General features: G+C 42.8%; 1 protein-coding gene across 5 annotated transcripts; it reads left to right on the top strand.

The window, feature by feature from the left end:
* The first annotated feature begins 27520 nt into the window (after positions 1–27520).
* Positions 27521–141095, top strand: HPCAL1 (hippocalcin like 1). Of its 5 annotated transcripts, XM_030555436.1 has the most exons (6): positions 27521–27808; positions 47458–47503; positions 73410–73519; positions 133162–133564; positions 134967–135072; positions 139948–141095. In XM_030555436.1, exons 4-6 carry the CDS (start codon positions 133187–133189, stop codon positions 140043–140045), a joined length of 582 nt encoding a protein of 193 aa, XP_030411296.1. In that variant the 5' UTR covers positions 27521–27808; positions 47458–47503; positions 73410–73519; positions 133162–133186; the 3' UTR covers positions 140046–141095. The 5 variants fall into 5 exon arrangements, with proteins under 5 accessions (XP_030411296.1, XP_030411298.1, XP_030411295.1 ...); XM_030555435.1 differs by lacking the exon at positions 73410–73519 and having other exon boundaries at positions 27522–27808; XM_030555438.1 differs by lacking the exons at positions 47458–47503; positions 73410–73519.
* The last annotated feature ends 3084 nt before the right edge of the window (positions 141096–144179 follow it).

The following is a 144179-nucleotide window of genomic DNA, read 5'->3' as shown; positions in this document are numbered from 1 at the left end:
AATAGATCTGTCTTGGGTCCAAGTATTCTCTCAACTTGTTCTATAATTATCCTAAAATTGGATTTTTCTGAGTTTCATCATTTTACAGTTTTTTATAGTGCTGGCAATTAATTATTCAGAGCCATGAATGCTCTCGGCAGCTTTTCCCACTGGTTTTTATGGACACTAATGTATATAAGTAATGTAATGTGGAATGTCTGCACACGCCAATATTTCAGAGTGAAAAGGAAGTGATTTTTTTCTTTAATATTACACACGTCGTGCCCAGCATTTTCTGCTCTGATGTTCTTTCAAAATCCTTTGTGAGCCATTTGAAATTTCAGTACCTAAAGGTATGTCCACACTACGAAATTAGGTTGATTTTATAGAAGTCGATTTTTAGAAATCGATTTTATACAGTCAATTGCGTATATCCACACTAAGCACATTAAGTCAGCAGAGTGCATCCTCACTACCATGGCTAGCATTAACTTAGGGAGCGGTGCGCTGTGGGTAGCTATCCCACAGTTCCTGCAGTCTCCGCCACCCATTGGAATTCTGGGTTAAGCTCCCAATGCTTTATTGGGCAAAAACATTGTCGCGGGTGGTTTTAGGTACATATTGTCAGTCACCCCTCCCTCCGTGAAAGCAATGGCAGACAATTGTTTTGCACCTTTTTTCCTGGGTTACCCATGCAGACGCCATACCACGGCAAGCATGGAGCCCGCTTAGCTCACCATCACCGCTGCTGTTGTGGGCAAGTCTACTGTGATCCAAGTAGCCAATGCAATCATTGATTTTCTGTTATCAACGGTAGTGACTCTGGGAAACGTGCGGGCCTTTTTAGATTTTAGGTGCATCATATTCCTGTCCTTTGTCGCTGATGAAGAAGTCTTGCAGCTGTATATTCCAGTCTGGTCAGTGCTGTAACACCCCATAGCACTTCTGCGGTTGACGCATGTAACAGCTCCACGGCCCTTGCTCTTTTGCCTTGGCTGAGGTACCTTGCCCTACCCGGACCTCCAAGCACCTGCAGCAGCTGGCATTGCTACACAGCAGCAGCTCCTTGCCTTTGCAGCAGATGGTGCGGTAGGACTGCTAATCATCATCGTCGGACATGTAGCTTGGCTGGGGGTTCTGGGAACAATTTCCCTGCCTGGCTCCTAGCTACTTCCAGGGCATGGTGTGCAGTTCCACTGCTTCTGCTGCAACTCTCCTCTTCTGCTCCCCAGTGACAAGCTTGGGAGATCTGCTGATCCTCCTGGGTGCTGCTGGCAGCAGATGGTGCAGTAGGACTGGTAACCGTCCTCATCCACTGCTTCCGCTGCAACTCTGCTCTCCTGCTTGAGGGATCCATTCATGAAGCATGGACAGTAGTAAGGAGCAGTTCAACTATTGGCTGAGCAAGTGCAAAATGGTGGTAGAATGTACCTTTGGATGTTTAAAAGCTCGCTGGCGCTGTTGGTCAGACCTCAGCGCAACCAACATTCCCATTGTTATTGCTGCTTGCTGTGTGCTCCATAATATCTGTAAGAGTTAGGGGGAGACATTTATGGTGGGGCGGGGGTTGAGGCAAATTGCCTGGCGTACGATTCTGAGCAGACAGACACCAGGGTGATTAGAAGAGCACAGCAAGGCACACTGCGCATCAGAGATGCTTTGAAAACTAGTTTCATGACTGGCCAGGCTTTGGTGTGACAGTTGTGTGTGTTTCTCCTTGATGCAAACCCGCTCCATTTGTTGATTTTAATTTCCTGTAAGCCAACCACCCTTCCCCCCTTTGAAATGAAGTAACTATTGCTTTGAAACCATCCATTCTTTCTTTATTAATTTAAAAAAAAATCAGAACGGACAAGGTAACCCGGGTAGGGTGGGGGAGGAAGGAAAGACAAGGCCACATTGCTTATTGTAGCCACACTAAAAATCAAATTGTTTGAATGACAGCCTTCTGTTGCTTGGGCCATCCTCTGAAGTGGAGTGGCTGGGTGCCTGGAGCCTCCCCCTGCCCTGTGTTCTTGGGTGTCTGGGTGAGGAGGCTCTGGAACATGGGGAGGAGAGTAGGTGGTTATACAGTGGATGCAGCAGGGGTCTGTGCTCTTGTTGGCTTTCCAGCAGCTCCAACCGAAGCTTCATCATGTCCGTTTGCTCCCCCATTAGCCTCAGCATCGTGTCCTGCCTCTGCTCTTCATGGTCACTTAATTCTTTTTCCTGGCCTCTGCCACTGAATGCCTCCATGCATTACGCTGTGCCCTATCAGTGCGGGAGGACTGCATGAGCTCAGAAAACAGGTCATCACAAGTGCGAGTTTTTTCGCCTTCTGATCTGTGATAACCTTGGGACAGAGATGATGGGGGAGCATAGAAACATTCTACGCGCTACGATTCTGGGGGGACTGCATGATCACCTGTGCTGCCGAGTTCGCCATGCTGACCAAACAGGAAATTAAATTCAAAAGTTCCCGGGGCTTTTCCTGTGTACCTGACTAGTGCATCAGAATTCAAAGTGCTGTCCAGAGTGGTCACAATGGAGCACTGTGGGATAGTTCCCAGAGGTTAATACCGTTGATTTGCATCTCCACTACCCCAAATTCGACTCGGAAAAGTCGATTTTAGCACTACTTTCCTCATCGGGGAGTAGTACAGAAGTTGATTTTAAGAGCCCTTTATGTCGATGAATGGGGTTGGTTGTGAGGATGCCGTCATTTTTAAATCGACCTAATGCGGCTAAATTCGACCTAACCCCATAGTGTAGACCAAGTAAATATTCCTCTTTATCCTTTACTGGATACAGTTACCACTGATGTAAGCAGACTGACCAGACCATTACATATTTCTACGGCAGCCTTAGGCTTGTGCAATTGATGAAACTAGATATCACAGGCCTAAGGAGAAGACTCTCTTCCAGGACTCCCACAACCCATTAGCCTGATCCTTCAGGGCCCATCTGACCTTAGCACCCCGGCCGTCACAGAAGTAGAGTTCTCTAACTGCTCTTTCTGGCTCAGAAACTTTATCTTTGACTTCATCTCTTCACTTCTCCCATTGCCTTGCTGGTAATAGGGAGTCACTCATAGATCTGACTGGAGGATGCCAATTCTGTTCTGCAGCAACTTGTGAGATTTTGAAAGTTAGTTTCATTTTACATTGTGACAAAACCAGAACCTTTCAAATGGTTCCACAAAAATGGAATTGTTGGGAAGGGGGTGTCTATCTATCCCACTGGCTAGTGCACTAGCCTGAGATGTGGGAAACCCAGGTTTTCGGCCCTAGTCTGTCTGATTTAGCACAGACCTTTTCACTGCAGATCACTCTCGAGCAGGGATGCAAACCTGGGTTTTCTACACCCCAGGCTACTGGCCTAACTCCAAAGACTATAGAGCACCAGGCATTTACAAAACCTTCCAGGTGAAAAAGTTGTCTAAACCAACATGCTTTGTGGCATGTTCAGACCAGCTCTAGTCACTAGAAGCTGCCAAACCTCTCCAAGAAGTGGTGGTGATGGTAACAGGCAGGCCAGAGGAGGCCTGTCGGATTGTTGTAGGTATTGAGCAACAGAGAGACTTAACCATGAGAAAGTCAGAACTGGATCTCACCTGTCACTTTGCCCTCACGAAATGTAGTGCTGGTACTGCAGGTTTCTTTGACTAAAGTCTCTGTTAGTTTTCCTGAAGCACATATTATTTTTGTACTGTGCCACAGCCTGTTGTGGTAGAGTTTGTTTCCCCTCTTGCCCAACATATGTAATGTCCCTTTTGATAAGAAGCGATATGTGACTATGCCCATCACCAAAATGAACGAAAGGATGCTGTTTAAAACAGAACATGTGGCTCTCCACATAATTACACTCCCAGCCCCCTTGGTGGCAGTTACTAAAAGAAAAGAGCTGGAGGTATTATTTCAAGACACTAGATGGTGAAGACTGGATGAAGGTCCCAGGATGAAGTAATTCCCAGCCTGTCCTCACGAAGTCCTGCACCTCTCACCTGCTGCCAGTTCCTGACTCCTCAAGACTCTAACTAGTAACAGTTTCTCACACAGCGGTAATTCAGATCAAGGGTGAGACAGTGGGAGGGGGGAATTGGAGAAGGACCATGGCTGTGACATGGCTTGAGCACACCTGCTTCCAGCAAGTGACAGAAAAGCTAGGGAGAGGCTAGAGATCTCATTTTGATGGTGGAGGGAGAGAAGTGGAACAGGAGTGAAGAGGCAGTTGCAGGGCTCTTGCTGGGAAAGGAATCAGAGGGATATACATCTTTATTACCTCACTGCAGACGGTGCAAAGTCAGTGTATCTGTCATCTTTGTCCTAAGGTTTTATGTGGAATTTTGAAGGCTGCTGGCACCAAAGACATAGAACGAGGCTGAAATTGGTCCATCAGTGAGCAGGGCACAGTTTTGCTTGTTCAGTAAGGAATGTATTTCTTTTTAAGTGCAGTTGTAGTCAGAAAAGCATGTGTGTAAAACTGTCACTCTCTCACACAATATATTTGTTCCCTCTGATGTGCACATGAGTCAGAGCTGCTTATTTTACTGACAAAGGCTCAGGTCCTGAAAGTTATCGCACCTGGGTAGACCTTCTGCCCACATGATGCCACTAAAGTGAATGGGGCTCTATCAAAGCTCAAGGGTCCAATCACATGGAGGAACAAATCTTTTACTTTGGTTATTCTTGCAGAGTCAATACCGTAAAGGAAAGTGAGCTAGATTCTATTCTGCCACATATGTCAAAGGAGTTAGTGGGTAAGTGCAGATTGCCAAACTTTTAATAGCAGTGAGGCTGTATGAGGCAGAGAGAACGTGTGACATTCAAATCCCAAGTGAAGTATGAAGGGCTGGCAGTTAAAACAAAAATCATGTCTTGATACATAAATTGAGCAACTTTGATTATGATGTAATTATAAGAGTAAATATGGAATCCCAGTGTCATTTTAGTCACTATTCTGACCACAGCAACACTTAAAATATTTTATTTTAAATATACAGTGAACTGATATTAAAAGCAAGCTTGTTTTCACAAATGCTGCGAAGTTCCATCTTGTAACAATGTGCCACACAATAATGTAACTATATTCTATATAAATATTGAAATCGTATATAGTACTGAGCATCATATATAATATATATAAAATATAGTACTGTGTTCTGTGTACTTCACTTTTAAATGTAGATGCCTGTCTGTTAAGCATACCTTTCAACTGCCAAGGCACAAATGTGGGATGCAGTAATGTGTGCAAAGACTCAAAATGTAGAATGCAAAATAATTAGTCATAGATTAATGGATTATAAAACCAGGAGGGACTACTATGGAAATCTAGTCTGACCTCCTGCATAAAACAGGCCATAGGCCTTCCCTGAACTAATTCCTGTTTGAACTAGAGCATATCTTTTAGAAAAACATCCAATCTTGATTTTAAAAATGTACACTGACAGAGAATCCCGCACAACCTTGGTAAATTGTTTATATATATCCCCATAATACATTATATATCAAATCATCAAGAACCCTGATTTGGCAAAGCACTTAACTTTAAGTTTGCGAGTACGCCAGTGGAAGTCAGTAGGACTATCTGTCAGTTTTAGATTTCAAACTGCTCATCACTATAGTTCCAGACAGAGCACCTTTTGCTTAAAGTTAAACATGTGATTCAGTGCTGTGTGGGACTGGGGGCTCTAGACTGAAGGTGCAGGATCTGTACAGAATACATAACACCAGATAGTTTAGCACTATCCATTCTATGTGCTGAATGAAGCAAGGGTCCTGGGGCAAAATAATACGTGATCATGTAACTAAAGACTGCATCATAACACATATGCATAAGGGGGCTGAATTAAGGTTGTACAGGCAACCTTGATTCTGGTATTTCTGACTGAGTGCTTGACTTTCCAATCTTAACTTTCTATAATGTAGGTTTTATATATATAATATAATTTAATATCTAAATTTGTACATGGAATTAGAGAAACACTGTACACAATCTAGTCTAATTTATTTGGGTGGCTATCAAGTGTACAGGTGCCAGATATAATTGCCTCTCTACCTTTCCACTCTAAGAATGATTCCAGGGGCTGAGTTGTTAGTCCAAGTTGGCTTAGTCCTGCTAAGGGACGCACTAAGGCCCTGATAGAGATCTGCCATATACAGTTATGAATCAGGAGTCACCCAGTGGAGTTACACCAGTATAAAAGTGCTATGAGATCAGAATCCAGCCTCAATGCAGTCTTTGTGATTTACTAAAACAAATGGCATGTCCTGAGTGATTTACTTTTTGGAATATTAATGATCTGTCCTTTTGATTTTTGATTTAATGGTAATACAGAGAAATCGTTCATATTATTGGGAAGGCCTCTTCAGCCACTGTGCAGTTCTACTGCAGGGAGACTATCATAACATTTCTTCCCAGATCTGGACCTTAGAGTCCAAAATATGGGTGTTAGCATGAAAACCTCCAAGCTTAGTTACCAGCTTGGACCTGGTATCGCTGCCACCAGCCAGGAATTATACAGTGCCTAGCTCACTGTGGTCTCCCCAAAACCTTCCCTGGGGGACCCCAAGACTCATAAGCCCTGAGTCTCACTACAAAGGGAAATAACCCACTTCCCTTCCCCCTTACCTCCTCCCAAATTCTCCTGCCCTGGGCACTCTAGGGTATTCCCTGCTTCAAGTCCTTGAAACACCAGTACCGAGAGATCTTATCTCTCTCCCCCCTCACCCAGAGGGTATGCAAAGTCAGGCTTAGTAAATCTAACACACAGAGATTTTTCCCCCTGACTTCTTCCTCCCACCAATCCCCTGGTGAGCTGCAGACTCAACTCCCTGGAGTCCCCACTAAAGAAAAACTCCAACAGGTCTTAAAAAGAAAGCTTTATATAAAAAAGAAAGAAAAAGACATTAAAAACAGTCTCCGTATTAAGGTGACAATATACAGGGTCAATTGCTTAAAAGAAAAAATGAATAAACAGCCTTATCCAAAAAGAATTCAATTTAACACATTCCAGCAACTACACACATGTAAATACAAAAAAAACAATATAAACCTATTGTCTTACTATCCTTGTACTTACAACTTGGAAACAGAAGATTAGAAAGCCTGGAGATAGAAAAATCACTCTCAGAGCCGAGAGGGCACAGACCCCAAGACAAAGAACAAAGAACTCACACTCAAAACTTCCCTCCACCCAGATTTGAAAAAGTCTTGTTTCCTGATTGGTTCTCTGGTCAGGTGTTTGGTTCCCTGTGTTAACCCTTTACAGGTAAAAGAACATTAACCCTTAGCTATCTGTTTATGACAGAGACGCAGCTCGGAGTGGAGATACCGTGCGATTACTGTCCGAACAAAGTGCTGTCTTGCTGTGACAAAGGCATTGGGCTAGGTGTTGGAAAGGGGGGTGGGGGGAAGCTAGCACCCCAATTATAGGAGGAAATGACAAAGTAGACAGGGGTGGAATAAAACCCCAAAGACATCAGACAAAATGTGGAACCCCTGTTTTGTACCTAGGGTTTGAGTACCTGGTATGGCAGCTCATTTGCCTAGGGCTCCTCTTTCATTTTCAAATAAATCTTATCTTCCATAGCAATGTGCTGCTGATGCCCCAAATCAATCCAAACCAAAACTGCATTCAGTGATAGTGTTCTTGTTACCCCTGCATAGTAGAGTTCACAAGAAGTTCTCCTTTGTATTTGAAACTTGTAGCTGATATTAAAACCTAAACTTAATTAAGAAGATACAAAAAGGTTGATGTCCAACAGTTTATATAATAAAGGTAACAAAGGTGGGGTAAGTGACTGTCTGCAGTGTGTGTGTTTGTGTTTGGGGGTTACTTGCTGTGTGCTGAGCTTGTGTTTGTCAGTCTGTTTGGTTGTTGTGGTGGTTTGTTTGTTTGAAGGACCGTGTGCTGTAGCTGGCAGTTGGAGGCTGAGCTACCAAGGAAAGTTTGAAAGCTAGAAGCCTCTGGTAATTGGCTAAGCCTTAACCAGTGGGTGGGGCATTCACTCAGGCCACGGCTTTATAAAGCTGCGCACAAGCAACCAGGGAGCTTAGCGAACAGGAGCTGCTAACAGGGAGTTTTGCAAGGGAGTTTGGAAGGGGAGTAGGAAGGGAGTGGGGGTGCCTTGTCGGTCTCATCTGTGACCCATTGGTCCCCTGAACCTATAAACCAAGCCACATCCAAAACCTTTCTGTTTAAAGTAGAGCGGAGCGGACAGGGAGCTGCAGACGGGAATTTGAGAGAGTTTGACAGAGGGAGGCTTACGATGGTTAGGAGGACCCACAACACCTGTGGCAGCACTGCTTCTGTCTCTTCCACCTGCGCCTGTAGCCAGACAGAGAATCAAAGCATGGATGCTTTTACCCAGATTCTGGTGTGGGTTTGCAAAGACTGTAACTTGCAATTTCCACTTACTGATATCCAGGCTGGGGGTGGCATCCAATGTGAAAGATGCCTACTGGTGGAATCTCTCAGGCAGCAGGTGGGAGAGCTACAGGAGTAGGTGGCTAGACTGAGGAACATCCGTATCCATGAGCAATTCCTGGACAGTATCCATGTGGAGACAGCTGACGTAGCTGTTCCAGTTCACAGGACTACTGACACACCAGTGGAGGAGGAGATGGCTCAGGGTGGACACTGGCAGCTGGTTACTTCTGGCAGCAGGCAGTGCTCCACCCCTGCTGCGAACCCTCCTGCTGTGGTAATAGATAACCGTTATGCTCTTCTTGATACAGGAGAGAAGGAATCACCCACAACAGTTAAGGAGGGGAAGCCTCGTACCCCTAAGGCTGGGAGATCTACTGCCACCACTGATAATAAGAAACGTAGGGTAGTGGTGGTTGGAGACTCTCTGCTGAGGGGGACGGAGACACCCATCTGTCGCCCTGACCGTTCATCCCGGGAAGTATGCTGCCTGCCAGGGGCCCGTATCCGAGATGTTACAGAGGCATTATCGAGGATTATCTGGCCTTCTGACTACTACCCCATGCTACTCATCCATGTGGGCACAAATGATACTGTGAGGTGTGACACTGAGCAGATCAAGAGTGACTACAGGGCTCTGGGAGTACGGGTTAAGGAGTTTGGAGTGCAGGTGGTATTCTCTTCGATTCTTCCTGTTGAAGGTAGGGGCCCTGGGCAGAGACAGATGCATCGTGGAGGTGAATGCCTGGCTGCGAAGATGGTGTCGCCAGGAGGGCTTTGGCTTCCTCGACCATGGGATGCTACTTGAGGAAGGACTGCTAGGCAGAGATGGTGTTCACCTTTCGAGGAGGGGAAAGGCCTTATTTGTGCACAGACTGGCTAACCTAGTAAGGAGGGCTTTAAACTAGGTTCAACGGGGACAGGTGAGCAAACTCCACAGGTAAGTGGGGAACAAGACCTGGGAGATGGGTCGGAAACAGGAGGCAGCATGGGCTATAATGGCAGAGAGAAAGGAGGGTCAGGGCAAAGCTGGGAGGCAAGATCAAATCAGTATCTTAGATGCCTATATACAAATGCAAGAAGTATGGGTAATAAGCAGGAAGAACTGGAAGTGCTAATAAATAAATACAACTATGACATTGTTGGCATTACTGAAACTTGGTGGGATAATACACATGACTGGAATGTTGGTGTGGATGGGTATAGTTTGCTCAGGAAGGATAGACAGGGGAAAAAGGGAGGAGGTGTTGCCTTATATATTAAAAATGTACACACTTGGACTGAGGTGGAGATGGACATAGGAGATGGAAGTGTTGAGAGACTCTGGGTTAGGCTAAAAGGGGTAAAAAACATGGGTGATGTCGTGCTGGGAGTCTACTACAGGCCACCTAATCAGGTGGAAGAGGTGGATGAGGCTTTTTTCAAACAACTAACAAAATCATCCAAAGCCCAAGATTTGGTGGTGATGGGGGACTTCAACTATCCAGATATATGTTGGGAAAATAACACCGCGGGGCACAGACTATCCAATAAGTTCCTGGACTGCATTGCAGACAACTTTTTATTTCAGAAAGTTGAAAAAGCTACTGGGGGGAAGCTGTTCTAGACTTTATTTTAACAAATAGGGAGGAACTCGTTGAGAATTTGAAAGTAGAAGGAAGCTTGGGTGAAAGTGATCATGAAATCATAGAGTTTGCAATTCTAAGGAAGGGTAGAAGGGAGTACAGCAGAATAGAGACAATGGATTTCAGGAAGGCAGATTTTGGTAAGCTCAGAGAGCTGATAGGTAAGGTCCCATGGGAATCAAGACTGAGGGGAAAAACAACTGAGGAGAGTTGGCAGTTTTTCAAAGGGACACTATTAAGGGCCCAAAAGCAAGCTATTCCGATGGTTAGGACAGATAGAAAATGTGGCGAAAGACCACCTTGGCTTAACCACGAGATCTTGTGTGACCTACAAAATAAAAAGGCGTCATATAAAAAATGGAAACTAGGTCAGATTACAAAGGACGAATATAGGCAAATAACACAGGAATGCAGAGGCAAGATTAGAAAGGCAAAGGCACAAAATGAGCTCAAACTAGCTATGGGAATAAAGGGAAACAAGAAGACTTTTTATCAATACATTAGAAGCAAGAGGAAGACCAAGGACAGGGTAGGCCCACTGCTCAGTGAGGAGGGGGAAACAGTAACGGGAGACTTGGAAATGGCAGAGATGCTTAATGACTTCTTTGTTTCGGCCTTCACTGAGAAGTCTGAAGGAATGTCTAATATAATGAATGCTTACGGGAAGAGGATCCTGTGGCACCTTATAGACTAACAGACGTTTTGGAGCATGAGCTTTCGTGGGTGAATACCCACTTCCTCAGATGCATGTAATGGAAATATCCAGGGGCAGGTATATATATGTGTGCTAGCAAGCAAGCTAGAGATAACGAGGTCAATTCAATCAGGGAGGATGAGGCCCTGTTCTAGCAGTTGAGGTGTGAAAACCAAGAGAGGAGAAACTGGTTCTGTAATTGGCAAGCCATTCACAGTCTTTGTTCAATCCTGAGCTGATGGTGTCAAATTTGCAGATGAACTGAAGCTCAGCAGTTTCTCTTTGAAGTCTGGTCCTGAAGTTTTTTTGCTGCAGGATGGCCACCTTAAGGTCTGCTATAGTGTGGCCAGGAAGGTTGAAGTGCTCTCCTACAGGTTTTTGTATATTGCCATTCCTAATGTCTGATTTGTGTCCATTTATCCTTTTCCGTAGAGACTGTCCAGTTTGGCCGATGTACATAGCAGAGGGGCATTGCTGGCATATGATGGCGTATATTACATTGGTGGATGTGCAGGTGAATGAACCAGTGATGGTGTGGCTGATCTGGTTAGGTCCTGTGATGGTGTCGCTGGTGTAGATATGTGGGCAGAGTTGGCATCGAGGCTTGTTGCATGGATTGGTTCCTGAGTTAGAGTTATTATGGTGTGGTGTGTAGTTACTGGTGAGAATATGTTTCAGGTTGGCAGGTTGTCTGTGGGCAAGGATTGGCCTGCCACCCAAGGCCTGTGAAAGTGTGGGATCATTGTCCAGGATGGGTTGTAGATCCTTGATGATGCGTTGGAGGGGGTTTAGCTGGGGGCTGTATGTGATGGCCAGTGGAGTCCTGTTGGTTTCTCTCTTGGGTTTGTCTTGCAGTAGGAGGCTTCTGGGTACACGTCTGGCTCTGTTGATCTGTTTCCTTATTTCCTCATGCGGGTATTGTAGTTTTGAGAATGCTTGGTGGAGATTTTGTAGGTGTTGGTCTCTGTCTGAGGGGTTAGAGCAGATGCGGTTGTACCTCAGTGCTTGGCTGTAGACAATGGATCGTGTGATGTGCCCGGGATGGAAGCTGGAGGCATGAAGGTAGGCATAGCGGTCGGTGGGTTTTCGATATAGGGTGGTGTTAATGTGACCATCACTTATTTGCACCGTGGTGTCAAGAAAGTGGACCTCCCGTGTAGATTGGTCCAGGCTGAGGTTGATGGTGGGGTGGAAGCTGTTGAAATCATGGTGGAATTTTTCCAGAGTCTCCTTCCCATGGGTCCAGATGATGAAGATGTCATCAATGTAGCGTAGATAGAGAAGGGGTGTGAGTGGACGAGAGCTGAGGAAGCGTTGTTCCAGGTCGGCCATGAAGATATTGGCATATTGTGGGGCCATGCGGGTGCCCATAGCAGTGCCACTGATCTGGAGATATATATTGTCATCAAATTTGAAATAGTTGTGTGTAAGTATAAAGGCACAGAGCTCAGCAGCCAGTTGTGCTGTGGCATCATCAGGGATAGTGTTCCTGACAGCTTGTATTCCATCTGTGTGTGGGATGTTTGTGTAGAGAGCCTCTACATCCATGGTGGCTAGGATGGTGTTTTCTGGGAGGTCACCAATGCATTGTAGTTTCCTCAGGAAATCAGTGGTGTCGCGGAGATAGCTGGGAGTGCTGGTGGCATAGGGTCTGAGTAGAGAGTCCATATATCCAGACAGTCCTTCAGTGAGAGTGCCAATGCCCGAGATGATGGGGCGTCCAGGATTTCCGGGTTTGTGGATCTTGGGTAGTAGATAGAATAACCCTGGTCGGGGCTCTAGGGGTATGTTGATTTCTTCTGGTGTTAGTGTAGGGAGTGTCCTGAGTAGATGCTGTAGTTTCTTAGTGTATTCCTCAGTGGGATCTGAGGGAAGTGGCCTGTAGAATTTGGTATTGGAGAGTTGTCTGGCTGCCTCCTTTTGATAGTCAGACCTGTTCATGATGACAACGGCACCTCCTTTATCAGCCTCTTTGATGATAATGTCAGGGTGGTTTCTGAGGCTGTGGATGGCATTGCGTTCTGCACGACTTAGGTTGTGAGGCAAGCGATGTTGTTGTTCCACGATTTCTGCCTGTGCACGCCGGCGGAAGCATTCAATGTATAGGTCCAGGCTGTCATTTCGACCCTCAGGAGGAGTCCATGTGGAGTTCTTTTTCTTGTGCTCTTGGTGGGAGGGCACCCGTGTATCAGTGCACTGTTCAGTGTTGTCCTGGAAGTATTCTTTGAGTCGGAGACGGCGAAAGTAGGCTTCCAGATCGCCACAGAACTGTATCATGTTGGTGGGGGTGGCAGGGCAGAAAGAGAGTCCCCGAGATAGGACAGACTTTTCTTCTGGGCTGAGTGTGTAGTTGGATAGATTGACGATATTGCTGGGTGGGTTAGGGGTACCACTGTTGTGGCCCCATGTGGCAGGTAGAAGTTTAGACAGCTTACAGTCCTTTTTCCTTTGAAGAGAGGTGAAGTGAGTAATGTAGATCTCCTGTCTTATTCTAGTGAAGTCCGTTTGTATAGAAGTTTGGTTATTAATGAGAGTCTCCAGGTTGGAGAGCTCTTTTTTGATGTTTTCCTGTTTGCTGTATAGGATGCTGATCAGGTGGTTCCTCAGCTTTTTTGATAGAGTATGACATAATCTCTCACTGTGGTCTGTGTAGTATGTAGATAGCAGTGGATTTTTTACCTTTAGTCCATTTGGTATGATGTCCATCCGTTTGCATTTGGAAAGGAAGATGATATCTGTCTGTATTTGTGCAAGTTTCTTCATGAGGTTGATGGATTTCCATTCCATACGGCTAAATGCAGTGCCTTGCATGGTGTCAAGTATCAGAGGGTAGCCGTGTTAGTCTGGATCTGTAAAAGCAGCAAAGAATCCTGTGGCACCTTATAGACTAACAGACGTTTTGGAGCATGAGCTTTCGTGGGTGAATACCCACTTCCTCAGATGCATGTAATGGAAATATCCAGGGGCAGGTATATATATGTGTGCTATATATATCACCCTATATCGAAAACCCACCGACCGCTATGCCTACCTTCATGCCTCCAGCTTCCATCCCGGGCACATCACACGATCCATTGTCTACAGCCAAGCACTGAGGTACAACCGCATCTGCTCTAACCCCTCAGACAGAGACCAACACCTACAAAATCTCCACCAAGCATTCTCAAAACTACAATACCCGCATGAGGAAATAAGGAAACAGATCAACAGAGCCAGACGTGTACCCAGAAGCCTCCTACTGCAAGACAAACCCAAGAGAGAAACCAACAGGACTCCACTGGCCATCACATACAGCCCCCAGCTAAACCCCCTCCAACGCATCATCAAGGATCTACAACCCATCCTGGACAATGATCCCACACTTTCACAGGCCTTGGGTGGCAGGCCAATCCTTGCCCACAGACAACCTGCCAACCTGAAACATATTCTCACCAGTAACTACACACCACACCATAATAACTCTAACTCAGGAACCAATCCATGCAACAAGCCTCGATGCCAACTCTGCCCACATATCTACACCAGCGACACCATCACAGGACCTAACCAGATCAGCCACACCATCACTGGTTCATTCACCTGCACATCCACCAATGTAATATACGCCATCATATGCCAGCAATGCCCCTCTGCTATGTACATCGGCCAAACTGGACAGTCTCTACGGAAAAGGATAAATGGACACAAATCAGACATTAGGAATGGCAATATACAAAAACCTGTAGGAGAGCACTTCAACCTTCCTGGCCACACTATAGCAGACCTTAAGGTGGCCATCCTGCAGCAAAAAAACTTCAGGACCAGACTTCAAAGAGAAACTGCTGAGCTTCAGTTCATCTGCAAATTTGACACCATCAGCTCAGGATTGAACAAAGACTGTGAATGGCTTGCCAATTACAGAACCAGTTTCTCCTCTCTTGGTTTTCACACCTCAACTGCTAGAACAGGGCCTCATCCTCCCTGATTGAATTGACCTCGTTATCTCTAGCTTGCTTGCTAGCACACATATATATACCTGCCCCTGGATATTTCCATTACATGCATCTGAGGAAGTGGGTATTCACCCACGAAAGCTCATGCTCCAAAACGTCTGTTAGTCTATAAGGTGCCACAGGATTCTTTGCTGCTTTTACAGATCCAGACTAACACGGCTACCCTCTGATACGGGAAGAGGGTAGGTTTAGAAGATAGAATAAAAAAAGAGCAAGTAAAAAATCACTTAGAAAAGTTAGATGCCTGCAAGTCACCAGGGCCTGATGAAATGCATCCTAGAATACTCAAGGAGTTAATAGAGGAGGTATCTGAGCCTCTAGCTATTATCTTTGGGAAATCATGGGAGACGGGGGAGATTCCAGAAGACTGGAAAAGGGCAAATATAGTGCCTATCTATAAAAAGGGAAATAAAAACAACCCAGGAAACTACAGACCAGTTAGTTTAACTTCTGTGCCAGGGAAGATAATGGAATAAGTAATTAAAGAAATCATCTGCAAACACTTGGAAGGTGGTAAGGTGATAGGGAATAGCCAGCATGGATTTGTAAAGAGCAAATCGTGTCAAACTAATCTGACAGCATTCTTTGATAGGATAATGAGCCTTGTGGATAAGGGAGAAGTGGTGGATGTGATATACCTAGACTTTAGTAAGGCATTTGATACGGTCTCGCATGATATTCTTATAGATAAACTAGGAAAGTACAATTTAGATGGGGCTACTATAAGGTGGGTGCATAACTGGCTGGATAACTGTACTCTGAGAGTAGTTATTAATGGCTCCCAATCCTGCTGGAAAGGTATAACAAGTGGGGTTCCACAGGGGTCTGTTTTGGGACCGGCTCTGTTCAATATCTTCATCAACGATTTAGATGTTGGCATAGAAAGTACGCTTATTAAGTCTGCAGACGATACCAAGCTGGGAGGGATTGCAACTGCTTTGGAGGACAGGGTCAAAATTCAAAATGATCTGGACAAATTGGAAAAATGGTCTGAGGTAAACAGGATGAAGTTCAATAAAGATAAATGCAAAGTGCTCCACTTAGGAAGGAACAATCAGTTTCACACACACAGAATGGGAAGAGACTGTCTAGGAAGGAGTATGGCAGAAAGAGATCTAGGGGTCATAGTGGTCCACAAGCTTAATATGAGTCAACAGTGTGATACTGTTGCAAAAAAAGCAAACGTGATTCTGGGATGCATTAACGTGTGTTGTAAACAAGACACGAGAAGTCATTCTTCTGCTTTACTCTGCGCTGGTTAGGCCTCAACTGTAGTATTGTGTCCAGTTCTGGGCACTGCATTTCAAGAAAGATGTGGAGAAATTGGAGAGGGTCCAGAGAAGAGCAACAAGAATGATTAAAGGTCTTGAGAACATGACCTATGAAGGAAGGCTGAAAGAATTGGGTTTGTTTAGTTTGGAAAAGAGAAGACTGAGAGGGGACATGATAGCAGTTTTCAGGTATCTAAAAGGGTGTCGTCAGGAGGAGGGAGAAAACTTGTTCACCTTAGCCTCTAATGATAGAACAAGAAGCAATGGGCTTAAACTGCAGCAAGGGAGATTTAGGTTGGACATTAGGAAAAAGTTCCTAACTGTCAGGGTAGTTAAACACTGGAATAGATTGCCTAGGGAAGTTGTGGAATCTCCATCTCTGGAGATATTTAAGATAAGGTTAGATAAATGTCTATTAGGGATGGTCTAGACAGTATTTGGTCCTGCCATGAGTGCAGAGGACTGGACTCGATGACCTCTCGAGGTCCCTTCCAGTCCTAGAGTCTATGAGTCTATGAGTAATGGAGACAAGCACTTTTAAATATCCAGAAACTCATCTGGTGACCTTTATTATTATTTATTACTCTGTGCCAGCATGCACGAACAGAAGGGAAACCATAGACAGTGCCCAAAGGAGCTTACAGTCTAAATCAGACAGAGATAACAAAATACAGACACACAAAGCACTGGACAAGGGACTTCTCTAACATGTTTGGATGTTATTTGATATAAAATAGGACTCTTGGTATCACTGATAATGTTAGGAATCTAGCAGGATTTGCATTTAAGACTGTGGGCATTTGAAATGCTGTTGGGACAAAAATAAATATGTGGTTGGTAATGTTTGCCTCAAACATTGTGGGGCATATCAGTGGAAACTACATCCACTGTCTGGTGCCTGCTTGATCTAGGTGTCTTGCCAGAACACTGGTGGGATGCTAATGGGAATGCAGGCAGTGCCATATTTTGCCTGAGATTGTGGTATGATCACTCTTTCTCATGTTGTGGCTTTTTTTTGTTGTTGGTTGGTTGGTTTTAAATCCTATTCTCTCTGCCTGAATTGAACTACATCTGATAAGAAAGAGGGTGACATTGCACCCCTGAATACTAGGAATGATCCTGTTTGCAAGGCTTTGCCTCTGTCTCTGTCAGTTAATGTTTATACTGCTTTCATAAACATAAGAACTGGCCTGAGAAATCAGCCTCCAGTGCCCTTTAGTCCAGTATCCTGTCTGGTAACCATGGCCAGGACCATATGCTTGAGAAAGGTCCAAGAAATCCTGCAATAGTTAGTTATTGGATAACCTGAGCCAGGCAAAGTTCCTTCTTAACCCTCAAGAGTAAGAAATTGGTTTCTTGGTATCCTGACCTGGCCTGATTCTGGTTCCTGACTCATAGTTTTGATCACCAGTTTGTCTCCTGCTGCTGAACTCCTCCAGCTATCCTGTTCCAGCTGACTATTGACTCCTGTCTTGTGACTGTGGCTCTGACTACTAGATGTGGCTGCCTACAACCTTGCCTTGACACTACATCAGTGTGAAGGATCCACCAAGCCCCCTGTCCTGCTTGGAAAGGAACTGTGCCGCGGATGGTGCGAGGTCACCATTTACCTCTTCTGGCTGCAGCGGGCACCACTCTTCACTCTGGAGTGTTGTGAGGCAAAGCCCAGAATGTGCTGCTCCTCATGGGTGAGTGCATCCCCCCCCCCAGCATTCAAGGATGACAGAGTACTGAGACCAGGCACCCTTATGGCTCATTTTACATTGCTGTTGCTTAATAGTCCCAGAATGGCATTCTGGCTCCACTGCATCACTAACCTTCCTGCCCAACCACAAAGGCCAGTGTGGTGAACAGAAGCTGCAGCTGGCCTGCTGAATCAGTGAAGCTGATCAGCCTGGCTAAGCACATGTGCCCTGCCTGTGAAGCTTGCCACTTGTTGCTATCACTGTCTTCCCCATTCCCCACAAGGCCAGCCATTGAGGTGTTTCTCATCTTCCCAGGTGCCAAATGCCTCTGGTGCATGCACCTCCCCAGGCTCCCCAACATGGTCAGTAGAGCAAGTCAGAAATTCTTCATCAAAATGATTCTGAGATGGAAAATCAGTTCAGAAAGTGTCACGTTTTGATTAAATTTCATTTAGAAAACAACTGAAACAAAGTATTTTGATAACGTCAGAGCATCTTGTTTCAAGATTTTCAGAACATTTTAATAGCTTTGTTTCAAAACAACTTTTTGAAACTAAATTTTTGGATTTTTATATAGGTTTTTTATTTATATTTTAAAAATCATTAAGTTTGAAATTGGAACAAACTGTTTGCTTTTTACTGAAACGTAATATTTTGATTAACCTGGATCAAGATTTCGGTTTGTTTGTTCATTTGTTTTCAGACTTCCAATTCGTGGGAACTGTCGAAATGTTTTGGTTTTGTCCTGTTTTGAAATGCTGGAATTTCTCACACATCAGAAAATCTGGTCCCTGCCTTGCTCTGACAAACAGTCTCTGTACTGCCTTCCTCTCCTGCTACTATTAGGCCCAGTTTTTCTCTCTGAAAATCTGGTCACGTTAGGAAAACTGGCAAGCTACACAGACAGCCTGGGCAGCACCAGGTGGCCTTAAAGTAGCTTCTGTGCCTGATTTAGGGCTTGGTCCTACAAACTGGCCCAAATCAGCAAAGCACTTAAGTATTAGCTTAATTTTAAACATACCACTAATCTCATTGGGCTAGAGGAAAAAGGCATGTTTTTTGCCTTGTGCTAGTTTATATGTAGTACAATCCCAGTAAAGACAAAGTTTTCACACATGCAAGTGGATTAAAATAAAGACTATGGGGGAGCCTAGCGTTTACACTAACCTGCGAACTCAAGTTAAAACTACAACTGCCTTGTCTTCACTGGGATTGTCCCTCATGTTAGGTATCTTGTGTTAGGTAACACCAGGTGATAATGCACCTTTCTTCCTAGTAAAGACTTAGATGCACATTCTTTGTTTCTCTGCTGGAATGGAGCCAGAGAGCTTGGCAGTTGCAGGACTGAGGCCTTGCTGCTGTGACACGGGGACTGCTCCCAACCCTTTGTTCCCACTGCAATGAAGTCAGATGATATTTAAACATTTTAATCATAATCCTAATTTAATGATTAGCTTGTAGTATTTGTTAAATGCCAACAATGTGCTGAGTTATTTTTAACATCTTACTTAAATACTCTTTTCTGCAATAAACCTCTTTTTAAAAATTACTACCTTTTTTGTCTTTAAAAATACTAATTAAAAATATTTTAAATTTCCTCCCCTGTGATTTTCATTTCCTTAATTACCAACAGGAGCAAGACAAGGGCTCTTAATAGCTGCCATGTTTGGGCAAAATTTAATCTGACTTCTTAAAAATATTATATGTTGATTTAGGTATAATAAAGCAGCCCATACTTTAGGCTCAAGTCCCACAATCCATTATAATAAATAACTGGCCCCATGCAGAGCCCAGTTGTAGTCAATAATGATTCAGATGAGTATCCAGTTGCAGAATTGAGCTGTAGACCTGACTCTCAAAGAATCTCCATATGAACAGACCCCTTCACCTATGCAGAGCTCCAGTGGGGCTTCATACAGGCACAGGAGCCCACCTGCAAAGGCAGCTTCCAGATCCTCAAGTGGAAAGTGTTCCAAATTCCCTGTCACTATTCTTGTAAAATTCACTGACCTTTAAAAAAACAAAACAAAAACCCTGCAAGATTTCACAAGAGCAGCAAATCCTCTTTTTTTGGGTGTAGGCAGTCTTTCCTGAGCAGAAACCTGATATACAGGTTGAGTGTAATGTTGTTTTTTGTTTTTTTTTAAAGTAAACCCACAATAGGAGTCAAGTTTGCATCTTTTGCCATTACTGTTTTGGAAGTACTTTGGCCTGTTTGGAAATCTTGCATTGCTCGAAACGGTTTTTAAAAAATCAGAAAGTTTGAAAAGTCTAAGTGGGGATGTATCATATTGATTTAGTAGCACTTACAGTCAAAATAGACGAGGAGAAAAAGGTGGGAGCAGAAAGAGGTGCAGAGAGAGCAACTGAATTACTTCCCCAAGGTTGCTCACCAGATCAGTGACTGAGCTGGGAATAAAACCCAGGTCTGATAGATTCCAAGCCCAGAAGGAACCATGGCGATCATCTAGTCTGACCGCCTGCATAACACAGGCCATTGAACTTCCCCAACGTAATTCCTAGACACTATCTTTTAGAAAAACAGCCAATCTTGATTTAATAGTTATTGATGGAGGAGCCATGATGACCCTTGGTAAATTGTTCCAATGGGTGATTACTCTCATAATTACAAATATACGTCTTATGTTCAATCTCAACTGGGAGTCTGCTGCCTCCTAGTTCAGCACCCTATGCACTAGATCACACTACCTCCCTGATCTAGTCTGTTTCCCTAGCTCCCTGGGCTAGCTGCATCTTGGGGAGCCTTGCAGAGGCTCATTCCATGGGAAGAGGGTGTATTTTTGAATTATTCCTGTGGATAACACTCAAAATTGTACCTCTGTTAGGTAAAGAGAGAATCTGTGACATATGGCCTTTGGCAAGGAGAAGTGATTCCTGGAGGACATCTCTTCTCTCCAAAAAGTGAACTTTTGCCCAGTGACTCTGCATGAGATCATTGCATGGACCATATATCACAAGTAGAGCTGGCTGAAATATTTTGCATTACAATTTTTTCTATGTGCAAATATGGCTTTTGTCAAAATTCTGCAGGAGAAATTTTCAATTTTTGGATTGAAAGAATCAGAATGAAAAGTTTAGTTTCCTAATGTCAAGTTGAAACCGTGTTGGTCATTTAGAAACTTTTTGGAACTTTTCATCCCATAAAATATTTCAATTTTCTGTTGTGATTTGAAATGGAAAGAAATGTCAAAATGTCGGTTTCCCGCTGGATGAAAATTCTGTTTCCTGATCAGTGGTCATCAAGAGATTTTTCAACCCTTCTCTACAAAATCTGTCTTGGTATGTTGAACATACATTGAAATTGTCAAGTCATCTGTATTTAAGAAGGAATCATGGCACAAATGAAAAGCAATTATTGCATGTTGATATTTAGCTTTCTCCCCATTCCATCCTGCAGGCCCAAGAGTTATTCTTAGGTATGAACGGATATACACTGTGTGTGTTTTGAAAAATCTGCTACGTGATCTGGAAACAGTAAGGCAGAATTTCCAAGATGGTACATACTAGGGCCTGCACACTGCAATTAGATCCATGTGGGCAGACTCTTCATGTCAATCTGCACAGCGGTAAGGGTCCACCTGTACTGATCCAACTGCAAGAGGAGTGTGATATTCAGGGGAATCTTGTGAATTTGGGAAGATAGTATGAAGTTGTTCTTATGAAAAATTGCTGTTCTACAAAATGCTTCTGTCTATCCATCGTAACTGTCAAGACTTTAAGCACATCCCTCCCAGACTAGATACAATGGACTGTAGTTAACCTTTACTGTACTCAGACTAGTCAAGAGGTATGCTAAAGAGGTTGTATGCTTTTGAGGGGGGCTGGTTTAGCCGCAGGACTAACAAAGGTCAGAAAAAGGAAACGGGGCTCCAGGATTGAAGAGACAAGACAAGTGCTGTTGCAAAAAGACCATGAATGGCCTGGAGGACTTTCAGCACAGCCCAAAGAATGCTTTGGAGTGGTGAGGAAACTGACGTAGGGAAATGCATGCAGGGTTTATTATTTTTGTATATATTGGTGTATTTCTTGTAATATTAAAGAGCACTGGTGGCTTAGAATCCTGTGCAGTTTGTCACATCTGTCATGCTCTTGAAGAGTTAATGTCAGGAGTAAGGTCTGCAGCTGCCTCTGTTCAGTACTCCTCACACCCTAATGAACCAGCTGGGCTGCTTGACAGACCACACTCCCAGATTGGCTAAGGAAGCAAGCAGGCTGGTTCTTAAGCTCAGCAGCAGCTGCAGCTTGCTGGCTGCTCAATACATATGCCCCAGGACTCTCTGCCTCCCTGTGCTTGTCTCTCACCAAGCCCTACTCTGCTCCTCCACAGCTCCAACCCAGCTCCTGTTTGTTCCCAGCCTTGCTCCTGCCTCAGAACCAGCTCTGCTCCTGCCTTCCCTGGCTCCTGGTCATCTGGTTCTGACCCTTTGCTCTGATTCCTGACTCTAACTCTGTCTTGATCCTTGGCTCTGCCACTCAGACTTCGTCTCTGATTCTGACCTTCGGCCCTACTTCCTGGTTCTGGTCCTGTCTCGACCTTTGGTATTTGGACTCTCAGCACTAGGCCTGACTCCCATTCTGACCACTAGGTCTGATTGCCTGTGACCCGATCTACTGACAGCTAACTTCTAGCCCCAGAACACCCAGGTGGCTGGAGTTCTTGGAGAGAGTGTGTTTAAGTGGGGAGTTGAAGGGGTCAATACTAGCCCAGGGACTGGGGAGTTGGTCTGTGAGGTTTCAGCTCTCAGGATGGGGTGCTCCCCTAGCGTATGCCTAGGGATCCCCAGTGAGGAGCAATGGATGAACTCTGTTTAGATGCCAGAGGCTAAAAGCAGATCCAGTGGTTAGATCCTCTCACATCAGACTGGTGAGTGGACTGGAGTTGCGACAATGAGATGTATGTAACTAAGGGCAGTGTATGCAGACTTTGGATAGCATGACAAATCCAGGTAATTTTAGTAGGACTTTTTATGGGCATAGCTAAAATGCTATCTAGTGTTTGCCAGAATTTGTCATTTAAAAAAAAAAAAGGTGACGTAAGTGGGTTGTAAAACTAATAAACCTAATCCCAGGCACAACAACATTCCAGAGGGAAATAGGGTGTAATCTGTTTTTACAGGATTTTCCTATATTCAAACCCAAAAAGCTTCATATCAAATCTTATCTGAAAACATTAACTAACATTTGGGCCTACTGTATTTATTGAAGCACATGTGCTCTATAAAATCAGTTTGGAGATCCATGCAATAAGCATGCAGAGGAATTAGAAGTGGAAAAAGTGCATTTTTAATCTAGAATTTCCTTGCCTTTGTCAGCTTTATTCAGACCTAGTTTTTTGTATTTATGCACTTGATCATTCTGTTCTCTAAGAAAAATCATTTTGTGCAGCCAAGTTTTCTTTATGCTGCTTTAGTCCTTTCTTTCTTTGATTTAAAAAAGGATACCAAATACATGTTTCTATATGTAAATACGCATTATGGCTTTCGCTGTTCATATGCTTAGTCACACATAGATACTGTGGTATCCCTGGGGCAACCTTAATAACATAGAAACTGAAGTGCACGTTTTTTTCTCTGTCCAGCTGTGCAGATTCACATCTGGCATTTTCAGGCTTGTTTCCAATAACCACAATACTGTGACGGCTCTTAGAATTCACTCTTCCTTGCCGTGGGAGAGAGGCACCACCCAGACAGTCTTCTGCTAACAGAAAAAAGAGCAATCATGCAGTGACAGGGTATTGCCACTGTTTGTTATAGTTCTGTAATAAACATCAATCTTGTGTTATCGGTACAGTCACAAGCATAGCAAGTAATGGGGGTGGCAGGAAAAAAAAAGCACACTAAACAGCATTTTAAAAAAATGCGCAGTTCATTTTATCTGTCACATGCACATTTTGCTTGATCTCTATGTATTCAAAACTAGAGAGAGAGAGACTCTGAAGGGAATTAGCAGAAGCCCCTTTCTGCTAGGTCATTTAAAGCTGGACTGGATAGCACACTAGAAAATACTGCAGGGAGCAGTATTGCTTGGGCAGGAGGACTAAGATGACTTTGCAGACCTGTAATGCAGACAATTGGAAAAAAGGAATATGCATTTGTTTCAATGGTAAACAAGATATTAGTTCTTTCTGTTGAAGTGACATGAATTGTCCGTACTGTAGCTCACAGCAACTTGCGCAGCTGGCGTTTCTCAGGTGTGTTTGCTTTCTGCGCCCCGGCTGGCATTGCAGATCATGAGACCACCGAGGTGCTGAAGTGCCACAAGCAAAGATTCAATCATCAGTATCTGATAGCAACAAATATCTGTCCTTTTGGTAACGTACAGACATGCAGCCAGCTTTTGGAAGAAAACAGTCCTGTGTAGACGAACTGGCCTTAGATTTCCCAAAACATTGCCATCAAAGACAAATACTTCTGACTTTATTACTGTAATTCATTTGAAATTCTCTCAAGTGACCTTTGGCAAGAGATTTGCAAAAGCAAGATTAAAGCAGGATGAAAAAAAAAATTACAAGGTTTCTTCAATTGCCACGTTGTTCATTTTAATATGATGATACATTGATTTATGTAGGTGTCACTTTCTCCAACTGCCCTACACGCCTCACATGAAATAACTTAGGCTCTGATCCTATAAGCTATTCCATGCAGGTGGCTCCCTCCACATAATTTTTGGGATTCAACCTAGACCAGTGATGGGTTATCTGGGTGCCTTAATTGCTACGCCGCTGTGGCTCACAGCCTGGACACAGCAGACATGGATGCAGGTCACCTACTGGCTTCCACTGCCCAGTTTCTGTTTGCCCCAACATCCCCCAGCCTCAAATTTCCACAAAACTGTCTCCCTGAAGTGTCCACCTTTCTCCTAATTAAATGTGCTGCTCCTTTAAAGAGACAGAGTTAGCAGCTTGTTATCTTGACTGGAATGAACAATCACTTCAGTTCAGTCACAGTATGGCTTGGTTTAGATAAAAAGTAAAACAAATTTATATGGTCAAAAAGATAGGACTGAAATGGTTACACACAAAGGTAAAATTATACTTCTAAAACTAACATGTAATTCCAGCAAGTTACATTCTTTGTTCAAGGTAGTTTTCTCACCAATCTTCATTTTCCAACTGTGGCTGATCACTTCTTAGTTAGGATTCCCATAGAGGTCAAGGCACTGGTTTTTCTTGTCTCCTTAGATGAAAGATCACTTAGGGGTTCTCTGCCCCTCTCTTTGGAGTCCAGTAAATCTTTGAAAATCTCTCTCTCAAAGTTCATTGATCCTGCTTCAAGAGTCAGGAAGACTTCCTAGGGTGCAGTCTCCATCTCCCGTTGAGATTAAGTGATCTCTTCCCCCCCCCACTTGCTCTCCTGATGGCTTTTTTAGCCGGGCATGCAAATGTGGTTTTCGCTGCCTTTGGTCAATGGAACCACAGTCCCTTGTCTGGAAAAAAAACTAGTTATCAGCTCTCCCTGACATGTCTGGTTTAAACATACTAGTCATAATTCCAGTATATCCATATAAACCTTTGTGGATTGACCATACATACATCCCGCAAGAATATTAATGATCACTGAGTTATTAGTCTTCCAATGACATATTACATGACACCTTTTAGAGACGGATATAACAACTGGGAGTTGGGGTACAAAGAGCTGGTTAGGCCAACAGAAACTCTGCTAGATACCAGGGAGCCCCTGGCCTTCTGGCAGGGGGATGTTCTCAGGTTTGCAGACTCCCTGCCACTAGCCATCTCCCTATGCAGAATAATTTGCAGGATTGGTGCCATAGTGCTCAATTGTGCTGTTTGACTAAGGACTACAAGATCAGACCTTAGATTAGTCTTCTTTCTAAAGTTCAAAGGGTTGCTTCCATTCTCATTGACTACAGCAGGCGCAGGATCAGACTTACAGGGCTTTTTTCTAATGTACCAACTAAGGGCCAAATCCTGTTTTCCTGGCTCTCAGAAGTACCTCCACTGACATCATTGGGATTGAAAACTCCAAGGCAATGAGCCATCTGCAAAGAGGCCCTTGCTGACTGACCCCTTGGTCAGTACATGAATAACCAACTCTATTAGTTGCAGGAGCTGTGATGGGGCTTATTAAACAAACAGGAAATGGTCTAAGCACTCTAATCCTCGCCATCAGTTTCTTCCTTTCTTTTCTGGTATTGTTAAAAGCAATTGTTTAAGCATAATGCGTAAAACCATTAATCAAAACCAGAGTTTGCATGAACACACACTGCTAAATTACAGCCAAGCCTGGTGCTACTAAAAGCTCACCAGTGGCAGGCAAATGGCTCTAATGTGAAGTGAGTCATTTAAAAAGTACACATCCCTTTAGTATCCTGAGTTAGTCATTCCTAAAGATAGGAGAGCAGGTACTGCTATCACATTCATTAACAGGAGTCTTAATACTGTTACTGAAGTACAGGTAATTATAGTAGATGTTTCTGGATTAGAAATAAGGGTGCATTCCCTCTCTCTCTCTCTCTCTCTCACACACATATACAAATATTTTAATTTGCATGAATAATTTGGTTTAAACACTGTATGAAGCTGCTTCGGTTGTCTGATGCTTAATCAAATTCAATATATAGTTTGAAGGAGACAGATGAGTTTAATTTAGTCTCGACTTTTCTCTTTCTTCCCACTAGAGAAATAAAATGAAGAAGCAGAAGCGAAAATTCAAAATAAAGGTGAGATACAAAAGCAGTTAAAGCACTGTGGTTCGTGTATTTCACTGCACCATTATATGAGAGTATTAAGGATGCAGTTAATGCAGGTATGTCATTTAAAAAATGTTCAAGTAGGCGAAATACACCCAATGGATCCAATTGTCCAAATGCAGATACTTTAATAGGACAATAAGATCTTGTAATAGGATGCTCAAACTGGCACTTAAGTGCATACAATGGGAATGCCTTTGCTTACCTATTGATCTTAGCATTCAGATGCAGGATTCAAGTGTCCAAGTAACATATGCACAGTGAAAACAAAGCTCCCATTCTCGTATGTCACAGAGAAGGCAGAGGATAGAGCTGAGGAAATAACTCATAACCAAGGATTTATTCCAAAAACGTAGCGCCTTTTTCTGTTGCAAATTGTCTGGGAGCAGTTAACAACTTTCTCCAGTTTGCCTTTTATTCAAACGTGGTCCCCGCCGACCGGGGGTGGAGTGGGAGGGGGGAAGCCGGTACAAATGACCGGGGCCTGGCGGTCCGGAAGCGGGCCCAGGGCCGGCTTCCCCGGCCCTGTTTGACCAGTCCGCCCTTGCTGGGGGGGGGGCTCGAATTTTTTTTTTCCACCGGAGCCTGAACCCACTCTTGGCGGCCCTGGACGTGGTCACGGTGACAAAATGTTCTGCGAAGGATTCCTGCTCAGGGGCAGGTTGTGACTGCTCCGAATGATCTGAAACGCAAGACTTGTGGTTCTCTTTGATTGCCTGCATGGGTCCCATAGCACTTTCGGTTCCCCAGCTGGCAGGCCAGAGCTCTGGGAAGGGGTTGGGGTGCACGTACTTGGGCTGAGGACTCAGCGCTGCTCGGGCCAGGAACGTGGCGCCTGGGGGCAGCTACTTCCCAGGACTTCTCGGTACTTCCTGCCCTGCCGGGCACAGCGTGGTGGGGCGGGAGAGACCAACGGGTTCCTACTGCAGGAGGCGCCGCCAGCGCCCCTCGCGGCTCCCCTGCAACGAGGGGCGGGTGCGCGGGGCGGGCCCGACGGCGCCTCCCCCCCTGCCCGCCGTTGGTCCGCTCCCGGAGCCAATAGGGCGTCGCGCCCAGTGCGGGTTCGGGGGCAGAGCCCAGTGCGGAGTTTGCGCCGCGGCAGCGCGGGGCGCAGTATGGGGCAGTGTCAGTGACCGCGCGGAGAGCGCTGCTGCGGCCAACCCGCCTCCGCCAGGCCAGCGTCCCTCCTCCCGCGGCTGCAAAGTTCACTCTCCCCGCGGGTCCCAGGGCGACTGCCGCTCCCTCCCCCCGCCAGGAGCCGGCGGCTCGTTTCCTCTTTCGCTCCTCGCCCGCCTCTCTCTGATCGCAGTCGCCGAGCAGCAGCAGCCCCAGAAGCGAGCGCTTCGCTTCGCGCGGTCCGGCGAGGGAGCTTCCCACCCCGGCAGCCGGAGCGCGGCGAGACCAGCCCAGCCTCAGGACCTGGTAAGGGCGGTGAGCGGTGGCTGTGCCCCCTTGGCGGGCTGCTGGGGGGACCCGGCTTCGGCTTGATGCTTCTTTTCTCTTCTCCCACTGTGAGCCCGGCCCCCCCCCCCCCCGTTACCCTTTTGGGGGTGGGGGAGTTAATCGGCTCATCTCCTGGGCTTGGGAATAGGGGAAATGTAACCAGACTGCGGGCAGGGTTTTGCAACAGTTGAGCTCCCCTTTCATACGGCCGGCGATTTTCCACCAAGTCTGGGTTTTAAACCTCCAGCTCGATGCAGACAGCCAGCTGTCAGTGGGGTGCGTGCATCTTTTGGCCGTGTTCTCCCACCGCTACGAGGTGGGGTGGGTGGGGTCTTTCCTCGTTTCCTCCAGGGATCCAGCAAGCAGAGTTACTCTCCTCCTTTGGTCTGTGACTTTAGCAGTTCTGGGGACCCGTCTTTCCAGTAGCTTCCTAACAATTTTGTGGTGTGTTGTTAAGCCTGGTAGATCATGATACGTTTTGTTGAACTCACCGTGAATCATTCTTTCTCGCCAAAACCCTTCCTTATTAACTACGAAAGTCGTCTTCTCTTCAGCGTGTTTGTACGGTGCAGATTTACTATTTTAATTCCTCCCCCAGCCCTTTTGGATGTCAGAGTTAAACCACTACTCTGACTGTAGGTGTGTGAAATGAGAAGTGCTGCTTTTTTCTCTGCCTCGCTGCAGGTAGAATCCTGTGGCACCTTATAGAATACAGACGTTTTGGAGCATGAGCTTTCATGGGTGAATACCCAGACATGCATCTGACGAAGTGAGTATTCACCCACAAAAGCTCATGCTCCAAAACGTCTGTTAATCTATAAGGTGCCACAGGATTCTTTGCTGCTTTTACAGATCCAGACTAACCCGGCTACCCCTCTGATACTTGACTACAGGTAGGCACCTAGGTGTGTGTGTATATATTTGGGTATGTGGGCGTGCATGTGAATTGTCTAATTTAGCAGAAAAATATGATTATTAAAGTTATGCAGAGACCCCAGGGCTCACATTAATGGTGGTTAATCTTTTACCAGTCAGGCTTACAAATGCATAAACACTACACTGTTTAAACAAAGTATTTAAAAACGGAACTTCCTATTTGCCATACTCTTCTAGAGAATGTCCTTCCAGAAAGTCTGTATGGTCGTTTACTGGTCTCTTCAAGAGAGGCTCAGCAAAACAAAAGCCAGGCTGGCCGGTGAGAGAGACCGTAAATCTGAAGAGCGTTACCTTTTTACACGTTAGTGGATTCTTTGCTGAAAAGGGTTTTGTTGGTTTACATTTGCATTAGAGTTGTCATTTGCTTAGTGATCTATAGAAAGAGAGTGTGAGTATTTGAGGTTATTATGAAATGTTGAGATTTACAAGAAATTGTATGTAAAATGGCACACTTATGTTTTTACCAATTAATTTCCATACAAATAACTCTTTCCTGAGTGAAAGTAAAGCAGTGTCTGAAATGGAACCTTTTTGTCTTCAAATACTGTATGTGCTCACTGTGGTGTTTAGTCACCACTAGCGTGTTTTTTTTTTTAATTGAGTCTTTTTGTTGCATCCAGGAATGTTTACAGATAAACTTTTTCATGAGATCATAGTATAATGTATCTAGTTGCAAACAAAAACCTCTAACTATAATTCTTGTAATAGGAAGAAAGGGGGATGGAGACTGAGAATGCACTCTCTCCTCTTCCTCCTCTCAATATTTTGGGTATTTTCCAGTGGCTCTGAGCTATTCCTTGTAATTCTGCCTCAAAACCTCCTATCGCCTAAAATGCAGCTCTAGCAAGACCATGGAGAGTTTCAGTAAACCGTTATCATGATAATGCTGTCTTGCATACTCATGCCAATACTGCTTCAGTGCTTCCTGCTGTCATTGGCAAGTAAAGCTATGGGAACAATTAATCTGCTATGACTTTGACGTGCCCTGCCCACTCTTCTTTGGGAACAGCTTTGACCATCTGAAGCTGAACAGAACCACAAGCATATTGCTGTGACTTCTGAGGCCTTGGCTACACTGGTGCTTTACAGCGCTGCAACTTTCTCCGCTCAGGGGTGTGAAAAAACACACCCCTGAGTGGAGCAAGTTACAGCACTGCAAAGCGCCAGTGTAAACAGTGCCCCAGCGCTGGGAGCTAATCCCCACCGGGAGGTGGAGTACGTGCAGCGCTGGGAGAGCTCTCTCCCAGCGCTGGCGCCGCGACCACACTCGCACTTCAAAGTGCTGCTGCGGGAACGCTCCCACGGCTTTGGAGTTTAGAGTGTAGCCAATGTTCTCTTTCTTACAGTAGGGTCCTTGGAGCATGCAAACAAGTGAATGTTAGAGATTTTCTAATTCAGGGGTTCTCAAACTTTGGGTCGAGATCCCAAAATGGGTTGCAAGGCCTTTTTAATGGGGTTGCCAAGCTTGTGTTAGACTTGCTGTGGCCCAGGGCTGAGGGCAAAGCCCAAACCGCACCACCTGGGGCCAAGCCTGAGCCCCACCCCTGAGGCCAAAGTCAAAGCCAGAGGGCTTCAGCCCTGGGTGTCAGGGCTCAGGTTATAGACCCTCTCCACCTGAGTCTGAAGCCCTTGAACTTTGGCTTTGACTCCCACAGCCTGGGGCTTGGGTCCCCGCCCCCCTCACCTCCCCACCCTGAGCTCGTGGGGTTTGGGTGGACTCAAACTTTGGTCCCCCCCCCCCCCATTGGGTCATATAGTAACTTTTTTTTTTTTTTTGTTCAGAAAGGGGTCATTGTGCAATGAAGTTTGAGAACCCCTGCTCTAATCTAGTGAGACATGAAGAAACCTCTGATCATCCTAACAGCTCTTTTCTTGTGGTAGACTGCAGGGTACTGTTGTTCTGAGTTAATAATACAGATTACTTTGTGGTCCAAATGATATTAAAGTTGGGTATGACTGTTTTTTTTTTTTCCTCCGGGGGCTACATGAGCCATTGGTTAGAAGTGGTAACATTTTAAAAAAAAAAAAAAAAAAAAAAAAAGATAATGCATCTGTTGTTTGGACTTGAGTTGGGCAGAAATGCTAGTATTCAAGCTTAACTTTCTGGGCTGTAGATTTTTCCTAATGTTATGGTGATGAGTGATGCATTGGATATACAGCCTATGTATGTGTGCGCGCAAGTGCAGAATGTGCTGATGTTGGTTGGAGATGTTGCTTTTCTGAGTATCTGTTGATCATTTCTTAAAACCTGACTTTAGGTCAGATTCAACAACTAAAAGTCTGTCTTCCCTTGACTGCAAGAGAAACCAGTTTTTAAAACTGTATTCAGCCCTCAGTTTCTAGTATTAAAATGTTTTGATCTAGGATCAGTTCCTCTTGGCCATAGTCTACATCAGAAAATGTATACTGAAGTTGGGCTGCACTGAGAAGAACTGGAACTTAACTCATGTTAAGTAAACTATCTCTTGCCAATAGAAATTAATCTCCAGATCATGTTGACTGTATTAATGAAGTAACAAGCTGCCTCAGATGTCTGTGCAACAGGTTGTCTGTGCAATAGGTTGACTGTAGGATTTCAGTTTGCAGAGCTGTTAATTTTAACCGTAATGAATGCAAAATGTTTTAAATGTCTGAAATTCCAAATGCTACAATAACATGCTGCCATTCTGAAGTTGAACAAATGTACACGCTTATTTTATCTTCACTTTGGCAGTCTATTGCTGCACAAAAGCTCTCACAAGCTTGTGGTGGTGTGATAACCCTCTAAACCAACACATTGAGTCTCCCAGCCAATATATCTTCTGCCTGTTGTCATGTTCTGCTTCACAGTATAATAGCAAAGTATCTGTGTACTCTTAAACAGAATATTGAAGTCAAATATCTACCTGCCTCCCGAATTTACAGCTGAAAGAATACATGCTGAAATGATTCTTCTGGAAATCTTGTGTGTCTCTGGAAGTTCAGTATTTTATTATTTTGTAACCAGGAGATTTGTTGGTTCAGATATACAATAAAAAGTGCATTCCTTTGTGCTTGAGTACTTCAGTGGTACTATAAGGTACAAATCTGAGGCTGAATCGATTTAACAATCTGAGATGTTCTGTAATTCCCCTGGAGTGCAGTGGCTGAGATATGTAATTGCTATTAAAAAATAATTATATATAACTCATAAGGTGACTAGTAAGACCTATGTGTGTGGGTTTTTTTTCTTGTTTTTTTTTGTTTTTAGGCATCTGAATTACCAACGTGAAAGAAACCACAAATGCTACTCTGTGACTCCATCTCTTCCTCATATTTGCAGCTCTTCCTTGTCCTTTTTGTGTCTGATCCTTTCATGATTAAGCAGGAACCAAGAAGTTCAGTGAATTCTTACTAGTTCACATTAGCCAAAGTGTGCTTTGCTCTGAATCAGAGATACTTCCTGCAGGAAGCATTCCAGTTGAAAACTGATACTCTCCCCCTATGCGCCCCCCCCTCTGTATTTTTGGATGATCGAATTACCTGAGAGCTAGTCTGCGTAAAAACTAGTCAACTCAAAAACATGAAGCAAATGTAGCCTCTGCTACACTTGCCTTTGAGGCCCTCTCCAGGTTTTACCATAGTGTTTTTAAAAAGAGGATTTTCTTGCCCCTGTTGCAGCATACTTGTACAGACAGCTGAGCAGATTGACTGCCCTGGTGTAGTCACGCAACTGAATGGGCATGCAGTAAGCAAACCAAGAAAAATAATGTTCTCTATTATTTCAGTGATAGTAATATGGACGTCTTCAGAAAGAAGACTTTAAAATTGATGGCATCCCTTTTAAGTATCCAGTAATGTTGTTAGAAAACCATTTAGATGGTGCAGCATAGACATATGGAGACTATGAGGGAGGTTGAATATTAAAAGCATGAAGTGAGCTTGACAGTGTGAGATGACCTGACAAGTTTGCCATCTTTAAGGGCTAAAGGTCATGCAGTTGGTTGAGAAGTCAGATTGTGATTTTTGTTGTTTTGGACACTGTTTCTGGTGTAACAAATTAACTAGTATACTGATCATCTTGTAAAGGTGTTTTTGTTTTTTTTTCCTTTCCCAGACAGAGCATGTGGGTGTATGCAATCTACTACCCTAGAAGAAGCCAGGAACACTTCCTTGTGAAATGTCCTGGTGTGTATTTAGTTCTAGTGATTAAATTGTAGGCTGTTGTAATTTATTGAAAACACAAACATTACTCTTGACAGAGATTGATGGTGTAGGTCAGGCTTCAGTTAAGGAAATGTATCATATTGTTGGCTGAAAGTTGGCAAGTGTCTTGTGCTAAGTCATTATAGAACTGGCTGTGGCGTGGGTGGCGGGGAGGGAAAAAATGCCTTCTGGGGGCCCAAAGCCAAGTCTGTGTGGATGTATTGTGAGCCTTTCTTTCCATGTTTTTAATTCTCCTAAACACTGAGCAGACGAGCACATCGGTACAGAATGGATGCCTTTATTGCTCTGTAGTTTCAAGATTTTTTTTCAGTTCTGTAAAGTGTATTGTGAATGGAATTCCTCTATTCTTGGTTCTGCACCCATTGTGTAGGGGGAGGAAAGCTTGTAGTTGTACTGCCAATAGTCTGATCCTAGTTTGGAGGGCGTCGCTTGCTTTCTCTTATTTTGATTGGGTGTTCAGCAGTAAATAATCTTTCCCAAAACTTACTGCATTGCATTTCTTAGAACAAAGGTCGTTTGGTGGTGGCAAAATGATCTGTTTTTAAAAAAGTAGAGCATGAGTTATGAAACTTGAGTGTTTGGCAGGTTTTTGTGTGGGTTTATAACCACTAGCACTTGATTTTTCACACACTTAATTATTATTGCTATTTTCCTTAATTAAATAGTTTATCTGTGAAGCATATCAGATTATATTGCAAACCCTTGTTGTTGTCTTTTCACTGAAAGAGAGCGGATTCCTTAGCAGCAGTGAACTTTGGTGTGAATTCTAGAAGGTGGAGAGGAAAGAGGAGGCGAAGCGAGATAAGCATGGAATTAGGTTTAATAGATAGTAGAAAGCAAGTAGTGATTAGACACCACTTGTTTTTTTTCCTTTTGGGTCGGGATTTATTACATTCAGAGTTTATGTATGTCCCTTTTCTGCAGGAGGATTCTAAGGGCTTTCTTAGAAACTAATGATCTCGGGCAATAGGTGGCACAGAAAGTACTCAGATTGAACTTTTGTCTTCCCTTCGTCCCCACCCCCCAGTATACCATAACATAAAATGAGTGTTTCAATGCAGATATTTTCTAAATTGCTGCCTTGTGATTAATCTCTGTAATACAGTCAGAACCTTTTAAGTGAACATTTTAACATGTGCCAGTACTAAGAATGCTGATGTTTCCTTCCCATCCTTGTAGGATGTTGTTTTTACTGGTGCCACTGACCAGTCAAGCAAAGTAAGTATGAGTTAATGGTTCAGCTTTTCACTGACGGGACCTTAAAATCTCTCTGCAGACACCAGGAGGCCTTGATCCATACTGCAGGGATTACAGTGGCAGAGCTATTTTTTGATTGACCTGTTTGTGTCTAGCCCAAGGATTAGGTTGGCATAGCTTTGGCACTTACATCCCTGGGCAGTGTAACTATGTTGACCTATCATTTAAGTGTAGACCAGGCCTAATTCTCCTTTGACTTACATATGTGTAAATTTCAAGTAACTCCACTGAAGTCAATTAAGGGCTTGTCTACACTACAGCCGGGATTGATGGGATTGACTCTGCAGCGATTGATCCACAGGAGGTCAATTTAGTGGGTCTCGTGAAGACCCGCTAAATCAACCACTGCCCACTCAAACTTCAACTCTGGTACTCCACCAGATCGAGAAGAGGAAGGGGAGTCGATGGGAGAGCATCTCCCGTTGACACAGCGTAATGTAGACCCTGCGGTAAGTAGGTCTAAGCTACATCGATTTGAGTTATGCTATTCACGTAACTCAAATTGTGTAGCTTAAATTGACTTTCCTCTTTAGTGTAGACAAAGCCTAAGATACACTTGTGCAGTTGAGAGGAGTATTGTGTGTAAGGCTTTTTTTTGTTTTTGTTTTGTTTTTAATTTAAAACATCTGGATTGCCTTTAGGAAATTGACTTCCAGTGAAATGTATGTATGTGATTAGGGCGGGGTTCGCTCCCCTCCCCCCCCCCAGGATGCTGAAAAACTAAATAGACTGCAAGAGTTTCACCTCTCTTTCCCTCTTCTCTCTCCCTCCCCTCCCCCCCACAAACACACAAGCATGAAGAATCCTATTAACCACAATGTCAAATACTTTTTAGAAGCAAGAGCTTAGATAAAGCAAGTCCCAGGCTGGTTGGTGTTTTTCAGATATGTATAAAATATTGTTTTAGAGTCTAATCCTGTTTCATTCGGAGTTGATGGGCCCAAAAGAGAATAGGAAAAAGTCTTTAGAGCTACATGTTGATGTTACTATGATGCAGGAAGATTTCTAATTCACATCACTTTGTTTTCTGCACTCAGACCTGATCTCTGAAACATGCATTGTGAGTGAGAGAAAATAGTGCTCATTCTGGAGAATGTTGGTTTATGTTACAGTATTGTAAATTTCAGCCTTTCATAGAGATCAATCATAATTTCTAAGGGACATTTTTCCTCTGACAATATACAGAATGAGAGCAGACTGTTCTTACCATATTAAAGAAAAGTACGTAATTTAGACTCCTTTCCATTAGGATATAACCTACACTTTACTTTCCCAATGCTGCAAATTCTTAGATAAGGCCCTGATTCTGCAGTCTAATCTGTACAGGCAGATCCCCTGTGCTTCTGCGGAGCCCGGTTGACTTCAGTGGGCCTGTTCATAGGAGTAAGGGTCTGTCTTCATAGATCAGATTGCACAATCCCCTCATTGCTATTCACAGAGTGAACTTCATTGCAGAGCTCTGCCTCTGTCACTGAAAACAGATTCCCGACTTTCTCTTTCTCACTGAGCAGCCGTGAGAGGGGGTCTGCATGGAAGCAGATTGGCTGGGACTGAGGCCTGGCAAGGTAGAAGTGATGCTTGTTGGTCAAGGGAATGCTCGAAAAGAATAGGCTGAAGGATTGCCTGCACCAGTCACTGAGGGTATAAATCCACCTTTTTGTCAATGTGGTTTTGTCTCCTGGGAGTTTTATGCTCTTCCTGCCCTCCAGCAGCAGTGGCTGCAACTGTTCCTCATTGGTTGACTTTCATCTGTGCCTTTGTTCCCTCCAGGTGGGGCCAGTATGGCATGTTGCTTCGGTTTTATCCTTTTAACATCCGGTTCAGTCCTGTGGTGGTCTGAAGGCACCTTTCCACTTTGAGTGAGACTGGCTGCTGTGAGCTCATCACACGAGTGCTCACTACTCAGACCTTTGCACTAATGCACAGCTGGGGACACTTCATGGTGCTAGTGGTTATCTTTAGAAGTCTGCATGGTCTGGGTGCTGATCCTTGGAGAGCCTATCTCTCATCCTGATTGGTTATAGATCACTTTCATTCATAGGACTGACCATTCTCGCTAGCAGCAGGACACCTTCATTTGAGGATTTCCTAGCATGGGAATTTGCTCACCCATAGTAGCATGCCAGAGCCTGAGTCTAGGGAGTTTCAAAGCTTGTTATGGGGTCCATTAATTTTGTTCTGTCTTTGGGTGATTTGGCTGAAATTTACCTGCCATATAAGGGCTATAAAAATGAATGGCATTCCCTGAGCAAACTTATAATTCTTCTTCCACCCTAGATATTACTGTGCATGTATGAAAGCCCCAGATTATTTAATATCAATATTGCGGTAGTTACTCGGAGCCAACCAGGTGAGTGCCCCAAAAATATGAGCCAGTGATGTTTTTAAATGGCATATAGCTGTGCATTTCACTCATGGGTTTCTCTATTCAGTTTGTTCACTTAAACCCTGATCTTGCAAAGACTTAGTAATCCAGTTGAAATAGTGAGAATACTTCTGTGCTTAAAATTAAGCATGTGCTTAAGTGTTCGCAAGATAGGGCATCATAGATTATAAACTCCATGTTTTCCTATGTGCTTGTACTATACCCTGCAAAATGCCCCCAACCCCATGTTGATTGGGGCCTCTTGGTGTTATATATATTAAACAATAAATATTTGACAGCAAGCATCGATGCTTCCAGTTTAAAGGCAATAAGAGGCTGCATTGACTATGGTAGAAGAAAAACCGTGCTTCCAGCAGCATTTAGGATGTCATGATACAGAATCTCTAGGATTAAGGCAGCCTCCTCTTATCACCTTCCACTCTTTGCCCCTATGGCTGCTCTCTCTAAGAGTAAGCCTACACCAAGCAGCCGATGTAAATTCCAGCTCTGTGCTTGCTCTGATCGAGCTAGCATGCTAAAAATAGAAGCATAGCTGTGACAGCATGGTGGGCTAGCTGCTCAGGTCACTGAGACCTGGGGTCTCAGATGGGATCTAACTCAAGACAACTAGCCCCGTTGACTGCTGGTGCTGCCATGGCTGTGCTTCTGTTTTTAGCTCACATTGAACTAGTATAGATGTGTCTCCTCGAGCTGGAATTTACACCTGGTTCTAGTGTAGGTGTACCCTTAAGGTTCAGGACAGCAGGCTCAGTATTTGAGCTTCAGAGGAGGTGATGTTGCAATATGAGAGTAGGGTTGCCACCTTTCTAATCGCTGATTCCCCCAAGGCTCTACCCCTGTCACTTGCTTGATCATCTCAAGGAACCTGCTTTCAGGTAGGAGGCATTCCCTGCTGAGTAGGGACTAGTGTGGGTTCATACCACAGGGCTGGGGCAGGCACTGGGTCAACTGGACTTTTGGGTTTGGTGTCATTTAGTGTTGCCAGGCCCCTTTTTGACTGGACTTTCTGGTTGAAAACTGCGCATCTGGCAACCCTAAATGGCTCCTGGACACACAAGCCAAAAACCGGACCCTCCGAGTAAAGCCTGGATGGGTGGTAACCCTATTTGAGAGGCAGCAGGCTAAGGGGCCTAAATAGGATGGTGGGAATTTTGTAGAGGGATCAGATGAGTCTGTTGCACACACCTTGACCCTCTATTAGATAAGAGTGGTGAAGGCATCCTTGCTCCTTCCTCAGCTGGTCCAGTGGCTGTTTCCTTTCCCTTAATTCCTTGCCTTGCCCACAGACCATAAGTCAGAGAAGGAAGCTTGCGCAGGGAGGATTAGGGTAATGGGGAGACAGCTGTTACAACTTCCAGGAGAGGAGCAAGTACAGCCATTGCCACTTCTGCTCATCAGAGGGCTGGTGGCCGAGCAGCAGCCTAATCCCGACATCCTCTTTCTTCCCTCAGACTCATATTCTTTCCTCATCCCGGCCTGTTGGTCCCTCTTGCCCCCAACAGCTGTTCAGACTGTCTTTACGCCCCAAATCAGTCACTGATGCCCTCTATCAACCTCTGAGACAGAGATTGAGAGGGAAGTCGCTTTTAATCTTAAATGTGCTTCTAAACAGGACCCTGTGTGCTCTGCAGCATGATGGAACAACATTCTGTGGCACGAGCTCCTAAATTCCACAACGTACATTTGTTCTTCACAAAATATCCCACATTCCCATCCCTCCCAAGTTCCCTCACAGACAAAGGAATGGCTTCTCGCCAAAATTGCTCAATGATATAAAATTCATATGTCTTTATTTTTAACAATTTTATTTTTACGATGCATGCAAAATATATAAACAATTTGGTTGCTTTTCCCTAGGCTGCCTGGCTTGGTAGGCCTTAGCTCAGGGGTAGGCACACTTTTTGGCCTGAGGGCCACATCGGGGTTGCAAAACTGTATGGCGAGTCGGGTAGGGAAGGCTGTGCCTCCCCAAACAGCCTGGCCCCCGTCCCCTGACTGCCCCCTCACAACCGCCAACCCATCCAACTGCCCTGTTCCTTGTCCCCTGACCTCCTCCTTCTGGGTCCCCACCCCCTATCCAACCCGCTCCCTGTCCCCTGACTGCTCCGACCCCTATCCACACCCCCATCCCCTGACACCCCTGGAATCCCACACCTATCCAACTGCACCTGCTCCTCGTCCCCTGACTGGTCCCCCCCCCCCCAATCCAACTGCTCCCTGTCTCCTGACTGCCCCCCCCCCGGAACCCGTTGTCCCTTATCCAACTCCTGCCCACTTAACATGCTGCTCAGAGTGGCAGGAACTTGCAGCTCCCAGCCGGAGCCAGTGACGCCGCCCAGAACGCTGGCATTGCGTCACGCTGAGGCCGCCAGGGAAAGGGGACAGTAGGGGAGGGACCAGGGACTAGCCTCCCCGGCCGGGAGCTCAGAAGCCAGGCAGAACGGTCCTGCAGGCCATAGTTTGCCCACCTCTGCCTTAGCTCATGTGATGTTATCTAGTCACCCAAGTCAAACCTCTTTCCTCCACTTCTCCCCCATGTATGCTGAGGAAGGTGGAGCTTGTAGATAGCTTCAGTGTCTCATCTCTCTGGCTCCCCAGGCCGGCCAGTAGTGCTGTTCTCCAGGAAGCTCAGCTTGTGGCTCGTCCCTGCTCCCAGGCTGAAAACTGGACTCCAGCTGTAGTTCCCCAAATCCCTGCTGCCTGATTCCATGGAACAATGCAAAGCGTGTATATGGTACTCAAATGAATTGCTTCTTGTAGGGTGAGCAGAAAGCAAGAGGCAGCTGCAGGTGGGTCCCAAGAGGGGAGTGCTGCAGTGAATTAGCAAAATTCCACAGTTAAGAAGCTGAGATTCATGGCATCTTGGTGGGGGGGGGGGGACTTCATTTTCCATGGTTATGAAATTGCAGAGTCAGAGTCGTGATAGAGCTGAATGGGGCAGTATCTGCCTCTTGGAGCTATTGTTTCAGGCTCTCTGCAGACTTTTCTTTAAAGTTCTAGTTTAAGAGCAGGCAGACACCAGTACATCAAGTACTCATTGCCCATTTTCAAGGTCTTCTCTGCGACCATAAAGATTAGAAACATATTTCTTCTTCTTCTTATTATTATGTTAACTTTTATATTATTATAATATTTTAAGATGAAATTCTGTTGCCACAAATTATTTTGCAAATTCCATAGCTGGGAAATCCACTGGCCCCCTTTATGGCCCCTCCATATATAGGGCAGCATGGGCATGAGGGCAAAGTTTAGGTTTTTCGAGGTACTTTAACTCTGCAATCTCATATTTTACACTTTTTTGGTAATATTTAGGTCCTTTCTTTCAAAATTTCAAGCTCTTCAAACTATTGTATGTTCTATTACGTTTTTCCCCAGTATGTTTATTGATGCGTATTTACAATCTTAACTCTAGTCTAACAAAGGGCTTGTTTTTTCCTGTGGATATACTTGATGAATTGTACTGTAGTTAATGCTACTTCTTGCGCCCTCCCACCCCCGCCTCCTCAAAAAGAGCCTTTATAGTGCAGCCAAATACACAGTGTATAGCTTTAATAGCTAGCATCCTGTGCAGCAGGGAAGTGCAACAGAAAGAGGATAAGAGGAAGGGAAGGATAAACTTCCTGAACAATGAATGTATAATGACATAATTGTGTTAATCTTATTGGAAAGAGTTTAGCATTAAAAGAGGAAATGGGGTAAATATAACTGGCACTGTTCCATCCCATGCTGCCTTTATCTCTTTTTACTCGAACACAATAGTTTAGTTTGTGCCCAGTCAGGCCAAACAGTATGTGGCATTTGTCAATCGCCTCTTCAGTTCAGGAAGGAAAAAAATAGTTATGTGAAATAAATTAATTTCATGATGACACTTGAAGGCCTGCAAAATTAGATTTTAATATGCTTAGTCATAGTGGAGAATTAGACTTTCCATGCTTCTTTCTTTCTCTTGTAAACCGGGTCTGTGTGGGTCTAGTACAGCATGTGATCTTACTGCTTAAATGTTGGGCTCAATCACATGATAACCTGAAATTAACTTTCTTTTTGGAGTAGATAAGTAAAGTAAGCTCAGCAGATTTTTAAGAGTAAGGGTAATTTCAAAATCAGAACAGCTTACTGAGGGGTTGTGTTGTTTCTCCATCACTGGCAATTATCTTAAAATCACAATTCCAAGTTTATCTAAAAGAGGTGCTCTAGTTCAATCAGGAATGAATTAAGGGAAGTCCTGTGGCCTGTGTTATACGGGAGGTCAGATTCACTAGATGATCAGTTGTCCCTCCTGGTGTTATCTATGAATATTGGCTTAGCACTTCTTTGCTGATGTAGTACTGAGGAAGTCGTCTTACCCATAGTTTGTTTAAACTTACTCCTGCTTCACATGATCTATTATTGTTTTCTATAGAACCCAAGATCATGCTGGATGTTTACAAGGTCCCTGCTTGTGTAAAATGGGCTGGAAGTTTCAAATATACATTAGGAACTAAATTGATCACTGAAGATGCCTAGACAGCAAGCTTCTGCAAAAGGGGACATTGTAGTGTGTTTGTCCTCAGTGGGAAATTATTGACCAATTTATAAAAAGCATCCATTAGTAAGAAGTACTCAAGTCAAGTACCTAATGTATGTAACATAAAAGTGCAATTTCAGCCTTGCTGTAGGAGGGCAAAACTCCATTAAAGTCAATAGAATTGCATCTGCATGCACTAAAATGAATCTGGCCCAACTTAAGCTCTTCTGTAGTAGTCTTGAATATTTTATTCTTTGTACCAACTTTGTTCTCCAACTCTTTTCTTGTGAAGTTGGCAAGGATAATTGATCTTTGGTTTTGTTTGTATTGCGGCAGTGCATTAAGGTAGTGTCAGTCAAGGCTCCATTGCACCAGGCAGACTTCTGCCAGCTTTTATAGTGTGTCTGTTAAGCCCTTGAGGAAAAAATGTCCAACAAATAAACAAACTTTTGGTGATGCTGTGAATCTGGCTGTTTGAAGATGAACAGTAACTATTCATTTTGAGTGTTTCATCCATCATTTAGAGTCAAGCTTGTCAGGTGTACATAAGTTGTAAAAATAAATAAATATAATTTCTGTATCCTAAGCAAAACCAACACAAAACACCCCCGGGTACAATGTACTATGTCAATGTATCTTTAAAATTCCAGTTTAAGAGCAGGGGATATACTAGATGATCTAATAGGTATTGTCTGACTAGTACGATCCTGTATCTGTCTATGAAATGAAGGATGAAGGAAGAGGCTTCTGCCTATGCAGTAATATATAAGTGCAACTGCACATTAGATCATTAGGCATTGTCAATTTAAAAAAAAAATCAGAGGAGTAGGATTCCAACTTTATGTAGAGAAGGCTCTAAAAGGGGAAACTATGTTTTGAGAGCTTGTGTAAGCACCCGGTGAATAACATATAGTAGCATATTTTCAGGATCTGCTAATTTGTAGTTTGCTGCCTCTGGCTTGTTTCACTTTTTGCTTAGTGGAGTGAGACCTTACAGTGCCAAAATCTTTTTTTCTTTTTTTAACTTGCTTTTGCTACTGATTTAGCATCACACTTTCTTTCTCTGGCTTTCCACTTGCAGGGAGATGAACCTGCCTGCGTTCAGCCTCACCGCTGCAGATTAAACATCTCAAACACTGTCAGTTTTGCTTAGTAAGCAGGTGGCGATTGCCTGTAATGCTGAGGCACACTTCATGTTGCAAAGGTTAATGGTGGAATGCTTCATATGCAGATGACAGAAGGAGAAAAACTGAAGATGAGTTGTTGTCCGTTGATAGATACATCTGTGTTCTAACTGAAAACACAGACTATTCTAAAGCATGAGAAAACAAAGTAGCCTGGGAATCTGTCCTTTTATTCAGTGGATGTAAATGTTTTTTCCAAATTAACCAACAAAATCTATAGGGAATGTCTTGGATCCATCTCCATAGCTAGTGCCTAATATTATTGGTGTTTGTTTTCCCTCATGCTTTGTCTATCTCCTGGATAGAGCTTTCATGGCCCAGTGGTTAGGCCATTAGCCTGGGACTCAAGAGATCAGGATTCAGTTGCTTGCTTCACCGCAGACTTCCTGTGAACTTGGGCAAGTCGCTTGGTGTCTCTATGCCTCAGTTCCGCGTCTGTAAAATGGGATAATAGTATCTCACAGGGGAGCTGAGCAGATAAATACACTAGGAAGACTCAGATGTTCCAATAGTATGGTAATCAGTGCCTCAGTAGATAGAATATGTGGCATGTTACTGTCCAAAGCAGAGGAAGGAAGGATTAACAGCTCCAGCTGCTCAGCCCCTCCATGTATACTGGCTTTGCTGCTGTGGCGGGGGGAGGGGCTGGAGAAGAGCTGTGGAGTATTAACTGCTTTTTATAATATCATCATTAGGTTTGGGCACAGTTCTGAATGGAAATGGACTTAGGGTGAAAGCTCCTGAGCAGGGTGGGGCAAACTGGCCACATCTTCTTCTCATTTCTCCCTCTTCTCTCCCCCCCCCCCCCCCAAAAAAAAATTGGTAGAACTTGGTGGGGAGCACCTTGAGTGAGACTTTGGCTTCTCAGCTCCTCTGAGGTTTTCCATGTAGGGTTAGCATGTCACCATTTATTGCAGGGAGCATGAATCTCTTTCCTGACAGTTTGATGCTGACCTTGTGAATTACACCCACATACTCTGTGGCCATATTGCCCAATAGGCCCATGATAGATTGTGAATGTAGCAATTTTAAGGACACTTTTAAAGAGGAGAGTTGGGCTAGCAGAGGGATCCAAAAGAGTAAGTGGGTGGCCAGCATGTATTGGGCAGATGCAGTGTGTCATCTGGCCTAAGGGAGGAGCGTGACTGTAGTGTAAATGCTTGGATAGCAGTGTGCACAAGAGTGGAGTACTGGGGAGAGAGAGGGAGAGGCTAGAGGAGCTATAGAACTGGCCAAGCAAAGCGCCCTGTTTAAAAAAGAAAAGGTTGTCGCATGGTGGGAGAGTTGCAGCCCTTTGATATCTGGGGTGTTCCTGACATGACCACAGAAATAGAGAAGGGAGTGCATAGTTCTCAAGGCTTAGAGTACTCGTTTGCATTCAGAAAGCAATGTGTGGGATGCCAGCAGGATCCCAATCAAAATAAGAATTGTAAGTGAGCAAGCTTTGCTAGATGAGAACATAGACACAGTCTCTGCTCTATAATGTCTGCTGGCATGCACAGCACTTTTGAAAGAAGATGAGTTAGTGAGGAGCTTGACCGCAAAGGTAGCATTAATAACAATACTGATTTGCCCTAATGCTGTTTGACTGTTAAAGCTGAACTTTCAAGACGTGAGTAGATGTCTTCTTAATGCCTACTACTGCTATTGATTTGAGAATATTATCAGCAAAGGGGAAATGAATGGACATTGGAGCAGTGCGGGGTGAAGCAGTAGCTGTTAATGAGGAAAAAAGAGCTGAGTTCATTTCAAGCTCCTTCATCATTTTGAGAGGAATGTTCTATAAGAATAATGGCCACGTGGCTGGAACAGCTTCAGAGTACACAATCAAATGCTGCAGGTAACAGGAGTGAGTGAGCACAATCTCTCGCAAATCCTAGTACCTTACAAAGGGATACTTAACCTCCTATATAGACACAACAGGATTAAAGTACAAATATACATTGTGCTTAACCCTGGCTGTGCTGAAAACCCCACATGGCTGTTATGGGGTGTTCAGGGTTATGGATAGTACATATGGAAACTAAGTTCAGATCAGGTCCATATTCAGGACACAGCTCTCCCAAGGTCAGGGCTGTCTGTATAACTTACAAGCAGCAGGCTTGTGGCTCGTGTTCTGGTTTCCTTCTGATAGTTGGCTCTCACTGAGGATAAGAGTCTGCTATTTCTTTATAATTAAAGGAGTTACTCTTTCAGCTCAAGTGGTAGGGACTTGGACTTCTAATGCTGAAGACCTTGGATTCTTTCTGTGTGTGTGTGTGTGTGTGTGTGTGAGAGAGAGAGAGGATTACTAGTTAGTAAGTATTTTAGAATTTAAAGGGATCATTTGGATATGTTCAGGTTGAGTAATGTGTGTGACTTGGGATGCATTGGTTGCATTCCACCAGCTCTATATAGCAAAGTGTGGTAGGAGCTACATAAAAGGGTCATTCATCATGTTACTTTCTTCTTTCCTTCAGTCTGTCTGTATAACCTTTTATTAGGGATAACCCTAAAAATGATCTTGTAGAACCACCAACCTGGTGGCTTGACACTAGTATCGAGGCAAATGGCAGATTACTAGTGCAACAACCCTTTCTTGTCCAGCCTCCAAAAATTGATTGATCTTCCTTTAATTCTGCCTAGTAATTAAATTTCTGCCATAAGCTGCTTCTGCTAATTCAGTTATACCTCCCTTTTCACTGACAATATATTTAATGGTTCATGCTAAATATACAGTTTAACTTCTGCAGCCCAGCTAAACTAGGCTCTTTAGGATTGGAGCCAGGACTTATGATTTTAGGAAACAATGTGCAGTACTTCTCCTGAGGACCCTTTAAAATGAGGGGAAAAAATACACACACACACACACCATATACACCACTACCTTGATATAACACTACCCGATACAACACTAATTTGGATATAACGTGGTAAAGCAGTGCTCCAGGGGGGCAGGGCTGCGCACTCCAGTGGATCAAAGCAAGTTCAGTATAACACGGTTTCATCTATAACGCGGTAAGATGTTTTTGGCTTCCAAGGACAGCGTTCTATCAAGGTAGAGGTGTATAAAAATGATTGTGTGTATTCTAATCCAGAAGGAGGAAATAGCTTTTAATTCAAAGTTACTAATTAAGTGATCAAATACAGTGTTCTGTAACTTACACTATTACAGTAAGTGTGGGAGGAAGGATAGTTCTATGGCTAAGAGTCAGATGGGCTGTTTTGGTTTCCTCATCTGCCACTGACTTTGTCTCTTTGGAAAAGTAATTTAAGGCCTGATTTAACTCCCACTTGAAGTCGTTCTAGTGAGTTTAGTGGAGGCTGGATTTGGTTTATAAACTCACCTGACCCTCAAATTTCCTCATCTGAAAAATGGAAATAATACTTGCTCCCAGAGGGATGTTGAGGCTAAATTAATTATCTAAGGGTTTTATTCCTCCACCCCTCGTAGTATCTGAGCACTTTCCATGTAAAATCAATAGTAATAGCAAAGTTCCTAGTGGACTTCCTGGAGTCTTTTGACACTTCTTTTTCTGGGTAAAAACTCTATTTTAATGTTTGTAAAGAGCTTTAGGATCCTTAACTGGCAGGCCATGCAGAGATCCAAAGTGCTGTTAGTCTCTGTTCTGTTGAAGTAAGATAACGGACTGTGTAAGAAGCCATTTCTAACCTTTTTATAACATTATTAATGGCTCCAGAAAACTAAACTGGTGTCCATGTAATTCAGTTGCCTTTCTCCTACTCCTAGATCTGAACAAATTATATTTGGAGGTTCAAGACCAATTCTTGCATGTTGGGATTTTTCTTTGAGCTAAAATTGACTTGTCTTTTCTGAAGAACATATTACAGAATCAAGCGGGGAGGATGGTGTAAGTGGACTTTGAAGGCCAGTAGAATTGATTTTTATTTTTTTTATGGACAATAAGAGAAATCTACATACTGATCAATTCCCTAGCAGTCTTCTGTATTTCAGGACAAATAGAATGTACATTTAGGCTGTAAAGTCTCATAACTGTATGCCAGAGGTGGGGTACCTTTTTTCTATCAGGGGTCACTAACCCACAGAAAACATCAGTTGCGGGCCACACAGCTCTGTGTGTGTGTGTGTGGGGGGGGGACATAACGGCTCGGGGCTTCCCCTAGGCTACAGGGTAGGACCAGAAATGAGGGGTTGAGCATGTGAGAGGGGACTCCAGGCTAGGGCCAAGGGGTTTGGAGTCAGGGAGCAGGCTCAGGGCTAGGGCAGGGGGTTGTGGTGCAGGAGGAGGTGCAGGGGGTGGGCTCTGGGAGGGGGTTCAGGGCTGGCGTAGCAGGTGGGGGTGCGGGCTCTGGGAGAGTGTTTTGAGTGCAGGAGGGAGTTCTGATCTGGGGCAGGGGGTTGGGGTGCAGGTGGGGTTGTGGGATCTGGGAGGGAGTTAGGATGTGGGAGGGGTTCGGACCTAGGTAAGAGAGTTTGGGGTGCAGGCTCTGGCCAGGTGACACTTACCTCAGGTAGCTCCCAGTCGGCAGCACAGCAGGGCTAAGGCAGGCTACCTGCCTGCCAGGGTTCCACACTGCTCCCAGTAGTGGCCACCATGTCCCGCCCCTAGGCAGAGGATCCAGGGGGCTCTGCTTGGCGCGCGCAGATACCGCCCCCACTGCTCCCATTGGCTGCTCTTCCTGGCAGATTGGAGCTGCAGAGCCAGCACTGGCAGTGGGGGCACTGTGCAAAACTTCCCCGATGGCCCCTCTGCCTAGGGTCCACAGGGACATGCCGGCCCCTTCTGGGAGCTGCGCTGAGCCGACCAAACTCTTAACAGTCTGGCAACCCCAGCTATCCCCCTGCAGCGGGGTAAGCTGGCACTGGTGGCTCCAGTCCCAATAGGAGAGGTGTAGGGGTGCCGAGGCTCAGGGTTTCTGTCCCGTGATGCCGAGACTTGTTGCAGGCTGGCTGAAATGAAGCAGCGGGCCAGATCCAGTCCATGAGCTGTAAGTTCCCCACCCCAGCTCTATGCATTTGGGGTGACTACTGAATAATACTCACAGAATTTTTACCCTAAGGGCTAGATTTTGATCTCTATTACATTTGTGCAGCCCTTTTGACGCAAGAGATGTGCATGGGGGGGGGGGGGTCCACAAACAAGATTTGTCCCAAGACTGTGACTTAGGGGAAAACTCTAAGTAAATTATGTATGTCTTATGCTTTTTCTTTCAGGCAAGTGAATGCCTCTGAATTGCTCTGAGGAGATTCAAGATAAGAGGTAAGGGTGGTTGGTTGTTCCTCCCCTCCTCCCCCAGCTTCTGCCCCATTCAAGGCACCCAATGATATGAAAGAACAGAAAATGTAAGCCTCAAAACTTGGCTTGCAGCAAGTACTAATTCTCTACATTGAGCCAAATTTGGGGTCACACTTATGGTCAGGATGCTTTTAATTGTTGAACTGAAGGACAAGTCTGGTCTTTTTACATCAATGTTATAAACTTTTATCTTCACACCAGAATGAATTTCCTGAGAATTCAGTAATTAAGTTTTATCTTTTTAAGCTAATTTATCTCCAGTGGGGGAAATTTGTACAAATTAGATTTTATTCGGAGCTAATAGTCTATGCTGCCCCATGAGGGCCAAGTCCTCCTTTCCATTTCAAAGGACAACTTCCTTGAGAACACAACTAACTTATTTAAATTGAATGGAATTTTAAAGTTTGGAATAACACACTTTTGACTCTGATTAATGTGACTTTTTTCTTCATGGCATATTCATGTATGTCATACGTCTCTATGTAACTAAAATTAGGTAAACCAAACATTAAAATAGTCAGCAAATGGGAAAAGGTAAGTAAGATTCCTACAGAAATATTAATGTGACCACATTATGCACATGCAAGAGCCAGCCCTTAAACTGGTATGAATCAAAGTGTAGCTACCAGTTGTGGATCTGGTCAGTAGTGTTTTCTCTTACTGTTCCTGGATAAATGTGTAGTTATTGCTACTGCATTTCCCCTTTCAATGCTAAATTTTTCCCAATAAGATTACCACAATTATATCATTACACATTAATTGCTCAGGAAGTTTATCCTTTGGTTTCATTTCCCCAGTGCACAGGATACAAGCTATTAAAGTGATCGTGTTCAGATAGATTAAAAGGTCTGAGGCATTCAACCTCAGTTAATTTTCTGGACCACCTCCCCTTCTATAAAATAAATATATTTTTAATTACAGAAGATCCCAGTGTATTTCACGACTGTCCACACGCAGCACAAGTGAAATGCAGTCACCTCTTTAGCACAGCATGCTGCACAATATTTTGTGTGCCCATGTTGGAGGGGGTGAATTTCTGCCAAGAACCTCTACTCTTCTAAAGAGCCATTAAATTTGTCCATGCAGAACAGACAGGATATCAATTAAATCCTTTCACGAAGACACCCCCTCACATAGTGCATGACACCCTAATTTCCTACATAGGACAAAGGATTGAGTCAAACCTGCTCGGATTTGAATTTGTGGTTTAAGTCTAAGTAGACATCTCTTACGGCTAACACCATAACCTTTCTGGATATGTGTGTAGTTGAAGCAGCAAACCCCTCTTCTCCCAACTCCCCTGTGCGGGCACAGTTATATCAGTATAGAAGTGCTTATACCAATATAGCTTATTCTTGTTTGGGAACTGTAGTACCAGCATAAAGCACTTTTTATACTGGTATTTCTGTGTCCATGCTAGGGCTTTTACTGGACTAACTATATCAGCAAAAAGTCACACCCCTCACTGACATAGTTACACTGGTACAGCTTTCAGTGTAGACCAGCCCTTGGGCTCCTAAGTTTCTGAGGTGCCTTTGAAAATGTTAATTTTTCCTGTTCTTTATATAGGATTTTCACAAGCTACAGGATATAGGAAAAACGTGGCAGGTGAAATATATTGTAAGCCCCTGAAAGTTTGTGGGGGCCTCAGAGACCTAAGTAGTACCTGAAATTTCTTTATTCAATTTGGAAAAAAGTTCAAATTTTGAGTTGGTGGTATTCTAGAGCAATAGTAACTCACCACACTGCAGTGTGCAACGGGTATGTTGTATAGCCTATACAGTAATATATTAAGATGAATGTTTGAATAGATAAAACATTATGGTCCCAATTCAGGGAAGTGCTTAATCATGTGCTTATGTGCTTTCCAGATTGTTCAATCAGGGCCTATGCCATAGCACTCAATCTATTTAACTATATGCCTGTCTTTAAGCAAATGAGTAGTCCCACGGGGACTCTTTATGCGCTTAAAGTTAGTCGTGTGGTTAAAATGTGTGTTGAATTGAGGCCAATGTGAGCGGAACAGCTCAATTAACATTGGTATAGGAACCTTCCTTCTGTATTTCTTGACTTTAAAGGCTTCTGTTGTGCGGTGTTAATAGTCGTGCATTTGTGCAGCTTTGTACTAGAATTTTACTGATGCACTCTCTGTGCAAAGTTTGACTAACAAAGCTTTACCTTTGTGTACTTTTTTCAGAATAAAATAAAATACATCTGCATAGTGCTATCTGTAACATTACAATTTGGTTTGACTTATCAGTAAATATCCAGTTAATAAGTATTGAGTTAATAAAATATATTCCAAATGATGCATATGTGATCTTTGAGCTAGAAGTTTTTCAATCCCTACTTTTAAACTCTTTTCAATTTCAATTTTTGTGTTGGCGAATAGCTTTCTGAATAAAATTGATAGTTTTAGAACTGTAATTTAATTGGCATTTATGAGGTGAACAATCTATCATTACTTGATGCTGCAGGTGTTCTTGCAGAGTTTTCACAAGATTTAATTGTGTTGTGCAAGATGCTTAATGATTACATGATACACCTCCAGAAAAGGATTTGTGATGCTTGAAACATGTCACACTTAATGTTTTAAAATTGGACCCTTCTGGTTTAATTTATTATTTGTTTTTAGAATCTGTTTTTCCATGTGACTCGAGGTTTCACAGAGGCACGATATCAGGTATAAACAGGAATGTAATGAGACTCTGATGTTCCCTGCCTATATTTACAACATGTTTTATGTAAGGTGTGATGGCTTATTTTGGTGTAATGATGTTTGCATGTCATCATGCAAATATCTCTCAATGCACAGACATTGCAATGGTCGCTAGATATGATGGAGATGGAGGACGGGGCGTTAATAGACTAGGAGATGCATAGGGAACTGGTAACCACCAGTGTGGGGAACCAACAGCTGCGGTTGATAGTGTTGATAAGGTGAGTATCAAGCTGGGTTTTTTTTGGGGGGGTGGGGAGAGGAGTGTTAAGGATTGGTGAGCTGCATAGCTGGTGCAGAAGCAGCAGCAGAGGATCAACCTCGAACAGAGTAGATTGGGTTGGGGTCTGAAAGGAGGCAGATCAGTGGCAGCAAGTGAAGGTATTGGGAGAATGAGATCAGATATATAGTACAGATCACTGGGTCTCAGACTTTTGTACTGGCAACCCCTTTCACACAGCAAGACTCTGAGTGCACCCCCCCCCAATAAATTAAATACACTTTTAAATATATTTAACACCATTATAATTGCGGGAGGCAAGCGGGGTTTGGGGTGGAGGTTGACAGCTTGCGACCCCCCCATGTAATAACCTTGCAACCCCCTGAGGGGTCCTGACCCCCAGTTTGAGAACTCCTGGTATAGATTGAGGGGCATAGCCACGAAGGGTTTTGAAATCCAGGAGACAGAATTTGGGAGATTTCTATGGATGAAGTGTAGGGAAAGCGGTCAGGTGTATTCTTGTTGGTGAGCATGTTTGCAGTGTTGTTATGAATAGACTGGAGACTTGGTGAGAGTGATTCTTAGAGGTGGTAGAGGAAGGAATTGCTATAATCTGGATAAATGAGAGGGAATAGGGGCGTGAGGCAGTGATGTACGTACACTGTTGTGGAGATGGTAATGGGCAGATCCAGTACTGTAAGATCTGAAGGACAAAACACTGCAAACGTCACAGAAAGCAATTTTTTTCTGGCAGGTAAATGGGCTGCTTGGCTTAACCAGTCTTTTTGAGTTCCACAGTGTATGGAGAGAGATCTCTGGTTCTGCACTGAAACTTACAGCCAGAACTAGCAAGTTCCTGAATTCAGAATGGTAGAACTAGAAGTCTAAAAGCTGTTGCAGAACCCAGAGCAAGAGAAATTTATCCTGGCAATAAACCAACTTTCCTAAACACTGTTTTTAATCAAAAACTGAGCTGTCCTTATCTTAAAGGGATGGTAAAGATGACACTATATCTTGAAAACTCTACCAAATAGAAGGGTGTATGAGGTATTGGGTTGACTTCTTACCTATGAAATATCACAGGACTGACAGTGATAGTAATGGAAATAAAACTCTTTATTTGTAGCACAGGAAATGGTAGAGTAGAGTGACCAGTTACCCTGATTGTACTGGAATTATCTCGAATTGCAGTCAGTGTTCCTGAGTCTGGCTTTTTTGGGAAGTTGTGTGGAATTTTTTTGCACCCCATCACCCAGTTCCATTAAAAACTGGCCATTGCCCATCCAGCTATTCCTGCTGGATAGCTCCTCCTATATTAAATCTTTTTACCCATCTCCTCCTGGCCTGCAGTACAACTTGTTCCCCCTCTCCGCACAGCCCCTATTCTTTCTCTGCCTGTGCTCACTCTCCTCCTTCGCATCTATCTTTGTACCCCACTTTTCTGGTACACTGTAGCTATATATTCCCCTAGTGTGATGGAATCAGAAAAGAGGAGGCAACAGAAAAGCAAATAATTTGGACTGTGCTAAAGCATAAAGTGGGGGAAAAGGTGGGGGGGTGGGAGTGCCATTTAACTTTCTCAGTAGTTGCATGGCCCTGAGTGTACCCTGAACCCTAATATGCCTGTTTAGCAGCCCAACCCCCCCCCCCGAGTGTCTCTGAACTTCCATTCCCTACAAACATCGCTCCCTGGTGCGAGGATTAAATCCTGGTCACCCTATGCAGTGCAACCTCTGATTCTTCCTAATTTTCTTCCTCCTTGATTTGGGATTGTGGGGAACTTCTGAGATGAGAAGGTAGTATAGTTCCTTGCCCATTCAGTCCATGACCTCTGAGTCTGCAGTAGTTAACATGGTCCCTTGTTCACTGACAGCTAGATCAATTTGTGCCACTTTCTCCTAAAGCCCTAAAAGATGTTGGACCCAGAGCACCTCTTTTAATGCTACCCAGTCATTCCCTGTTATGAGCAGTTTATTTCACCTTTACTTTACTCTGTGCTAATGCTAGAACAAAGATAATTATCTCTTCTTCTTGCCAGATTCCCCCCTATTTTTGGGGTTCCCATTGTGAACCTCAGTTGGCAAACTCCATTCTTCAGTAGTTGCACTTTGTGTTGTCTCTCTTTCCCTTTGATTTCTCTTAGCTCAGACCCCAGCTCAAGTCAGCCAGACAACTGGCTTAGGTGTATAAGGCTATGTCTGCACTACAGCTTATGTCTGCAGAATTTGTCGCTTGGGGGGAGAATAAACCACCCCCCGAGTGACATACATTACACCGACATAAGCACCATGTGGACAGTGCTGTCGGTGGGAGAGCTTCTCCCGCTGACATCGCTTCTGCCACTCAAAAGATGGTTTTATTATGCCTTTGGGAGAGCTGTCTCCCTTCAGCATAGAGCGTCTTCAGATACGCTGCAGTGTCGCAGGTGCAGCGGTGCAACTGCGTCGCTGCAGTGCTGTACATGTAGACATGCCCTAAGGCACCACCTCCTCCTCCATGTGGCAGTGCAGCTTGTGCTACATTTTGCCTTTCAGCTGATTAAAAAGGTACCCCACACTTTTTTTAAAAGAAAATTCCATTGACTTCAAATTTTGGTATTTATCTCTCGCCGCCTTTCGGTAGGAACTGCAAGAGCTGGATGTCCAACTTGGATAAATTAAGTACTGAAAGGCTAGCATAAACAAGTGGATCACACTACCATTGAAGTAAAGAATATTATGTGAAAGAGTAATGTGTATAGATAGACCTTAACTATAACTGACCTGGCCATCTGCTACATTACAAAGTAATTAGGCCAATTTAATCTTATATTGGGATCATTCCTGTCTTACATTACTAAATGAAGAATGTATTTTTACTCATATTTCTGCTCTTCTTCCTGTACCTAGATTCTTTCCTTTCCTTTCATTCTTCTTGCTTTTTTCCTTTCCCATTTCTTCATGTTCATTGTATAATTCAGTTTTGCTAATATTTTCACTATTGAAGTTATTCTGTATTGTACTTAATATTTATCACATTTTTGCATGTTTCCTTGAATAATTCAAGAATCTAATATTTTTTAATTAGGATGGATGTGCAGCACCCCAGGCATGCTTCATATTTTTCACTTTAATGAAGGGACTTGCAGTATCAACTCCTGGAAACTTCTTGATCTTTCCAATGCTGAAAAAGCTCTGAAACACTCCCTGAATAAACTGTAAATTTTTAAAGATAAATGCACTAACTCAGAGACAACATGCTTGAAAATGTAAATATATCAATAATATTGCTGGAAAATTAATTATGGACTAATATTTCAGAACTGAAAGGAGATACTGAGCTTGACAGTCTCTAACAGCAGTGCTTTTCTTCTCCACATACTGAACCTACTACACACACCTTCGTCCTTCCAAATTTTGCATGAATGTTGGAATAGTATAAGAAACAGAGAATTGTACCCTACTGCAAGTATCTCATGTTGATTCACGGCTAAACAAATGTTCATCCTTTTAATAGTATGGGATTACAAAGCATTATCATCCTCAGATTGACTCAGGTAGTGCTATTTTTATTTAATCTGTATTAAGGTATCATTGTACATCTTTGGTCTTGCAGCACAGAGGTAATACGATTTACTATTTTTATAAAAATCAGTGTGGCTGTATAAATCCAGTCAGTACCAAGAACTGCAAAGATTAGTCATGAGCTCACTCTTTTTCCGTCAGTAGTGAGTAGCTAAACTTTTTTGTTTTCCATAACGACCTAAACCACATTGGCCAGTTTTGGAACAAAATAGTCACGCTTGGTTTATGGTACAGCATTTTCTCATCACTATGTGTGATGGTGCATGGAAACACAGGACGCAATCTTGCAACACTTAAATGCTCACAGATAGCCTCATTGATTTTAATGGGGCTACTTGTGTGAGTAAAGATTGCTCACATGAGGTAAGGGGGGGTAGCATCAGGTCTCATACTCAGAATCGTATTACCCTTGCAGAGATGATCAGCTAAAACCTCTGGCTGCAACGGTTTCTGTTTGCTTGTTTGGTTTTTTTTCCTTTTAAAAACGTGGATATGTAGAGAAGGAAGGACTGTAATGGAATGAGACGCATTCAGACTATATTAATACATGGCCGTATTATCCAGTTATCTGGGCAACCACACCCACGAAAGCTTATGCCCAAATAAATCTGTTATTACTTAAGCTGGCACTGGACTCCTTATTGTTGTTTGTGGATACAGACTAACACAACTACCCCTGATATTTGACTCCTAGAACTGTATCTAAATACAGGTTTTATGCATCTGTAGGTTTATGGAGTTGCCTGACTAATTCAGACAAACGAGTCTTGACTCTGATTAGTCAAAATATAAAATGAAATGCATGTTTAAGGAGCAGATCAAATCACAGTGAAGTCCTTCGAGTCTTTCCTTTGACTACAGTGGGTTTGGATCAGGTTCTAAATTTCTTGATAACCTCCATCATGTTCGTCACTCTTATCACCATATAATAGCTTGTATCCTGAGAAAAAGAAATGCATGCCAGTGCCTGGTAGCTGAGGTCAGTCCTGCTTGGGGAAGTACAGTAAGAGCTGTCTACAAATAGTATGTCAAATTGACTTTGGTGGCCTGACAGTATTCCTATGGGCAGAACTGACTGCTGATTTCCATAATTTCTTGATGTGGCTGAACTGTCCCATGAAACAATATAGAACTTTCAGATTTCAAAAGAAAACAATTGTTGTCATTAATGCAAAGGAAAGAAGCTAAAGAAACCTGGACTGAGGTTATATATGAACTGTGGCTGAGTTTTCTTTAGATTTAGGCAATTTAAAGCTAGTTACCAAAAATAAATAAATAAATCCCCCTCCCCCTTTTATTTGTGTTTTTAAAAAAAAAGTTGCTTATTTTGAAAATGGGCTCAGTAAAGTCAACAGGAGCTGCTGGAATATTACCTTAACGTAAGAATAGCTGTACTGGGTCAGTGGTCCGTCTGGTCCAATATCCCATCTTCTGAGATTAACCTATGCCAGATGCTTCAGAGGGAGCATGCTTTGGAAAATCAGGCCACATCTATTTGAAAGATTTAACTGAACAATTTCCTTGAAAGCCATTAGTACTAGAGCTGGTGGAAAATTTTCCATCCGTGAACGCAGATTCATCTAAATTGAAATGCTCTGCAGTTTCCTGCCAGCTTGTCATTTGGTGTCATGCTGGGGAGCCAAGATTCTGGAAGCCCAGGCTCCCAGTTTCCTCTAAAGCTCGCTTGAGGGGGTGCTGTAGAGCAGAGCTTTCAAGCTCTTGTGGCTCTTCAGCAGCCTGGTTTCCTAAGGCTTCCAGGGTCTGCAGCTCTGGGTGCAGTCTGCCATGCTGGCAGCCCTTGAATTGAGGACCCCAGGGCTTTCAGGGTTTGTGGCTTCAGGGCAGCCTGCCAGGTGGCCTGCCCTGGAGTCATGGACCCTCAGGGCTTTTCCTTTTTGGAGAATTCCAAAATTTGAAGTGGGGGTGTTTGAAATAGGAATGAAACCAAATTTTGAAATATTAAAATCCTCCATGAAATAGAATTCCCTTTCTCCGCTCAACTCTCATCAGAATTGCTGGCCAACATTTCTAACCTTGGGAGTCTGAATGTAGGCACCTAAAATGTATATTTAGGCACCTAACTTTCAATATACAAGTTGGAAAATTTTGTTAACTAGGTTTGATGTCTTTAAGCAAACATGGTTGGATCAAATTTGGCCCACAATTTGTTGTTTGTTTGTAAATGCAAAAATTTACAAAGCCTCATGCCATTCAAAATGTTTACCTCTTATTACTACTTTTTGTCTTCTGTTCTTAATAATCTAAAGTGGGAGTAGAAACATCAGAATGGAATCTTTTTCACTCTCTCTCTTTAATAACCTGGAACTCTAAATGACAGTATCCATCTGGTAAGTTTTACATTTAGTTTGATTTCATAGCACAAATTCCACTTTAGGCAGTATAAATTATTATAGTCATAGGGGTTGAAGCACTCCAGAGCTAGAGGTCAGTCTGTGAAATAGAATGGTTCCATTATACAGCGTTTCTTGATGATAAAATCGATAGATTATGAAGATACAGTAATGTTACTTTCCATAGTAGTGTTGCAAACGGCTTCCTTTATAAAGCCCTATTTTAATCTCACTCCCTAATAACCACAAGTTGTTGAGCTAGATGCAGGAATCACTGGAAGAAATCTATGGCTTTTGTTATGCTGGAGGTCAAATTAGAAGATCATAAATTGCCCCTTTTGCTTTTAAAATCTATGAATAACTGAGACTTGGAAAGCTTGTTGGATCTGAAAGTTGCCAGACTTGGACTGAAGGCAAAAGGAAATATATCTGCAAGGTTTGAAGAAAAATCATCAGTGTTTTTGAAGTACAGATTGAAAAATATAATTACCCCAATCTGAAACTTGGACCCTTATCTAATAATTCTGTGTCACCCTATAGAAAAGTAAGTCTTGTTTCTACACCTTTCATACATAGAACCTCATTGTTACTGATATCAGAGTTACGAACTGACAGATCAATCACAACCTCATTTGGAACTAGAAGTATGCAATCAGGCAGCAGCAGAGACCACCCCTTACCCACCCCCTAACCCCCACAAAAAAGCCAGTACAGTACTGTGGTAAACATAAACTACTAAAAAAAATTAAGGGAATGTTAAAAAAAAAAAAAATGACAAGGTAAGGAAACTGTTTCTGTGCTTTTAAAAAAAATAGAGAGCAGCATTTTTTTCTGCATAGTAAAGTTTCAAAGCTGTATTAAGTCAATGTTCAGTTATAAACTTTTGAAAGAACAACCATAACATTTCGTTCAGAGTTACAAACAGCCTCCATTCCCAAGGTTTTACTGTACTTTCTATAATGTTTAATTGCCTTAAAAACTCATGCACTGGATTGTATTTGAAGAAAATAGAGGCTTAATTACAAAGTTAACCATTTTTGTTGATGAGTTGTAGGTTTTTCCAGCATCCTGTTGAAGAACTGGACTCCAGTTGCTTCATCACTTCGACTCTAGCCATTGGCTTGCATTTTCTGTACTACCCTTTCCCTCCCCTGAAAACTAAGATTCTTTACATTCATAGCTGTGTCCAGAGGTCTGCTCTCTTTTAACAAGAGGCTCATGTGAGCTCTTGAAGACTCGCTTCAGCTAGTCCGTGGTCATTCAAGTTTGCTGTGCTTTGACAAAACACCCATTTCTTTACACTGGATAAGAAATTGTGCAGTTTATGTTCCAATGAAAAACTTAGTCCTTTCTAGTCCTTTCCTTTCTTGCTCATAATTACTTGAGTTTTGTAAATGATGTGATAGGTAAATATGTTCTTGTCACTTAACAGCTTAAGGCCTGGTCTGTATTTGAAAGTTGTACCACCAGAACTATTGGGGCTATGGGTATGATTGATAGAACTATTTCAATAAAATAATCAATCTGTACAAGCCCTAGTGTTGTTTAGTTATACTGGTATAAAGGTGCTTTACACCAGTACAGTTATTTCCCTTTCTGTAAAGGAATAGCTATACTGGTATAAGTACCTTTATACCTGTATAACTGCACGCTGCGGCAGAGTTGTAGTGTTTCAGCTATACCAGTATAATTAAAGTTCAGGGGTGAAAGTAACTTAATGATTTACTAGTGCACAGGGTGGCCAGGGTCCTGGGCAAGGGGGGGGGCGGCTCTGGGCCTCCAGAAGGGGCGTGGCCTTGGACAGAAGGGGCGGGATTGGGGACAGACTCCCCCAGCCAGCCCTTCAGCGCTGCCTGGCTTGCGCCACCCGGGGTTCCAGCGGCGATTTAAAGGGCCTGGGGCTCTGGCCGCTGGCACGATAGTGGCAGCAGTGACCGGGAGCCCCGGATGCTTTAAATCACTGCCGGAGCACCAGGGTAGCAGCGGCCAGGAGCTCCAGGACTATGGCAGCGATTTAAAGGGTCAGGGGCTCCAGCTGCTGCCGGGAGCCCCAGGCTCTTTTACGTTGCCGGGCCCTGTGGGCAGCTGCTCCTTTTGCCCCCTGCATCAACGACCCTGCTGGTATGGTCAGCTGTATACTGGCTCTTACCGGAACTCCGGACTGGACCGTCTTACTTTCACCTCTGTTAAAGTGGTGCAACTTTCTAGTATAAATAAGGCCTTAATTGGTTCTTGAAAATTATTTTGTTTTGTGGAATATTTAAAACTAGTCTGCCCCCTCCTACTTATGGGCCACCTTACAAAGGAAAAACAAAATCCTCTAATTGTGGATATCCCAGTCCCCTTTCTTATGCCTTGCATTATATAGGATGAAATAGTCGCTCTGGAGAGTTAAGAACAGCGCTATTCCTTATTCATCCTGGCTAATAGCCATTAATGGACTTAACCTCCATGAATTTATCTAGTTCTCTTTTAAACCCTGTTATAGTCTTAGCCTTCACAACCTCCTCAACAAGGAGTTTCACAGGTTGACTTCCTTTTATTTGTTTTAAACCTGCTGCCCATTAATTTAATTTGGTGACTCCTAGTTCTTATATTATGGGAACAAGTAATTAAATTTTCCTTATTTGCTTTCTCCACACTACTCATGATTTTGTATACCTCTATCATATCCCCCTTTAGACTCCTCTTTTCCAAGCTGAAACGTCCTAGCCTTTTTAATCTCTCCTGATATGGGACCCATTCCAAACCCCTAATCATTTTAGTTGCCCTTCTCTGAACCTTTTCTAACATCAGTATATCTTTTTTGAGATGAGACCACATCTGTAGCCAGTATTCAAGATGTGGGTGTTTCATGGATTTATATAAGGGCAAGAGGGCTAGAATAAGGACCCTATGCAGAGTTCCCACTTTGTTGCAACAAGACACAACACTTGTCCCCGTCATGATTAAAACGTGAACTGTAGTGTACATGTTCCCAGCCCCTGTTAAAGGCCTGGCTTAATATGGACAGGCTCTTGAATGAGCAGGTGCAGTACAGGGATTATGCTGCATGCTTTGCATATGCGGAAGATAGGTGCAATAATTTAATATCTGAATAAAACCTAAGATTTATCCTAAAGACGAGCTGAAATCTGAGAGACGTGGGTTAATGACGAAAATGCTAGCAGGCCCTTGAGTATAACGATGTTGCTGGAGGCTTCCATAAAATCAGGCTTAGTGATGACAGTTATGATACATGGTATTGGGAGAATGAGAAACTGCAGTCATTAAACAGAAATGAGCCTTTAAACTAATGGCAACTATCTAAACTGTTTTGCAATAAAATAATTTCCATAGGCTATTATTTTTCAAATTATACAGGGACCTCTTAGCTTTTTACAAAATGGAAAATACTCTGATTCTGTTGCAGTGCTTTTTACATTCCTTCTAAAGGTCAAACTACCGATCTCTATATAGCTTTTAAGACAGTGTTTTTAGTGAGACAGGAGTGAACAGCAACGTTTCTAAATTAGTTCACTGATCATAATCCCACTTTCTTGAAATGATACCAATACCAAATATTCATGCCTGTACTGAAGTGGATTTCTAACCTGGAACATAATAGCTTCTTTTCTTCTTCCATCCCTACTACCCAATATATTAATAGCATGCGTCAGTGCAGTGGGCTAAGGGTTTTCTACTACTCTGCCCCATAGAAGATGATCCTGAAGTTTGTCAAAAACTGCTTCATGTCTTTCCCCTTGAATGTCATAATTTCACTTCCATCCTGCAGCCTGGGAACACAGAGTCCACAATGCAACATCTAACCTGCCTCTTATCCCACCTGGAGCCATCCTCCCAGACCTCCTGGGAGGTCAGATGTGTATTTCTCTTCCTCTCTAGTGCCAAAGACCTTTCCCAGGGGCACAGCCAGTCCTTGGGAAATGCCTCAGCCAATTAATTAAAAGGGCATTTCAAGACAGTCAGCCAAATAGGTAATCCTTTCAGGCAATCCAGGGGATTTCTTAGTATCAAGCTGTGGGGGGCCTATTCTATTTACATATTCCCACCAAGTAGTGGCATCAACTGTGCTGAGTGGTGCTCTTTGAAAAGATTTGTAACATGTCCCATCAGAATTGACAATGCACTGAGAGTTGCCTTGTGTCAGGTATTCTAGTGGGAATAGCAGTGACCTTTGCATTTAAGGTTGCAGAAATCTTTTCATTCTAACAACCCTTTTGTCAGCCGGTCACAGCTTTCACCTCTTTTGCTGACTTTTTCAGGCTCTTGCTGAAAGGGGTGTTTTGGGAGTGTGCTTACTTGTTATAGTATTTGTTTGCTTTAGGCATTTTTGATTGAGGAGAATGGGGGAAGGGACAAAATACTCTTATTTGGGGAGGGTAGGAAATTGTATTAGAGCTCTACAGTTTGAAATACTTCGCATGTAAAGTGCTGAAATTCATCATGGAAGTAGTCACGTCTATCTTGGGTTTTTATGTATATATCACTAGAGTATCTGAGTGCCTCACAATTGTTAATGCAGTTATCACAACACTCCTATGAGACAGGGAGTGCAGTTATCCCCATTTTACAGATGGGGAACTGAGACACTGAAAAGCTAAAGGTACATCCCTGCTGCAGTTGGGAGATGTAACTCCCAGCTTTGGCAGATGTTCACACACTAGTTCCACTTGAGCTAGTGCTCTAAAAATAGCAGTGTGGCATTGGCAGCTCAGGTGAGATCCCTGTATATATTTGTAGGATCTTGGATGAGGTTATACTAGGGCAGCTAGCCTAAGCCGCTGCCCAGGCCCCTGCAGCCATACTGCTATTGTTAGCACACTAACGCAAACACAGCTAGTGCATGGACATCTGCCTAAGCTGAGAATTGTGCCTCCCAGCTTCTGTAGACATATCCTAGGTGATTTACAAGAGGTCACATAGGAAGTGTGTGACAGACTAGGGAATTGAATCTGAGTGTCCCATGTCCTGAATTAGCACTCTAACCATTGGACTATCTTTCTTCAAGGAGAAGGGCATGTGAGTGCTCTAGGAAAATCTGCCTTTGGCTTGACCTAGTTGTGAGCCTTACAAAAATAGACTTTGCACATATGCAGGGAAGTTGCTATAATTATTGGCAACATTCCAAAGGCAGGCTGTACTATGTGTACCTACCTAATCTTAACTGGTTATCGAAAACTTCCACGATGGTTCAAAGCATTGCCTCATTTGTTATTCCACTTCTAAGCTTCCTTGGAGAAGTTGCTCTCATATGGACTTCCTGAGGTGGGATGTGGCATTCTGGTGTCTTAATACATTATTGTTGTAGCATGAGATGGGGTAGGGGAAGCCTGTTGTGTTAGGCACTGACCGTACACATAGTGAGAGCTTACCATCTAAATAGACAAGTCAGACAATGGGTAGGAGAAGGAGAGTATTTTTAGCCTGATTTAACTGATGAGGAATAGGGGAGAGAGAGTGTGTGGCTAGCCAAAGATTGCACAGCAAGTCTAACAGAGATGGAAATTAAATCCATATCTCCTATATCCCGGTACGATGCCTTAATCACAGACCATCATTTCTGTAGCCAGATAGCTCCAGATTTATTTATTTTTTTAAAATCCCTAGGAAATTTATGTAATAACCACTGAAAGCATGTGAAGGTTGTACCATGAAGCCCTCATGCAAATGTCAAAGCCTGATCATTAGTGCCCTATATTAATCTGAAGCCCTGGTTACCTGAAGGCTTTAGTTGTTCCCTGAGATCTTTGGATTATGAGGGTAGTCATGTATTACACTGACCACTCTCTGGAGGCTTTTTTCAATAGAGGAGTATCTGTGAGAGGCTTGTTCTTGGTAGAAACAGGATAAGGAAGTGAATGGTGAGCCAAAAGTATCTGAGAGAACTGTAGTGTAACAATGATGTGGCTTAAGTAATATTTTTCACATTATTGTGGAGTGTATTTGGGCCTGGAGATGAGACTAGGAAGAAGGCTCAAGTTAAATATAATCTGAATGTTTGAACAGATGGCAGGGCCGCCCAGAGGATTCAGGGGTCTGGTGCAAAATGGGGGAGCTGCGGCACTTGTACTTACCTGGCAGCGGTCCGGGTCTTTGGGGGCAGCAGGGGGCCCTTCACTTGCTCTGCATCTTCGGCAGCACTGAAGGGTCCTCCACTGCCGAAATGCTGCCAAAGACCTGGACCGCCACCAGGCAGGGCTTGCGGGACCCCTGTGTGGCCCGGGGCCTGAGACAAATTGCCCCACTTGCCCCCCCGTCCCCCAGGGCGGTCCTGACAGATGGTTAACTTTTGTTACACTGAGAATAGTTTAATTTTAGAATTTTGCAGGAGGTTTTAAACTTTTGGTTTCTTGTACTTAGCAATCTGACTGTAAATATGCTGTAGAATTTACTATTTTACCACAGCACTTCATGGAATCATCAGTTTGCTTCATTGGTGCTTTGCACTTTCTGTCTAAAATGCAGTATTTCACAGAGCATGTCTTTTGAGATCTTGAAGGAGCACCTTTTAGTTTCCAGGGGGTCTGTTTTTCTAGGTACTGAAAGCTAAGTAAAGAGGAGGCAATGAGGGATTTTTTTTTTTGGTCACATATGGAACAGAGAATTTGTTTCAAACTCACTGCTAGAAGTAGAGCATCTCTGCTGTTTAATTGAGCCTTGATCCTTCATTTTCTTGTATGTGTCCAGCCTGCTGCACACTGAAGTCCTTGGGGCTCCAGGCAGACACAACAGTCTGTCCAGGTGCAAGGAGTCACAGGATGGGTCTTAATTTATTCATTGTTGTTGACTGCTAAAGTGTTTGTAATATTGGATAGAGAGAATAGAGATGTGGTCTTTGCCCCAAAAAGCTTGCCTTCTGAGGGTCGAATAGGCCTATTGAAGTTGATTACCTTGTAAGTAAGGGTTGCAGGATCAGACCCCAGGTTACATATTACATGACACAGAAAGATGACATAATAAGATGTACATTTTTAACAGTGAGGGGAGTTAACCATTGAAACAACTTACATAAGGCTCACGTGGAGTCTTTGTCACTTGGAATCTTTAAATCAAGGTTGGATACCTTTCTCAAAGATGTCCAGTAGCTCAAACAAAAGTTACGGGCTTGATGCAGAAAGTTTTGGGTGAAGTTCTTTGGCCTGTATTATACAGAAGGTCAGACTAGGATCATCATAATGATCAACCAAAAATTAGAATAAAGAAAAAGATACACGCAGCCTTTATTGATTCCTTCAAGTGGCTAGGCTTAATCCTAAAACCAGTTTTTGTTAATTATTTGTAATGCTCTTTTGGTCCATGGAGCTGCTGAAATGAAATATAACTGGCCCAGAGTCAAAATGAAGAGGCTTTTCTCAAAGCCACACCAAAACAGGCCATCTGCAGGACTTAAATTTTTTTTCTGTCTATCTTCTGTAAATAAAAACTTGGTGCTTTTGAGAATATCTGTCTCCATTCTCAATGCTAGTGATTTGTTTTAACTGTTCGTATCACTTCACTCAAACAGCATTGCCCTTCTCAAACAAATATGTTTGATAATTTATTCAGTTAAGATCCTCCCTCAACATTGTTGCTCACTGTGCTACACTAATTTGTTTACACAGCAGTAACAGTGCAAGATCCATTTGGAGAACCATTCAGAATACTGCACCTTTCTGCCTTGTCCCAATTGTCACTCCTCCCTCTCCACTCAGTTTCTCCAACACCACTGTTCCACCTGCCAAGTCTTCTGGTAGGTCCACAGGATCTATTGTTGCGATGCCAGGTAGAAGATTTAGATTACCTAGTGTAAAAATCTGGAGGTAAGAAAATGCATGGGATCCTGATAGAAGGTGAAGATTCTCACTCACATGTTCTAGGGCAGTGGTTCTGAATCCCAGGGGCTGCTTGCAGCCCATTCGCACAGTTCTGGCCCATGTGACATCGTAGCGTATATATTGTGTGGAGGCCGCCCACGTAACACATTGAGAGCTACATATGCGGCCCACAGTGGTAAATAGGTTGAGAACCACTGCTCTAAGGAGACCAGACAGCCCCTTGAGATACTATTTTAAAAGCCTTTTGTTCCTACACCTGCCTACTTAGTGGATAGTTGTCAATATTAGAGCTAACGCTATCAATATTTTCTCTGAAGAAGGCAATCCAGTACCTAGAACTGGAGGTGCTTGAAACTTGAAACGCATGTTCAAGTTTGCCTGTTTATCCAAAGAGTTCATGTTTTCTACATTCTTGGCATATTGGAAGCAGATTGAAGAGGGTGAAATGAAGATTATCTTTGCAGGGCTTCTTGTATCTGAAGCAAACTGTTAGCTTCCCCTGAGGGAAAAGTGACCCAAGTCCTTCAGCTACAGGAAGGAGTGAGAACAGAAGAATAAGGACCATGGATTTTAAAAAAGCAGATTTTAACAGACTTTGAGAAATGGTAGGTAAGGTTTCTGAGAAGAGAATCTTGGGAGGAAAAAAGAATTCAGCAGAGCTGGCACTTTCTCAAGGAGATAGTGTTAAAAAGCACAATTGCAGACTACCCTGATGTGAAGGAAGAATAGTAGAGCCATATTGGCCTCTTATCAGGTGCTCTTTAATGACCTAAAAATCAAAAGAATCCTGCAGAAACTGGCAAATGGACCAAATGCTAACAAGGAATACAAAAGCACAAGCCTGTAGGGATAAAATAAGACTGGCTAAGACGCATAATGAGTTATACCTAGCAAGGGACATAAAAGGGAATAAGAAGAGGTTCTATAAATACATTAGGAGCAAAACAAAGACAAAGGAAAGCATAGGTCCTCTACTTGGCAGGGAAAGAGCTAATAACTGATGACTCAAGAAGGCTGGGGTATTTAATGCCTATTTTTCTTCAATCTTCACTTGAAAAAAGGGTTAACGGTGACCAGATACTCAACACAATTAACATTAACAACAAGGGGAAAGGAACACAAGCCAAAATAGGGCAAGACAGGGTTAAAGAAAATTTATAAAAGTTAGATGTATTCCAGTTAGTAGGACCTGTTGAAATTTAATCCCAGGGTATTTAAGGAATTAGCTGAAGGAATCTCAAAACCTTTAGCAATTATCTCTGAGAACTCACGGAGAATGAGTGAGGTCCCAGAGTAATGGAGAAGGAAGAACATAGTACCCATCTTTACACAGGGGAACAGAGAGGACCTGGAGAATTATAGACCAGTCAGACTAATCTCGATACCTGGAAGTAGACTAGAATCAATTATTAAGCAATCAATTTGTAAGCACCTAGAGCATAATAGGGTCATAAGGAATAGCCAGGATGGATTTGTCAAGAACAAATCATATCGCAGCAACCTAATCTCCTTTTTTGATGGGGTTACTAGCCTAGTGGAGGAAAACACTAGAAATGATGCATCTTTATTTTAGTAAGGCTTTTGACACAATCCCACATGACATTCTCATTAGTAAACGTGGGAAATGCAGTCTAGATGAATTTATAAAATAGAGGCACACCTGGTTGAAAGACCATACTCAGAGTATTTATCAAGGTTTGCTTTCAAATTGGAAGGGCATATCTAGTATGATTTTCAGGGGTCAGTCTTCAATCTGGTACAAGTAAATATTTTAATTAATGATTTGGATTATGGCGTATAGAGTGCGCTTATAAAATTTGCAGATGACAGCAAGCTGGTAGGGTTGCAAGCACTTTGGAAGCATGATTAGAACTCAAAATGGAGAATTGATCTTAATTCAACAAGATGAAATTCAATAAAGACAAGTACAAAGTACTTCGCTTATGAAGGAAAAATCAAATGCACAGCTACACGGTAGGGAAATTAGCAAGGTGTTAGTACTACTGAAAAGTATCTGGAGCGTATAGTGGATTGCAAATGGAATGAGTCAACAGTGTGATGTGGTTGCAAAAATGGTTAGTATTCTGGGGTGTATTAAAAGGAATGTCATAAGTACAAGAGATAATTTTCCCATTCTACTCAGCATTGGTGAGGCCTCAGCTGGAGTACTGTGTTCAGTTCTGTGCCACACTTTAGGAAAGATGTGAACAACTTGGAGAGAGTCCGGAGAACAACAAAAATTATAAAAGAAAATTTAGAAAACCTGATCAATGAGGAAAAGTTTAAAAACTGGGCATGATAAGTCTTGAAAAAAGAAGACTGAGTGGAATCTGGTAAGTCTTTTAAACATGTTAAGTGCTCTTACAAAGCAGATGGGATTTGTTCTCCATGTCCACTTATGGTAGGACAAGAAGTAATGGGCTCAATCTGCCACAAGTGAGGTAGAGATTAGGAAAACATTCTAACTAAAAGGGTAGTTAAGATCTGGAATAGGGCTCCACAGAAGGTTGTGGAATCCCCCTTGCTTGGCGTTTTTAAGAACAGGTTGGACAAACACCTGTCAGGGTTGATGTAGGTTTATTTGGTTCTGCCTCAGGGAAGGGGGCCGATGACTACTTGAGTTCCCTTCCAGCCCAACATTTGTATGATTCTATAAATTTGTTCTGTAAATTGTCTGAGCTGCTGAGCTAACAGTGGAAATTTCTCAGTAAACTACTTCTAGCAAGATTGGTCCCTCAGGAAGGCTGTGGGGACTTACGCTTTTTTCTGTAAAAATGGTTTCTGTTAGGCTTAAGGTTTGACCTGAAGTGAACCTGGCTTTTGTGTTTACCCTTTATTGGGACTTTTCTTTCCTGTGATCAGTGAATCACTCATTCATTTTGAACCTTTCTGGGAAACTGTTCACTCACTTCTAATGTCCCAGTAGAGGGGAAAAAAGTGCCTCAGCGACATCTGTGGTGTTGCATTTTATTTGTAAAAATACACACGCTACCAGGAGAAGTGGTTGAAGGCAAAGCTAAGATGGTTTTACATATCATTACGATATGAAATAGCACCAGTGATCTTAACAGTAGTAATTGATTTTTAGAGTGTATTAGTGTTTCCTGATTCATCCAAATGAGAGAGAGAGGGGGAACACTAAGAGAGTTGTATAAGCAAATGCTACAACAAAAAGGATGAACAGTTATGTATAATCTGTATAATTCCCTATATTGTCATGCTTTCCTTTTTTGCACTGAAGCTTTCTCATTAGAGGATGAGGTTGCTTCTGTAAATACTGTCTCTTCCTTTTCGCTTGGAGAGAGATCTCTGATTTACAGTCTCAGAATTGTTGCCTTGGTGATCAATAAACCTTAATCCATGTGAGATTTTTCCCATTGAAGTTCTTTCTATAGTGGAGATATGATGGAGTAGACTAAATGTAACTGGATAAGGAAGAGTTAAGTTTGGTTTGACTGATTTTTGTCAATGCTCTTTACAGAATTTTGCAATAATGACTCATCCCAAAATAATTATTTCTGTCAGTAGGTGGGCATTTGTGTTTTGATTAACCTTCTGAAAAAGCTAGTAAAAATATAGCCGCACGAACAATGCCAATGTTATTGTTCTTTGAGCCCACTACCCGTTATAATACTGCTTACATCATCTGCTCAAAGATGAGACATTTGACAAAAAAAAGATACTTGGAATTGTAGTTGTCTCTTCTTCTGCCAACCTAATTCAATTCTTCACTGGTATGATTTTGTGTAGCACAGCAAAGTATTGACCTATAATGAAAGTAGAGGTGCCTGGTTACCTACCTACATTTACATTCCCTTAAGTTACCAGCTTATATTTTTTTAACTCTGCTTTAGAATTAGTCTTAGGCTTCTGTTCTACAGTCTGCCATGATTCAGAAAAGCATTCAAGTTTGTTTAGTTTTAGCCGCATGTTTAAGTCCTGTTGACTTTGCCTATGCTCTGATGAATAGGGATGCTTAAGTGCTTTTGTTGAGTTGGAGCCATCGAGCTCTCATTGCTAAGTGATGGTAGGATGGAAGAAGAGACCATACATAACCTGGGGAATTATTGATCAATGATCCTTCTGCTCTTTGGAATAACATATAAAAAGAATCTACCTATGTTGACCCTGATTTTTCAGAAATAGCTTCCAGTTTTGCCTTCGTGCTCTTGAAGGAGAATTTTCCAGACTTCATCAACCGGCTATCTGATTTTCAGACATAACTAGGTAGATAACTAAACTATAAAATGCAACTACTTGTTTTGGCAAAATTTGAGGCAGAATTGGAGGTCCTAATTTTTTAGAAGGCCCTGAACTTAATTTTTATTTTTTGTAAACTTTGTATATTCAGCATTTTGAGAAATGGGTGCAATATCATGTACAAAATAACATTATGCGGTTGACTCAGAAAAACACTCTTGTCTGTGTTGATGGAATGGAAACTTTTATAGGCTGATGCATCATAGTTCCTAGTAGTTGTCTAGATGTCTTCAAAACCTTCCTTTGCAAGTTAGAGGTTAAGCCTATGCTGTTCACCGCTTTGAGTAGCAATGCTACATCAGACTATGGTCCTGAACCTGTAAATGCTTAGCACAGGGGTAGCCAACCTGCAGTTCTGGAGCCACATTCGGCTCTTCAGAAGTTCATATGCGGCTCCTTGTATAGGCACTGACTCCGGGGCTCGAGCTACTGGCGACAACTTTCCAATGTGTCGGGGGGTGCTCACTGCTCTGCCACAGGCCCTGCCCCCACTTCACCCCTTCCCACCCCCTCCCCTGAGCCTGCCATGCCCTCGCTCCTCCCATGCCCCCCTAGCGCCTCCTGCCTGCCACAAAACAGCTGATCAGAAGGTGTGGGGAGGGAGGGGGAGGCACTGATTGGCAGAGCTGCCGGTGAGTGGAAGGCACTGGGAGGGAGGGGTGGGGAGCTGATGTGGGGGCTGCTGATGTATTACTGTGGCTTTTTGACAATGTATGTTGGTAAATTTATGGCTCTTCTCAGGGTCAGGTTGGTCACCCCTGGCTTAGCACATGAGTAGGACCATTCACATCAATGGGACTGACTACTCACATGTATAAGGTTATTCACATCTGCAGGACTGGGGCTTAATAGGTTTTTTTAAAAATCAGTTTACTTTTGGTTACAGTTATTCCAGCAATATCTCACTTTTTGTTGTTTTGTTTTTCTCGTAAGTCGCACAGTGATCATTTTATTTTGCTGCCTTGTGTGTTGGGAATTCTTCTGTGATGCAGACACTAACTTCAGCTAACAATAAACTGCAGACATGGAGCCAATTACTACATACATAGCTGAAGAGAAGCTTGACATATCCACAAATCCGATCATGCCCATGCTATCCCAACTGGTAGAGCTCATTAAAAAGAAATTGGTATAAGTCTAACTCAAACCTTGCCTATGATATTTTGTTTCCCCCCCCAAGGCAACATCATGCTCTTAGTAACTTGTGGAAGAAGAGAAGGCTTAAAGGTCAGACTTTTCCTATCATATATTTATTTATATTTCAAGTCCAAAGAAAAAACCTTAAACCCAGCTGCTAAATTGGCTAAAAAGATTTATTTTAAATTGCATTGGGTTGGTTGAATAAATATGGCAAGCTGCTGTCATGCAGGAGGCCTCGGTTCAGAGGTAAACTCCAGCACTGTGTTTGTGCTACACAGGGGGTCATTACAGTAAAACTTTCTCCTGGTCCAAATACATTTTCAGTCAAAAAGTTGTTGTCATGCAGACAAGGCAGTAGTGGCTAGCCACATTTTTACAACCGCTGTAGTTGCACCTTCTGAAATGGCAAAGAGGAGTTCAGGCTACAAGAGCCTCGTCTGCACTGCAGCTTCCACCTACACCTCTACCCCAATATAACGCGACCTGATATAACATGAACTTGGATATAACATCGGAAAGCAGCGCTCCAGGAGGGGCGGGGCTGTGCACTCCAGTGGATCAAAGCAAGTTTGATATAACACAGTAAGATTTTTTGGCTCCGGAGGACAGTGTTATATTGGGGTAGACATGTACTTAACATTTAGCTGAACCACTGGCAGTTTTTATGTCACGGGTTTAAGTGTTGAGGATCATGTATTAAAGGAGGAATGAGACCAGTGCAGTCCTGCTTGGAATTACAGCTAGTCCCAGTTTCTTACTGAAGGTTGAAAAATAAAACTCTCTTGAAATATTACAGATGGCAGTTTTCTTTGGGGCTCTCTGAAACTCCTCCATTATCTTGTTGTTGTTTGTTTTTCTTTCTGAAGACATGATGGTTGTCAGTCATCACTGTTCCTCTGATATCAAAGCTGATGACTTTTTATAGGAATCAGCATAAGTGATAAACTAAATGCCATCCTGCAATTTTGTCTGTGTCCAGAACACCTGGATTGCAAATATAAAATGCTACCACGTGTAAAGTGCTATATAAAATGATAGATAACTGTAAAATAACAGATGTGGCATTTACTTTCTTGTAATGTAATATGTAAGTTTACTATATTTGACTAGGTTTGCATCCTTACCAGTTAACTGAAGCTTCACAAAGCTGAATGTAAGCATACAGTCTTATTTACTTTGCTTTGTTTACTGGTCACATACAGCTAACTGTGCTGTGAAATTTTGCTGTGGATGTTGCTGGAATATTTTTTTGCAACTGCAATTAAGATTTGAATCTTAAATCTGCCCTGGATTCATGCTCTGGCCCAGATTGGTGAGGCGAGGGTTAGCTTATTTTATTTGTTAAGGCTAAAACTGAACAGACCACCAGCAGCATAGTGTACATTACTTTCCCCTTTATTGAAGTTGTTGGCACACTGAGAGTGCTATCCATGCTGCCCTATCATCTCTGGATCAGATGGGAGCACTGTGCTATTCTCATCTTTAAGATGTTTATTATAGATATCTAACAACATATAAAATTTAAGGAAAACAGGGCAAGGATGGCCTTATGGTTAAGGCACTGGACTGTGAATTGGGAGATCTTGGTTCAGTTTCTATCTCTGCAAGACACTTGCCATGTCACTTGGGGCAAATCACTTCATGTATTGGTGCGTCTGGTTTTTTCTGTCTGTAAGATGATGGTGATAATTCTTCCCTACCTTCCAAGGAGAAGAAGGGCAAGTGTTGAGGACACATCCATGAATGTAGTTGTCATAAACAGATAGTTAAGGGTTAATGTCTCTTTTACCTGTAAATAGTTACAAGCAGTGAACCTGGACCACCTGACCAGAGGACCAATCAGAAGACAAGATACTTTCAAATCTCAGTGGAGGGAAGTCTTTGTGTTGTGTTGTTCTCTCTGGGTTCTGAGAGTAACCAGACGTACCTACAGGCTCTCTAAGGTTCTGTTCAAATAGTAAGTACCAGTAAAAAGGCGGTTTAGTCTTGTTGTTTTTCTTTATTTGCAAATGTGTGTTTTGCTGGAAGGAGTTTAATTAGTATTTGTGCTGGGGGGAAGGCTTCTCTCTAGTGTCTATAAGCTGAAAGACCCTGTAACCTTTTACCATCTTAATTACAGAGACAACTTTTACTTTTTTCTTTCTTTTATTGGAAACTTTTCTTTTTTAAGACCTGATTGATTTTCCCCCCCTTGTTGAGGCTCAAGGGAATTGAGTCTGTACTCACCAGGGAATTGGTGAGAGACAGGGAGAGAGAAGGGAGGGGGAAAGGTGGAATTCCTCTGTTTTAGATTCACGGAGCTTGAATCTGTATTACCTCTTGGGGAGCGGAAAAGAGAAGGGGGGAAGGTGCATTTCCCTTTGTTTTAAGATTCAAGGAGTTTGAATCACAGTGATCTTCCAGGGTAACCCAGGGAGGGAGAGCCGGGAGAGGCAACGGTAGGGGAAAGGGTTTACTTTCCTTGTGTAAGATCCAGGGGGTCTGGGTCTTGGGGTCCTCTGAGAAGGTTTTGGGGTGACCAGAGCGTACTAGGCACTGCAAGTCCTGGTTGGTGGCAGTACTACAAGATCTAAGCTGGTAATTAAGCTTAGGGGGATTCATGCTGGTACCCCATCTTTAGGACGCTAAGGTTCAGATTGGGGGTTATACTATGACAGTAGTATATGAGGTGCTCCGATGCAATGGTGAGGAACATAACAGAAAATCCTATACAAAGAAGCTTCATTCAGTTGGAGCAAAACAACAATGGGTGGAAAACTTTAGAAGAAAGACACTTAAGGTTTCAATTTGGCTTGAAGCATTTCCTATTAAGAGACGAATAAAATGTTTTTAAAAAAGTCACAGTACCACTCTATTGGCGGTGGTATTCCTTTCTGTAATAAACCATACTAAGTGTTTTCCAAATAGAAAAGGAGGCATAGTCCCTGCCACAAGGAGCTCATGGTCTAAAACAGGCAGGAAACATGGAAGAGGTGCAGCCTACATATAAAGTGGTTAAGATGGTCATTGGCTACACTTTGGTAATATGTTGACACAATGGGTTTTGGAGTCATCCTCTCCCCCGAACATGCCAGTTACTCTGGACACTTTCCTCTCTACATCAGCTAGTTTTGATGCAAGCATTGTGGCACAGATGGGTCTTTGGAAGGAATTCTAACAAGAGTATTGGCCTTGTGGATTAGTTGACAGAGGCATGGCAGACAGTATTCAAGGTCTGAGAAGCTGATTCATGTAAAGATTAATCAATATTCTTGTACCCCCTGTATGAAGGGGGAGAAGGCTCTGAAAAATGACCCAGTGGCTAGTGCATTAGCCTGAGACTCAAGACCCAGATTAAATACCTTGTCCTGCCATAGGCTTCCTGTGTGATTGTAAGTAAGTCACTTAGGAGCCTAAATACCTTTCAGGTTCTGGGTCTAACTTCCACTGAAGTCTTGAGGATCTGGGTCTTAGTGTCTGTCTCTGCTTGTGTTTCCCATCTGTAAAATGGGAATAAGTACCTAAGTTAAATAGATAAGTTGGAAGTAATACAGAGGAGACAGACTCACAGAAAGGAAGGGAAGTGTAGTGCAGAAGGAGTGTGAGGTGGGGAAAGGCTACCAAGTGAGCACCCACTGGAGTGTAAGCTGTGAACTTGCAACAAAATGTGCCCATAAAGGGGCTTTCATGGCATGAAAACATCTTACAGCATCTCCTAGGGCTGGGAGATGAAGTTGGGTTTGCTGCTTCTACAGGAGGGTATTTTATTTTCTATTAAGAGGGTAGGTGATAAATCAGATTTCCAATGACTTTTTTTACAGTTTTAGCCTGTGACTGGATTGTAAATGTATGCTGGATATTTACATTTCTGAAAGAAGACCAGCGCTGTTTTGCCAGCCCTCATCAGAGTTAATTTGCAGGCCTCCAAGATGTAAGTCATTCTCTTTCCTATTATAAATTCATTGAAATGCTTAATTTTTCCTCTAGACTCTTTCTGGCTGGTGGCTGCTCACTCTAACACCCAAGCATTCACTTTACCTTTTCTCCTGCAGTTAATCTTTTCTGACCTATATTATCCTCTTGTGCAGAACAAGTCGGGGGAGGGGATGGAGATGTGTTTAGAGAAGCAACCATCCACCTATTATTCATGTTGATTGGACAGTTCTTAAAGGGCAGACTTCTTTCATGCCGTCTAAAGTAGTCCATCTAGGAAAGGGCTGAGCACATGAAATTGTTGGCAGAGCAACCTACCGCCAGCTCACTTGGTTTGTTAAAGCTTATTCAATTTTGCTTTTTACTTTTAACTGTTTAATGATGACCATTTTAATCTGGCTCAGTATGTGTGCTGAACAAAAATATTTAGCTATTGGTTCATCTCTGCTGCAGGTAGATAAGAGTATTTACAAGGGGAGCATCGTAATTTTTCTTAACAACATTTTGGCCTCCAGTGAATTGACTGACTTCACAGATTGTGTTTTAATCATTTATTTAATGACATTTTAAACTACTTGCCCCCCTTTTGTAATCAGCTGCTGCCTGGTACTCCTGGATACTATATTAACTGTTCTTGGGATGTAGTAAACACTAAAGCAGTGGAGGCAACGCATTAATGTGTTAGTAAGTAGGATCCTTTTCTTCACTAGTGTTTTTTCCATAACATGTTATGCTATAGCTGCTCTACTGTCAGAGTGACTAGACACTCATGAGGCCGGCTTCACTATTTTGTCATCATCTTCATTATTTTACAGTGCCCACAGCATCCCAAGCAAGTCACAGGAAATAGATATAAGATAGATCTCTACCTTGACAAGCTTTCAGTCTGGGACCCTGATCCCACAAATATGGGCACATACAGCGAAGTGCATGTTTCTAAACAGTCCTCATTCATCATGAATTATCACATTACTACTTTACATGTCTGAGTACTCATGATAATGCTCTGTGCATCCGTAAGCATTTAAGGGATTGTGGCCTATGTGTTTCCCTTGATAGATGAGTTATAACCTACAGCAGGCAGAAAGGGGTGAATCAGGATGTTCTAGAAGTTTGATTATAAAGGTAAGTCTTGATGATCCCATTGTTCAGGGTTTTTTATAAGTGTAAACAAGTTTTGCCGGTGATGTCACCAGTGAGTGAGTTTTCAGGAATGTGTTTTGTCAGGCAAGGGCTGAGCAATTAGCTTTTGAAAAGTGGCCCAAGCATAATGTGCCACATGAAAGACGCCGTGGTGACATTCATGAGGGAAAGCAATGTGGTGTTGAGGCTAGTTGTGTTGGTGCAGTGGACAGGGCCAAGGGAAGGAGAATAAAGAGGATAGGAGAATAGAGAGAGAGAAGCAAGGGATGTATGATGTAGGGTCTTGAAAACTAGGACAAGAAGTTTGAATTTCACATGCAGCAGAATGAGGGGCCAGTAAAGTGATGCAAAAACCGAGTGGACGTACTAGGAAGCAATGGACCGGAGATTATTTTGGCAACAGCATTCAAGTCAATATTGCTTCTGAACGGACCAGTCAGGCCTTAATAATATAACGTTTGGTTAAATATCAAGGGTGTACTATTTAGTTACTATCTAAGTGATAGCAGCAAAGACTCCTGTGGCACCTTATAGACTAACAGATGTTTTGGAGCATGAGGTTTCGTGAGTGACTACCCACTTCGTCGGATGCATGTCATCCGCATCCGACGAAGTGGGTATTCACCCACGAAAGCTCATGCTCCAAAACGTCTGTTAATCTATAAGGTGCCACAGGACTCTTTGCTGCTTTTACAGATCCGGACTAACACGGCTACCCCTCAGATGCTATCTTAAGTGATGAGATTTTTATATATCTGAATTCTATAGTGTTCAATGAATAAGGTATTTGGTATCTTACCACAGCACCCTTTAGAATTCATTTTGTATTCTTTCAGAGGGTCCAAGTGTGAAGATTAATTTGAGGGAAAAAAAACCACAATGTTTCTAAGATACTGTCTATTATTTGCTGTTATAAATGCCATGTAAAGCCACATTTTAAGGAAGAAACAATATTTTTCCTTTTTTACTGTATAGAAAAATGTCATTTAATTAGAAAATATGTGATTCTATTTGCTGCAATGTAAATTTAGCTGTTAGTTCCCTCTGGAGTTCCTCACAGTCTTTGCTAGTCTTGGTTAACCAAATAATTTTATCTTCTGCAAATGTTGCCCCCTTGTTGGTCATCCCTCCTCTTGTAGAAAATTTAAAAAATATTATAAATGGAACCATTCAGAAGTATTACATTAAAGATGCATAAAATGATGTACAGTTGTTGCAACAATTCCCTTCTTCCATAAACAGAAGTCCATCTGCTAACTACTATAGCTGGTTTGGGCTATCAGCAAATCTTATTAGGTCAGAAATGTCTTTAATACAATGTAAAAAAATTTAGTTCAAAGGATTCTCTTTATAGCTACATTAAGAGTATTGTGTACACATGTACACACACACACACACACTTCTACCTCGATATAACGCTGTTGTCAGGAGCCAAAAATTCTTACCGCGTTATAGGTGAAACCGCGTTATATCGAACTTGATTTGATCCGCTGGAGCATGCAGCCCCGACCCTGTGGAGCACTGCTTTACCGTGTTATATCCGAATTGGCGTTATATTGGGGTAGAGGTGTATATATAAAAATAAATAAAAAGAGCTTGGAAGATTTGCACTCCCTTTGTCTGTTCAGCAATTCAGATACCAGGACTCTTCGATAGCCTGTAACTTGGCAAGTCGAATTTTTAAAACCAGGTAACTAGGCAAGTGTTGGGCTGAGTCTGACTTCCTGCTTGACTTTGTTTTATTTTACCTTATCCTCTCTCATAAGTTCTCTCTAGAACATGGATTGAATTGTTTGTACCTGAGTCTCTTGTTTGTGCCTTGGTTTGGTTGCTGGATACCATAGTCAGACATAAATAATAAATATCTGGGTATACAGGATGCCCGTCAGCCACTAAGAGTAGTCAGATAAGAAAGGAAGAGATGGAGCACTTCACTGCTGTCTCACTGGGCTCTTCCAGGTCCCTCATTTGAGCAGGAAAACTGAAACTGCTCCTGCCCAATCCCCACCCTCTCAATGTTTTTCATTTCCTGCCTAGCAGTAGCAGTGAATGTTGGCTCCTCCTCGTGATGTGACAGCAGTATGAAGTATGGGGTGTAAGTAAGGAGAGAAAATCCAAGAGGACTCTTGGGGAAGCAGCCAATCAGGTGGATACTGTGCAAGCTGTCGGTGGGGGAAGCACGTTCAGTATTCCAGTTTTGAACTATGGGATTGATCCTTTAAGCCCTCTGCAAAGGTGGAATTCCACTAGTCTCAGTGGGAGATCTGTATGTGGTAGGTCTAGAAGAAAGGAAGATGTAGGTTAGTGCTCTAACCATTGTGACAACTTGGCAACCTAATTTCAATTCCCTGCTAGCCACAGGCTTCTTCTGACCTTGGGCAAATCACCTGGTCTCTCTGTCCCTCAATTCCTCATCTGTGAAATGGAGATAATAGCACTTCTTACTTCACAGGGCCATTGTGAAGAGAAATATATTAAAGATCATGAAGTGCTCTGATACTGTGTCAATATAAGGCTGGCTTAGTAGCTAAGGTAGGTAGATTGATTTATAACCATAATTCAAAAGATCCAAATATTCCTTTAATGGGAGTAGGTGCAATACTAGTCTTCATCCTCTTCCTAGCCCTCCCTCATGGAACCATAAACTTTGGGTGTCAGAGTGCATTCATTATGATTAAGCTGGGAAATGCCTCCTATATGTGGTGCTTTCAAGTGTAAACATCCTTCTTTGTAAACAGTGATTAAAAAACAGAGTGGTTAGGAGTGATATGAATGAAGCCAAGAGCGGGGGATCTAGAAAAACAGATTGTGTAAAATTGTTACAAGTATAAGTGCAGCATTCCACATATTACTGAGGCTCTGTGTCTGTCATGGAAGTCACAGATTCCATGACTTTCTGGGACTTCTGCAGCGGCTCATGTGGCTGATGCCAGAGCTGCTCAAGCAGCTGACCCGAGGGACCACCTGAGCAGCGGTCCCGGGGGCAGCCGGAGCAGCCACTGCTTGGCGGCCTCTGGCAGCTGGAGCAACTGGCACCAGTTCCCCCTCAACAGTGGCCCCTGAACAGTGGCCCCCCGGGGCACCCTCCCTCTCGAGCAGCAGCTCCATGGTTCCCTTTCTCCCCCACCCCCCAGTCCTTCCCCAGAAGCACACCCAGGGCAGCCACTGCTCAGGAGCCCCCATCGCTGGCACTGCTGGCCCCCGCCCCCTAGTAACAGCCTTACAGGGTACTCCCTCCAACAGCCCCCCCCCCCCAAAGATTTAGTCAGCGCTATTTATAGTATGTCATGTAGAGGTTACAAGCTGTGAAATTTTGTTTATTAAAAATACCCAGGACTAAATCATAGTCTTAGATATTTATGCATGTCTGACTGTTGCACACTGAAGATGGGGAAAGAGTACGAGTATCTTTTTTTTGTAAATGTGGAATAAGATGCTCCAATTGCCTTCTTTTTAATAGAATCACAATTTTACCCCTCTTTCAGTAGATGCTTTGTTTAGAGACAAGACACATCTCTTGTCTTTGGTCTTCTGCTTTGGAAGTTGGTGGAAAAATGTATTTGTTGGTCGTAGGGTTTAAGAGCTTGAAGAGACATTATATTCAGTGATGTGCATTTCAGTCTGGCATTTCCTTGACTCTTGCAGTTTGTTCTATGATCACTTTTTACCTCGTCTTCCTGGGTGCAAATTAGTTACATTTGTAGCTCACAAATGGAGACCTTTGTTTATATATATAATTCATTCAGAACCACAGAATTGTTCATTAGTTAATCTGAAGAAATGTGTTGTAAAATGGGCTAGTGGGGAATGCAGTGTGAAGTGACCAAACATGCTGTGGTTTATTTTAGATATTGCAGGGAAGGTACCTTATGGTGAGCCTGATGTAGAAGATTCCAAAGAAAAAGTGATGTACTTATTGTCACTCTAGGAGAGCGTACTTGTGCATCCCTTCTGGTGTACCCTGGCTGATGAAGCCTTAGTCTGAGAAAGTAAATTGCTTGGGTAAACACAAACTGTGTCTGTGTATTGTAGCTGGGCAGTAAATCTCCAACTGCGTTCCTTGCTTTCTCATAAGCACCACCCTCATGCGCGTGTGATTAACAGGAGCGTTCCACAGGAAGTGGCTCTTATCTAGTCAGAAGGCAAGCTGACAGTCTTTCTGGGGAGTTCATTTTGGACATATGCTGGATGCATTTCTATGGTTTGCCTCAAGCAGTCTGGCATTTGAACACAGATCTCGTTGTGAATGCAAATTCATACTCCTATTTTTAGATCATACTTCGGCTTTTGTTAGCGGACTAATGGAATGTTGAAGAGTTGCTTCAATGTTTGTTTTAAAGCAGCAAAACAGTATTGGAGCAGAAATTCTCATTCTCTTGATACTGCTAAAATATGATTGAAAGCCAAGATTTTAAAGATTCTTAAACTAGTTTGCCCAGAGCCCCTCCACCCCGGGAGGGAATCCAAGCTGGTGCCTTTGCAGCAGGGCCAGTCCCCTGTGGGATGCTGCTGCAAAATAGAAACAAGTGTGTCAATAAAAAGTAAGAATATTCTGAACTGTTACTGAATTACATTCAGCTACTTTAATTTATAAGAATTTATTTTATGATTTGGTTCCTTCTGATTTTCATCAGGAACCATCTGTCAATTTATAGAGTCTGATTAGCTGACAAGTACCATTTTGTTATATTTTGACTTCTGAAATAAATGAAGCTGAAAGATATTTCCCACTTCTTCCTCCGACGTGATGTAAACCAAGGTGGAAACTGATCACTTCCATTTTTAGCTCCCACCCTGTTACAAATTGCCTTCATATTTCTGCAAAATATGCTTCAGGTTGGCAAAGTTAGTGGAAGGAGAGATGCTTCTGTTAAAAGACTCTGGGATAGCTTCAAGTCCTACGTAGCCTTCTGGGGGCACTGGAAGGAGGGATCCATTGTCATTACATGTGCTTCTTTTGAGAGCTCTCCTGTGTTCACTTGGTCTGCAGGTGCCTATGAAGCCTTCCCTGAGGGAAGCAAGTTTGTTTGAGTGGGTAGCACATTGTATGCTGGCATCCCTTCCAGCTAATGGCGATACAAATTCCAGGTAATGATAAGGAATCATGCTTAGACCAAATAGCAAGCAGAGCTGGAAGCTGGATCACTGCTGAAGATTCTTGTTTCATAAGGAGAGAAGCAGATACTCCGTTACAGGCAGCAGATCTCCCAGGCTACAGTAGTAGGCAAAGTAGCAAATTAAACCTGAAGATTGTATCAACAGGGATTCAGACATTTCTAGGGATTTAGGCATTTGCCATGGTCAAGAGGAAAATAGTTTCCTGACCAAAGAAACGATTGAGATAGTACTTCCCATACTCCTTAAAAAGAAGTTGTGTATGCCCTTTGTGAATAGCTTTGTTTGATGTGTAAGTGCTGGAATTATTAATATTGATACACCTCTACCTCAATATAATGCCACCCGATATAACATGAATTTGGATATAACGTGGCAAAGCAGCACTCTGCGGGGGCGGGGCTGCGCACTCCGTGGATCAAAGCAAGTTCGATATAACGTGGTTTCACCTATAACGCGGTAAGATTTTTTTGGCTCTTGAGGATAGCGTTATATCGAGATAGAGGTGTATGGGAAACCACCAAACACTAAATTAACCATAAATTTCCTAAAGACCAAATGATATTTATGTACTTGCTCTAAGCATGTCTAAAAGGCCTCACTAATAATGAGTTTACTATATCGAAACAGTAACAAAACACTTCTAAGTATTTGGTCAAACGGGCTAAACCCAGGGGTGCTTAGAGTCGTATTGGTCAGCTCCAGTATGGTCAGGCAGCTATTAGCAACGAACCCTTTAGAATTTACTTTTTATACCCTATAACAAAGGATGTCCTTGCCAGTGACTGACTTCAGCTAAAAAACAATCTGACACAGTTCACCCTTATTTCCAGTCTTAATTCAGATAAGATTTACAACCTCCTGTCTTCCCAAGGCCTTTCTCCCCCTCCTTCTTGCTGTCCAACAGTTTTCACATTGCACCTGAGTTCACATAGGCTTCAACATTGGTGTGTGGGTTGGGAAAGAGCCATGTGGGCTCCTTTTAAGACAGATTCTCTTTATTTAATTTAAAACCATCTGCAGTCACCCCTGTTGGGCACAGGCCTTTTTAGAACCTTCCCCATCTCGTTAGTTATTCTTTAAAGCAGACATCCTCCCTACTTTATTCCTTCTGGCCTTAGAAGTTATTATTTTCAAGGCCTTCTTTCTGCTTGCTAGTCAGGGTCTTTCTTTATAATACATATATATTTCCTTTACCAAATTTAAGAGAATGTTAATTCTTTAATTTTATACTTTCCCACAGTAAGTGAGTGTAATATGCATAAAAGCCGTTGGATTGACAGGCCTTTAATTCAAGTCTTCTGTCCAAGAAGGAACACCATGAAAGGATTCTTATTTTTTTCCAGATCGGAACCTGCAGAGATGAAAAGGTCAGTTTCTACCTGCATGTAGTATTTGGCTTCATTGCTGAGACTACCATTGAGTGCCAGTTCTGTCTGTGATGTGATGTTCATCTCTAATGTTGAATGGGCCTTGGAGAGTAGCTGATAACATACAGACAAGGCTACAGGTCAGAATTGAAACTGTATTGTAGTACTATTTTGTGGAATGTCTCCGGCATAGCAGAGGACCTAATGCTGTGCAAGCCAGTGTTTTATTGCAGCTAATACTCATTTTTGTAGTACACTCAGTAAAAATGGTTACTAGGATTTTCATTTGTATTATGACCAAACCCCTTAGCTTCACAAATAGAGTTTATACACTACACAGATCCATAAATGCAAGAAAAATCTAATGAAAATGTGGAAAAACAACTGTGTTGTCTGTCTACATTGGGATATAAGCACCTGTCCACATACTAGGATAAAAGGTATTTTTTTAACCATAGTGTAGATGGGTCTAGTTGTATTTTAACTTGTAATAGCTGGTCAAGGTGAGCCCTTGGCTCCTTCTTAGGCTACAATGCAAACAGCTAGTATATTTTTAAAATACAGCTTACCCTATTTACATTAGGATTTTAAAGTGTGTTAGCTAACCTGTTTTTAAAGTGCACCTTTTATGCTAGTGTGGACAGGCCGCAAGGGTTTTCCTAGAGTAGGACTTTTATCCTGGATAACCAGCTACTTCAGCTTCCAGCTATCTCTGTCTCTACAGATTCTCATATTGACCTCCATCTCCATACTGCTGGAGACAGGGTTTCTGTGTGTCTAGAAGATATGCATCAGCAGTCTTATCTTGCACAATTCCATAAGGACACTGCTAAATTTATTCTTTTAAAAGCAAAAACCAGTAGCTAGATGCCAAAAAATCAAAGTGGATGCCATTTTAGGGCTGCAAATTTTAATAGGTCAGGATTGTCTTGTTGTGGTGGTGGTGTTATTCTCACAGCAATACTAACTTGCCCACACTGCCAAAGTAGTATACAGTATTTATTATCTTAGGTATTCATGCATACTTTTCACTAACTTGAAAGAGCATAGCCATTAATTAGACTTACAGTTTCTAGGTTGTCTGAAATGTTCGTGCCTGTTCTAATAATGTCTACATAAATGACCTCTTCTGACACTGATTTTCAGTTTAAACAGAATTTAGTACAGGTTGGATTACTGCAGAAAGGATTTATTTTACTTGGGCTCACTGCAACAAGTGGCTGAAAAGGGAATATTTAAGCCTGTACCATACATGTCCTGAACATGTAGTTATTGTGTCCATTTGTTGGAAGAATTTGCGTATCAGAAACTTCTTTGCCACTTGAACATTTCATATTTTAGTGCAAAAATCTTACTGCATTAGGAGTAAAGAAAAGCCAAAATTCGAAACCAGCAAACTTTTAGGAAGTCTTGGGCGCTTAGCACTGAGCTGTCTTGGGACTTCCCTTTGTTTTTAACTTTGAAAAGTCATACTAGAAGTTCCCATGAAAGCAACATACACACTCGCATCCGGCAAGTCATGCAGCTGACTCCTGAGTCTGTCTAGGAGCAACAGATTGGTACAGTTTCCAAAATCTGACCTTTTCTTTCTGCTCTCACATCTAAAAATGTATCTTGAGTACTCCACTTTCATCTTGACTGCTGCAGCCACCTCCTCTGTGATGCACATCACCTTGTCCTGATCCCTTGAAAATGTTGCTGCTTGGATCATTTTCTTTTTCCTGTTGTTCTGACCTCGCAGCCTCCTCTCTTTGGAAGTCTTCATTGTTTCATCACATCAAGTTCAAGCTTCTTTCCCTCCCCTTCAGAGCCTCAGACTGCTCTGCCCCTTCCTACTTGTCCTGTCTTGTCTCTTACTTGACACCCACATACATCTGGAACTCTGCCACATGCATTCATTGCCACCAAAAATTTAGCCAAAAAAAAAAAAAAGAGATTGGTCATTTATATGGATAACAAGACTATCCAGAGTTATAATTAATGATGATTGAAATTTTCAACTTGTAAGAGATCAGAATGAGACTTAATAATGTAAAGGGCTGATTATCCCACATCTGCCTACCGTGGAGTTCTTATGTCATCTTCCAAAGCTTCTGGTTCTGGCCAGTGTCAGAGACAGGATACTGAACTAGTTGGACCTGAGATCTGATCTAGTATGGCAATTCCTATGTTCCATGCTCCCTGCCTTCGGTCCTGCAATTGATGCCAGCCTGTTTGCTCTACCTTTTTGTGAGCTTGTCCCACAGTTATCTGTGCTTTCTTCCATGCTGTCCCCTTATACATGGAACATCCTCCTTGAATTAACCCTTTCTCTTCCAGATCCCTCCGCAAGACCCACACCTGATACCTGCAACAACTCTGCAGATGTTTGGTCATGCATCAGTGGGGACAGCAGATCTTTGTATTTAAAAAAAACATAAACAAAAAAAGTACCTTCCGGAACCTTCAGGTTGTTCTGTAGATAGTCATACAATCTAATTATTATGAATCTCTTCCCTTCTCTTGTCTCTAATTAGACTGTAAACTGTTTGGGCCCAAGACTGTCTGTTACTGTGTCTATTGTACAAGGTGCTGTACATACACAATCAGATCTGGGGCCTCCAAGCTCTGCTTCCATGTAAACAAGACTCCCTCTTGTTCCCCTACCGTATGTTTGAGTATGGTATAACTCTAACCTCTGTGGGGGAGAAGATACATCATCAGTCCAGCCCAGTGCCACCATTCAAGCTGTGTAATAAAACAATCTGCAGTGCTCTAACTGAATGTGAAAGAGGGGCAAATACAGCACCCTTGGGGTAGTGGCTGTCTGTAGTGTGTGTGTTTAGGGGTTACTTGCTGTGTACTGAGCTTGTTTGTCTGGTTGTTTGAAGGACTGTGTGCTGTGGCTGGCAGTTGGAAGCAGTCACCCAAGAGTTCTGAAAGAACTCAAATGTGAAGTTGCAGAACTACTAACTATGGTTTGTAACCTGTCCTTTAAATCAGCTTCTGTACCCAGTGACTGGAAGATAGCTAATATAACGCCAATATTTAAAAAGGGCTCTAGAGGTGATCCCAGTAATTACAGACCGATAAGTCTAACGTCGGTACCAGGCAAACTAGTTGAAACAATAGTAAAGAATAAAATTGTCAGACACATAGAAGAATATAAATTGTTAGGCAAAAGTCAACATAGTTTCTGTAAAGGGAAATCATGTTTTACTAATCTATTAGAGTGCTTTGAAGGGGTCAACAAACGTGGACGAGGGGGATCCAGTGGACACAGTGTACTTAGATTTTCAGAAAGCCTTTGACAAGGTCCCTCACCAAAGGTGCTTACGTAAATTAAGTTGTCATGGGATAAGAGGAAAGGTCCTTTCATGGATTGAGAACTGGTTAAAAGACAGGGAACAAAGGATAGGAATAAATGGTAAATTCTGAGACTGGAGAGAGGTAACTAGTGGTGTTCCCCAAGGGTCAGTCCTAGGACCAATCCTGTTCAACTTATTCATAAATGATCTGGAGAAAGGGGTAAAAAGTGAGGTGGCAAAGTTTGCAAATACTAAACTGCTCAAGATAGTTAAAATCAAAGCAGACTGTGACGAACTTCAAAAAGATCTCACAAAACTAAGTGGTTGGGCAACAAAATGGCAAATGAAATTTCATGTGGATAAATGTAAAGTAATGCACATTGGGAAAAATAACCCCAACTATACATACAATATGATGGGGGGTAATTTAGCTACAGTGAATCAGAAAGAAGACCTTGGAGTCATCGTGGATAGTTCTCTGAAGATAGATGTCCATGCAGTGTGCAGAGACAGTCAAAAAAGCAAACAGGATGTTAGGAATCAATAAAAAAGGGATAGAGAATAAGACGGAGAATATCTTATTGCCTTTATATAAATTGATGGTACGCCCACATCTTGAATACTGCACACAGATGTGGTCTCCTCATCTCAAAAAAGATATACTGGCACTAGAAAAGATTCAGAGAAGGGCAACTAAAATGATTAGGGGTTTGGAACAGGTCCCATATGAGTAGAGATTAAAGAAGCTAGGACTTTTCAGCTTGGAAAAGAGGAGACTAAGGGGGGATATGATAGAGGTATATAAAATCATGAGTGATGTGGAGAAAGTAGATAAAGAAAAGTTATTTACTTATTCCCATAATACAAGAACTAGGGGTCACCAAATTAAATTAATGGGCAGCAGGTTTAAAACAAATAAAAGGAAGTTCTTCACACAGCGCACAGTCCACTTGTGGAACTCCTTGCCTGAGGAGGTTGTGAAGACTAGAACTATAACAGCATTTAAAAGAGAACTGGATAAATTCATGGAGGTTAAGTCCATTAATGGCTATTAGCCAGGATGGGTAAGGAATGATGTCCCTGACCTTTGTTTGTCAGAGGGTGGTGATGGATGGCAGGAGAGAGATCACTTGATCATTACCTGTTAGGTTCACTCCCTCTGGGGCACTTGGCATTGGCCACTGTTGGTGGACAGGATACTGGGCTAGATGGACCTTTGGTCTGACCCAGTACAGCTGTTCTTATGTTCTTGTGAATGTAAAACTTAATTATATTTAGCATATGTTGTGAATCTTTTTTTCAGTCGGAGGAGATGGGGGAAACCTGAGCTGAGGCCTTAAAGCATCCACTATTTTTGCTAAATATGTACACTAGTACATTTCCTCTTCATGCCTTCTTTTTAAGGCTAGCCCTGTTTTTTGCAGTTCATGCTACAGCAGATGCAAATGGCTCAGCTGTAGAAGCAACAGCTGCTTTTTTTATTTTCAGTATAGCCTACTTTTTCTGGAGGGAAGCCAAGTGACATGTTTTCACAACACTACGTCAAGTAATGATCTATGCATCTCATACCTTTGCTTGATAGGCTCATTTTTCATCAGTGCAGGGATCTTGAGCGGCTTTTTTACCAGTGCTTGGTGTAGGGTCTTCTCTCCCCCTCACGCCCGCTTCCCCCATTCTTAAGATGTTGGAAGAGCTTTAAGTATAAAAAACAGTATAGGTTGGGGGAGGGGAATGAGTAGGTTTGTTTGTAGTTTATTTTTAGATCTTTGAAAAGTAAAAACAAAACTCTTTTTGCTACTCTCCAGCTCTTGCCTCCACTTCCTGGAGCAGACACACAGCAGACAGCCTCTCAGCTAGAATCATGGTGAGACTGTCATAACAAGGGGAACTTTCCTCTTGCCTCCCATCCAGCTCCAGCTGATGTTAGGGTTTGACTGGAGCTGGCTGCAGCATGCTTCCAGCTGCTGCCATAATGTGACCATCTCTCTAACTTCATTTCCATGCCTAGGGGAGAGAAGTGACTTTTTCTCTCTGCCCACCTGGCTTGGGGAACCCCAGCAGGAATATGGGGAATGGTTGGTTGTATCTGCCTCTAAACCACTAGCATTCTCCTCTCCTAAGCAGGCTGGTCCCTAGAATGTGATGGTGCTGCCTAGATGTCCTGGTTCTGCTTGCTCCTTTGTAAGCACCGTCATGAGAGATAAGGAGCTAGGCTGCCCCCCACCCCCCCACTGCTCGGTGAGGCTGGAAATGGGGGTGTCCAGTGAAGAGGCAGACTCATCTAGCCATTCCCCTCCCTCTCACTTTTGGGTGAGGGTGCCAGATGGGAAATAGTGAGAGCGTATTGCTTTTTCCTGGGGGTGGATTGGGAGATAGCTTCCCCCCCTTCCCTCCCCTCCACCCTTTTCCCACTCCACCCCAGCAGCAAATCAGCTGTGATCTGGCCTCCCAAAACTGGAGGAATGGGGATAGCTCCACTACTGTGACAGGTCTCAGCGAAGACACTGCTTTACTTCCCAGGGTCACTAGCACAGTAACTTCAGCTGCCTCTAACCAGGAGGTGAAGACAGGGACTGTAGATTAACAAAAATGATCTAGAAATAAAGGGTGCAGGAGTTTGGGCTTTTACCCTGCAAGCCCTACCAAAACTTTAACTATAGAGTTGTGATATTGTGTCAACCTTTAATACTTGCCGTCATCTAGCATCTACCATCCTGAATATCCGAAACTGCTTTACAAACCTATTTTGCATAATATACAACACATGAAATATTACACTATTGTGTGTGCATAACTATTATATATACACGAGACAGAACACACACAATGTTGTCACTCATGCCAGTAAAGCCTTCATTCTGTGGCACCATTGATCATATATATTTGCATTGCATATATACTGTTATGCATAGATAGATATCCCACATGGCGTGTATATACTAGAATGAGTGAGTATAGGTACATGCTTTATCGGCATGAGTTTGGAATGAGCGTGCGTGTGTGCGTAATTATATATATATAATATATTTTTTATAAAAACAGAAAAATACCAGAAGAGCACATGGATTTTTGGACCTGATCATTTGCACATGAGTGAATTTTATATCATTTATTAGCCCAGGCAAAAAATATTGCTCCTCCTGGAACTCAGATGCATAAATTTGTGGAGGAAAGGAAGAATCGTTTGTGTGATTGATGGTTTTACAGCCTAAAAACCAAGCAAGCCACAGTCCTCTGGAAGGTATTCAGGGGTTTGGAATGTTATAAGAAATTATGGATTAGTGGATAGAGTAAAGGTGAGGCAATCAAAGTTACATAACTGTTATATATCACATGGATGTCACGATCACATACATGTATATAATTACTTCATCAGCACTATAATTCAGCTGCTCCTATGGAGAAACAGAGCTAGTGTTAAATGGCCTAGTCCTGCAAATATTTATTCACATTAGTAACTTTAATCTTGTGGGCAATGGGACTTAGGTAAGTAAAGTTACTTGTGTGTGGTTGCAGGTCAGGCCCTACCAATATTCAGACATACAACCTACAGTAGAACCTCAGAGTTGTGAACACCTTAGGAATGGAGGTTGTTTGTAAATCTGAAGTGTTCGTAACTCTGAACAAAACATTATGGCTGTTCTTTCAAAAGCTTATAACTGAACATTGACTTAATACAGCTTTGAAACTTTACTGTGCAGAAAAAAATGCTACTTTTGACCATCTTAATTTAAATGAAACAAGCACAGAAAGTTTCCTTACCTTGTCAAATCTTTCCCTTTATTTTTTTGGTAGCTCACATTTAACAGTTTTGTCCTGCATTTGCACTTTTTTTTTTTCTTTCTTTTTTTTTTTAAATCTCCTGCTACCTGATTGCATACTTCTGTTTTCAAATGAGGTGTGTGGTTGACTGGTCAGTTCGTAACTCTGGTGTTCATAACTCTGAGGTTTTACTGTAACAGTGTCAGACAGGAAGTGAAGCATACTGTATCTGATGAAACTACAGGGGAAACTAATTCAGGCAGAAAGTAATTACCCAGTTCAGATGGGGCACAATTACTGGTGCCCCATATCTTGTAAAATGTATCGCCAAAAGAGCACCTTTCTCTCCTTTTGTACAATAATGGTACAGTCTTATTTAGTAAGGCATTTCTTAGATATAACATTGAATGCAGAACAGGTTAAATTGAAAACTTATATGATGAGATTGCCTAAAATGGCATGTGGCCCATCAGTGACTGCTAGTAACAAATATTCACCACAGCCAGAGATGGGACACTAGATGGGGAGGGCTCTGAATTACTACAGCAAAATCTTTCCCAGGAGTCTGACTGATGGGTCTTGCTGACATACTCAGGGTTCAACTGATGGCCAAATTTGAGGTTAGGAAGGCATTTTCCCCAGGTCAGATTAGCAGAGACCCTGAGTGGGGAGCAGGGGGTCGCCTTCCTCTGCAGTAGGAGGCACGAGTCACTTGTTGGTTTAAACTTGACTAAATGGTGGATTCTCTGTAACTAGAAGTCTTTAAAGCGTGATTTGAGGACTGCAGGAACTCAGCCAGAGGTTAGTCGTCTATTACAGGAGAGGGCAGGTGAGGTTCTGTGGCCTGCAATGAGTAGGAGGTCAGACTAGATGATCTCAATGGTCCCTTCTGGCCTTAAATTCTATGATATCTATAACAAAGCTGCAATTCACACAGTAGATAATTTTTGTTAAAGAATACTCTGTTTACAGGAAAGTGTTTCCCTTGTTAAAAGTCTTATCCTGAATTCTCCTGAGTGTGGTGTGCCCTACTAAACCCAGATGAAATACAAGTTTTTTTTACTTGTGTGAACATTTGTGCAAGAGAGATCAGTTTGTCTGTCTATCTAAAAAAATAAAAATCCTCCCAGATATATTTGGTTACATAATTGTAAATATGTGCAAATAAAATGGTTGTAATAATTATAAAAACAGGCTGTCAAATGCAGTGAAACACTATATATAGATTTAATATGTTCTTGTACATCAGGCTGCAATTTCTCCACCTGAGTCCAGTATCCTGTCTCTGATAAGATGTGTCTACACTGCAGTTAAACACCCACTGCTGGCCTGTGCCAGCTGACTCGGGTTCACAGGGCTCAGACCAAGGGATTTGTTAGTTGCAGTGTAGATGTTCAGGCTTGGGCTGCAGCCTGACCTTGGGGACCCTTCCACCTCTCAGGGTCCTAGAGCCTGGCTCCAGCCCAAGTCCAAATGTCTACACTGCAGTTAAACAGCCTCTTAGTTCAAGCCCAGAGAGCCCAAATCAGCTGGCATAGCCCAGCCACAGCTTTTTAAGGCAGCATTGACATGTCTATAGTGACCAGTGGCACATTCTTCAGAGGAAGGTGCCAGAAACTCTGCAATAGACAGTTATAGGATAACGGGCTAAGAGTTTTTTCCTAATCCTCATTAATTACAGGTTGCATTTCATGTTTCGCTGATCCACCAGTGAGTGGTATACTCACTATATGTTGTAATGGTCTTTTTTGTATCCCATGTTAACCACTTTTTAAAAAGTAATTTGAGCCTAACTAAGCTCTGTTCCTGCCCTGGATCATTATATCACATCAGTCCTTAGTGTGTGTTCTCTCCTTCTTTGGTAGCTACAGTTGCCTCCACGTTTGGTTTTCCACTAATTTGGTTTCATTATGTAAAAGCCTATGCTGATACAGGAAAGTACCAATCAGCTATGTAAATGGCTTAATTTGGCCATTCATGGTCTCTGTTTTCTGAACTGTTAACTTGCTCCAGATACCTCACTTCTTCCCCCCCTGCATGTCTTGTTAAGATAACATTTTTCTTTCTGTTTTGCTTTACTCTGATTAGTCAGAGTTTGGATACAATCAGTGGGATGAGTTATATTTGGTTCTGGCTAATACACAAAAGGATTATTCTGATTTCTTATGTAATCCCTGTGTTTGAGAATCCCTTCGCGAATGTCAGTTTCTCCATTTTTTTGTTGTTTGTTGGTTTTGTTGTTTTGCACTGGTGTAGCTACACTGAATTAACTGTACCACTGCAAACCTTTCTGCACCAAAGTCATGTTTTGCACACATGCATTGTATCTGCATTCGGGATTTGAAGTGGAACAGCTACCCCAGTGCAAAAAGAACGGGTGCTAGGGCAAACTGATGATTTAGAATGTAATACATCACCAGGCCCAGATTATATATAACCAAGAGTTCTGAAGGAGATTAAATATGAAGCTGTTCAGCAGCTTAAAAAAAAGAGTAATATATTATTAAGAACAGCCACTATTCCAAAGGATTGGAGATGGCAAAAAGGCCATAAGGGTGATCCAGGTGCTTATAGACCAATAAGTCTCTCAGATGTACCTTGTAAATGGATTAAAATTATAATTAAAAATAAAATAACAAAATATCTGGAAGAATATGATATGATAAAGTCTAACCAGCAAATCATGTCTCTCTAATCTCTTGGAATTCTTTGAATGTGTCAATAGAGTGGTTGATAAAGTAAAACCAGTTGACCTAATTTATTCAAATTAAACAAGGGAACACAGGCAGGCCCATCATATCTGGTGACAGCACTCTTACTGAAGGACCATGGGAACTCATAGAAACCATCCTCAAACTCACTCAGCACACAAGGGGCCAGCTTCCTTCAGGACACAACTGACTTCCTCCAGAAACGCAACAGTATTAACAATCTCCTTCAGAACACCATCTTTGCCACCATGAATGTCACTCCCTTTACAGCAACATCCCCTCACAATGATGGCATTGCTGCCTTCCTCGAATATTTACAAGATAACAGACAACGTTCAGAGATCCACCCCAAACACATCGGCAAACTCATCCATTTCGTCCTCACCATGCCAACTTTACATTCAACAACACTTAGTCTAAACCATGGGAACAGCCATGGATACGAGGATGGCTCCCGAATATGCCAGCCTCTTTGTGGGCCACCTCGAGGAAGAATTTCTGGACAAATGCACCACAAAACTAATGATATACCTGAGAGACATTGATATTTTCATCCTCTGGACAGGAGACCTAAACTCCCTCATAAATTTCCTCCAAAACTTTAGCAACCACCACCTGTCCATCAGACTCTTTACTGCACTCACACATTAGCAGCAACTTCATGGAAACCATGATCAGCTTCAACAAAGGAACCTTTTAGATAACTATATAGAAGAAACCCACTGATCACCACATTTAGCTTAACAGATATAGTAACTTCCCCAAACACAACAAGAAATCTGTTATCTACAGCCAGGCACTCATTCCACAGAATATGCTCCAAGGAGAAAGTCGAGGATATACATCCTTAACATGTTAAAAACCACCTTTAACAAACAAGGACACATCACCTGAGAAGTAGATCACATCATGCAACAGGCCACCCAAATACTCTGAGAGCCTGCTCACCACAGCCTGTTGTTGTCACATCCCACCCCGTACTGGAAACTGTATGGGGTATCATTAAACAAGTGCAACCCATACTCAATGGGATCCATATCCTGAAAAATCTTTCCTGAACCCCCTTTTCTAGCTTTCATGCTCCTCAGAAGCAAACTTCCCATAGACCAGGACACACCCACTCAAAGCAACACCAGATCATGGCCAAAACAGAGGCAGACATATCTCCATTGCTATTATGATCAGTACACCCCACAACACAGTCGTGAACCACTCCAGACAGCGTGACACTTGCATCTTTGGATAAGTGGCCACGTGAAAGAAATTAGTGTTGTAAGAGCTTGCAAACTTAAGTCCTGCCAACGTGTGCCTGAAATCCACTTCCCAACTGAAAGCCCTTAGTGGCCACAAGTGGGCTTAGGTCTGATTCATCCAAAAGACAGTGGGTGAAATCCTGGCCCCATTAACTTCACTGTGACCTGTATGTCATTCAGCACTTTCAACAGCACAAGCACTGTGCTTGCCAACACTGTGTTGGGGCATTTGGTTTGGTACTGGCTCACAGGAAAGATTGCTGTGTAATAAACTCCATCATCACTTCATTCAGCACTATGTGTTTTCCCTGGATGTGGGGGACATTTCCCATCCACATGCTGGCCAGATGGAGTCCTGCTTAATTTGTGAATCCAATGATGACAAATCATAGTCTAAGGTGGCAATATGGATGCAAGCCGTTTTCCTTTCATGGTATTGCATATAATAAAGTATGAAAGGATTTCGTTGCTTTAAAAAAAGTAGGTTACTAATCCCCTTGGTTCTCTCTTTTATGAAAACATTGGATGCAGGAATACTGAAAATAGCTTAGCATAGTTAGTGAAGAACAATGAACCTAGTGTAAAGACAATGAACCTACTTTAAGACTGTAATTGCTTCACACATGGAATACAATGTATGAAGCCAAGACCACAGACACATGTTGTGCTTGTACAAGTTATAGAATTGATTGAAGCAGTTTTATTTATTAAGGTTCTTGTTCATACTTTAGTTAATCTATCAGTTACCTTTAACTTTTCTGGCTAGTGTTTTTAGTTTCACTGAAGTAATAGCTCCTACCTCTGTTGGCTATTGGTCTAATTAAAATATGTTAAATATCACTGCTCTACAGCCAAAATGCTTCTGAAATAAATGTAGTCTAACTTTACTAATTCTGGGTCACTGAGAATGAAAATGATGCTTAAAATTGTTGATTGGCTCTAGTTTTCAAGATATGCTATTGGGTCAGTATATACCACCCTTGACTTGGGAATGGCGGAGGATAAGTGAGTTATAAAGGGAAGGGATCTCAATTTAAACCAGAAATGACTAAAATACATCTTTGACTGGATTTATGAATAAATCTATGACTGGCTTTGGACAGTACTTGCTTTTTAGGCAAAACAGTGAATGATGCAATCTGAAACTGGTATTGCGTCGTACATGATATGAATTGCATCATGTTATTCCTAGAAGTCATGGATGATGCAATCATAACGAAGCTTACATCACTCTGCTGAAGAAATTGCCCTATATCAGCTCTAGAAATCATACAGTGTGGTGCTCTTATTTGTCAGTGTTTGATTTTGCAAAGGGACACATTTCTGTTTAGCCAAAGTGAGCAGAGATGCCTTGTACTTGTGTGAACAGTGCAGATAACTTCTGCTATGTTTGTGGTGAAGTGACTTTTGCATCACAAAAGCGCAGTCTAACCACTATGGTTAAGAGAGCCTATCACCTTTCTTTTGGCTGCAAAATTGGAGATCAGGACAAGAGGTGGGCCCCACACATATATGCTGCAACACTTGTGCAACAAATCTTCACCAGTGGTAGAATAGGAAAAGGAAATCTATGCCTTTTGCAGTGCCAATGATTTGGAGAGAGCCAACAGATCATCCCAGCAATTGTTACTTCTGCATGGTGCCTCCGGTTGGGAAAGGTGTGTCAAAGAAGAAAAAATGGACTGTGCATTATCCAAACATTCCATCAGCTATACACGCACAGTACCCCACAGAGAAGGACTGCCGGTTCCTGATGCACCAGAATCATTCTCACTTGAGTCAGACGAGGAAGAGGATGAAACTTCTGGTCCTGAACCATCAATGTCACGGGACCCACATTTTCTCCCATCCTCCTCCTCTGAACCACACCTCATAACACAAGGTGAACTGAATGACCTTGTCAGGGATTTGGAACTATCCAAGAATAAGGCAGAGCTGCTGGGCTCCAGACTACAGCAGTGGAATCTCTTGGCAGGCTATCAGGGCAAATGGAGCCCATCAATGCTTGCAGACTGTTGCTGGACAGTGACAAGAGATGCTCCATTTAATGAATACAAGAGACAAGCCAAGAAGCGCCGAGTAGACACTGAATAGGACTAAACTATGTACATAATAGTTTTTTGCCTTTTGTTTCATAATACATTTTATTTATAGAACCCTTTTGCTGATTTTTAAAGTGTTACATAAACAGGACAGGTGAAATATTATCATGTAAAGCAACCATAAACACATGAAAAGACCTAGGTTTACAATTTATGATTAAAACTCTACGATCTACACAATATACATAGACATAAAATGTAAAAACTTAAATATCTTAGAAACAGTAGCCGATCAGTTGTTTTAATCATCATATTTGAATTCAGCACATCAAAATACATAATAAATATCACATTTTATCTCTGAAGCAGACGACTTCTCAAAAATTGTAGACCAGTGTAATTATTGAACAGCTCTGTTAAAAATTGTTAGAGAGATTCATCATGCAGCAGCTAAAATTAATGTTTTTCAGTATTACATTCATGAATGAGATTGCCAGTGTGCATTTCAGCAATTATCACAGTAAGAACATTGAAGGAAATTTGTATGCAGGAAATAAGTTAGCAGAAATGTCAAATTATATTTGAAATTACAAACTATTAATATGTTGTAATGTTTAATATTATCAATGTCCAAAAGTCACTGGGCACTTTCAGAACAAACCTAAAAAAATCAGTGGGCAAAATAAATCACGGAGAAAACAAGAAAAACCCATTTTCTTCACCCTCAGTCCAATTCTCTCTCTCACACTCACACTCACACACACACAATTTGAAAGTAAACCATTTTGAGCTTTGCCCCGACAGATAGCACAGATGAGCTCTGTTGTGTGAGGGGGAGAAAATTCCAGAGACCTAGGTTGTGACTTGGCATTTAGCAACCACCTGATCTCATCACTGTGCATGATGATTACACACAAGGTACCAGCAGCAAGACCCTGTGAATAGGGCTTCACTTTCAAGCTTATTCTTGCAGATGACTGATTCCAGCAAAAGCTCTTTATGAGCTTTCAAAAGCTCACACATTAGCTGCTGCTCAGAAACTGACTGTAGAGCTTTTCCTGCCCTTTTACCCTACAGTTTCTTAGTTACGTAACTGATTTAAGCATAATGTTGCATCAGAGACCTTACTCTTTTAATGGGACTTTGGCATTTATTGTTTCATCAAATTACTGTTGGAAAGCTTTATGCTGTGTGCCTGTGTTTGTAAATCTAAGGGATACAGTCAATTTACATTTGGCCCAACGTTTATATTTTTGTAAAAGTTTTATAAAATATAAACACAATGAAAATGTTTCCACAATTTATTAAATTACATTGAAAATCATCACTAATAAATTTAAAAAAAATACCATAGTAGCATTTGAAATCCCAGATATTGCTTCGGTCAACCTGAAAGTGAAACGCACTGTGTTTTTAATTTTTGTATTTATTTATTTACAAAGTTGAGAGAAATGCAAAGAGCAAGCAAGCATAACTAGTGAAAATCTGAGTTTGAACATTTTTACTTTTAGTGCTTTAAGAGGGTGCTAGTACCACATTTGTTTGTAACGTGGATCTTAAATTGATAGTGTCAACTTTAAATTTAGTATTAGATTTTAAAAAGAGCTTTTGAGGAAGTGCCGTTTCAAATATTGGGGCCTGGTTTAGCTGTGTGTATGGCCTTCCAATTGACTGATGTTTCAGGGAGATTTCTGTAAAAGCAAGCACTATTCAGTTATTTCTTGTGTTGTTAAATCACACAGATAATTAAATCAGTCGTGTCTCTGTTACGGTCTGGTCCTGCGTTTGTTTACCTCACAAGGCTAATTTGTGTTTGCATAACTCTTCAAAAAACATTCAGCACCAAGTAAATGCTAAACACTACTAGATACAAGCAGGGAAAATTCCCATTAACTGTCTGCATATGTAATGGCAGGATTTGGCTCTAAAAACACAAAGCATCTGTAATTTCTTGTGGGGATAAACTGTTGACATTTTCTTTTTTATGTAACCTTTCAGCTAAATTAGAATTCAGAGGAAACCTATGTTTCCTTTGTTTGCTAGGCTCCACTATTTACCCTCTCCTTTCTTCTCACATACACACGACATATCTCTGCCAACTCACTTACAGAGCATTGACCTGCAGAGGAATCATCTGCCTGACCATCCTGCAGGGTTGAAGGTCGCATTCTGGGCTGTTAAGGACTTTAGAATAGTAATATATATTTATGTAGAATTTTTCATCAGTGGGTCTTAGTGATTTACAAATATTAATTAAGCCTCGTGACCATGGTGAAGTAGATGATATAACCATTTGACAGAGAAAGGAAGGATGGTTTTGTGCTTAAAGCACTGGATTAGGACTCCGGAGACCTGTGTTCAATTCCTGGCTCTGCCATAGGCTTCCTGTGTGACCTTGGGATAGTCACCTAATCTCTCCATGTGTCAATTCCTATCTATAAAGTGGGGATAATACTTTTCTGTTTAGATTATAAATTCCATAGGGCATGGATTCTCTTACTATCTGTACAGCACTTAGCACAATGGTCCCTGATCTCTGTTTTGGCTTCTTTGTACAACTGTAATATAATAATAATACGGACAGGGAAACTGAAAGGTTGAATGAGTTGTTCCAAGGCGCACACTTGAATCAGGAGCACTGCTCCCAGACTGCTATTCTAACCCACTGATCAATTTTCCATTCAAATTCTAGGAGGGAAATTACAACTTGGTAAGGTTTTTTATTTTCAGGTAGATGTGGCATCTTAAGCAAAGAAATGAGATAATATGATACTTGCTGTATATTATGCAGCTGTGTGTAATCATGCCTGTTGCAAGTTTAAAATGTGGTGTGTGTATGTTTCATTTGTTTTCAACTGACAGAAAGCAGCAGCCGCAAGATGCAATAAATAATTAGTAGAGGGTAATATCAAGAAATTGTACATATAGTATTTTTTATAAATAATGACTTCTGCTGCATAATTCTGTAGTTAAGGGCTGCAATATTTGCCTACAATGAAAAAAATCTGATACTTGTGGAAGCCCCTGTGGCTTTGTAATACAAGCCTGTAGAAAAATTTGCAATCTTTATTCTTTCCAGTAGCTAAGAAGAACTGTTTCTGTCAAGCAATAAATTAATTTTCTGTGGGAAAAGTAGATAAATTAAGTTGTGTGCATACATGTACACAAAACGTACAGGAAACACACTGGAGCAAATACCTGTTGGGGAGCTTTTGTAAAATATAGATCAGTAACTGCTTCTTTAAATGCTCATCTTTGTACAATCAATTGGATAGCTCTGTGTGTGTGTGTGTGTGTGTGTGTGTGTGTGTGTGTGTGTGTGTGTGTGTGTGTGTGTGTGTGTGTGTGGATCAATAGGTTTGTTTGCTTCTACCTCCTTCTGGGTGGAGCTGCATCTTGTTGTGGTAATTCCAAGTAGAATTGTTACAGCAAAATCTGAATGTATTAAAATGATCCAAGTCTGAATCTTTCTAGTGCTTTGCAACTTTCTCCATCTGGACCTTGTATCTCTCTCCTTCCTCTTCTCCCCCCCCCCCCCCCCCCACGCCTCCACTCCGATATAGCTCTATCTCATATTGATATACCTATCATAAGGTCTGGGCAGGTTTGTCTCTCTTCTGAGCAGCTTCAGTCAGTTGTGGTGAGGGCCCCTCTGACGCAGAGAAGCTGTAGAACACACTAGCTTTTGAACAGAGCAGCCAGGTGAGTGCACCAGAGATGCAGTTGTGAGGCCCAGCAGAGCTGTTGCAATTACACTGTAGGGGACTGGGCAGGTTGATGCTCAGAGAGAGGAATGTCAATAAGCCCCATCCCCTCCCCTGCAAGAAAAACACACCTGTGTGTGTGCTTTTTCTCATCACCAGCTCGCCCATTCCGAATAAGTACAATGTGTGTGCGCTGGTTGCTGAATTCTGTATCCAGGAAAGGTGATCTGTGGCACAATTGCGTTCTTAGGGAGTCATGTACTATCATTTTTATTCCAGTGATATTTTTAATAATCCTTTTCTTGATTGCCATTTTCTTAGTTGACTCCAGATGGCCATTCCTTTTTGATGCGGCTGTTCCTTCCTGCCAAGTCTCTGATCTTCTCCTCTTTAGAAAAACAGCACAACAGAGGCTTTTAAATACATATAATGTAAAAGTACATACACAAGAAGCTCCACTTGCTGTAACTATGTTGTTGCCCGATGCCAGCTCTGTCCACATATCTGTTTAAGTGACACTACACAGGACCTAATCACATCAGCCACACCGTCAGGGGCTCGTTCACCTGCACATCTACCAACGTGATATATGCCATTGTGTGCCAGCAATGCCCCTCTGCAATGTACATTGGCCAGACTGGACAGTCTCTGCGCAAAAGAATAAATGGACACAAATCTGACATCAGGAATCATAACACTCAAAAACCAGTGGGAGAACGCTTCAACCTCTCTAACCACTCAGTGACAGACTTGAAGGTGGCAATTTTGCAACAAAATTGCTTCAAAAACAGACTCCAAAGAGAGAGTGCTGAACTCGAATTAATATGCAAATTAGATATTTAACTCAGGCTTAAACAGAGACTGGGAATGATTGGATCATTACACTAATTGAATCTATTTCCCTATGTTAAGTTCTCTTCACACCTTCTGTGGGTCATCTTAATTATCACTTCAAAAGTTTTTTTTTCCTCCTGCTGACGATAGCTCATCTCAATTAATTAATTAGACTCTTCCTGTTGGTATGCATACTTCCATCTTTTCATGTTCTCTGTATGTATAAATATCTCCTGTCTGTGTCTTCCATTCTATGCATCCGAAGAAGTGAGCTATAGCTCACGAAAGCTCATGCTGAAATAAATTGGTTAGTCTCTAAGGTGCCACAAGTACTCCTGTTCTTTTTGCGGATACAGACTAACACGGCTGCTACTCTAAAATATGTTGTAACTGGCCCTTCAGTAGGACTTGTATATTAGTGACTATGGTCTCTCCATAGGTCTGGTTGTGGTTAGCTTTCCGCTTTAGACTTGAGTGTTTTGTTTATATAACTCACACCACATTATCCCCAACTTGTCCAACAACAATGAAGGGGTTAGACGTGCGCTCCTCTGTCAGAGGACTGTCTGGGTTGGAGAAGAAGAAGTTTGAAGATTATCTGCATGCATTTATGTGCATTTGTGAGATAGATAGATAGGAATTTGAAATACAAAAGATTTTTCATGTTAGTGTAACACTGACAGACCCCAGTCACCAGCGGTTGGGATCGAACCTGGAGCCTCTGGAGTTTAGTGCATGAGCCTTTACCGCTTGAGCTAAAAGCCAGCTGGCTGTTAGCTAAGGCTGTAGAGCAGATTGATTTTATCTCTCTCTGTAAGTGGTCTCAGTGCCACTAGATGGGACACACCACACCCACAAGGTGTGTGGATTACATTAGTATAATTGTTCTAGCACATTTTTGAAAGGTATTATTTTTAATGGGTCATCTTAGAAGCTTGCATTGTTGGCCCTCCGCTCACATAGAGCAGAGGTTCTCAAACTTTTTTCTTTCTGAGCCCTCCTCCCCTCCAACATGCTATTAAAAACTCCACCACCCGCTTGTGCCACAAGAATATTTTTCTGTATATGAAAGCCAGGACCAGCATTAGGGGGAAGCAAGCAAGACAACTGCCCGGGGCCCCACGCCACAGGGAGCCCCATGAAGCTAAGTTATTCAGGCTTCAGCTTCAGCCTGGGGTGGCAGGGCTCAAGGCCCCAGGCTTCAGCCCAATGAGATGGGGCTTTGGATTTCTGCCCTGGACCCCAGCAAGTTTAATGCCAGCCCTGCTTGGCGGACCCCCTGGGGGCCCCGGAACTCTGATTGAAAACCACTGGCATAGAGAACTGCTCAGACACATACCTTGACCCGGTTCTCAAGGTAGGATTGGGGCCTTGGTTGGTTCTGCCTTTTCCCAGTAAGAACTAATGCCTCTGAGTATTTTTGGAAAGACTAGGTAGTTAAATTTTAAAAAAGTAAGTGTTTTCAAACGTTTAGAACGTCCAGAGAGATTGCTGGGTGTCGTGCATACTTTGTAAAGACTGTGCAGTCTGATGAAGGCACTTTACAGGCATGCTAAAGTGGATGTGCTATGGGAAGGGTTCTGACCACAAGAACAGAGATGGGTCTAGTTGCAGCAGACCCCAAGATGGGTATTGTGCAGAGGCTCCTGCCAACCTTAAAACTCCTACAGGGTCTGGTGGCTTTCACGTTACTGCTTCCAAAATATGGAAACCATATGTTATAAGCAAGCATGTCTGTATGTTACAAAAAATAACAACTTAGATTATTATAACCAGAAAAATTTTAAAAATCCAGTGTTGTTTTCAGTGCTCTTCATTGTTGTTTTTATTATATTCAGCAGTGTCTAGATGTCCCAGTTGGAGTCAGGGCCCCATTGTGCTGGGCACCGTTCACACACATAATGAGACAATCCCTACTCCGAAGAGTTTAGTCTGCATAGACAAGATGGGGAGGAAGCAGGCTCAGAAAGGTGAAATGACTTGCCCAAGGTCAGACAGCAGGCTGAGGACAGTGCTGGAAATAGATCTCAGGTTCTCAACTCCCAGTCCAGCGCCCTATCATCTAGACTGAACTTCTGGCATGTGTCTGAGCTTGAATCATGAAAATCAGTGAAGTCAGTTTAATTCTTAGTTACAGTTTGTTTCACTTTCAGGTTCTGAATGTGCAGTGTTTGGATTCCAAGCAGGTCCGGGGCATTACCTGTGTGCTTTAAACCTTCTTTTTATTTGAATTTAATAGGCAATCGTGGAAACACTTGACTAGTCTGAAATCTCATAAATGCTTTTTCAAAATCTAAATGTTGGCACCAAGTTTGAGTCCCCTTAAAGTTCTAAGTGTGGTGATTCTGGGAGGAAGAAAAATATTTTTGTCTGGATTGAATCAATATTAATATTTGAGAATATAAATGTAATTGAGACAGATTCATCCCTGAAGTCAGTGTAATCACACATGACTCAGTTCAACAAAGTCTTATAGGAAATTGAAACAGTCTTGAGCCCGCAGGTGTGAGACAAAAATGACCTAAAATAGTTACCTGATCTGTAATTTCTCAAAATTGACACCACTTATTAGTTTATTAGTGTCACTTTTTATTTTTAAATATCATGCATATTGACCTCTGTGCCTCACCCTTTTGCAGTTAAGTCTTTCAGAGGCTGCCATACTTTTCTAATGTTGGCAGTATAAAAAGTTCACATCAGTAGAGTCTTGTTTATTTCTGTTTGCTGATTATAGTTTGTACAGCTGAAGAGATGTTACCGTATTAGTTAGGACCACATTCTGAAAGAGGGCAGGTTGAGTACAGCAACTGTATGTACAAGTCAGGGAACTGCATGTGCAAATGGACCAAGGGCAGAAATAGCAGTGGTGCTTAAAAAGTTCCCTGAATCCCTTCACTCAGAATGGTGCTGAATGCAACAGAACTAACCATAATTTTAGTTGCTATCCACAGACTGTGTTTTGCCCACCAGTTTTCTGCAAGTCCCTCATTGTTGTACAGTGGAGAGCCACTGTAGATCGAGGGTAATGTTTGGCCCTCACTTTGTAGCCCCTGCCGTATCATTAGGGTGACCATATTTCCCAAAGGGAAAACAGGATACCATGTGGGGCTAGCCCAAGTGCCATTCTCCCCCCACCACAGGCCGGGGCTGGCATCACTGCTTGCTTGAGCCCTGCCCGCCCCTCCCCCCCCCATGTAGGGCTGGCATCACTGCTTGTCCCCCTGCACATTCTTCTGCACCTCTTTTTTGACAAGAGTGGGCATTTATTTGTCCCATTTGCTCTTTCCAGCTGATCAGTTTAGCAAGAGCAAACGGGACAAATTCCCACTTTTGCCAATAAAATCGGGACGGCCAGGACAGGGCTTAAAAAAGGGATTGTCCAGGCCAAAAGAGGACATGTGGTCACCCTAAGTATCATCCATAGAATGAGTTTGACACCTCTATTCTAGGTTATCTATAACCCGATAGGGCATGAGGGCCACTCAGGATGCACATATATTGGCTGACAAGTGCACACCAGGGAGACTGTGGTTACTCACACGTGACATTCAAAGCCATTGTGTGATGAGAACTAGGGTGTTCCCCCCAATACTAGCTGTAGTTGCCATAGAGCTAGGAGTTGCTGTGTTTAAGTCTTTTAGAGAAACAAGGTGGGTCAGGTAATTAATATCTTTCGTTGGACCAACTTCTTTCAAACTTTCTTTCAGCTTTCAAACTACACAGCTATTCTTCAAGTCTAGAGCTCTGTGTAAGCTCAAAAGCATCTGTCTCTCTCTCTCTCTAGCAAAAGATATCTCACCCACCTTGTGTCTCTGATATCCTGGACCAACACAGCTACAGCACTTTGTCTTTTAGACATTTAGGCTAATTGCCATTTAAAAGGCTAATGGTAAGTACGGCAGTGCTGAGAGTCACCACCCCGTAAAACCTCGGTGATGTCTTATGGGTGCTCTCTTGTTCTGTCCTGTTCTATTCTAGCTCACATAGTAAATGATTAACCTTTCAATGCCTGTACAAACATTAACTGGGAGCCTGCACTGTCTAGTGCCTGAGACCCTGGACTAGGAATCGGGAGACCTGCCTTCTAGTCACTGCTCTGCCACTGTACACCTGTGTGACCTTGGGAAAATCACTCCATCTCTCTGTGCCTGTTTCTCCCTTCCTCTGAGATCTATTTTGGTTATAAACTCTTCATGGCAGGAAATGTCTCTCACTATGTCTTTGTATACCACCAAGTGCAATGGAACCTTGATCTCAGTTAAAACCCCTAAATACTACAGTAATATAAATGATAAATAGTAGTAATTTGGGAATCTTATGAAAATAGCAGTATTGCCTTTATTTTTAGCATTTAGTCATTCACTGAATTTTGCTAGAACCAAGCAGGCTGTTGTGATGGCGATTTATTACTCTGGGACCAGTAAGACTGAGGGTAGGGAGGTGCAAATTGTCTTTTCCATTTTTGGAGCTTGCACAGTTGTATGATTATCTCAATAGGGTCAACACAACAGATGTCTGCTCCAAACTAGTGGATGATAATTGCTTTGTGCTGAGCTGTTCATGAACTAATTTTTTTCCTCCAGGAAGTTGCTTTTTTTTTAAGCTTTGTTTGTTTCGAATTTCAAGGCAGTGGCTGTGGTAAATGTGTGTGTATATTCAGTGCTTTTCCCCCAGTGTCTTTTTTATTATTATTGTTACTCTTTTTTCACATGGCTACTTACTGTCTAGCATGATTTTTCCAAACCCATGATTTGTTTCCTTCCCTCCATCATTTTCCCTTATTACATCTTCCATCCTGCTGAAGTTCTCAGGGATGCAAATGTAGACATCTTGAGCATGCATTATTTTCTTGTGTTATGTGGCAGTATCTGCCTCCCCCCCCTCCCCACACACACCTACCTCTACCTTTCATTTCCATGTGCCTGCTCTGACAATAGGGTCAGTAAAAGATGTGTAATGAAATTGCAGAATAAATTGTTGGACAAGAGAAGCTTCTCCAAATGTAAGTTGACTAGAAAAATGGCAGTGATTCTGTGTGGCAAGTAGAACTGGATGGTCTTGTATTATTTTCCCATTAATATAAATCTTCATTTGTTATAACACTTAGCCCATGGATGGCTGCATCAAAGCACAGTGAGCTTCCAAGTTAATGTGGTGGGAAAAGCCTTACATATGAAGTGAAAATTTTGGTTCTTTTGTTAGGTCATGGTGTATACAGGTAAGTAAATACACATCATAGATCTTACTTATGTATCTTTGTTAGTTAAGCATAGGGAATGATTATGCAGGAGTGCACGTCTCCTTAAGGGGAATCCAGAGAGCTGACTCTGACTCTTCATCTGTCTAGTGAGTTGTGTTCTGTAAAACACGCTAGCTGTATTGGAATCATATGAAACTTTCCTGTTTTCATTGGTGAGGTAATTACACTTGTCCAATAAATATATTTATTTTTAAGTCTCTAACAGAGCAGAGAAATCAGACGAAGCATGGCAAAACAACGCAGTGGTTCTCAAACTTTTGTACTGGTGACCCCTTTCACATAGCAAGCCTCTGAGTGTGACCCCCCCCCTTATAAATTAAAAACTTTTTCATATATTTACCACCATTCTAAATACTGGAGGCAAAGAAGGGTTTGGGGTGGAGGCTGACAGCTCATGACCCCCTATGTAATAACCTTGTGACCCCTTGAGGGGTCCCAACCCCCAGTCTGAGAACCCCTGCAAAAAAGTCTCATTTTCAATCACAACAACTTGATTTTCACCAGCACTCGAAGATGTTTATTTAAAGCTCTGTGTTCCATAGAAGAGATGAGGAGGAAGTAGGAAGTGCTTCCTCCCAGTAGATCTCTGTCCAAATTCCAGTGATGCTTTTGTCTGTTTCTCTGCAGCCCCACCCCAATTTGGAGCTACTCCAAAAACATATCTAGAGTCTGCTTTGGTGTTGTTTAAATGGCTCATCCTTAAGCATGTATCTGTTCCTTTCTAAAATAGAATGTTTCCTAAATGTAAAGTCAGATGTTGTGGAAGATCTTGGAATGACCTGTTTCAGTAAGTGTCCGATTCTGTCCTTCGTCTCTTTGGAGCCTTGCCAGTGAGGAAAGGAAATGCAGGAGTTGAGTTTCCATTGAGAACATGAATCACATTTTCTGGTTCTTTGTTTCAGTTTTGAATCTTTTAATTATGAAATAGTCTGTGCTAATGGTAACCTATTTTCACTGGAGGGAATAGTCCAGAAGCCATGCATCCATCTGTAAGACCAAGAAGTGATTTCATTAAACCCTTGTGCTGCAGTGATAACTGTAACGGGGTCTAGACTCACCACCGCTAGCGCCTCCTGTTGGTTGCTCCGGGAATTAGCTCTTGTCATCAGTGGAGCACCCTCTGCGCATGGTGTCTCGCCTGTTGTCTGCTGTGCTGATTTGGGAACTGCCTTGCTCCCCTGCTTCAGGACACTACCCTCCGGCAGTGCCCACTACTCCATTCTTACCCACTTCCAGGGTGGGAGGGGTTTAACGGCAGTCCTTCGGCTTCCTCCTGCCTCACTGGCCAACCACAACCCCAAAGTCTAGACTCTAGCCCCTCACCTCAGGGGCACGTTGCAGTCTGTCTTAGCCACAGTCCTTAGTGGCCAGGTACAGTGCAAAGGAGGAAGAGGGGGACCCAGGCCCACCCGCTGCTCTGGGTCCCAACCCAGGGACCCTTCAGCAGCAGCCTCTCTCTGCCCTACTTCTCTTCCCTCTTGTCTGCCTATTTTCCCTGTGCCACTTCCCCTTCGGCTCCATGCCCCTTCTTGACCCTTTTTAGCAGAGGCCGCAGCCTGGCAGGTAACTAGGCCGAATCTCTCCTCTGCTCCCCTGAGCCTGCCCAGCACTGCCCTTTCCAAGGTGCTACCTCCTTACCTTAGGAGCCATTCCTTTTCCCTTGCTAGTCAGGAAGAGACTGCTGTCTCCTTTGCTGGGCAGCCTTTATATAAGACCCAGCCTGGCCCTGATTGACTGTCTGTCTGTTTCTTTGCCCTGATTGGCGCTCCACAGGTTTTTGCTGATTGACTGCTGGTCTGCACAGCCTCTCTGGCCTGTTCCAGCCCTTTTTCTCATGCAGTGGGGCAGGCGCCCCACTACAATAACATTTAAAGTTTTTAAATGCAAAATTTAAACAGCTGAACTGATCAGGAGAATAAAAATACCTCAGATCCTTTTAGGTGCTGTGTGTTCTGTTCAGAATGTGGAATGAAAGTGATAGGAATATTACAATCTAGACTGTAGCTCAGGAAGGAGGCAAGAGTGAGTCGGCCAAAGTTTGCAGAGTTAGAGAGGGGAAGAAAGAGAAGATGAATATGGAAAATTCCAGCCTTGAGCAATGCCCCTCCCGAGACCTATACTGCATCTGACTCCTTGGAATTGAGGGCATGAAGGTTCCTTTCCACCTATCTGTAGGAGCCCTCAGTCTTAGCACTCCACCTTGAAGCCATAAAGTTCCAAATATTTATGCTTATTCCAGGTCTTATAACCCACTGGGTTGCGGTAATATGTTCCCTGTCCCTTGATTCTTAGTTTACTACAAACAACAAGGCTCAAGGTAAGAGAAGCACCCACCCTATTGCATGCCCAAAGAAAAACACTACCCCACTGGCCCTGTCTGTGCTGAGAGAATGTCACCTTCGAAAATGTGTTCATGGTATGGTGTTAAACATGGCTTTGCCCCTACGGGTTAATCACAACATGTGAATGCATTTTCAAAGCGCAACTGTCCTGGTCTGCACTAAGGGAAAAATCATGTTTAAGATTGTGCTTATTGAAACATGTTACAAAGAATGTTAATGTGATGCATTCTCCCAGCATAGACAGGACCTTTGAAAATGTCAAGGTATGGGGAAATGAACATAAATCAGGGCATGTCTACACTGCAGTGTAGGGTGAGTAGAATTCGAGTAAGCAGGGCTAACCCCATGTTAGGAATTGTTGAATCCCGGGGCTCCAGCTTCTACACTGTATTATATGGGCCCAAGTCCAACCACCCCTATCCCAGACTTCCTAGCACCCTCCCAAAATGTGGCCGCTTTGTTCGTAGTGCAGGGTGGAGAAACTTCAGTGTCCACTAAACTTGACTGTCCAGAGGACAAAATCAATCAGCTCATGGGATTGTGGGATGCTTTTGGCAGAACACAAGTTTAGTAGGCATCTACACTGCAGAGCAATAGGGCTTGAACACCGGGTCCTGGCTTGATTCAGGCTCAGACTCTCTGCTCCTTTGGGGTCTTAGGATCATGGGTTAGTGTGGTCAGAAAGGGGATTAGGCTTGAGTCAAACTTCAAACCCTGGGCTTAGATTGCAATGTAAACATCCACTCAGGGATCAGGAAAATAAATTCTCACTAAACCAGTGGGTAATTTGATTCCCATTTGAGAAAGACTTTAGAAATCAGTATAAGCATCAGCTGATAAAATTTAACCTAGCAGCACTTGGAATCAGAGCTGCTGTAAATTCTCAGCCTGTGATCAAATTGATTGCAGAGTTTTACTGGTTAGAGAGAGAAAAGATGCTATTGATCAGAAATCCTTTCCTTCCAGAAGTTTTACTGACTTAGTCATACTTTTGTATCTGTCGTCATTCACACTAAAAGGCGTTCTAAAAAGTAAAACAAATAAAGAAAACTAATAGCAGAGTTTGAACTCCTTTGCTCCCACAAGGGCTTGTGTGGTGGCTGAAGAAATGACTAAACACCTCAAACTTCTGAACAGTAGTTTACTAGTACTTTTTGTATATTACACTGATCAAATATGAGCTAAATATTTACTTTTGTTCCATTGTATTTTTAAAGTAGAAATCATGGGAAGGTATTGGAATGTGTCCAAGATAGGCAGTTTTTACAGACCCATCAACCTAAATATGGAACTAATCTGCCCCCATTTGTCCCCTTAAGGGTGTGTCTGCACAGTAGCAGGGAGGCTGCTTCCCAGCACAGGAGGACAGATCCCTGTTAGCTCTGTTGAGCTAGCATGCTAAAAATAGCAGTGTAAGTGCAGTGGCACAGGTGATGGAGCTAGTTGCCAGAGTACAATTCCACTCAATCCCTTGTGCATGTACTTGGTTGGCCAACCCAAGCTTCTGCTCCTACACTGCTATTTTTAGTGCACTAGTTTGAGCAGAACTAGCACATCTACCTGAATTGGGAAACACCCTGCCAACTGCAGTGTTGACATATCCTAAGAATGTAGCAAAGCTTTTGGTGCACAAGGGCCCTTGCTTAATCTACAATAATTTGCCTGCTTTACTGTTATCACTTGCCCCTCCCTCCACCACCTTTGGCTTATCTGCCTGTTGTGCCTTTTCATAATTTAGACACAATGTTCTGCATGGAAAGTCTTTGGGCCAGGAGCTATCTGTTGACATTGTACAGGACCTAGCACAGTGGGATGCTGAGCCTTGACCAGGGCCTCTAGCTGCTTCTGTAACATACATAATAAATGACAATATAGTTTAAATGATAGTCTGGTGGGATCTGTTGTGGTCTTGGATTAGAGGATAAAACCTTACTGTCACACATTTTCAAGGGCAGTATGTACAAAACCCATATAAATGTCTTTCAAGGTTTTATTTTTAAAATCCAGAGGAACAGTGTCACATCAGATGTTGTTAGATAAAAGTGTAAATCCAACATAAAATGCGTCTTAAATATGTCATTTTTTTTTACTGGAAATGTCTTAAGAGCAATAATATTTTAACAGTGTTGCTAGGCTAAAAAGAATCTAAAATAGCCTCCTGTGTTACCAAGTTAGCCAATAAAAAAAACAAAGTGCATACTGACAAAAGGTAACGTTTCTGATAATTGAACAGACACTAACTGGTAGAAATCGTATCAGTCTAGATGCAAATTACTGTAATTCCTAATTCATAAACATAAGGACACAGATTTGTAAAGGTATTGAGGCATTGCTGTGCTCAGCATCACAGACCTACCTGATTTAAGAGCCTAAATCTCATTTTCAAAAGGGATTAGGAGTTTGTGCCTAACTTCTTTTGAAAATATGATTTAGGCTCTTAAATTAGTTTGTGCACTCAGTGTCACAATGCCTAAATACCTTAACAGATCTGGGCCAAGAACATCAAGAAATTCACTGGATCAATAGCTGTCCTCTTAATAAATTTCCCCAGCCCTTGCCTTCATTGGGTATTGGGTCTGGATTCCAGTAAATGTAACTGCATCAGTAGAGCTGCAATTTGCATCAGTGAAATTTACCTTCCTTTCCAGCAGCAGTAAGCTACTCCGATGGAAATTGTAGCTTTCCTTGTCTAGACTTGTGGTTTTCAATGGTGCAGCTCCATTGGTGGCCCACCACCAGTTGCTGGCACTGAGGCAAATTCCCAATAGAGACAAGGCCTAGAATCCATAGACACTACAGTGCAATGTGTGTGTGGAGGCACTGCATGTTTTTAATGGACGCTGATAGTTTCACTCTCAATCATTTCTGGTTGGATTTCTTTAGGGGTATTTGCTCAAAGTCCAGACATGATTACTCTCTGTGTGGGAGGACCCTGGCACAGGCTAGCAAGCTGAGTACCTACTCAGGGTCCTCTGCAGGCTTATACTAGGACAGCTAGTCCATACTGAAGACCGTGCCACCACACAGTATGTGAGCATGCCTACCTGTGCTACAATCACACCTTCTATAGTGATGTACACATACTTATTATGTAAGGCAGCCACCACAGAAAAGTACTCTCTTATTCCAGAAGTTAAGCACTTTAAAAAAAAAATTCTATAGCCTTTATGGTTGTAAAGGGAATTTGTTAAATATAAAGCAGTGTGGTAATGTCTGGCAACATGGCCAGAAACAATAGATCTGAGAGAAGTGAAAACTTCCCCTGCTCCCCATTTCAGTGGGTTGCAGAGTGGATTGATATTAAATCAAGACAATTTAAATCATGATTTAAATTACCAAGTGGAAAGCCTCAATTTAAATAATTGGTTTTAATCAACTTTTCCTTTTAGACTTCAGTTATTTTCTAAAGAAAGGTGCATTCTCATTGGTTGATGTAACCATTAAAACATACTGATTTACAACTAAATAGACCTTTACACTAGATTTGGGACATCTTTTTGCTACCTAGAAGGGTACATCGTAACTATATACATATACATTTAAACGATTATGTAGTTAATATTTTCAGATTCTTAATAATTAATTTACATTTTATGTTTAGAAAATGATGAATGATGTATTGTTTGCAGTGTTGTAGTTTATTGCTTATTTATTGGTAATTAACTTTTTGCTTATGACTTGTGTCAAGCTGCATTAGGATGTAACTGGAATTTAATTAAACACACAACAGCATATAAAATTTATTATTATTAAACAAAATAAGCCCTTAACACAATATATGACCTATTGTGCCATATTTATAAAGCTTGACCTCAAAAGATAGATTCCCCCTGCAAACACACACACACAAATACACTCATGGTTCTTTCTTTATATAGAAAAGGGGCCTTTAACTCAGTTTTTGGATAGAGGCTCATGGATAATTATTATATTAAAATGTTTTAAGAGATTATTAGTTTAGGTCTCAGCAAATTTTGTATTAAATTCAGTTTTCATTTTAAACAGGTTACTTTTAAAAATAAAACTATAATTTAAATAACACCATTTAAAAATCTGATTTAAATCAAATCTGATCTTTTATTTTATTATTTTCAAAAAAAAAGTTTTATCCACCTTGGATTGTTGATTCTGATTTATAGTGATAATTTAAATGTCAGCACTGATCAGGAATACACTCATTAACAAAACATTCAGGAAAGGATTTGCATTAAAAGGCATCTCCCTACTGGGGAAAAAAGGTGCATTTTTAGTATGTGTTAGCTAACCTATGTTGAAATGCTAGTGTAGACAAGTTGTAGTTTTAACACATTGATCAGATAACATGGTAAAACTAGTTTGCCTTGTCTATACTAAGATTTTAACATGTTTAAAAGTACACCTTTTTTTCTAGTGAAGACAAAGCCAAAGGGATTAACACAGTCTACTTGAAGTGACACTGCATTTTGGCATCACGAATGGCTGGAGCATAATTTTTACTTAAAATTTGTTAATGGTGGAGCTTCAGAGATCAGATTTTATTTTTGCAGTTGAACTCCGCATTTGTTTTGCATTTGGAATAGGACTGACACAGGATACAGGAAGTATGCTGTGTTTGCTCTCTTCATTGGTTTGGTAGCAGGTACAGGTTAGCACTTTACATTTGACGCAAGTCTGAGAACTTGTTCCAAATCAAACCTCTTTCTAAAAGAAGGATCAAACGTTGTTGGTTTTTGTTTCCTCCTTCAAAAAGGAAAATATACCACAGCCTGGGCTTCACTGATAACTCAGATTTTTTTAATGCAAAATTAATGTAGTTGAACTTGATTCAGCCTTCCCACCCATCACCACACCTAGAGAGTTCATTCCAGACATACCGGGCCACGGAGCTTGGGAACAGATATTTTGTATTATACTGCTGTTTATACAGCCTGGATCATGGAGCTGAGTTCATCAGTATACTTCGATGAAATTAGTGTTGTCTTGACTGCTGTTTTGTGATTCCTTCAGAGATGACTTTCCTTTCAGATTAAGGGCTCAAAGTATTTCATACAAATGCCAGCAAAGAAAAAGATGGTTTTTTTAAGCTGTTCTTCCACTGGAAAATGTCACTATGACCTTGGAATAAACATTCTGTAGTTATCAGCTCTAGTAGGAATTGTTCCCTTTCTCCTGGTGTCATCAGGAGGAGGGAGAAAACTTGTTCACCCTAGCCTCCAATGATAGAACAAGAAGCAATGGGCTTAAACTGCAGCAAGGAAGATTTAGGTTGGACATTAGGAAAAAGTTCCTAACTGTCAGGGTAGTTAAACACTGGAATAGATTGCCTAGGGAAGTTGTGGAATCTCCATCTCTGGAGATATTTAAGAGTAGGTTAGATAAATGTCTATTAGGGATGGTCTAGACAGTATTTGGTCCTGCCATGAGGGCAGGGGACTGGACTCGATGACCACTCGAGGTCCCTTCCAGTCCTAGAGTCTATGAGTCTGAGTCCTCTACAGATACAGATGCTGTCCTCTTGTCCTTCTGCATATATGTATTTGTGGTAAACCATACGAGCACATCAAGTTGTTGGTCTATTCAGATTCTTGGGTCCTGTGACTCTCACGCACTGTGGTCAAGGGCTCAGTGCCAGGAAGCTAATTGGACCTACTTGTTGCATATAAAGCTAAGTGTGGGCACAGGTCTTTGCAGGATCAGGGCCTATATGCTATAGTCTGATTTCTTTAGGAGTTGAATACAAAGCATTTCAGCAAGTGCAAGTACTGAAAGTTCAGTATGGCATAGTGCCCTCATTTGTCCCATTCTGCTGAACTGAATTCTAAAATAACCCTGTTCTGTGTGCTTCCTGAAGGAATTTTTCCATTGTTTAATATAGATTTTGCTATGAAATGGGCTTATTATTCAGATCACCAAGCTTATGCATGGTCTGTTAGAATGCACTCTTAAAAAAACAAAGAAACCAAATATAGCCTGCCTCCTTTCCTCCTTTTTAGCAGTCTGGTGGTGGTGATAGGAAAACTGGAGTTCTCTGATCAGAGCCCAGGCACAGCACTTGTATATGAATCCCCACATCCCGCCATCTTCCGCAACCACTTTTTGTTTTGTTGTGCATCAGTCAGGTGGGTTTGACTCTGTTCATGGTACCTCTAATGCCATCTGAGTGGGAGCTCTATACTTACATTGTATGCTAAAAACAATGAGGAGTCTTTGTGGCACCTTAGAGACTAACAAATTTATTTGGGCATACGCTTTCGTGGGCTAGAACCCACTTCGTCAGATGCACAGAGTGGAAAATACAGTGCATCTGATGAAGTGGGTTCTAGCCCACGAAAGCGTATACCCAAATAAATTTTTGTCTCTACGGTGCCACGAGGACTCCTCATTGTTTTTGCTGATACAGATTAACATGGCTACCACTCTGAAACCAGTCACATTGTATGGTAAGCACTGTATGTTGTGACTGCAACATGGTATTATGGTTTCTTACATTGACACGTGTCCGAGGTGTCTGGTAAATCTTTCAAGCCCTGTGCTAGATAAAGATCCTCCGGGCCAGCAGGTGGTAGATAATAACCACTAAACATTTGATGGTATCATCTCCATGATAAAGGGAGCTTATATCAATTATATGCAGGTTGAAACATTCATTTGTGGCTGGCACACTCATCTGTATCAAGACCTTCAGCCCAGAACCTCAGCTGAAGTAGAGTTATATAAGTGTACACTAGCAGAGGATCTGGCCTCATATTTGCTACCTGTCTCCCTACTGCCTGTCTCCCTCTGTAATGGTGCCGACTAACCTTCAGTCTCAATGGCTAAGATGGGCACAGCTAGGAATGCCCAGGAGTGAAATCTTGGCCACATTGAAATGAATAGCAAAATTCCCAGTGGCTTCAGTGGGGCCAGGATTTCACCCTGGCTTTTTTCTAGTGAGCTGCTGTGCTTGCTGCAACTACTATTTGTGCTGTAAAAGCTTGTAGCAAGCTGTAAGCATGTAGATTTCAATACTAGAGTAATTGCGATAGGTTGTGGTTTTTCTTTTTGTTTTGAGGGTTTTGCCCAAACAGGAGGGAAAGGTTTGAAACCACTTGTTTAGTTATTTTAGGGTTAGCCAGAACATTTTGAGGCTCTAATTTAAAGGATATTTTGCGAGAGGGCAGGTGGAAATGTGAAATGTTTAGTGGTTTTGTGCTATTGAAACTGAGGTGGTATGTGAAAAGTAACACTGCATTTACAGGGCTTCCGGTTTACTGTTTTTGTATTGGATCTGCCCAGTCAAAAAGTTTTATTTTAAACTGATAATATTTCAAATGAAAAGGGTGTTTTTTTGTTTCTGTTTAAAAAAACAAACAAACTTGGGAATGAAAACTTGATTCTCTTTTTTTAGTTGAAGTTTTTTCAGCATTTCTTATCAATGTTTACTGCATTTTTTAATAAAACTACATTGTTATTGAAATGTGAAAACTTGGCTGTGTTGGTCAACAAATTGTAATGTTTTTGATGGTCTTTTTACAGCGTATTTCTGTATTCAAATATCACAATTTGATTTTTTTTTTTAAACAAAAGGTTGGGTCCATTTCAAACCATATGATACAGAAGTAACTTCAAATCGTTTTGTGAAATTCAAAAATATCAACCAGTTTTAATAACAAAGATGTCCCAGCCCACCCAACTCAGCCTGGATTTGACAAACTGCATTTCTTTCCTCTTGTGCAGCATCACTAGCCATAAAGGTTCTGCAGACCAAATTTTAGGGCCTGTTCTAATCTGGTCATTATCTGTGTAATCCCATTGTCTCTCCCTTACTCTTATGCCAGTTTTACTGCCATCAGTTAGTTGGTTTGCACAGCTGCAGTTGATTGGTCCTGTTCCTGGTATTTAGTAACCTATTCTGTTGATGAACATTAGGGAGTTGAAGAGTTGAATGCAGCTCTTTTTTTCTCCTTTAACTGTGATCATCTGTAGGGCTGACAGAAGTATAAAAGGCAAAAAAACAAAACAAAAAGAAAACCCCAAACCATATTTGTAACTGAAGTCAGCAGATACAACTCCACAATGCATTGAGAGTAGATCTGATAAGTAAGAAATTATCATTCTTACGTAGTCATTTGTCAGAGTAGAACACGCAATTGAAAGTTATAAACCTGTAACAAGTCTGATAAACCAAAAGAGAGAAAAGACTGTTTTCTCTCCCGTAATGCTTTAGAGTTCTCAGTGTGTAATACAGCATAGACAATTTCTTATTGATGCACAATATATTTGTTGTTTTGCTGGCATCTCCACACTGTTTACAGTGTTAGCAGAGTTCTTTCATTGACCCTTTACACAAAAATGCTAAGCCTTAAAGAGGCTTTGGGCTGACAGCTGAAGGACGTCTGGCATGAACAAGATATAAAGATGGTTATGCTCTAAATTTAATAACTCATATTACATAGTTTTAAATGTCAAGTTAAAATACACATTCATTCTTTTTTTTATTATTGTATGTTTATTTCTGTTCTGCTCTGATTTTTGGCTGTTTGATAATTTCCAAAGGGAAATGAAATGGGGAGGATTAAATGCTCTTTCCTGTTTATTTTCCAGTCTGTACTGAGTGCCATTTGCCATCCTGTATGCTCACTTGCCATGAAAATTTATTTTAATGCTTAAATTATATTACCATCTTAAATTTATATAATGTGAAAGGCATTTAAAGAACTCCTTATCCCACATGATTTTTTTCTTGTTCAGCCCAACTACCTTTTAAAATGACCTTACATTTAAAAACATAATGTTGAGAGGTTTCCCTTGTCATGAAATACCATATAAACTAACCTGATTTTAAGCCTTGTTAGTTTCTGACATCTGCTAAAGATGGACAGAATAAAAGTTAGCTGTCTTTCTCTCAACTCCATTTTTAGAAAAGGGGTTTTGACCCCTTAGGTTTGGGGGTTTTTTTGTTTTCTTTAATAAAATTTTCAACACTCTGCCTAATCTGTTCCCACCCAAATAAATACATCTTCCTGCCTTCCTTGGAATATTGGTCTTATTTTTCATTGCATTGGGAGTGTTTTGCCTCTTGCTCTTACAGTACCTTCTCTCTGAATCGCACAGCATTATATAGACTTGTGTGTGTGACTTCTAATTCCATAACCCAAATGAGGGATGAGGGGGCATGGGGAAAACAGAGACACTCACTTAGCAGCACACCAAGGATGAGTGAGATTTTGTGTTTGTGTTTTGGAGTAGTGTTTTTTGGTACAGTGATTAATTTGTCACCGTACGCTCAGTCATGAATTTCTGTCTAGGTCAGGGGTCGGCAACCTATGGCACACGTGCTGATTTTCAATGGCACACTACTGTCTGCCAGGGTCCCAGCCGCCGGCTCCTCTCAGCGCACTGCTGAGCGGGCTAGGCGGGGCTGGCAGCTGGGACCCTGGCAGGCAGCAGCATGCCATTAAAAATCCTGCCCAGCCCAGCCTGCTGTTCTCTGCCTCCACCATTCGCTCTCTCCTACGGGGACAGGGGACAGAAGCTTGGTCCTGCCGGCTGCTGCTGCAGGGTAACCTCCACCGGCAGCCAAGCTTCCTCCTTCCCCGCCTCTTCTCTCAGTGAGCTGGGTTCCTGCCCGTCCTCCTCTTCCTCCGTGCTTGCTGATCCAGAGAAGAGGCGGGGATGGGGCCTTGGGGAAGGAGGATGGAATTAGGGCATATCCCCTCCAGCCCCCTGCTGTGAGCTGCCCAGGGCAGGGGTCTGGGAGCATCCTCATAACTCCAGCTCACACCCCCTGCCCTGACTCCTGAACCCCGCACACCTCCAGGCCCCTGCCCTTATCCCTGCACCCCCCTCACACACACACCCAGCCCTCTGCCCTGACCCCTGAATCCCCCCACAACCCCATCCCTGACTCTGGCACCCCCTCACACACCCTGCACCCCCTCACATGCCCCCAGCTCTCTGCCTTGACTTCTGTACCCACCCCCATCCCCCTGCCCTGATTCCTAAACACCCCACACATACCCAACACCCCCACACCCCATGCCCTGACTCTTACACCTCCCACATCCTCACCCCCACCCTGAGCACCAAACGGAAGCTCCTGAATACACGCCCCCATTCCCACCTGCACCCCTCACACCAAATGGGAGCTGCTCAGGTAAGTGCTTCACACCTAAGCCTCCTGCCCCAACCCTGAGCCCCCTCCCTCATTATAGCTCCTGGGCAGACCCTGCACTCTAACCCCCAGCCTACTCCTTCACCCTCAGCCCTGTGCTCAGTGCACCCCCACCCTCAGCTCAATGCAGAGAGAGAGGAAGAGAATGGGCTGAAACCAGGGACAAGGTAGGTACCACCTCTATGTGGGCAGGGCCGGGATCCCAGACCAGCAGTGGGCTGAGCAGGGCTGGCAGCCAGGACCCAGGCTGGCAGGAGCCGATGGATGGAACCCCAGACCGGCAGCAGGCTGAGCTGCGGCAGGCTGAGCCGCTCAGCCCACTACTGGTCTGGGGTTCTGGCTGCTGGCCCCTTGCCAGCCAGGGTCCTTGTCATAGGCCCCGCTCAGCCCACTGCTGGCCTAGGTGAACAGAACCCCAGGCCAGCAACAGGCTGAGTGGACCGGTGGCGTAAGAACAGCATTTTAATTTAATTTTAAATGAAGCTTCTTAAACATTTTGGAAACCTTGTTTACTTTACTTTACAAATGGCAATAGTTTAGTTATGTAATATATAGACTTAGAGAGAGACCTTCTAAAAAACGTTAAAATGTATTGCTGGCACACAAAACCTTAAATTAAAGTGAATAAATAAAGACTCGGCACACCACTGCTGAAAGGTTGCCGACTCCTGGTTTAGGTGGTGGAATTTGGTTTCACACTGAAGTAGGTCGTGGTTGTACAGCATATTGCCACAACATTTAGAAACTATTATAGTAATGATATTCTGTCTGTGCTTTCTGTCTGTCCTGTAGCAAGATTATTTGAAAGTGAGGTGGTTCTCAGATGAATACACTGTTGGTGGGTGCCATCCATTGCTAGATTTGTTCAGTAAATCAGAAGTGAACTCCTACCCCCATTGAAGTCAATGGCAAAGCTCCCACTGCCTTCAATAGGATCAGGATGCCCCACCCCAGTAATGGGAAGGCTCATATGTGAATTTCTTAAGTTCCAACTGCAGTTTTCTCAATCAAATCAAAGGGGCTCTGTGCAGACACAAGGGTGCTCTTCACATGCGGTCATATGCAGGGTCCAGGCCTTTTTCCATAAATGCAGATTTTCAGGAGAGCTTGGAGATATATATTCATAGTCCTCATCTTGCCCTTATAAGCGCTCAGCACCCATTGTGATGCTTATGGCCAGTTTTTCAGAACAGTTCAGCACCTGACGTGCACCAACATGCTGAGGTTTGTTTAAAAAAAATGTTGCTACTTATTTTGCTGCCTAAAAGGGGAGTGAACTCTTTTGAAAATTCTGCCCTAAACATTCTGTGTGATGGCGGGATAGATGGGGGGTTTCTGCTAACTTCACTTTCACTATTTAAAAAATAACCTTTTCAAAAGGACACTCCCAACTTAAATTATGTTATAGGTCATCGTTCCTTCACTTTTATGTTAATAACAGTACAGATTATTAAAAGTGAAAAAATTAACAATCCAATTGATTTGTTATTAATTCTGTTGTATTGTTTACTACAGTACATCCGTGCTATTATGCCATTCATTATTATGAACCTTTGACTAATAATAAACCTGTTCCCTGGATCCCAACTACAGGTGCAGTACAGCCTGGAGCCTTCAGCTGTCGGACCTGTGTGGCAGGGCTGGATCTCGGGGCTGTCAGACCGCAGGCGACAGGGCTGAGGCTCTGGGCTGAAATTTTATGAAACGTGGTTGCTATCAGATTTAAATTTGGGGTCAACGTTAAATTGACAATGTCCTGTTAAATAGCTGCTTTTGCAGCAATGTTGCAAAGAGGTTTGCATGATCTTTCCAAGAAGGACAAGATTTCTATAGCAACATGTTTATATATGTCCTATAGCCTACCTATTTCAGGCTGTTGCTTAGGATACTGGCAGTAAACAGACAACAAAAACGGCTCTTTACCTGAGAGTTATTGTCAGATACCCGCCCTTATACTTCCACATTTCATTTGCCTTACTCTCACAAGTGGGCCCACTCACTGACTCTCTTTGGGCAAAGCAAGTGGGGTGTGGTTCACATACTTGTCGTAATCCCAGTTTGCATGCATTTGCTACTTGATGTTAATGGCTTTGGCTCAGTGAAGCTGTTCGGCATGTTACAATCATGCAGCAATGCTGTTGATCTAAAGATCAGAATGCAGCCTATTAAATTCTGCCAGGCTGCCTTCAGTCAACCCTTACCTTTACACAGGTGCAGTCCGCAGAGACGATAGGCCCCAGTCTGCATTGCTTCTTCTCTGAAGAGTGGAAGGCTGCCCTGATTAAATCATAGGAGGCCAATATCTGAACTGCTTTTTGTATTGAGGGCATTCTGCTCCATTTCAAGCAAATGAAGTGCAGTTCTTGGGTCCTGGCAAGCTGCTAATGAAGCCTAGAATGGGACAAGGCTTAGTCTCCGTAGACTAGTGTATATTTGTTAATTCATATGATGTACAAATGGAATATGGTGGATAAAGTGTGATCCTGTCTCTCGCTAGCTGCTGGTTCATAAAGAGACTGTCAACAGATAAGTTAGTCCTTGAGCATAAGTGGTAATGGTTGGTGCTAAAGATCCAAGGCTCTTTTCCTGCTGACAGCTGTGATAGTGTAGTAGGCCACTGATTTATTGCATAAAGCTTTGTTTGTTTGTTTTAGGGGGAAGAAACTTTCTGTTAATTCTGGTATCAAAAGTACAAAACAGATGTGTGTTTTCCTGTGGATGTCTTACAGAAACCTGACAGTGCAGATCAGAGGTGAAAGTAAGCCAGTACACCCCCATACAGCGTACTAGCAAGAACCGGTGCACCATTCCAGGGCAGATTGGCTTCCCCTGGCAGCAATTTAAAGGACCTGGAGTTTCCAGCAGTGGCTGGAGCCTTGGGCCCTTTAAATTGCCACCAGAGCACTGGTGCCGGAGACCTGGGGAAGCAGCGGTGGGACTCAGGTGATGATTTAAAGGGCCTGGGGCACCAGCCGCAGCTACCTTTAAATCATCCCTGGAGCCCTGGGGTAGCAGCAGCGTGGCTCCGGTGGCTATTTAAAGGGTCAGGGGCTGCAGCAGCCACTATCGGCCCAGCCCTTAAAATAGCCACCGGACTCTCGTCACTGCTTCCCCAGGGCTCTGGTAGCAGGGCTCAGGGAGCGATTTAAAGGGTCCGGGGCTCCGGTAGCTGCTACCGCTCCAGGCCCTTTAAATCATCCCGGAGCCTGCCGGAGCCCTGGTGAGGTATTTTAAGGGCCAGGGTAGTAGCGGCTTCCGGAGCCTCAGACCCTTTAAATAGCTGCCAGAGCCCTGCCGCTGCTACCTGAGGGCTCCAGGATGATTTAAGAAGCTTCATTTAAAATTAAATTAAAATGCTGATCTTACGCCACCGGCCCACTCAGCCTGCTGCCAGCCTGGGATTCCATTCACCTAGGCCTCTGCAGCTGGGAGCTCCGGGGGTGATTTAAAGGGCCCGGGGCTCCAGCGGCTGCTACTACAGCCCCAGTCCCGGGCCCTTTAAATCCTGATGTAAGGTGCCTGGGGATTTAAAGGCCCTGCCCCTTCCGGCTGAGGCCCTGCCCCCACCCAAGGACTCCGAGTGCCAGTAAGTCCTTTCAGTTACTTTCACCTCTGGTGCAGATACTTAGCAGCTGAAAGCCATTTTTTTCTTAGCAGTAACTCGCCCAAGAACAGTCCTTACATAAGGGATTAAATAAAAGAACAAACTACAGAAAATAAAGCTTTTCTTTTATTTGGTGCCTCTTGTTGGCCTGAAATAAATAGCCAGGCTTTTTTCACTTGGAGGTGACATGTCTTGTGCTCTCATAGCAAGACTTCCCAGCAGGAACATGGTAGGAAGGAGTTGTACTGATCCCTGCTTATGCCTGGATTGTAATGCAGTGGCAGCCTCTCATGGAGAGGGTAAAATTTTGCCTGAGAATCTGTCTTTTTCTCTAATTACCTATATTCATTCTCCTCTCAAATGCACAGAGGTATTGCAAACCTCTCCCATCTGGGGGTCAACCAAGCATGCTGTGAAGGCAGAGAGCATAAACTTGCTGCTGCTCCCCTCTTCTGCCAGCCTTAGGATCAGCAGTCCTGAGATTAGCCCCAAACACAATCTTTCTATGCTGTCCACAAGGCCACAGCAGGTCAAGTCCTCTTGTCTTTTCCCTGACCAGGCCTGCCAACGGGGGGCAAAGGGGTCAATTGCTCAGGGGCCTAGCAATTTAAAAGGGTCTGGGCGGATGGGATATATACATATGTTTTTAATAAAAATTAAGATAGAAATCCATTTTCCTTCTGCTGCTGCTCTGTACAGAGCACCGTCGCTTGTTGTGACAGTAACCGTTAGCTGAAGCACTGCAGGACCCTGCTGGTTTGGCAGAGCATCAGCAACAGCAGTCTGGGAACCGCGGAGCTTGCTGCCTCCTCTGGACTCTTGGAAACCACTGTGCCTGCTGTGCTGGCTCTCTGGCTATGGGGCTGAGGACAGGGAGGCTTTTAAAAGGAACAAGCTCCCTCTGCGCTTTCCTGCACCAGGGCTGCAGCTCCTCACCAAATGCAAGCCAGCAAGTTCAGCCACACAACTGAGCCGCCCTAAATTTGCTGAGAGGCAGCCGGGACTAGTCCCTGCATTCACTGCAGCTAGCACTGGCTGGCGAGCCGCAATCACAAGTGCAGGATGAGGGGCCACCACCCCTGCTCCGCCAGGGAATGAGGCACAGGTTTTCGCTCGGCCTTCGCCCCTAGCCACCGCTGCCTCGGAGATCTCCCAGTAGATGTTAAACACCAGCCCTGCTGTTTCCTCGTTGCTCTGGGTGTTGATGTCCCGCAGCACCAGCAGCGCAAGTATTGTGTATTTGAACTTTGTTGGTCATACTCAGTTATATCTTGTATATCAGTTTTTTCCTTGTCTTTAGATTACACATGAATCACGATTAGGTGTTTAATTCGCCTACTTAATATTTTAGGTGTTTTCTTACTTTGTGATTCTTTAAATGTTTTGTATATTAATTAATTTCATTCCGTAATGTGTTTATTTAATTTAAATATATAATTCAAAATAACACATTCTACATCTTCATGTATAGGCTCACAATTTTTTAATACTGGTGCTGTAACGAGGAAAAAAAAAAGTTAACTAGATCAAACAACGCCACAACTGACACATAGTGGGTTCTAGTGTGTTATAGTGTCATAAATCTCAGCCATTCCTTTCTAGGGGGGCCATTGACTGTTGTGCCCTGGGGCCTGGAATTGCTGTCGGTGGGCCTGTGCCCACCTAAAGTACTATTGCAGTTTCAAGAGAAAATGTCCAAGTATCTGATGAGAAAATGTCCAAGTATCTGATGTATTTAACTGTTTCTAAAAAGATATCCATAGACATAGGAGCAACTCTTGTCTTCCAAAATCTCATATAACAATATGCCTGGCTCATGCTGTCCATTTGCTGAGTGTTGCTGGGGTCCCAAAGGCACAATGCAACCTATTTCAAAACCTTAATGGTTTTTATACATGATTTTACTCTTTGTAGCTCAGTGACATTGGAATGATACTAGATTTTTTCCCCCTGCAAAACTAATGCTCTCAGATACAAAGATTATTTATTACGTCTCTCTGTGTGCAGTCCTTCCCTGATGAAGAATACTGTAGACACACTCATACATGGAGGTATTGCATACATTCTCCTCTTTTTGTGAAGACTAAATCACGCTTGAGGCAAGGAAATACCACAAGGAAGTGAATCCCTCTAAGGAGTTTAGTATCAGAGGGTAGCCGTGTTAGTCTGGATCTGTAAAAGCAGCAAAGAATCCTGTGGCACCTTATAGACTAACAGACGTTTTGGAGCATGAGCTTTCGTGGGTGAATACCACGCACAATACAATGCATCTGAGGAAGTGGGTATTCACCCACGAAAGCTCATGCTCCAAAACATCTGTTAGTCTATAAGGTGCCACAGGATTCTTTGCTGCTTTCTAAGGAGTTTGTCTTCCCCAAACTTTTTTAACTGATTCACTGACACAGCTTACCAGGAATTCAGTCCAAAGAGTTTGTCTTCCAAAGGGCTGAAATGAAAGAAGTCAGTCTCCTGGCTTCTGGGTTGTGCATGTAGAGAGAAATTTTACCTGCAATAAGCAATGCTCAATTTAGAGTTGAAAATCTAAAAGTGAATGGAACTTTGTCATTAGTACCTGAAATTTTTCTAATGATGCCAGTGCCCAGTCTGCTAATTTAGCAATAACTGGTATTACTGGCTAGATACTTCAAGCCATTTGAAATGTGTGGATATGGTTATTCGCCATTGTATCCTGCACTTACTTTCTAGTGAGTCTTCATCTTAGATGATTAAAAATCCAGATTCACTCTTTCTTGGGATTTTGTTGTAGGATCATTGACTACATTCTGGTGATTCTATATGAGAAGGAAATTTAGAACAACTTAATCCATTTATTCTGTGCATCTTAACTTCTAACTTGGCTTCTCAACCTCATTACAGTAGGGGTGTTGTTTTAGGGGATCGAGGGAGGATGATTAAATATACAGCTAACATTTACCAAAGCTCCAGGCACAAGACTTGAAGAAAAATCCTTTTTCATTGTTTTTTCCCTTCCTGGGCCCTACATAGTGAACCATCTGCTATAACATTTTATCTTTCTAGTAAACTGTACATTCCAAAGCCTAAGGGTCTGTTACATCTTCAAGTTCTTGTCTAAGCATCTTTAACGCATTCCTTTTTACTTTTCTCTTCTCTTGTTACTGTCAGGAATTCCATGCTCATGAAAATTGCAGGTAATCACCCTGAAAACTAAGTTCTTTGTTTATCAAGCAAAATAGGCGTATGACTGGCTATGATGCATGCTGCCTTCCCTTACAGCACCTTTATATTATGTCGCATCCCTGATATGAAGTGACTACTTCTAGAGTGAGAAATTAGGGGAAGGTCGTTGAGTCTCCAAGCCTATTCACTCCTCAGGAAGTCCCCTTTATAATAGATGCAAAATCCATTATGGAGCTGCCTGTTTACTTTCCTGTACCTCTGATTTAAATCTCTATCAAAATCTGAGCTTTCCTATATTTCATTTGCTCTACAACTTTACAAATCCCTTGATGAAATTTGTAAAGCCTCCTTTAATTTCTTTAGAGTATTGCTGTTCTTGGTGGCTTTGTCTTGCTATCTCTTTTCAATAGTACATTTGTTACTAAACCAATAGCTTTTCTCCTACACCTTGCCAGACTGGAAGGTTGGCCACCTTCTCAGTTTGGAGGTGATGAAGAAATCTATTTTGAGGGACAGACTGGTGGTTTCTTAACTGATCTGCCGGCAAAGAATCTATGGTCAGTCTAAATCTACCTCTTTTAACACATTGTACATGCAAATGCTAAGAGCTGAATGCCTTTTAAGTAAGGTCCCCAAATTGTGGGTGAGTCAGCCAGAACTGCAGTACAATGTCCTGTGATGCATAGCAAGATGAAACCAGTGCTCATAAGTAGGTGAAGGGCTCCAGGAGTCTTTAATCTTCTTCCTCGTGCCACCATCACCGTTCTCAAACCTGGAAGAATTTTCTCCAGCAGTGTGTTTAAGCCAATGCTATGTATTTATCCAGTATATTATCTGAAATGTATAAATCATGTGGCAAAAGAAAGAGAGACTAATCATAAGACTGACTTAAACTTTCCTCTTTGAGAGCCCACTACCTGTGATTTCCATTACTGACTATCCTCCCAAATGTTTCTCTGGCTAAAACAACTAGTGAGCCTCGGGAATCTGATTTGATGAAAGAGTTTTAGAGCAATCAAATGAAATGTCAGTTGGATGCCAGCCGCAGGGTTTCTTGTCATGATTAATGAGATATTTGGGCATTTCATTTTGCAGGAGCTACCTGAAACAAGTCTTATCTAAGAGCTATTTCTTTGGATGTGCTTTAATAAATTAACATTAATGTCACTTCCTTAATTACTCTTAACAAATTGGTTACACAACTGCAGGTTTATATTTGGGTTTGGCACATAAAGAATCCATATGAAAAGCTCAGACACTGAACAATAATTGCATTTTAATGCTGTCATGGTATAATTCCCCACTCTGAACCTTAGCGTCCAAAAGATGGGGCACCAGCACGAATTCCTCTAAGCTCAATTACCAGCTTAGTACTTGTAGCGCTGCCACCAACCAGGAATTCCAGTGCCTGCTACACTCTGGTCCCCCCTAAAACCCCCTAGACCCAGACCCTCTGGATCTTAACACAAGGAAAGTAAACCCTTTCCCTCACCGTTGCCTCTCTCAGGCTTCCCCTCCCTGGGTTACCCTGGAAGATCACGTCTGGTCACTCTCAGAACCCAGAGAAAACAACCACCAAATTCTAACAGCACACACAAAACTTCCCTCCCTCAATATTTGAAAGTATCCTGTCCCCTGATTGGTCCTCTGGTCAGGTGACAGCCAGGCTCACTGATCTTGTTAACCCTTTACAGGCAAAAGAGATATGAAGTACTTCTGTTCTATTAACTCTTACTTATTTGTTTATGACAAATGCATTGCATGTTACTTTTCTAAAATAATCTGAACTAAAAGATGGGTTTACCCAAGGTAACCTATAATTTGTTGAATGCAGAAACCTATTGGAGTATAGAGCTTTTGAAGTTAATATCAAATTTCATTCTAATTGCAATAAATCTCTCTTCTCACATGAGGAAGTAGTGATATTCCAGTAAATGGAATCAACACACCCTTTATTGTTAGTTTAACATTTATATTGCAGTAGCACCAAGACCCCTTGCACTAGCAACACACAAACATATAGTAAATTACAGTCCCTGCCCCCAAAGAACTCTTAAATTGATCCCCCTACTAAGAGTGTGTTTGTGGTCACCTTGTGAGGATAACTTCGGAGTTTCTAATTGCCGCAGGCCAGTCATAAATCTCTGGTTATTTGCATGCCTGGATCCTGATTCCACAGCCTCCCTGCCGCACTGATTATTGGGGTATAAAAACCAAAGTGAGTGATTTTGTTCATATCCACAGAAATGTGTGAAGAAATTTGTGTCCGAAGATCAATCAGTTTCAGGTGGAGGATTTTTCACAGAGCAATGGGTGATCCCAGTCAACGCTCTCCTAAAGCTAGTCATACATCCCTGTCCACACTGCACAGAGTTCACTACAGAAGGGTTAGAAACAACTACAGTAACACCTTGCTTAACGTTGTTTTGATCTTTTGTCCCTGTTCCAGTACAGAACATGCTCCATTTAAAGTTGTGCAATGCTTCGCTGTAACATCGTTTGGCTGCCTGCTATCAGCTCCCCTACGCCAGCTCCCCGTGCCTTCCGCCCACTGGCAGACCCCGCAGATCAGAGAGCCTTCCTCTCTCCCCCCTGCCTCTTGCCTGCACCAATCAGCTGGCATTTAGGAAGGAGGGAGGAGGAGCGAGGACTCCTTGGGCAGGCTCCCCCTCCCTCCCAGACATCACAAACCAGCTGATTGCTGCAGGCAGGAGGCAGGGGAGGAAGGGGGGAGGACATGGTGTGTGGAGTAAAGGGAGAGGCGGGGGGAAGAAGAGGCAGGTTAATGGTGGGGGCTTGGAGGAAGGAGTGGCGTGGGCGGGCTGAGGGTTGAGTCCCCCGCCCCTGGTGCTTGCAGAGTAGGGGAAGCTGCTTCCGCTGCTGCACAACATGCTGCTCCTAGCCTACAGCACCGTCAGCCTCCTTGCCTGCCTCATTATCTTCACTGCAGTGGGCGGTGCCTGTGTGGGGTAAGGAGGGGGCACCTCCCAGCCACTGTACTGTATGGCCAAAAAATTTTTCCCTGGAACCTAACCCCCCCGCCTTACATTCATTCTTATGAGGAAATTCCAATTTTCATTTCATTTTTCAGGAACATAACTACAACGTTAAGTGAGGAGTTACTGTACAGCGTCAATGGTGGGAGAATGCTACCAGTGTCCTTTCCTCTTCCTGCCGGAACCACTCTACAGGTTTCTCGCAGTTTTGGTCCCTTCCGTGTTACCCAGTAGATGCCGTGCTGTAGAGCCGAACTAATTCAGTGAACATCACTTACCTCTGAACACAGAGTTGTTGAAACACAGGGTGTCAGGTGTTTGACACCTGCATAAAGGTGGAGAGTTGTGCTGCTGTCTCACCGTGGCAGCCAGAGCAGGTGTGTCATGTAAGTTCCAACCATGGTGTGTAGAGAGATTTTGAATCTCTGTAGCATGGATGAGAATGAGGGGAAGGCGCCAGAGAATCTATAGGGAGAAAGACATTAGGAAAATAGCCAAGCTCAAGCTGAGGTTTTCAGTCACTGTTTAAGTTAATAATGAAAGAAACCCTGGGAAGAGAGTAAGATTGGACAGCCTGTGGAGGATGGTGGGAATGCCATGGTTTAACAGTTGTCGAGAAGTTGTGGGGGGCTCTAGAGAAATGAAGATTCCCATTGCTTGATATGCAGTGGCCTGCTGTCTGAGCTCCCACACAGCTCTCCAGTCTCCCCTTCCCCAGCCCTTGTGGCCAACATGCCATCCAGTGGGGGGATGGTCCCCTGGCTTCCCAGGCTACAAGATCTCCCTTTCTTTCCCTCCGCTCCCATGGCCAGCTGCCTGTCACTTGTAGAGTTGATGGGGATGCAGGAGGAAGGGGGGAATGCTGAGATCTGCCTATCCAACCACCTCCTTGAGCCACCAGTTTTTGGGGTGGAGAGTGAAGAAGTGGTGATCATGCCTGCATTTCCCCCATGTATCTGAGGCTATTCTCGGTTTCTGCCCTTTAACAGCCTCTGCTGCTCTCCCAGATGCTGCTGCTGCTGCTGCCGCCCTCTGATCTGATTCAAAGCTCTTTGAACTCAATGGAAAGGCTCCCACAGACTTCAGTAACTTTTAACCAGGAGATAGTAACTCTTAGCAGGTGATGAGGCCTCTGGAAGGGAAAAGGGAAGAGGGGGAAGGTTCATACAGGGCCAGAAGCATTACATTAAAATGCTTCCTAAACTGGACTGATTTTGTTTACTCTAATCCGCCCTTCCCTGCAGAGGTCTGACCACCCATGACCACCCATTAAAATGCAGCGGAGTAGAAGGATGGATGTGTTCCCTGCCCTGTGCATACAGACTCGTTTGAGTATGAATATGTGGAGCAGAGTGGGTTTGAAATATAGATGGAGAGGAAGTACTGGTAGCTGCAAACTTGCAGTTAGCTGGAGAGCTGCCTTGTGTCTCTAAATGGCTGCTGCTTCAGTGTCTGCCAGTTTAGTTTCAGCATTTTGGAAGCAAGTTGGGGACGTGACAAAGGAACAGAGCAAACTTTGTGACTGACTAGAAATAATGCTAGTGGGCTGGAATGTTTGTGGTTTCCAACAAAACAGAAGCAGCTAATGATATCAGCAGAGTTTTCCGTTGAACCTGGTGTGTTTTATTAATGAGCAGCTGGTTGGTTTTTGTTTCGAAGCAGTAAGCCGCAGAGCAGGATGTGGATTTTGTATTGCTTAGGCTGTGTGGAGGGTAAATGGAATACAAATAAAATGCAGTTGAATTCAGTTATTGATAATCCTCTGAAGTATTGCAGTTATTTTTGGTGACACTTCATGTTTTTTAGGTTTTGGTGCATGAACTGAGCTTTTGCTGCCTGCAAAGTGCTTACTCGTTATCAGATGTCTTATCTCACTGCATTTGTCATGTCACGTCTTGGTGTTCTGCTTGTCTTGTTTCTCAAAGTAGGTAGGGCACAGTACTGCACACACACACACAATGCATGACCTGGCCTGCTCTTAGTCACTACGTGCACTTTGCACTCACTTACTGGTGTAGATGACTATACAAAGCAACGTAGAATTAAGTCCTTAATTTAAGCTAAGAGTAAATTGATTCACGAGTATACAAACCTTTTTAATGTAGCAATGTGAGAGATTCTGGTAGTTTTTTGCATGTTAATGCATGTTCTTGAACTCTTACCAATGTCTGTACAAATGAGAGGCATAACATTTCACAGTACTTCGATTTGCAAAAGCTGATGTTGCTGCAAACGAAGAACCTCCTTTGTCATAATAAAGAGCTGTCAGTATTAAGGTTTGTCTAAAGTACAGATTATGTTGGTATAACACATGTTGCTCAGGAGGCTGAATAAGCCACACCCCTGAGTGATGTAAGTTACACCAACCTCAGCGCCAGTGTGGACTGTGTTGTGTTAGCGGGAGAGCTTCTCCAGCTGACATAGCTACCACCTCTCACAGTATAGACCAGAGGTTCTCAAACTAGGGGTCGGGACCCCTCAGAGGGTTGCAAGGTTATAGAATCAGAATATCAGGGTTGGAAGGGACCTCAGGAGGTCATCTAGTCCAACCCCCTGCTCAAGGCAGGACTCATCCCCAGACAGATTTTTACCCCTGTTCCCTAAATAGCCCCCTCAAGGATTGAACTCATGACTCTGGGTTCAGCAGGCCAGTGCTCAAACCACTGAGCTATCCCTCCCCCCTGGGTGGGTCACAAGCTGTCAGCGTCCACCCTAAACCCTGCTTCACCTCCAGCGTTTATAATAGTGTTTAAATTTTTTTTTATTTTTTAAATATATAAGTGGGGGCGAGGGTAGCACTCAGAGGATTGCTCTGTGAAAGGAGTCATCACTACAAACATTTGATAACTGCTGGTATAGACCGTCAGCTTAGAGCATCTTCGCCAGATGCGCTACAGCGCTTCTAGTGTAGACTAGTCCTTAGTCAGCAGGTTGATGCTCTTCATGGTATGTAGCTAATTGTGTGTTTGCTAACCTTGAGCTCCTCTGTCTTCTCAGTTAGTGGTTGATATTGCTGGGTAACCGAGAGGCTGAGGATGGTAAGAAAACATGTATGTTACTGACTGTTTTTTATAAGAGTGTATTGAGCACCTTTCAAAGAAACAGAGGGTCATAGAAGATTAGGGTTGGACAAGACCTCAGGAGGTCAAAGCAGGTGTTCAAAACAGGACCAACCCCAACTAAATCATCCCAGCCAGGGCTTTGTCAAGCCTGACCTTAAAAACCTAAAGATAGATATTCCACCACCTCCCTAGGTACCCCATTCCAGTGCTTCACCACCCTCCTAGTGAAATAGTTTTTCCTAATATCCAACCTAAACCTCCCTCACTGCAACTTGAGACCATTGATCCTTGTTCTGTCATCTGCCACCACTGAGAACAGCTTAGCTCCATCCAGGGGTGGCATGTTTGTATAATTTTTGTTGGTGCCCAGAACGGGTCCAAGTCCCCCCAAGGCTCCGGGACAGAGTTTGGGTGCAGGAGGGGGTTTGGGGTGCGGGCTCTGGGAGGGAGTTTGAGTTCTGGGTACGGGCTCTGGACTGGGACATGGGGTTGGGGTGTAGGAGGGGTATGGGAGGGGTTTGGGTGCTGGGTGTGGCCTCTGGGCTGGGACAGAGTTGGGATGCGGGACTGGGCTGGGAATGAGGAGTTTAGGGTGCAGCAAGCACGTTGCCCCGGGGCTGGGGTGGGGGGCTAGAAAGGACGACTCCCCCCAGCCCTCTCCCCGTCGGCAACAGCGAGCTCCAGGGGAGTGGGGCCCTCCCCGGCATGACACTCACCAAACCCAACCTCCCAGGCTGTTGCTCAGGAGGTCTAGCCAGGATAAGCTCCCCACCTTGGAGTCACCTGCTAGGGGGAAGGGCCCTCCCTCGGCAGGCACAGCAGCCGCTTTAGCCTGCTGCTGAGGGAGCACAGCATGGAGCTGCAGGGAGCAGCTGCCCACTGCCCAGGGCAGGCAGGGATGCTCCAGGGGAGGCACATGGGGGCAGCAGGAAGGGCCAGGGGAGGCGCACGGGGGCGGCAGGCAGGGCCGAGGGAAAAGACCCAGCTCCAAACACTGGTGGAGCCTGGCCCTCCCGGGCCCTGATTTTGCTGGAGCCCGGGCACCACAGGCCCATACAACTCGCCACCCCTGACTCCATCCTCTTTGGAACCCCCCTTCAGGTAGCTGAAGGTTGCTATCAAATTACCCCCTCACTCTTCTTTTATCCAGACTAAATAAGCCCAGTTCTCTCAACCTCTCCTCATAAGTCATGTGCCCCAACCTCCTAATCATTTTCATTGCCCTCTCCTGGACTCTCTCTCCAATTTGTCCACATCCTTTCTGTAGTGAGGGGCCCAAAACCACCCAATACTCCAGGTGTGGCCTCACCAGTGCCGAATAGAGGGGAATAATCACTTCCCTCGATCTGCTGCAACGCTCCTACTAATGCAACAAGGGCACACTACTGATTCATATCCAGCTTCCCATCCGCTGTAATCCTCGGGTCCTTTTCTGCAGAACTGCCGCTTAGCCAGTCCCCAGCCTGTCGCAGTGCATGGGATTCTTCCGTCCTAGGTGCAGGACTCTGCACTTGTTCTTCTTGAACCTCATCAGATTTCTTCTATCCTCCAATTTATCTAGGTCAGTGGTTCTCAAACTTCTTTTTTCACAGACCACTTGAAAATTACTGAGGGTCTCGGCGGACCACTTAATGATCTTTCCAAGTGTTGTTTGTACTGTTAGCTAACTATTGTAAAGCACTTCCAATAAAAGTGCTATATAAAAAACCTTAATAATAATAAACTTTTTTTGTTCTGCAAATAAAAGCGCACAACTCATATTTTAATATCAGTAGTCTTACCTTTCTAATGTGATGGATGTGACCTCTCTCCCCTGCCATGGCAGCCCCTGATCTGGGGCTGGGAAAGAGGGGGATCTCACCCGCAACAGCAGCCACAGAGCTGAGGCTGGAAAGGAGAGCTGTTTCTTCCTGGCAGCCACAGCCTCTTTCTCTGACTACCGCAGCCCTACATATCCCAAATTCCCCCCATCCCTTCTCACTCCACTGCCCCCTCTCACCTACCCCTTGTTCTCCCCAAGGCCACCACGTCACCTTACATCTGCATCTTCTCCAGGGTCCACTCATGTAATTAGTGGAGCCACGCTTGCATGGCTCCACTAATTAGGTGCATGGACCCTCATTCTCTTGTGTGCAGCTGCCCACGTGCGCACCTTAGAGGGAACTATCCATGGACCACACGAATGGAGCTCGCGCACCACTGGAGGTCCAGGACCACAGTTTGAGAACCTCTGCTCTAGGTCACTCTGTGCCCTATCCCTGCCCTCCAGCATATCTCCTTCTCCCCCCAGGTTAATGTCATCTGCGAACTTGCTGAGGGTGCAATCCATCCCATCCTCCAGATCATTAATGTCACCAAGGGTTCTTATCCGGTATAGGTGAACACCTCCAGCTTGCTCTACATGTCTACAAAGTACTGAAATAAACACATGACCAAAGCCATCATAGCACTAAGGCTCCCTCCTGTCAAATGGGCTGAGGATGTCTGTTGCACTCGGAGCGTTCTTGAACACCTGATATAACCATGAGATTTTTGAGATGCCTTTTTGCCCAGGTTGGGAATGTTACATTCTAAAGTACTGCACACTATCATTGAATAAGCTTGTATAATAGCTGCCATCTATTTGACGCAACAGGGAGCCAGACTATTGTCTTCTCCCATCATATGCAAATGTCAGGCCATTGCAATTGCTTCAGCCAGATTGCAAACCCAAAAAGTATCTTGTTTTTAAAATCTCATTGTATAGGTTCCTAGGAACATTGTGAATTAAAATGTGTTTAAAAGACCTGAATCACTTATGCCTTTCCTTCTCCTTAGGTGACCCGGCTGCTCATTCTGCCGCCACTCTGTTGGGAGAAGGGAGGAAAAGGTCTTCTGGGTTGATCCCATTAAATGTGGGGCCTGCTTTCAGCCCAGACCTCCCTGCAGCACTTCTGTCCTTTGTCCCTTCCCACCTCCCTCTGTTATTCCATCCTGCTTATGCTGTTTGAACGCTGGGCCCAAGCAATGCAAAGCATTCCGAAGGGCCTTGACTTGGCTCCAGCTCTGCCGAATGTCTCTGCTGCAGATCCAGGGCTGGAGCCTTTGATACTGATTGATGGTAGCAGTAAGGGGGAAAGTACTGCTTTAGGAGGGGATTTTTAAAGGCACTAGGAGGAGACAGGCACTTTCAACTCCTATTGACTTAGGCACTGAGTGCTCACTGTAACTGCCCTTTGTGCCTTCAATTTCTAACGGGAAGATTTTCAGTCTTTAAATATGGACATTTTTCAAGAGTTTTCTCCCCATTGCTTCCCTCATTGGACCCTGGCCAACCCAGTAATAGCAGTATGTCAGCCTGTGCAGGGTTGTGTGGTCAAAGGCAGGAAAAGCACATTGCAAGCTGGACTCAAGCATCCCAGGCTGTGTAGCAGGGTAAGCTGGGGTAGAGCTTTGGGGAGAGGAACATGACTGAGCAATGAGGTATGCACAGGGTCACACCAAACCACCCATTTCTTCTCTTCCCTAACCTCCCCCACCCCCTTACCCTGCCCGGGCAGCATCAGCAGCTGGGAGATCTTGGGAAAAGGGGAGGAGAGTGAAATCAGATATTTCTTTGACAGAGGAGGTTAATGAAGTAGATAAGCACTTTCTTGCTTAAAGCTGTATGCAGATGCTTATATTTAACAGCCCAGTGCTCTCTGCAGTGGAGAAGTACTCTCTGCGGGTTGGCTTCATCAGTTGATATGTTTGTACTTCCTGGATGTCCACATATCAATATCCATCTTTCCACTGCATTACTTGTTTACAGTCCATGAGCGTAACATATCAATTGGAGTTCAGTCTTGGCACAGCAGGTGACGTGCTTGCTCTTTTGTTTTACAGCTGTTAGATCTTAACCTAGAACAGAATGGGGAAGCAGAACAGTAAGCTGCGACCTGAGGTACTCCAGGATCTCCGGGAGAATACAGAATTCACAGACCATGAGCTTCAGGAGTGGTACAAAGGCTTCCTAAAAGATTGCCCCACAGGTCATTTGACTGTTGAGGAATTCAAAAAGATATATGCCAATTTTTTCCCCTATGGTGATGCATCGAAGTTTGCAGAGCATGTGTTCCGCACTTTTGATACCAACGGCGATGGGACAATTGACTTTAGGGAATTTATCATTGCGCTGAGCGTCACTTCTCGGGGAAAGCTCGAGCAGAAGCTGAAATGGGCGTTTAGCATGTATGATCTTGATGGCAATGGATATATCAGTCGTGGCGAAATGCTTGAAATCGTGCAGGTGAGGAATGGTCTCATTTTGTAAAACTTAACTTTTGCAAAAATTACCGTTTGAATTAATATTGCTGGAATCACTTGCCCGCTTAGCTAGAGACTTCAGGTCTAGGTAGAGGTGCACCCTAATAGCCGTTCTGCTTGCTGCTGGTACTTCACAGGAGTTGCAGCTAGAGCATAGGTGCTGGAGCACGTTCCTGATGCAGTTCTTCGCTGTCATTCCAAATGGCACTGCAGAAAATAATTCTACCCACAAACTACAAATGTGTAGAGGCTCTGAGGAGAAATGGGCCTGAACCAACCCCCCCGTCACCTTGTCCGCCTCCTACCTCCTCCAAACCTCCCCCGACCCCCTCCATTTGAGGTGTTCAAAATCGATACCAGATCTGGATCCAAATTTTGGAAACAGCCCCAGGAATTATAATGGATTGAACCATAATTCCAGATATGAATGCCATATACTCTGAAGTTCAAATTCTGTGATTTGAGCCATCCTGTGCTTTTAAAGTGAAAGGCCTTAAACTCTTTTCATCTCACTGCAGTACAGGGGAAGGTGCTGGACAGCTCCTTTCACCACCACCACCACCACCCCCCCACACACACACACGCGCTGCGCACCTGGGTAAGAAGCCTTTGAGGACTGGTAATGTCAGAAAGAGCCTTTCCCCTCTAGATCACCAGTTCAAATCCCAGTTGTGATTGATAGTGACAGAAAATACAGACCAGCTGACTGTTCAGCCTCTGACAGTATTTGGTGCTCCAGGCTAGTTCCTACTGGACAGGTATCCAAGCCACCATGGTAGTTGAGTGCTTCAGCAAGTGTTGCCAGGAACAGAATTTAGCTGAAGAGTGACCAACTTTTCTCCTCCAAGAAATGGTTCCTCTAGAACAAGCTAGGGAGAAATTAAATTGGCAGGGGAGTTTGTCTTGCCCATGCTGTACCTCATGAGTTCAATGGATAACAGGTCTTCAGTTTAGTCATCCATCTCCTTTCCATAGCATGGAAGTGTAGCTCCCTCCCAGCCCACTGTGCACAATAATTACGGAAGAGCAGTAAGTGCCTATGCAGGTGCATTAAAAGCCATCCTGAAGCTGAGACCAGTCCCCAGACTGAAATGAAAGGAAGGAAAATTACATGTGGGAACTTTTTTCCTATATATTTTAGCTCTTGTATTTTAGTGTGTTAACTTAAATACTGACTTGACTAATGCAGCAGTTGTGTTGGTTTTCTAAATCAGAAATAAATGCTGGAAAAAGCAGATCAAGTCTGCAATTCCTTTTATTTGTTTTGGTTTATAGGGGTTTTCAGCTGTCTACTAAGGTCGTTGTTTATTGCTGGAGGCTTAAGTTCCTTTCCTCAGTCCTGATGTGTTATAGCTTTTTTTCATTATTATTTTTTATATATTTAGGCAATCTACAAAATGGTGTCATCTGTAATGAAAATGCCAGAAGATGAGTCCACTCCAGAGAAACGAACAGACAAAATCTTCAGACAGATGGACACAAACAATGATGGTATGATTTCCACTAGAAGTCCTTCATTAGGTCTTAAAAATAAACTTGCATTGTCTGATACCATACTGATAACACTTAACTTTTAATTTAAAAAAAATTGCTTTCAAGGGGGCTTCAGTTCTGTCTGTCATCTCACAGTGGTGTCAGTCACAGTAACATCTGAGTGTCTGTTGTCTGTAACCAAATAAAATAACGGCGAATGAGCCTTTGTGTTTGTAGAAATCAGCAAGGTCCCTATCTTCCAGACTTGTACTGATCTTTTTTGTAAAAAGGTGTAGCCCTTTATTTGCGACACTCACCCTTTCAGACCATCTTTCTGCTGACAAACCAAGCTAGTGACATTGGCAGCAGCCTAAGTGCTTGTGCATCAGAAGTAAGATCCATCCTCAGGCTTGGTCTGTTGGATGTTGCTACACTGCCCTGCTCTCTGATCTCTTCCTCCATCTTCCTGTGGGTGAAATCTTTTCTCAAACCGTGTCTGCCCTCTGCCTGTGGAATCAGGCACCCTACCCTGTCGGACTCCAAGCAGCTCAGCTGTATGGCTGTCGGTCTGTAGAACACTAGTGGGCACGCTGCTTCTTCACCTAGCCTTTGCACTGTCAATGGGTAACAAATTGTGGTACGGCACAGGAAAGGCAAATGGGAGCCTTGCTCTGGAGGGCAAAAGAAAAGACAGACTGTGAGTGGGGCAGCAGGGATAGCTCAGTGGTTTGAGCATTTGCCTGCTAAACCCAGGGTTGTGAGTTCAATGCTTGAGGGGGCCGCTTAGGGATCTGGGGCAAAATCAGGACTTGGTCCTGCTAGTGAAGGCAGAGGGCTGGACTCAATGACCTTTCAGGTCCCTTCCAGTTCTATGAGATAGGTATATCTCCATATATTATGGCAAAATGGTAACAGAGGTAGGAAGGAGCTAGATTGTAAAATGAGCAAGGGAGAAAATGAGCAGAGAGGAATAGAAACGGGAGGAGGAGCACGAAGCCAGAGAGAGAACACAAATACAGGGTGGCAAATATCGTGAATGAGGAGGGGACTAGTAGAGAAGAATTAAAGGTCTGCTGGGGGCCAGTTGTGTGCTTTCCTCCCCCAGCTTGTATACTGCAAGAGGAGAGAATGGCAGGTAGTGGAGGGGGAGTTCTTGCCTGAGGGGGAGAGAAGATTGAGGACCCTCTTCTCCCTTGCTGCACCTCCAAAGGCTGCTCACCTCTCCTGTGCCTGTCCAGCTTGTTCCCTGTGCCAGCTCCATGACCAAGTGCCCTCATTTTTTTCATTTGCAAAAATCACCCTGCTCCTTTGAGGGCCTGTGCCCAAATCAATCTCATGCACTGTTTTACAGGGCAGTACCTAAGTAACTGCTTCTGGAAACATCCTAGTTGCATGTTGCACAGAGCGATCTTATGTCATCCATCTAAGTAGTCCCTGCCAGTAGAACCAAGTCAGAGCTGTGCTTAAAATTGTATTCAATGACCAGGCATCTCGGACTATGGCCCACTGTAATTGTTGGGAGAGTGGCAGCCTGAATAGATGCATCTGCCTACTTAGAGGGGAGGCAGAGCTGCTAGCCACCTTACTGTTTCTCTTCTCCGCACTCTTTTTTTTTTCCTATTCAGTTTAATCTCCTGCTGCTGTCTCTGGCAATCTGGTCAACCGTGTCGTTATCTTTTTCTGTGAAAAGGCTCCTCTGAAGCTTCTATAGCTTCAGTGCCTTCAACTGGGAAGGTATAAACTAGGGACAAAGTCTGGCTCTCCTTACAGTTCCCTCCTATGAGGCTACTCGCATGCATGAGGAGAGCAAGATTTGGCATCAGATTTGTACCTCCATTCTTTTCTCAGCTCTGCAGTTTTATATTCCTGCTTTAAGCATCTTTAGATTTTTCTAGCTCCATTCAGCTGTAGAAGTGATCATGTAGCTCCAGATTTTTTTTTTTAAAGGCAGGGGTTTGTGCTTGCAAAATTGTGCCTCTGAGCCATACCCTTAAAGATTTTTATGGCTCCCTCTGAGTCATGTTCTGTTGAACTGACAGTAGATGGAGCCCTGGGGTAAAAACCTGACTTTGCTGAGGTCCACAGGAGTTGGGCCATTGACTTCAGTGGGGCTAGGATTTCCCTGTTTGGCGCTACGTGTGGAGGGATACAAAACTAAAACATGTAAAGTAGTCCTTCTGTGACACATTTGGCATGCAGAGATACGTGAGAGGGCAGTGTGGCAAAACCTGGAATATATAGATAGTTTCATTAAAGCAATTCCATAACTAGCAAAATGTCACACCCGTAAGTAATGTATTGCTTAGTAATAGAATGTACGTAATGAGAAGTGTTAATTTCAACACCTCCAACTGTCCCTCCTGCATTTCCAGCCGAGAGAGAGGAGAATAGCACCTTGTGTGTATGCTTCATTGATAGGAATTGAATGGCTTCTCATTGTCCGCTGTGCTCTAGGACAATGCTGCCAGATTTTGCTTTGCACTGTACTTTGTCCTGGAGTGTTGCACACAAACAAACAATCAACTTGTGTGAAGTTTTGTGAAAACTTTGGCTAGCAAAAATTCTTCTCAGAAATGCCAGTGTTTTAACAAAAAACAGCTTGCCCAGAATATAAGTGCCTTGTCTTGCTTTGGGCCCTTGCATCTCTCTGCTGTCCTGGCATATGATACCTTGGTCAGGTGAGCTAATACTGGTGCTTGACCATTGAATCCAGTCATTGTCCCCATGATAGGCTGAGATCATCTGTGTATGCATTTTCTCTAATATTTTTAATAAAAGCAAATGTTGTTACATATCTGTTTCCTCCCAGGGCCTTCCACTTGTAGGAAAAGGGATAACGAGCAAAAGTCAAATGCAAAATCTGAATCTGTGGTAGGAAGCTTACATTTTATTGTTCCAAATAGATGTTAGTCTTTTTAAAAAAGAAAAAAACACAGGAAAAATGGAGTGTAAGAACAGATGCATCTGTAATTCATTGAGACGCTCTGATACTCTGGGAATGAGTGTTATAGGAAGAAAAATTGTAAATTAATACCGTACTCTGGAGTGTGTACTAAACACATGCAAGGAGCAATTAAAAACAAAAAAAAGCAATATGAGCTAAAAGCAGTGCTAAGTGTTAGAGAATAACACCTAAGGGGTGGAACTGAAACGTGATGAGGTGGTTCTCACAGTAGAACGTTTCTGTTTGAGTGTGTTCCTTGTACATGGGTTTAAAATCTCAGCTGAGGATCTAAGCTAAAATTCTACTTCCTAATATGTGTGCAGTAAGATTATGCAGAACATGCCACACTGTTCTCCAAAGAGTTATTTTTATTTTGCCAAGAGAAAATTATGTGGTGGTTTATTTCTATAATGGGGGCAATTTAAATGGGTAAGAATTGCCTTGGAATGTTGTGTATATAATTACATCTGTATGAAGTATTTCATACAATAATGTAAACGGACATGACTGCCAGAATATTTTGTGTAATGACAATCCCAGTAGCAAATATTTTTATTAAAAAGTATAAAACCTACTGATTAAACAAGTTACATGTATAAGAAACTTCTTTTACAGAGTATTAAGGTCATTAGCATCTACTAATAACTATCCCAGACCTACAACTTTAGACATGCAAAGTAGGTTCATTGAATTCAGGACTGTCCTAAACTTTGCCAGCTTGTAATAAACCTCGAGATTATAAAAGCCAGAAGTCATTTCAGGAGTTCAGCATGCTTCAGTCACCCTGTCATAGCCCATCTGCTGGGGAGGTTACATTGACTCAAGGGGGGGAATCATCAGGCCCAGTGAAATCATCCTAGAAAGATCCATTTCAGTTCTCAATAAATGTTTTGTTGCTTATTTCTCTACATCTGTGGGTGTGTAACATACTATACAAGAGAATACATTGCACATGTACCAGATGCAAAATATTGATAAGAAAAATGTAATTATATTTCAATGCTGTTGTTCAAATGACAGTTAATAAAGGCGACCCTGAAAGCCTCTGTAGGCAGCATCGTACTGAGCTCCGTGGAAGTTCCGCCAACCCAGGGCTTGTAGGTGTGGTCCCAGAGTGAAACGGTGATAAGAGAACAGTTCTAGACTTCTCAGCAATGGTGGCTAACAAATAATTACACGTGGTGCAAACTCTGGTCGTTTTGATTAATGGTCATTCACACCTTTTGTGAGTTTCAGGTTTTAAAAGCCAGTAATAGCCACGGATTTTTTTCATAGTTTTGAACCCTGACCCCATAAATCAGCCCAAATTGGCCCACGTTTCAGGTTTGTAACAAAACCTGAAAAACTAATTCGTAGGGGTCTGATTGCAAAGGTTTTGCCCAGCTCAGCAAACAGGGCATCGCTTCAGCATCACTCAAGGCCTGTTTCTTGTACCACAGCACAACTGACCATAGCAATAATTCACAAATGTAAAATGAACTACATCACATTGCCCAGTGTTAGGGACCCTGTTGCATGATCACCTATCAGTACATATGATGCAAATATCCTGGGTTCTGTGTGGTTTAAAATCTCACCCTTGATTGAAGCCCCATTTCTAGACTAGTCTGTGCATATAATGAATGTTTGTACTCCAGTTTTGTACTAAGGCAGTTCTCTGCTTAAATTGTTGACCTAAGGTGGCATTATTAGAACAATTGTTTTAACTTGATAATGTCCCTGTTTAATGTCAAATGTAAAGTAAAATATTAGATTTGTTTACTTGAAAAAATAGTGCAGCCAGGCTTGAGGAGGAAAGGAGTGCCTGGTTCACCTGCACGGCAGCCAGTTTCACCCTAAATCCACTTGGAGTAGGAGATGTGTATTTTCAGCTTTCTGTGAAGGATTTATTTTTAAGCTCTGTTTGATCTTGCAACGCAAGTGACTTTTTTTTGTTTTCTCCTTTCAAGGTAAACTGTCCCTGGAAGAGTTTATTAAAGGTGCCAAGAGTGATCCCTCTATTGTGCGATTGTTACAATGTGATCCAAGCAGTGCAAGTCAGTTCTAATTAAACTCTGGACAGTTTGCAAAGAAACTGCTGGCTTGTTGTTCAAGCTTTGCTCGCAAATGGATGCCTTCTCAATCATTCCTCAACTTGCTAGTGGATAAGATTCCATTGCCAGATTGTGTGTGCGTGTGCGCACGCACGTGCGTGTATCAGAGTGAGGACTGCCTCACTTTTCTCACTAACATCAGTGCAACGTTCCTTTTGCAGTTCCATTTTTCTCCCTCTTCCTCCTCTCCAATGTTACCACTCACTCTACATGGTTAACGTAATTGAAAGGTATGTTTACATGCAGATACAAAGAGTTCAAATTTCTGGTGAAGTATCTCATCTTTTAGTCAGTAAGAATGATGGCTTCTGGTAGCCCCACGAAGATAGAATTTTTATCCAACTTAGCAGATGATAGGTCGTCATTTTTTAAGCAAAATGTGAACTGAATGGCGTAGAAAGAAGAAGAGAGAAGCTTTTCTGGGCATGGTTCCAAATTGTCTGTGCTTTTGAGGAAAATTGCTTGCACTTATCTAATTGTCTACTTTCTTTTAATATTATATATATAAAAATTATATATATATGGTGAAGTAATTTTAATATGTAGGTCAGGTATTTATGCATAAAGTAGAATTCAAGCTTAATTTCTTGTCTGTGATTTATTCAAATCTTGAAGATTGTTTTTGAGATTTATGCATTAGCAAATTGCTGTTAAAGAAAATGCATGACTAGCAATTTGTGGCTATTTCACTCTGTTTAATTACTGAATGCAAATATTTGTTCATTTTTACTGTTGATCGTTCCAGCGTTTACTGTATTAACAAAAGAATAAAAGGAATAATTCTCATTTTGTATTTCTCGGTGAAGTCCCACTTAGTGGTGGTTGCAGCATTAACTGGCTTTTGAGTGACATGAGGTGATGTGACTCATGCTGCTGTTCTAAACTTTGCTATGCTCGGCATTCTTTTGCTGTCAATATGTTAATAGTCTTGTGCAATCCAGTGTTATTTAATATCTGCCTAATGCCAAGAAATATTCATTAAAATAAAATACTACTTTTCTTGTCAATAACTGTCTTATTTTAACCAGTAGTACAAGTTACTGTTCCATAGTTGTGCATGGGATAAATATAGTCAAGACAAGAATAATGAAAGCTTTCCTGCCCTTCCTTTCCTTTCATCTCCTCACCTAGGGGAGGGGAGGCAACCTAGTCCCCACTGTCCTTCCATCGCTGGCATCTCTGAGATTTGCCAGCAAACAAGAGTATTTTAGTGCCCACTATGTTGATGGTCCTTGGGAACCCTTCCACCAAAGGAAACTAGACTGAGACTATGACATGGTGATTTCACATAGTCCACTGAAGAGCTGATAGCTCCAAGTCACCACTGGCCTAGGCTGGACTTAGAGCTGGCTGGTAGATAAAGCATCAGGTACTAAGTCAGGAAACTTGGGTTCTATCTCTGGCTTCTGCCATTGGCTCGCTGTGTGAGTTCCTGCTTCTCTCTACCTAAAAAGCACTGTTTCAGTGCTTAATGTTACTAGTATTGCTTATTAACATAATGGTGTGAGGCTCTGTATCCTGTTACCAGCGTGCTGTACCATCCAGTCCCCCAAGAATCCTGCAGCTAACTAATGCAGCCTTTTTTATTGGACCAAAAATACTATGTCAAGTTCCTTTCCAGTATACAGAGGGTTTGTGCAGCCAGAAGTATATTTCAGTGAGGTATGTGCCACTGAAACACTGGCATCAATGATGTAATATGCAAAGCTTTCCTAGACCCATGTTTATAAAGCACATGCTGAAGTACAGCAAAGTGCTTAAGCATCTATTTAAGTCACCTTAAAGTCAATGGGACTTCAGTGTGTGCCTGAAGTTAAACATGTCCATAAGTGTTTAGTTGAATAGACAACGTTTGCGGAAGCAGGATCCAAGATAGCAGCAAATTAGGTGTTAGTTTGCACCTTCACTGTAAAAATAAATGGTGAAAGAGAGTCGCTTTCAATACCCAATCAGAGATACGGCTGGATGAAATTGGGCATAATGTGACCTCTTACCAAACCTGAGACTGAGAAATGTTTCCATAATTTTTTTTTAAAGGAATTTAATTTGAACCTCTTAGAAAAACAAACATTCCCTTCACCCTGAAAGGAAAACTAACTAAAAGTGATCTGTCTGCTTTTCCTTGTTCACGCTGGAAGAAATTCTAAAAGTAAACCACATGGTAACAAGTAAACAAAATGTTTGCAATTCTTCCAGTTTGAATAAGTGAAGATTGTAAGAGGGGAAAGAACTTGGTTTTTTTAATTACAATTTTTCTCTTTTTAAAATCATTTAACAAACAAACAGAATTCTCACTGATGTTACAAATCGCATCTTAGATTAGGTTTATTATCAGTAATTTTCACTCTGCAATAACTGTCCAAGTCAAGTGAAAAAACAAATAACCAAACAGTTTCATACTTGTTTTATATAGTCTGTTTCTAGTCTATTTCATGGTCAAGTTCTCATGCACTAGAATGCTGCAGTATTTGAATTGTAAAACACTGTTGCGTTAATGACATTTTTGCATGTAATTATAACTGAACATTGAGAGATACAAAGTTACAGTTCTCACCGCAGCCATAGCGCAGGCAAATTGCACACATTAAAAATCTATACTGTGTAACTAAGCAGAATTATGCTAGGGAAGAGGACTATTTTTGAATTCCCTCTGTTTCGTGTGTTTTTTTAAATATGTTGGTTATGAGTTTAGTCAAATATCACAAAATAATTTTGTAGGGATCAGGTAACCAAAATTATTTTAATTAGGATCTGACAAATGTCAGACTGGTGTGTGTCCCATCCATTCTTCTTATTGTCTTTTTTCTTTGTTCTGCCATTGCACATTTCCTTCCCTTTCTGTTCCCAGATTTTCCTTCTCTGTAAGGCCGATCAGACCTTAGAGATCATCAAAGAGAGAGATCTTCATAGAGCGAGTCAAAAAAAATCTGCCTAGAAATCTTTCCCATGGAAAATGTCCATCTCCACAACATTTTTTCAGTTGGAAAAATGAAAATTTGAGGTGACTTTTTGAAATAAAACATTTCATTTCAAAACTTTTCAGAATCTTTCATTCAGTGAAATTTTTCAATCTTTCAACTTTCTGTCTTGGTTCAGAACTAATTCCAAAAGGTCAGCCTATCCCACAGGATGAAAATTATATTTCCCCACCAGCTCTGCAAGTTTTGCAAGATTGCTGCAGCTTGATGGAATTCTGCCCAGCTACATTCATACTGGGATTTTGTCCCATTCCCAGATTTTACTGGCTCCCTGAGCACACGGTCTCTTCCCCTCTAGCTCTCCCTGAAGTACTTTCCCTCTCCTTGTCATAACTGTCCTACTCAGATCTGAACCTTAGAGTTCAGAACATCAGAAGCTAGCATGAAACCTCCAAACTTAATTACCAGCTTGGATCTGATATTGCTGCCACCAGCCAGAATTCCAGTGTCTGGCTCACTCTGGTCTCCCCAAAGCCTTTCCTGGAGGACCCCAAGACTCAGATTCCTTGAGTCTCACAACAAAGGGGAATAAACCATTTCCCTTCTCCCTCTTCCCCTCCAGGTGTTCCCTCCCTGGGTTCCTGGAGAGAGATACAGATTAAAGCTCCGTGAATCTAAACAAAGGGATTCCACCCTCTTTACCTCCTCCCAGATTTCCCCACCCTGGGTACTCTAGGAGATTCCCTGCTTCAAGTCCTTGAAACACAAGTACCAAGAGATCAAATCTCTCTCTCCCCTCACCCAGAGGGTATGCAAAGTCAGGCTTAGTAAATCTAACACACAGAGATTTTCCCCCTCCCTTCATTTCTTAGCCTTAACCAGTGAAAAACACTTAAACAGGTCTTAAAAAGAGAGCTTTATATAAAAGAAAGAAAAAGACATAAAATGGTCTCTGTATCAAGGTGACAATATACAGGGTCAATTGCTTAAAAGAAAAAAATGAATAAACAGCCTTATTCAAAAAGAATACAATTTAAAACATTCCAGCAACTACACACATGTAAATACAAAAAAACAATATAAACCTATTGTCTTACTATCCTTGTACTTACAACTTGGAAACAGAAGATTAGAAAGCCTGGAGGTTCCTGTGGTCACTCTCAGAGCCCA

The sequence above is a fragment of the Gopherus evgoodei genome, chromosome 3 (assembly GCF_007399415.2).
Source record: "Gopherus evgoodei ecotype Sinaloan lineage chromosome 3, rGopEvg1_v1.p, whole genome shotgun sequence".
Lineage (NCBI taxonomy): Eukaryota > Metazoa > Chordata > Testudines > Testudinidae > Gopherus > Gopherus evgoodei.
This window is presented reverse-complemented; position numbering and strand designations above follow the sequence as displayed.

Excerpts from the sequence above, each read along its gene's own strand:
- HPCAL1 (XM_030555438.1), top strand. The coding sequence starts at position 133,187 with ATGGGGAAGCAGAACAGTAAGCTGCGACCTGAGGTACTCCAGGATCTC. Across the intron at positions 133,565-134,966 it reads AAATGCTTGAAATCGTGCAG|GCAATCTACAAAATGGTGTC; the intron begins GTGAGGAATGGT and ends TTATATATTTAG. Across the intron at positions 135,073-139,947 it reads GATGGACACAAACAATGATG|GTAAACTGTCCCTGGAAGAG; the intron begins GTATGATTTCCA and ends TCTCCTTTCAAG.